Source organism: Neomonachus schauinslandi, chromosome 12 (genome assembly GCF_002201575.2).
Source record: "Neomonachus schauinslandi chromosome 12, ASM220157v2, whole genome shotgun sequence".
Taxonomy (NCBI): Eukaryota; Metazoa; Chordata; class Mammalia; order Carnivora; family Phocidae; genus Neomonachus; species Neomonachus schauinslandi.
The window spans coordinates 51,860,571-52,004,749 of record NC_058414.1 but is presented as its reverse complement, the minus strand read 5'-3'; the positions used below and the strand labels follow the sequence as shown (position 1 = coordinate 52,004,749).

The window sequence follows — 144,179 nt, the reverse complement described above, 5'->3', positions numbered from 1 at the left end:
CACTTTCAAATTTTCTGCCCTCCCTCTTCCTCCCTCCCTGCCTCCTTTCTTTCCTTCCTTCCTTCCTTCCTTCCATCTGTCTCTCCCTCCCTCTTTTTCTTTCCTCCCTCTCTCCCTTCCTCCCCTCTTCTGTCTCTTTCTCTTTCCTTCCCTGTCTTTATGTCTTTGCCTACTCTGTTTTTTTTTTTTTCCCTATTTCGATGCTGATTTCTTTTGTATTTTCAGTAGGATTCTCTACGTGGAAGATGTCCAGGGGCATCTCCAGGTCTACATGCTCCTTAAATCTTAAATGTCAATGGAAGAGAGAATTTCTTTCCCTGATAGTGCCAACAAAATGCTAGAGAGGAATCTAACTAGCCTATTCCTCTGTGTGTGTGTGTGTGTGTGTATTTGGGGAAAGGGATACTTTCATTACTGAAACCTGGAGTTGATTCTACCCAAACCATATAGGTTGAGGAAGATGAATGGAAAAGCGGCGGGGGAGGGGGGGGGATGTCATTCAAAGTTGGGAGTGGTATTGTGCAGGAAAATAGAAATCCACTCTAGGCTCAAATCTGTATTTCCAGCCTCATTGTTTGGAATATTACTCAGTGGTGAATGACACACCCTTAACTAGTTGCTGATCTGTGACTATTCTGCATCTATCCCTTTTCCTAAGGTATTCTCTTAGTTCAAGATTCCCTAACATTGTCCCCTATTCCTGCCAACTTATTGTAGTTATTCATGTTATTGTTCAATTAAAATGATCTTTCTCTCTGAAAACTTCTTTGGAAGTTGTGGTAAAAAATACATAACATGAAATGTATCATCTTAATCATTTCTAAGTATACAGTTCAGGAGCGATAAGTATATTCACAATGTTGTGAAACAACAATCTGCAGAACTTTTTCATCTTGCAAAACTAAAACTCTATACCCATTAGATAACTCCCCATTTTCCCCTCCCCTTCATTCTCTGGCAACCACCATTCTACTTTCTGTTTCTATGAGTCAGACTACTATAGATTCCTCATCTATGTGGAATCATATGGTATTTTGTGTTTTTATAACTGACTTATTTTGTTTCGCATAATGTCTTCAAGGTTCATTGATGTTTAGCTTGTGGCAGAATTTCTTTCCATTTCAAGACCAAATAATATTCCATTGTTTGTACATACCACATTTTGCTTATCTATTCATCTGTTGATGGACACTTGGGTTGCTACCCCCTCTTGGCTTTTGTGAATAGTGCTGCTATAATAGAGGTGTACATGAAACCTTCTTAAATCCCTCCTTCATCTTCTCTTGCCTCTAAGGAATGAATTTCTCCCATTCTTATAAAAATGTTGGTTCTTCCCATGCCATAATCCCGTCCTACCCATGCCACTCTGCACTCCATGGTACATTGATAACTTTCAAGGTGAGGCAGGTATGGGATTTGAATACCATCTGTATTGCTTTTGATATATACATGGACATCCATTCTTATAGATGCCTCACTAGTTGCAAGATTCCAGAAAAGAGCACTCCTCCAATTATGTAAAAGGACAAATGTTTAAGCCTGTCACAATTACTTCTGCATGTTGCGTGTTAAAGTAGAACATCTGATGTGTGAGATCGCATGTGTGTATGTGTGTTTTAAAGCATTTGATTAATGAACTTCATGTTTTTGTTCAAATTAATTGCCATAACTTACTTTCTGAAGAAAAATCACAGCTTACCCATATCATTTACCCAGTAGTTCCCAGAAATATATTACCAGACAAATACAAACCCCATGCATGAAAAGGCATATCCTTTTGCATGGGCATTAAAGGTTTTGTATAGTTTTAGTGCTAATGACTCCATTTGAAAGTTTTGACAGCTATCTGAAACTGCACATAAGATAAATCCTTAAAATGTAGTAATTGCCTCTCCAGTCTTTCTTGCTTTTAAAAACTGATTTCAATCTTGGTATTTTTCCATAAATATGTTATTATAAAGGAGAGAAACAAAAATAATACTGCTTGAGATTCTCTTCCTCTGGCCTTTCCCCCCATATCTCTCTCCTCTAAAAAAAAAATAAGCATTATTTACAATAGCCAAGTTATGGAAGCAACCTAAATGTCCACCCATAGAGGAATGAATAAAAAAGATGTGGTTTATATACACAATGGAATATTACTCAGCCATAAAAAGAATACCTTGCTATTTATGACAACATGGTTGGAGCTAGAGGGTATCATGCTAAGTGAAATAAGTCAGACTGAGAAAGACAAATACCATATGATTTCACTTATCTGTGGAATCTAAAAAACAAAACAAATGAACAAACAAAGCAGAAACAGACCCATAAATACAGAGGACAAACTGGTGGTTGCCAGAGGTGAGGAGCTTGGAGGGATGGGAAAAATGGGTGAAGGGTAGCGGAAGGTACAGGCTTCCAGTTATGGAATGAATGTCATGGGGATGAAAGGTACAGCATAGGGAATATAGTCAATGGTATTGTCATTGCATTGTATGGTGATAGATGGTAACTACATTTGTAGTGAGCATAGCATAACGTATAGAGATGCCAAATCACTCTGTTGTATACCTGAAACTAACATAATGTGTGTAAACTATACTCCAGTAAAAAGAAATTCAGATAGCATGTGTTAGCAACTGACAGAGAACATAAGGTAAGGCTTCAATTGTGTCCGATCAGAAAGGAGTGTCTATTTAGTGCCCATCAAATGTCTGCCTGAGAAAAAGGATATGTATAGATAATCATTCTTGGCATAAACAACTTACCTTCAGATAAGCTCCATGAGGGCAGGGGCTTTTATGAATTGTTCACTGTTCTGTCCCTAGAAACTAGAACAGCAGCTGTTCAGAAAGTATCTGAACAAAAAGAATTATTGAATAAATGAATACAATCAAGGGTCCTGTATTGCTCCCTGGATAGATATCACTCCCAGGACAACCATGATCTAGTCCTTTCAGTTTTAGTTCATAAGTGATTCCCAAATGTGTCCACAGCTCTTCATATTGACAACTGCCAACTGCAATAGGCTCTCTACTTATTCTTTTCTCTACTCTGATTCCCACTGTGGTGGCCAGACCCCAAAGATGTCTATGTCCTAATCTCTGGAACTTGTGACTATGTTAGGTTATAAGGCAAAGGAGGATAAAGGTTTCAGATGGAATTGTGGTTTCTAATTAGCTGACCTTGAGATGAGGGAGATTATCCTGGATGGTCTGGGTGGCACACTGTAATCAAAAGGATCTTTGAGTGCGGAAGAGGGATGCAGAAGAATCAGTAACAGAGAGGGTTGTGATGTGAGAAAGACTAGACTGGCCATTGATAGATTTGAAGGTGGAAAGGAGCCATGAGTCAAGGAAAGTGGGCAGCTTTTCTAGAGGATTCTAATCAGTAAAAAGCAAGGAAACAGATTTATCCTAGAGCCTTCAGAAAGGAATATATCCCCATCAGCAACTTGATTTTGCCCCAGTGAGACCCATTATAGACTTCAGAACAACAGAACCTTAAGATAAAACATTTGCATGGTTTAAGTCACTAAGTTTGTGGTAATTTGTTATATCAGTCCTAGAGAACTAATACATCCTCCAAAAGAATCACATTAGCAGCAACTTCTCATTCAGCGCCTTGTGTAAAACACTGGATTTTCCTATTACTCTTAAGATGAAGACCATGTTGCTTAAAGTAATCTACAAAGCCTTGCTTGGGCTGGCTTTCCCTAACTCTATAGTCTCATCTTCCAAGTTTGCCCTCAGCATCTGTCTTCACTCTAGCACTAGCCTTCTTGGCTTTCTTTGGTCCCTTCTAACACCAGTTCTGTTGCCCCTGTCTGCTTTGGTTGACTAGCTCCTACTCTCCCTTCAACCCTTAGAAAAATAATCTCTTCCTCAAGAAGTATCTCTTATCTCTGTAATCAGGTCAGTTTCCACTATTAGGAGTTTTGATAACACTGGAGAGTGAGCCTCTCATATACAATGATCAAAAGTGTGATTTCACATTTATTCATGTGATTCTTTGATTAAAGTCTGCAATCTCCGTAGGGTCCTTCCTCCCGTGTCATAATATTTCTTATGTCTAACATAATGCCTGGCACACAGTAGGGACTTAGTAAATACTTGTTGAATAAAGGAAAGAATGAATGAATGAAGTTAGACTACCACAAAGCTGGGTCCCAGGTTGGTTGTGCTAACTCTTTACAGAATCACTCTAATGGAGAGAGCCATGTTAATATTACCTGTTATCAAGGATACTGTTGAAAACAGCTCCATGAAATCTTATAACTCTGTTTCCTATAGGGCTATTGGTGAGGATTTTTTTCATCATATTACTCAGTTTTCTACATACCAAGTAATGAAAATAATTTATTTTTCATCCTGTTTTGGAATAACTTTGCTCTTCCAGAGAGAGTAATCTGTTTTCTTTCTTTTATAAGTGAACAATAGGGGTACAGATTAAATGCATGACCTTCAAGATTATAGCACACATAACAAAGCTCCTGGGAGAACTGACAGCTGATGACTTGCAGTGATGGCCCTTCCCGCTCACCCTCAATCGCCCTCTGCTGAAGAGAGCCACCTGGCCCAACATTACTCCACTTCCCAGGAATAACCTGCATCAGTGATGGCCCAATCTGGGGGTGGGAGGGTGAGAGATATAAAAGCTGTATTATCCAATTGGAATAACTCTGCAGAGCTGCCCCAGCTTCAGTGCTCTCCAAAGGAGAGACTTTGGTGGCTTCATAGTTCAACTCCTCTCTCTCCCCATTGGACTTCCTTTGCCCTCCCCCATAGGTGCTAATTTCAAGAGCCTCCCCTCAGTAAACTTCCTAAATACAAAGACGTCTCCTTCCTAAAAACCTGACTTAAGACCTTCTCTTTCTCCAAAATGAGAATTGAATGATTTTACTTCAACTGGAAACTCAGAAACCCAACTAAAGTAGCTAAGGTGACTTATATAATCTACATATTAACAAATTTGGTCTAGGTTGTCTATTTGCATGCCTGTTTGTCCAGCCTCTTTTTATTCATATTATATAATTATTTTTATGGGTATACTCTGATTTTAAAGTGTCCCAACTTTAAAGTGGTGAACAGGCAGGATTTCAATGAGTAAACAAACCAAATAAATAGGAATAATAGTCTGTTTAGGAGATAAAATAAACACTAAGCACAGAAATTTAGTTTTACCTAGGATGTGTTGAAATTTCTTACACTAAAGGGAGATAGATATGCCCAAATATTGGGCATCTTGTTTTTCCTCTAGTGTTCTTCCATTAGGGTACAATTATGACCATTTGAAATAAAAGTTAGCTGGACAGAAAAAGGAGCTGTGAGTGTATTTGCCTTTTCTTTAAAATTTACTTTATGCCTAAGAAGCAAGCTGGGAGAAAAGAAAATGAAAAAGTCAGGAGGCAAATGGTCACTGGTTCAGTCAACCTTCTACAGTTTCCTCCTTTTAGGCAGTTGTCCTTAAATAACCTTTATCATGTCTTGATTCTGTACTACTTCAAACCATTTATCTCCTGAGAAATGAAACAACGTGCAATGTTAAATTTCTCCTATAAAGTGGGTATGACTCTGCTTCTCAGTTCCTCATTTTCCAAACCCTTGTAACCAAAGTTACCAAACACAGAAATAGCGTGAGAATTAAATAACAGGGACATTTCCTGATACAGTCATTCAATTCATTTACATACGTCTCATAGGTTCATTGTTTTTAGGGAGTAGAAATCAAAGCTTTTGACCTTGTGTTTTGGCTTGGGTAAGTGAACTATGTACTCTGCTAACATTCCTGATAGACTACTCCTTGTAGCCATATCAAAGACATTTACATTTTCTGATCCTATTTCCTCATGGTAAGGTTTTCTGATCCTATTTCCTCATTTGAAATTTATCTCAAAAAATGAAATAAAAAACATGAACTTCCTTGATAAAGTTGGGGGAAATGCCAAGATCTCTTTTTTACTTGTAGTTAAGGTCTTCCTTAGGAACACTACATCCCTTAACAAGGGATTGCATAACTTAAGGAACACTGAATCTAGTGCATTTCCCATTAATGTCAAATTACTTCATACAGTCAAGACTCTGTATATGATGTTTAATGTAGACCTCAAAGACTATTGTAACTTGAATGCTAACCTTGGTAATATCTGAGTGTCCTAGCAGAGGAAAGAGATGGAGTGATTCTAGAGGTTTATTAGACTATTCGCTAACCTGTTTACTCTATATTGTGAATACCAATTAAGATCTACTTATAAAAGTAATAGAAAATACAATTAAAAATATAGTGAAAACTGCCAGGCAGTTAAAGAAGAATTCTTCCTTTAAAATAGAACTTAGGGGCACCTGGGTGGCTCAGTCAGTTAAGTGTCCGCCTTCAGCTCAGGTCATGATCTCAGGGTCCTGGGATCGAGCCCTATGTTGGGCTCCCTGCTCTGTGGGAAGCCTGCTTCTCCCTGTCCCTCTGCTGCTCCCCCTGCTGTGCTCTCTCCCTTGCTCTTTTTCTCTCTCTTAAATAAATAAATAAATAAATAAATAAATAAATAAATAAATATCTTTAAAGTAGAAGATCTAAGAGGGCACCTGGGTGGCTCAGTCAGTTAAGCCTCGGACTCTTGGTTTTGGCTCAGGTCATGATCTCAGGGGTCATGGGATTGAGCCCTGCATTGGGCTCTGCACTCTGTGTGGAGTCTGCTTGAGATTCTCTGTCTCCCTCTTCCACTGCTCACGTGCCCACGCTCTGTCTCTAAAATAAATGGATAAATACTGAAAAATAAAAATAAAATAAAATAGAACTGACTATTAAGTTAGCAAAAGAGTGCTAAGTCATAAGAAAAATCTGCTTTTCAAATCAGTTTATTCTGATAATCATCCTAAAATATGTGGATTCTTTTAGGAGTAAAATCTTTATAAAAAGAAATAAATTTTGGGGAGATTAAGATAGTTATTAAGATAGTTATTTAGCAAACTTTAGCAAAGTTAAGATGGTGTTCAGAAACATGGCTTGGAGAAATGAATCCTGATATAAGAACATCCTTCCACCCCCTAGCAAGAGAACAGGGAAAAGTGATGGTAAAAGTTGTGACCTCCTTAACCTAATTATACTTCTCAAAAAACACTGTCTCAATCTTACAATTTGGCTATAAAATCACCCAGTGGACTCAGTAATAGAGGTTGGAAAGCAAAAAAGAAAAGATTAGAAGAACTGTGATGTGACTTCAATTAAAAAAGGACTGCAGTGGATTCTGACCTTAACTAGGCCCAACTTCACAGATTAGGAGTCCAGGCCTCCATAAGACTGCCCTCATTTCAGACATCAAATGCAAGGAGACCGTAGGCCACCCTCACTTCTGACCAGCTAGCTGCGAATTTAGAGGTTCCCGCTACCTTGTCAGGTGTGATAATTTGTTAGAATGACTCACAGAACTCAGGAAAATGCAATACTAATGATTATAGTTTTAATGTAGCAAAGGATACAAATCACATCCAACCAAAGAGAGAGATGCATCATGGGGTGAGGTTTGGGAGGGTTCACAAAGCTTCCATTGTCCTCTCCCCATAGAGTAAGGACAGGTTACTTTCCTAGCACATCAGTGTATGACAGTGCATATATTGCTGAGTTCAACTCAGCTTTGGTGTCCAGAGTTTTCCACATAATTGAACTCAATCTCCAGTCCCTCTCTCCTCCTCAGAAGCTGAGCTGTTATTATCTCGCTCAAAGCTTTAACCCTGTAACCACATGGTTGGTCTTTTGGGCATGGCCAGCCTCCATCCTGAATTATCTGTTTAGCCTAAATCATCAAAAGGATTACTGTGTTAATCTTATTTCAGTCACCTAGTTAGTATAAACTCAGGTGTGGTTCCAGAGGCCCACCATTAATAGCAAAGACACTGTTATCACTCTGGAAATTCCAAGGGTTTAGAGGATACCTCTCAGTAACAAGGGACAAAGGCCAGCCAAATTCATTATTAAACAAAAGGGAACTAAAATATTGTAGAAGAGTGGCATTATAAAAAAAAAAGATAAAAATAAATGTTTACATTATTTGTGTAATTACTATTACATAACTTATTCTGGGGCACAAATGCTATTTGTGCTTAATGAGTCCAACCACTAGGTGAAGGTATTGCCAGGCATTTATTGCACTGACTGGTAGCAAAATGCATTTTTTTTTAAAGATTTTATTTATTTATTTGACAGATAGAGACATAGCGAGAGAAGGAACACAAGCAAGGGGAGTGGGAGAGGGAGAAACAGGCTTCCCACAGAGTAGGGAGCCCGATGCGGGACTCGATCCCAGGACCCTGGGACCATGACATGAGCCGAAGGCAGACGCTTAACGACTGAGCCACCCAGGCGCCCCGGCAAAATGCATTTTTAAGAGCTCTTTAATTTTTGAGAGTTTTAAGTATCCAATGTCCATTTTCATTATGCAAAAAGTGACATGAATTACCAGGACAGCACAAAATATTAAAGGTGTTAGATGACTTTATGTGAAAGAGAACATGGCAATATTTTGGTAAAATATAAAATAGGCTTTCATTTTGATTTAAAATATGCCTTATTTTGTAAGTTTGTTTGTTTGTTTGTTTGTTTATCTAGAGATGGACAGAGCAGGGAGGGGAGGAGCAGAGGGAGAGGGAGACAGAGAATCCTAAATAGAATCTTAAGCTGGGCTTGGAGCCTGACATGGCGCTTATTCTCACATCCTTGAGATCATCATCTGAGCCAAAATATAGAGTCAAACAATCAACTGAGCCACCCAGGTGCCCTAATCTGACTTTTTTTTTTAAAGATGTTATTTTATTTTATTTTATTTTATTTTATTTTATTTTATTTTATTTTATTTGAGAGAAAGCAGGAACAGAGGAGCAACAGAGGGAGAAGAAGAAGCAGGCTCTCCCTCAGAGCTGAGCAGGGAGCCTGATGTGGGGCTCAATCCCAGGACCCTGGAATCACGACCTGAGCCAAAGGCAGCCACTTGACAGATTAAGCCACCCAGGCACCCCACCGAATCTGACTTTTTAAAAGCAAGTCAAAATTAAAATTCTGACTTATTTTGTGTTAATCAACATTTTGCTTAAGAACCATGGTTCATTGAAAATTATTCAAAAACTAATATATTCCAGTTTATGATTAAGACATTTATTCACCAAATTTTATATTTAAATGTTTATAATTAAATATTTGTGTAATGTTAACTTATTTTCTTTTTTTCTGATAACCCATCCTTCAATATATGAAATTCTAAGGGTTGACTTTGGGGATAAGAAAATAATACATGATGTTCACTTGGTTGTGATTCACAAACATGTGCTTCTAGCTTTACATTTTAGGATTTTTCATTTTCTACTTAATGATTTCCAAAATACTGGACTGTGTTAATCTTATTTTATTTACCAAAAATATAATAATGAAAGCTATTATTTTGTCAAGTCTTAGCTCGTTGGGTCTGAAAACAAGTTTTGAAATTCAGTCTTTTCACATCCAAAGGTTTTATATTTTCTAAAGTTAGTTTTCTTAGGCTTTTCTAATTTTCAGAAAGGTACTTAACATCTGGAGAACCCCCAAATAATTTTTCCTCAAAAATATTCAGGAAGATGATTTGTAGAATGATTTGTATACTGATTAAAGAAAAATAAGATACAGAAATGACAATTCAATCTGATTCTTTCATTGGGCAAATCACTTGAATTACTAGCTGCACAAGTTTCCCCCACTTGGTTTTTTTTTCCCTTCCTCCCTGCCTCCTTCCATTCTTCCTTATTTTCATTCATATGGTGCTTGGTAAGAGAGAAATTTTGAATTTGCAGATAGAGACTTTCTTCCTTCCTAGCATATTTAAAATGTTTCTAATAGTCTACCAAAGTTCATTTCCTTGTAATGTTAAATTATGGTACTTTTGGGGCGCCTGGGTGGCTCAATCGTTAGGCATCTGCCTTCGGCTCAGGTCATGATCCCAGGCTCCTGGGATCGAGCCCCACATCAGGCTCCCTGCTCCCTGGGAAGCCTGCTTCTCCCTCTCCCACTCCCCCTGTTTGTGTTCCCTCTCTCGCTGTCTCTCTCTCTCTCTGTTGAATGAATAAATAAATAAATAAATAAATAAATAAATAAATAAATAAAGGTACTTTTTGAAAAAATACTTAATGTCTTAGGATCCTAGCATAAAAGGTAATAAAGCTCTGTATTTTTGTGTGTGTGCTAACATGCTTCCAGAAACTTAGCAAAATATTTCATAATCCATCTGTGTAATAATCAAATACAGAATATTCTACAATTCATATCCCAAGCATGTAGCCCTAGGCAATTCAGAAATTGTGTGGGTATTGAGCCAAACTTCTTGTGAAAACATTTCTCACTCTGTTTTTGTTGTCATAAAGTAGAGTGGAAACAGTAGCTAGAAGGAGATCTGGAAAAGGGCCAGGTTGATAAGTGGGAAGGTCACTGGTGATCAAGGCCTTCCCTAAGCATCATTGCTGAAGACAGAACAGTCTTCTTTGGTATTTCCCCAGCTGGGATTAATAACTTTGTTCATATCCTACCTCCTCAGGCCTGGAAACAATCCCTAGCCTTTTCTTTCTACCAGTACATTCTCTTTTTACCTGTTAATACATTATCTCAATGAGGTATCCTCCTATATAGAGGATCTGATTAGTGAATTCACACTAGTAAGTTAATAATAACTGCTAAGAGCCAGGCATGTTGTTACTCTCTTAGAAGGATATTGCATCTTAGAGATGACGCTTTGATTCAACAGAACAAATGTTTAATGACAGAATTTTATGAAGGCGGAAGAGATGATGATATTTTGTAGATAACTTGGTTATAACCTAACCAGCACAGGAAAATTATGAAAAATGCTTAGAATTAAAAAAAAAGAAGAGAAATTTACAAAAATCAGTAACTTTCTTATATGCAATTTACATCTATCTAAAAGATATAATGAAGAGAGGGCATGGGATATTCTTTATTGAATAACAAAAAAGAAAGCCTTATAACATATCAAATAATAACCCTACAAATTTGTGTGGCTTATGAATAAAATTACAATAATGTATTGAGAGGTATAAAAGAAGAGTTGAATTTGCAGTTTTGTACAGGAATACTGCTTTTGTTTCTAAAGAGGTCAATTCTTTTTTTAATTTTTAATTTAAGTAGTTGACAAATATGATTATATTAGTTTCAGGTGTACAGCACAGTGATTCAACAATTATATGCATTATGAAATGCTCACCAGAATAAGTATAGTTACCTTTTGTCACCATACAAAGTTATTATAATCCTATTGACTATATTACCTATGCTATATTTATGGTCCCTGTGACTTATTTACTATATGACTAGAGGTTTGTATCCCTTAATCTCCTTCACCTATTTCCCTATCCTCGTGCCCCTCTCCCCTCTGGCAACCACCAGTTTATTCCTTGTATTTATTAGTCAGTTTCTGTTTTTGTTTTTGTTTTATTTGTTTGTTTTGTTTTTTAGATCCCACTTGTAAATGAAATCATATGGTGTTTGGCTTTCTTTGTCTGACTTATTTCACTTAACATGATACTCTCTACCTCCATCCATGTTGTCCCAAATGGCAAGATTTCATTCTTTTTAACGGCTGAATAATATTCCATTGTGTATGTATGTTGTGTGTGTGTATGTGTGTAGGATATGAACATATATATATATGTATATATATATACCACATCTTCTTTATAAGGTCCTATACATAAGGCCCTCCTTTATAAGGAGGTCAATTCTTACTAAATTATTTTTTGAAATCGCAATATAATTACTAATAGGATTCTTTTCTTGGGTGAGTATGGGACTTGATGCAAAATTCTGAACTTCATTTGGAAAGATGAGATTAGCTAAAAATGTTCTGAAGAAAAATATAAAAAGGAGGGATTTGCCTAAAAATGCATAATTATTATGATTAAAATATTGCAGTAGTGTGAGAGTAGATTGACAGAGTAATAGATCAGAATAAATAATCAGCCTAGAATAGGTAAATAGATGGATAGACATCCTAGTGAGTATTCACAATTCATTCATAGCAATCACAAGGGACTCATGCCTGAAGACTTCCTTTAATTCAGCAACTTATCAAGATGAATCCTGACTAATGGCATTTTTGTTTACCAACTGGAGCAGAAGCCATCAGTCCCTATGCAAATCCCCTAGGCCTCCCTGTTGTAGTATACTGCCCCCCCCATTTCTCCCCCTCTTGAGAGATTTTTAATTTAGAGTGCAGGTATTTTCTGCACAAAATAATGTTTTCCAATTCCCATAATTTAAATTTATAAGCAAGAATGAATCTTCAGTTTGTGTGGTTGCAATGAATTCAGTATTAGGAAAAGAAAGAATTATACAATAAATGGTGCCAGTACAATTAGAATGGGGTGAAATTCAAGTTATCCCTAACCTCAAAATAAAAACAAAAATAAATACCAAATTCGTCAATAAATTAAATGTAAATAAAAGAAAAAATACTCTAAGCGACTGGAAAATACTGCAGAATATCTTATCTTGGGGTGGGAAATGACTTCCTAACCAAAAAAACAGTGAAGGAAACTGCACTGTTAGATATTACTACATAAAAATGAAATATTTCTGTATTGCAATTAATATAAACGAAACTAAGAGGCAAATTATAGAGTGGGGAGATATATTAAGAAGTTTTGGCAAGGGGTACTAAAACACAATATTAACGTTAGGGACTTTAGGGAGCCAGAAATGGATAAATTCACTGGTTTAAGATTTGGCTCTGTTTTCTAGCTGTGTGACCTTGGGCAAACAAATTAATCCTGATCAGTGCCTATTTTCTTATCTGCTAAAGAGAGATAACAATATATTTACTCGTAAGGTTGTCTTGAATATTACATGAGATTATCTAGATAAAGTATTTGCAGAATGCCTGAAATATGGTAAGAGTTCAACGAAGTCTAAGTATTACTGTCTTTAAAATTGGTCTACATTTTTTTATAAATAGTGGATACTTACAATGCTATTTTTTTAAAAGATGAACATGACAGAGAGAAATTAAAAAAAGGACATGAACAATTTACAAAATAAAGAGATTGAAATGATTAAGTGCCAGCATTTAGTCTAAGCACTTTACATGTATTTGTTATTTTAATACAACCTTATAAGATAGGCACTATAATTATTTTCATGTTTATGAGATGAGGAAACTGAGGCACAGAGGGGTTGAGGAACTTGCCAGTGGTCATGCATCTAATATTATATCTATTTCTCAAGGAGTTTCAGTGATTATCCAAAAAAAATGTAATTTGAAAATTCCTTTACCTAATTCGGAGTACCAAAAAACTTTTAATTATTTTTATAATCACTTTATTATTGATAATATACTAAATATTTTTCAATGGAAATTGGTTATTTCCTTTTGTCCTCACCAGACATGGGCAGAGTATAAAAATTAAATTTGGTTGAGTGACTTGAGTCATTCTATTTTATCTACTTTCTCCTACTCAAAAAGCTGAAAGTATCTGGTGTTTGTGGAGAAGGGAACTGGGTGACTGGGACAAGAGAGGGAGGACAACTCTCAATAACCTAATAAAAATTTTTCAAATAATAGCCTTGAGTAGAAAAATTATTTATGATGAAACTCATAAAATAGAAAGCTGACAACTTAGAGGTCAGAAAAGAAAAGAGAAATTATGTAAGGAAAATAAATCTATTCACAGAAGTCTCAAGTTTAGGTGTAGATGACAGCAACAGTTTTTGAGTCCAGGGAGCTCAACAGCATTGAGAACCTTCTGGAATCCTTAAAGACCTGTCATTATTCTCACCAGCCAGGACAGCAAAGCTGAGAGTCAACCTTGGAGGTGGTGGAAATGGGGTGTCAAATGGGAAATTACCTTCATAAAATGGAAGTCTACAAGTATCCAATCAGAGAAGCTTTCCCAGAGGTCACAGAAAGACTCAGAGATTAAACTAAAATTATTAAAGCTCATGGTTTTTTGAATCAACATAAAGCAAAGAGTAAGAAGCAAGAAAAGAGATGGGGTAGGTTAATTTACCTACACTTATGAAAGGGTAGAGAGTCAGAACGACCACACTATGTGATTTCTATGTTATACAGGGCTACTATGTCTTATCTTTCTCTCTGCCATATCAGCTATCCCCACTGTCAGTGTGATTAAAAGGACCAGAATTGAGAGTGAACAAGGAACTGAGCTGATGGAAGGTGCCTGGAGTCAAATTCATGTGCTATAGGAGAGACACAGGGGCAAGGATGCCTTGCCACAGCTCCAGCTTGCCCATCAGTTTGACTAAGCAGTGGTAAATTTTATCTGCTTGTCTCAGGCAGAGGACACATGAGTCAAAATGAGTGTTGCCAATAGATGGAGTGTCATTAAAAAACTCATGAATATTTAGCATCTCTTTTGCCTCATAAATATTTAGTAGAATGTTAAGATTTGGTATCTCATGTGCCATACTAATATTTGATTCCTTTGATCTTTCCATTTCCACCTATGTTTATCACTAGTGGTCTTTTTACTTTATTTATGTCTAACATATTCACATGTTATTAACTTAGTATTTGTGCTTAACACATTATGAGTTTTTCTTGTGTCTCACAAGCTACTTTTATACTTACTATCTATATTTAATGTTTCTTATGAGTTTTATTGATTCCATTTGCTTTCCCCGTCTTCTATAGGAGATCTGAATATTCTCAAATAATACAGCAAACACACCTTACAAAGGGGAGGTGTGAATAGGGACAAAGAAGGATCAGGGGTTATACAGAGTGAAGACTTCTGTGTGTTTGTGGAGAGAGTGCCTTGGTGTGGTTGGCTCTACAGAACCTGGCAAAAAGCGAACAAGGTACTCTTCTTCTTTCTGGGTATTTCCTGCATTCCCTCTTAGCTCAAGTACCCTAGACCGTTTATACAGCAGTCCCCCCTTACCTGCGGTTTTGCCTTCTGTGGTTTCAGTTACCCGTGGTCAACCACAGTCCGGAAGCAGATGATCCTCCTTTTGACTTATCCTCAAGTCAGTAGTACCTAGTGCTATGTCACAAGGCCTATATCATTCATTTCACTTTGTCTCATCATGTCGGGGTTTTATCATCTGGCATCATCACTAGAAGAAGAGTGAGTGCAGTATAATAAAGAGATTTTGAGAGAGAGACCACATTCACAGAATTTTTCTTAGAATATATTATTACAATAATTCTATTTTTTATCATTAATTATTATTGTTAATCTATCACTGTGCCAGAATTTATAAATTAAACTTTATCGTAAATATGTATGTATAGGGAAAACAGTGTATATATAGGGTTCAGTACTATCCCCCATCTCAGGCATCCACTGGGGATCTTGGTGACCTGAGGGTGAGGTGGGGGTGGGGGTGACTAATGTACTGGTTTTCATGGATGATTTATAAACAGGTGCTGAAGGATACTCTTCACATAGCTGTATGAGACTTTACTTTGAAAGCATTCCTTTTATAAACTGTCTTATGCTGTTTATTCTGCTACCATCACATCTTTACTAAAACTAATAAATTGTTTATTTTAGGCTGATAAGTCTTAACTAGAAAAACATACCAAAAATCAGAGTATCAGAGGATAGAAGAAAGGGGAATACACAGACATTTCTCAGGCAGATGGCTCCTAAATTATTCAAAATAGAATTAAGACTTGCACACAGAATTTGATTGTGGATAACGTATAAAATTGGGAATCATCAAGTGTCCTACTCTATAATTCCTACTGCATCCAACTTGTATTTTTATTTCAAAGCATACGTTTGATTTTGACCATTGAGTACTGTAAATTCCAGCTGAATTTTAATTAGCTGAGTTCTAATACAAGGGAGAAAAATCCCCACTATCATTTACAGTATAAGACTTTCTTCTTTGTTTTTCATCTTGGATCATGGAAATCACCAAAGTTTTACTGTGGACTCAAGATTCTGATCTGAGTGGGGGTAGTACTCGTCCAATATTTGGCAGTTTCTATTTCGCAGGCAATTACTCTGTACTCTGTCCGTCACACTAAAACAAATACATTTTAGAAAGGAGTATTTAACAATTTAGCAATTCCTTACCTAGGTAATTTAATCATCATCTGGAGACCATTATTAAGGCCCAAACTGGAAATGTCCACTTGCATAGGTGGCTAAATACTTCCATGAAAATAGGCGCCAGTTTCATCACAGGAATCCTGACTGGGCCCAAAGTTGCACTGTTCCGAGCTCCCGTACGGTTTTAATTCTAAAAGCTAACTTTAGCCGTTATTTTTCATTTTTAATTTTTAATGAAAGCCATTTGACTACAATTTAAATGGGTTTTGGTTTTCTATTCAAAGATTATGAGAAAATATTAAAAATGATTTTTACAAATTAAGGATATTTCACACTTGTTTGATAATGAAGAGAGTTGTGTGAAACTATTCAAGACAATGTTAAACTGATGTTAACAATATTTATGTGACCATATATTTTAGTATTTCTCTATTGAATAGCACCTTCCCGTAGGTAGAAGGAAGCTGAGTGTGTGTCTGAGGTGGGAGACTACGAAGAAATAGAGATTTTAATAAAAGAAAGAATAAGCATGTACAGGACGTTTTATGTAATTTAAATTTAGATGTCTAATAGGTTTTATTTTTACATCCCCTACAAAGATTAACACAGTGTTTCTCATATGGTACTTACTGAGTGAATAAATGTAACATTTTGTCTTATTCTTTTACACATATTTTTACAAAGGACTTTCAGAGAAACAGGAGGTTCTTTTTGTCTTTGCAGTTCCACCAAAAATAAAGGAGCAAGTCTTCCATAATTGTTCCAAGAGCAGTAAGGGTGGGCGGAGGATTATCTATGAGTGTAACATTACTGGAATCTCCCCGGAACTAGAACTAGAAATTCCCTGTATTATTTTACTAGGAGAAAAATACCGATTGTAATACTCAAATATTATGCCACCCTGCCTCTCCACTACTCTCCCCCACTGACTCTCATCTCTATTCCCTGATCCCCAGCAGTTTCTCCCTCTTCTTGACATGGCTTTTTGCTAATAAAAATGGACTGGAAGAGTGCTCGTGTCCAAATGATTGGCCCATGGAAAGAGAATTTAGATAATTGGACAAGGGTTCATGGAGTGGATGAATTAAACTGGACCTTGAAGTAAAACAGGAATCCAGATAGATGAAGAGAAAAGAGCATTGAGGGTCAGAGAATGCGCATCAGTCAAGCAGGATAGTGAGGTACAACAGCTTAGAGTTTGTGACTGCACCTTGTGCAAAATATGGTAGAATATGTAGAGTGAGGTTATACTGTGCAGGGTTAAAAGCAAGTGAATTAGTTCAGCATTGAAAAAGTCGATAAATGTAAATTTACCATATCAACAAACTAAAAAAGAGGAAAAATATGATCAGAAGTTACACACCATCATTTCCATAGTATATTACTTGTTACACAGCCCTATTAAATATAGGAGAGTACTACATAGAGAGGTGAATACCAGTATCCCTGGATCATTTGGGGGGCCATCTTGGTTGCTGACTACTACAGATAGCAAAGAAAGACATGGAAAGAAGCTTCACATCTTTAGTCGTTAGGGAAGTGCAAATTAACACTACAAAGATAGAGCAGTACACGCTATTAGAATGGCTCTTTAAAACCTGACACTGCAGGGCGCCTGGGTGGCTCAGTTGGTTGAGCGACTGCCTTTGGCTCAGGTCATGATCCTGGAGTCCCGGGATCGAGTCCCGCATGGGGCTCCCTGCTCGGCAGGGAGTCTGCTTCTCCCTCTGACCCTCCCCCCTCTCATGTGCTCTCTCTCTCTCTCATTCTCTCTCTCAAATAAATAAATAAAATCTTTAAAAAAAAATAAAACATGACACTGCAAAGTCCTAACAGGGATGCAGAGCAACTGGAACATTTGTGTATTTCAGCTGGGAATGTAAAATGGTACATCCACTTTGCAAAATAGTTTAGTAGTTTCTGATAAAGTTAACCACACATTTGCCATTTGACCTAACAGTGTTACATCTGGGTATTTAAATAAGGGAAATAAAAATATGTATTTGCATGAAGGTCTTTATGAGAATGCAAACAGCAGTTTTACTCATAATCACCAGAAACTGATTAACTCATTAACCAATGAATGGATTGTCAAGTTGTGGTACATCCAGACAGTGGAATTCAGCAATAAAAAGGAATTTCTTATACATGTCAGTGAGATTGAATCTCAAAAGCATTATGCTAAGTGAAAAACACACACACACAAAAGTCTATTTTATGGTGTAATTCCATTTGTATGACTTTCTGGAAAACAGAGACTATTATTGGTTGCCAGGACCTGGTAATAGGAAGAGAGAACTGACTATTAAGGAGTATTGGAAACTTTTGGGCATGATGGAAACATTTTGTATCTTGATTGTGGTAGTGGTTATATAACTATATGCATGTACTTGTCAAGATCCATCTGAAAAGAGTGAATTTTTCTATAGGGAAATTATACTATAATAAACCTGACTTTTACAAAAGCAAATATAATGTATTTAAATATTATGCTAGCTTCCGTACCTTAGTATTGCTATGAGAAGATTGTGTTTGGGTAAATGTCAGGTGAGGGGCTATTAATTCTGAGGCACATTGCAAGTATGAAAGTTATTTGGTTATGGTTAAGAGAAATTAGTGATGGCAAGAAAGGGGAGGTGTACTAGGTTCTCCAGAGGAACAGAAAGAATAGGATGGAAATACCTCTTTCTCTCTCCAATAGGATGAATATATATTTATATATATAAATTTTATATGGTTTATATGTTTATATTTTTATTTGTTTGTTTATTGGAATTGTCTCATGTAATTGTGGAGGCTTAGTAAGTCCAAAATCTGATGGGTGAAGCCAGCAAGCTACTCAGGAAAGAGTTGCAGGTTGAGTCTAATTGCAGTCTTCTGGAAAGCCAGAAAGAACTGATTTGCAGATGAAGGCCAAAGAATTGATGTTGTTCCAAAGGCAGTCTGCTGGAGAATTCCCTCTTGCTTGAGGGAGGTTAGTCTTTTGTTCTATTCAGTGATAGAACATACTGTTTCAACTTCAACTTCAACTTCAACTGATTGAATGAGGCCCACTCATATTATGCGGGGGGGGGGGGGGCAAGCTGCTTTACTCAAAGTCCACTAATTTAAATGTAAATCTCAGTCCAAAACACCCTCACAGAAATATCCAGAATAATGTTTAACCAAATATCTGCACAATTTGTCCTAGTCAAGTTGACACATAAAATTAACCATCATAGGAGGGAATGATTGACTGGAAAGGGGAATAAAGAACTTTCTGAGTTGAGAAATGTCCTATATCTTAATCGGGTTGGTGGTTGCGTAGGTATATACATTTGTCAAAATTCATCAAGTTGTAAACTTAAGATCCATGCATTCTATTATATGTAAATTATACACAGGAGAAAAACATCCTAAAGGGGCCTTGGACAGCTGTGTCATGACTGTTAATACTCATGAAGAGTACATGTATGTAACTGTGTATATGTATATGAGAGTGTGTGTGCATTGCGAGGGGGAGCTGGTAGATAAGTGATAGAGATTTTCTTGCTGTAACATTTTGTTCCCCATTTCTCTCCTTTATTTTTGAACCACCCACACCTAACATAAAGACTCACTGACACCTTCACTCATCATCATTTTTTAGAATGCATTTACTTTATCCCCAATTCTTTGGAAGTGTGTGGGTTTCTTCTTCTATCCTGCTCTTGTTTTCAAATGATTACTGACTAATTAGGCCATTATCTACCCATTACCAGGGTAGAGAGTTAAGATGTATCTGTATTCTTATTGAATGACTAAGGAGCTAGGAATAAACTTAAATTGCATGTTTATCTTTTATCAATAGAGGAAATTTAAAAGATACATGTATAGTTACCATTCTAGTCATCTAATTTTGACTCAAAGACTTCTATTTATATGACAATGAAATGAAATCTTGAAGCTTAATAATTGGCCTTTTCACAAATTATCCAAGGGCAAAGGAGAACACCATGGTCATCAAATAATAGGAAGCTAGGAAATTGCCTAGTGAAAAGCAATCAATATTTACAAAATCAATCTGCAGATTAAATTTAATATTTTTATGCAAATTAATCTCATAAACTTAAATGCATTAAAATATGAACTTTAATTTTTTAATCTAATGAGATATAATTGACATGAAATACTGTATTAATTCCACGTGTACAACAATGATTTGACATTTGTGTACATTATGAAATGGTTACCATAATAAGTCTGGTTGCCATCTGTCACCTTACAAAATTAATAAAATATTGACTATATTTCCCATGCTGTTTATTACATCCCCATGACTTACGTATTTTACAACTAGAAGTTTGTACTTCTTAATCCCCTTCACCCATTTCTTGCATCTCTCTCCCCTCTGGCAATCATCAGTCTGTTCTCTCTGTCTTTGAGTCTCCATTTTGTTTTGTTTTGTTTTGATTTATAGTTTCTAAATATAAGTGAAATCATGAGATATTTGTCTTCATCTATGTGACTTATTTTATTTAGCATGATACTGTCAGGGCCCATTCATGTTGTTGTAAATGGCAAGATGTCATTCTTTCTTATGACTGAGTAGTATTTCATTATATATATGCCACTTCTCTTTATCCATGCATTCATCAGGAAAACAGAGACTATTGGGTTTTTGGGTTTTTTTCCATATCTTGCTTGTTGTAAGTGAACATGGGGGTGTATATATCTTTTTCAATTAGTGCTTTTGTTTTCTTCAATTCAGTACCCAGTAATGGAATTCCTGGATCATGTGGTACCTCTTTTTTAAATTTTTTGAGGAACCTCTGTAACTATTTTCTTTTTTTTTTTTTAAAGATTATTTATTTATTTATTTGACAGAGAGAGAGACATAGCGAGAGCAGGAACACAAGCAGGGGGAGTGGGAGAGGGAGAAGCAGGCTTCCCGCCAAGCAGGGAGCCCGATGTGGGACTCGATCCCAGGACCCTGGGATCATGACCTGAGCCGAAGGCAGACGCTTAACCATCTGAGCCACCCAGGCGCCCCCGTAACTATTTTCCACAGTGACTGTACCAACTTCTGTTCCCATCAACAGTGCATGAGGTTCTCTTTTCTCCACATCCTCACCAACATTTGTTTTTGTTTTGTCTTTTGATAATAGCCATTCTGACAGGTAGAAGGTGATATCTCATTGTCATTTCAATTTGTATTTCCCTAATGATTAGTAAAGTTGAGCGTCTTTTCATGTGCCCGTTGGCTATCTTTGTTGGAAAAATGTCTATTTAGATTCTCTGCCCATTTTTTAATCAGAATGCTTGCCTTTTTGTTAATGAGTTGTATGAGTTCTTTATATATTTCAGATATTAACCCCTTACTTTGCAAATACCTTCTCCCATTCACTAGGTTGCCTTTTTCTTTGGATGATTTCCTTTGCTGTGCCGAAAATTCTTAGCTTGATGCTGTCCCATTTATTTATTTTTGTTTTTGTCTCTCTTTGGGGTCAGAGCCAACAAACATTGTTAAGACCAATGTCAAGGAGCTACCACTTATGTTTCTTTTATGAGTTTTATGGTTCAGGTCTTACACTCCCGTTTTTAGGACATTTTGAGGTAATTTTTTGTAGGGTATAAGATAATGGTCCAGTTTTGTTCTTTTGCAGGTAGCTGTCCAGTTTTCCCAACACCATTTAATGAAGAGACTGTTGTTTCCCCATTGTATATTCTTGCCTCCTTTGCTGTAAATTAATTGACCATATATCCATGGTTTTTTTTCTGGGATCTCTGTTGTGTTCTATGTGTCTGTTTTTGTGTCAATACCATACAATAGCTTTGTAGCATAGTTTGAAACCAGGAAGTGTGATACCTCCACGTTTGTTCCTCTTTCTTAAGATTGTTTTGGCTCTCCAGGGTCTTACGTGTTTCCATACAAATTTTAGAATTGTTTTGGTTCTTTGAAAAATGTCATTGGAATTTTGATAGGGATTGCATTGAATCTTTGGATTTCTTTGGGTAGTATAGACAAATTAATATGTGCTTTTCCATCCATGAGCATGGGATATCTTTCTATTTATTTGTGTCTTCTTCAATTTCATTCATCAATGTCTCATAGTTTTCAGTGTATAGGTCTTTCATGTCCTTGGTTAAATTTATTCCTAGGTATTTTATTCTTTTGTGTATGAATCTAAATGTGACTGTTTTCTTGATTTATCTTTCTGATAGTCCATTATTAATATGTAGAAATACCACAGATTTCTGTATATTAATTTTATATCCTATAACTTTACTGAATTCATTTATTAATCTAACAGGCTTTTTTTTTTCTCTTTTTGTGGAGTCTTGGGGGTTTTATCATGTCATCTGCACATAGCAACAGTTTTACTTTCTTTTCAATTTTATGCCTTTTATTTCTTTTTCTTGCCCAATGGATGTGGCTAAGACTTCCAATACTATGTTGAATAAAACTGTGGATAGTGGGCATCCTTGTCTTGTTCCTCATCTTAGAGGTAAAGCTTGCAGGTTTTCCCTGTTGAGTGTGATTATCTGTGGGGTTGTTTTATATGGCCTTTATTAGGTTGAAGTATGTTCTTTCTATATCCACTTTGTTGAGAGTTTTTATCATAAATGGATGTTGAATTTTGTCAAATGTTTTTTCTGCATCTCTTAAGATGGCCATATCATTTTTATCTTTCATTTTTAATATGTGGTATGTCATGTTGATTCATTTAGACATGTTGAACCATCCTTGCATCCCTAGAATAAATCCCACTTGATCATGGTGTATAACCCTTTTAAAGTATTATTGAATTCTGGTTGCTAATATTTTGTTGAGGATTTTTGCATCCATGTTCATCAAGAATATTGGCCTTTAATTTTCTTTTTTTGTGATGTCCTTGTCTGATTTCAGTATCAGGGCAACGCTGTCTTCATACAGTGACTTTGGAAGCTTTTTTTCCTCTTCAGTTTTTTGGAAGAGTTTGATAAGGATGGGTACTAAATCTTCTTTGGATGTTTGGTAGAATACCATTGAGGCTGTCTGGTCTTGGACTTTTGTTTGTTGGAAGATTTTTGATTACTGATTTGATCTCCTTATTAATAATTGGTGTATTCAGATTTTCTATTTCTTCATGACTCAGTCAGAGTATTGTAAATTGCTAGGAATTTTTCCATTTCTTCTAGTGGTTCAATTTATTGGCAATATAACTGTTCATAGCAGTCTTGTTTGATCCTTTATATTTCTATATCTGTTATAACTGCTCCTCTTTTATTTCTGATTTTATTTATTTGAGCCCTCTTTTTCTTTTTCTTGGTGAGTTTGGCTCAAGGTTTGTCAATTTTGTTTATCTTTTCAAAGAACCAGCTCTTAGTTTCAGAGATCTTTTCTATTGTCTTTCTAGTCTCTATTTCATTTATTTTTTGCTTTCACTTTTATTATTTTCTTCCTTCTGCTAACTTTGTGTTTCATTTGTTCTTTTTCTAATCCCTTATGTGTAAAGTTTATTTATTTGAGATTTCTCTTCTTTCTTGAGGTAAGCCTGTATTGCTATTAGCTTCCGTCTTATAACTGCTTTTGCCATATCAAGTAGATTTTGGTATGCCATATTTCTGTTTTCATTTGTCTCTAGATTTTTTTTTCTCTTATGACTGAGTAGTTTTTCAGTAACATATCTTTAATCTCCACATATTTGTAGTTTGTCTAATTTTCTTCTTGTAATTGATTTTCAGTTTTCTATCATTGTGACTGGAAAAGATGTTTGATATGATTTCAGTTTTCTTGAATTTATTGAAACTTCTTTTGTGATCTAACATGTGATCTATCCTAGACAATGTTCCATATGCCCTTTGAGATGCATGTCTATTTTGCTGCTTTTGGGTAGAATGTTCTGTAAATATCTATTAGTCTATTTGGCCTAATATGTTGCTTAAGGCAATTGTTTCCTTATTGATTTTCTTTTTTTTTTTTATTTATTTATTCATGAGAGAGAGAGAGAGAGGCAGAGCGAGAAGCAGGCTCCCAAGGAGCAGGGAGCCCGATGCGGGACTCGATCCCAGGACCCTGAGATCATGACCTGAGCCGAAGGCAGACGCTTAACCATCTGAGCCACCCAGGCGCCCTCCTTATTGATTTTCTTTCTGAACGATCTATCTGTTGATGTAAGAGTGGAGGGTTAAAATCCCCTACTATTATTGTACTGCTGTCAGTTTCACCTTTAGATAATATTTGCTTTATATATTTTGTAAGTGATTAATCCACTGCCTTTACTATATGTTTACATTTTCCAGTGAGATTTTTACCTGTGTATTTTCTTAAAAGTGCCTTTTATTTTCAGGTTAAAGAAGTCTCTGTAATATTTCTTGTATGGCCAGTTTAGTAGTGGTGAGCACCTTTAGCTTTTGCTTATCTGGTAAACTCTTTAACTCTCCTTCAAATCTAACTGATGACCTTACCAGGTAAAGTATTCTTGGTTGGAAATTTTTTCTTTTTAGCACTTTGAATATCTCATGCCACTTCTTTTTTTTTTTTTTTAAGATTTTATTTAGTTATTTGACAGAGAGAGAGACAGCGAGAGAGGGAACACAAGCAGGGGGAGTGGGAGAGGGAGAAGCAAGCTTCCCACTGAACAGGGAGCCCCATGCGGGGCTCGATCCCAGGACCCTGGGATCATGACCTGAGCCGAAGGCAGACGCTTAACGACTGAGCCACCCAGGCGCCCCTCTCATGCCACTTTTTTCTGGCCTGCTAAGTTTCTGCTGAGAAATCTGCTGATAACCTTGTGGGTTTTCCCTTGTACACAACAATTTGTTTTTCTCTTGCTGCTTTTAAGATTCTCTCTTTAACTTGATATTTTTTTCACATTTTTACTTAAGTTCTAGTTAGTTAACATACAGTGTAATGTTAGTTTTAGGTGTAGAATTTAGTGACTCATCACCCACATATAACACCCAGTGCTCATCACAAGTGCCCTCCTTAATACCCATCAACCACTTAACCCATCTTCTGCCTACATCCCCTCCAGTAACCTTTGGTTTGTTCTCTATAGTTAAGAGTCTGTTTTCTGGTTTGCCTCTCATTTTTCCCCCTCTATGTTCATCTATGATCCAGCAATTGCAGTACCAAGTATTTACCCAAAGGATACAAAAATACTGATTTGAAGGGATACATGAATCCCAATGGTTATAGAAGCATTATCAACAACAGCCAAATTATGGAAAGAGGCCAAGTGTCCATTGACTGATGAATGGATAAAGAAGAGGTGGTATATATAATGAAATATTACTCAGCCATAAAAAAGAATGAAATCTTGCAGTTTGCAACAATGTGGCTAGAGCTAGAGAATATTATGCTAAATGAAATAAGTCACTTAGAGAAAGACAAATGACATATGATTTCACTCATATGTGGAATTTAAGAAACAACAGATGAACCTAACTTCTGACATTTTAATTATAATGCGTCTTGATGTGGCTCTCTCTGGGTTCATCTTGTTTAAAACTCTGTGGACTGCCTGGATTTGGGTATTTGGTTTTTTTTCCCTAGGTTGGGGAAGTTTTCAGCCATTATTTCTTTGAATAAGTTTTCTGCCCCTCTTCTCTCTGTCTTCTCCTTCTGGGAACCCAATAATGTAAATGTTATTCCACTTGATGTCCTAGAGATCCCTTAAATTATTTTTTAAAAAATGAAAGAACTGGGGCGCCTGGGTGGCTCAGTCAGTTGAGTGCCTGCCTTCGGCTCAGGTCACGATCCTGGAGTCCTGGGGTCGAGCTCAGTGCGGAGTGTACTTCTCCCTCTGCTCCTCACCCTGCTTTTATCCTCTCTCTCTCTCTCAAATAAATAAAAAAATCTTAAAAAAAAAAATGAAAGAACTATTTAAATTCTTTTTGTTTTCTGCTTTGTCTGGGTGAATTCCAATACTTTATCTTCTAGTTCATGGATCCATTTTTTTTTTTAACTTCATCCAGTCTGTTGATTCTCTCTAGTATATTTTTTGGTTCAGTTATTGTATTCTTCAGCTTTGTGACTTCGATGTAGTCCTTATGTTTTCTAGCTCTTTGTTGATGTTCCCACTGTGTTCATCCATTCTCCTGAGTTCAGTAAGCATCTTTTTGACTACTACTTCGAATTCTTTATCAGGTGGATTACTTATCTCCATATCATTAAGGTCCTTTTATGAGGTTTGATCTTATTCTTTCATTTGAAACATATTTTTCCATTTCTTAATTTTTCTTGGTTCTCTGTGTTTGTTTCTGTGTGTTAGGCAAAACAGCTATCTCTCTCAGTCTTGAAGGAATGACCTTGTATAGGTGATGATCTTTCTTTAATCTTGCCCTAGCTCTTGGTTGTCTTTGGAACTTCTGTGATTATCTGAACCACCTGATTTATTCCTGATATGCCACCATTGTTGAGGGTGTGCCAAGACCTGTTAGTGATCCAAAGGAAGAAATCTCATTTAGCACCTATTTTTATGCTGGTTGGAAGCCAGACTCTCAGGCAGTATCTTTTGGAAGTTGCACATATATGCAGTTCTTTGTGGCCACAATTGTAATCTCTCCCGGTCTTCAGACTAGATCTGGAGGTGTCCTCTGCATGACAGTTGCAAAAATCAGGGCTTTAGAAGAGTGTATAAGTTACCTTCTGGGAGGTCTCCTTGAGCTGTAGTGTGGTCAATTAATGTGCTAGGATGGCATCTATCTCCCTGCTTAGGTTCCCTGGAAGTGCCTCCTTAGTCTCTAGATAAGTGGGAAACCTGAAGCCTATCGCTCAGGCTGAAGCTCCAGGCTAAGTAAACAGACCTTTTTCACAGGATGACTGGGCTTGTTTCAGTGCCCTGGGTGTGGTGGCCTGCCAAGAACTGTCTTTCCAATTGTTACAGTACTGTGGAGCTCTGGAATGCTAGCCCCCTGGGCCACCAGGGCCAGGCAATCAAAGAGTGTCCCTTATGTGAATTATATGTGCCTGCTGGCTTTAGCAAGGCAGCTGGAGAGTGTGTCAGGTGGAGCCTCCTTGCTGGCTTCTGAAAGTCAGGGGGAAAATGTCTTGAATGTGCCCTTCCATGGGCTTCAGCAATGCAGCAGGAAAGTGCCTTGTCTCCACATGCACCAGTTTTAGGCTGAGAGCAAGAGAATGCTTTGACCTCTCACACAGGCCAGCCCCAGGCTCTGGGGTGGGAGGGGGTATGAGGGAGTGAGGAGCATTGCAATTGGCTGTACTTGCAGATGTTAGCGGGGAGCAGGAGAACTCTGTGATCTGCCCTAGTTAGGGAGTAGGGGAGTGCGGCAACCACACATACTTTCTGGCCTCAGCAAGTATTGTGATCCCTTGTCCTGCTCATCCCAGCAAAGCAGCAGGAGGATGTTCCATTCAAGATCACCCACCTGTGCTAGCAGGTTGTGTGGAGAGTGCAACAATGGCATCCACCAGAGTTTCTGCTTCTAGGGAGTTTCTCAACTGATTGAGCCCCTTCAGCTGATGTCCCCAGATCAGCAAATGAATCTCTTTCTCATATAGTCTGAGTGCTTTTCAAACTGCTATTTTTTCACTAGGTCTCCTGGTGAGCAGGACTGAATGTGAGCCATCCAAGAGGGGGAATTCAGTTTTCTATAGCAATTTGGGACTTCCAAATATCAGTCCTGTTGGTTTTCTAAGCCAGGTATTCTGGGGGCTGTCTCTCTGGTGCAGATCTCAGGAGTAGGGGTTCCTGATCCTTGCTACTCTGAGAGAAATGCCTCTGGTGAGATCCCTTCTGATTGTGTGTCCCCATACCAGGTGTAGGTTTTTTTGTGAGAACGGGTTTGCCTCTCCTACTCCTCTCAATGTGGTCCTTTTGTTCTTTATTGTGCAGAGCAGTTCATCTAGTTTTCAGATCTTTTTCAGAGGGAATTGATCCATTTACAGGTGTAGATTTGGTGTGTCTGTGGGAGGAGATGAGTTTAGGATCTTTTTATGCTGTCATCTTGGACCCCCTCCTCTAAATACTTTTTAAAAACATAATAAACAGTATTTTTGGAAATACTTTCAATACATTTTTTGTTTGTTTGTTTGTTTTCAGATTCTCTGGTCAGGAGAGAAGGAGTTGTAAATTATATCCAAAATCATTCTTTTTTTTTTTTAAGATTTTATTTATTTATTTGAGAGAGAGAATGAGATAGAGCATGAGAGGGTCAGAGGGAGAAGCAGACTCCCCACCGAGCAGGGAGCCCGATGTGGGACTTGATCCCGGGACTCCAGGATCATGACCTGAGCCGAAGGCAGTCACTTAACCAACTGAGCCACCCAAAATCATTCTTGAGAAGAGTCTGACATTGTTTTGCTATTTGAAAGGAAAGAAAATGGCACTTATTCTGTTTCAAATTTACTCTAACTTGTAAAATAAGAATATACACTTAGTTAGAATTAGGGTAGACATACATAGTACTAGCCACTCATCCCCTTTTCCTAGGAAGAGATAGGACCCAGAATATAGCCTTATATGTTGTCAACACCAATCTGTGATGATTGGTATTTTCTCTACCACCTCTACCCTCTCTTTATTTCCTCCATGGCCCAAGGGATCCATAGTCCCAGAACCAGTTTTCAGTGCCATTTTTTTATTCTTTGGGTCTGTCTGTTACATACACATATGTATATATTTCTTTCCCTTTTGCTATTCATTTGCAATATAAGGGTTATTGTCCCTTTTCCAAGCCCACACAAAAGCAGAAATATTACCAAAACAAGTGCAAAATTTAGTGGACTAGAGACAAATGTGGGTACATGTCTGTAGATCCATTTTTTTTTTCAAGACAAGATAAAATTGGATCTAGGGCAAGGGAGAAAGAGATGCATTAGACCTGAGAGAACAAAAATAAACAAACGTGAGTCCTAAAAATAAGAGGGACCATAAGGATTTTTTACTCCAGTGACCAGTGAGTGGAATGGAAGGGATACTGTGCCCAGCTGTCCTTGGTGTGGCTGTCCCCCCTTGTATTCCCTGAAGACAACAAATAGACCTGGACACTCATGACATTAAACGAAGAGGAAGGAGAAAAGTTGTATACTTTGGTGGGGATGAGAGTACGAAGAGAAGATTTAGTCCTCTGACCAAGATGGAATGCCATAGGCCATATTAGGAATTTCCCTGTTAATTAGGGTAGTGGTTGAGATCCTTCAATGTTTCATGCATGCACACAAATATAAATGCATATAGCATTTGGAAAGAACAGAGAGGGTTTCAGTGATAGAAAAATGAGAACTGGCTATAGATAATAAAAATATTTAATGTAGGCCTCTACATACATTGGAGATGTTAGGCTTGCTATAAAAAGTAATTGAAGTCAACCTTATTTTTTTAAAATAATAGGCCAGACAATCATTTTATTACTTTGATTATAACTATAAAAAATGACTAGCAAATTTTGAGCACAGTCTTTTCTCAAGGACATGTTTCAGGGGCTCAGAGAAAACAGAACATCATTGACTCACGCAGCACTTATTTATTGAGTACCTGTACTGAGTATTGAGTATCAGGTACTGACCAGTAAGCATAACCCATAGCTTATGGTCTGTTGATTCTAGTTTTCACTGTTTATGGAGATGGTTCTCAAACTTTGGCATGCATCAGAATTACTTAAGAGAGTATGTTAAACACAGATGAGGGGCCCCATTCCCAGGGTTTCTGATTCAGAAGATTTGGGGTAGAAACCAAAAATCTGCATCTCTAGTAAGTTTTCATGTGACATTGATGCTGCAGGTCTGGGGACTGCCCTTTGAAAACCATGAACTTATAGATTATAACTTAATAGTGGAAAATGTAAAATAAATTGTTAATGTCAAATTAAGGTTTTCTTAAGTGGATGATTATCTCTCATGACTTTAATGATGGTTAGAATGTATTTTGTAGTCGTAACAATGCAAAAACAGCACAGAGTATGACAATGTCCAATAAAGAAAGTGTTTTCCTCTCACCACTATAGTCTGAGGATTTTTTTTAAAGTTTAAAGCAATTCACTGGAAGAAGTCTAAACAGTACCAGGCCCTAAATGCTAAATAATGCGCCAGTCTGAATAAGAGCTAAAGGATTGCCAAGTTGAAAGCCAGTGTATCATTTATTTTTCTTGGGTAGCCTAACATTGCTTCTAATTATGATCAAATTATTCATATATAAATAACTGCTTAAAAGGAGATACTGCCTATCTTGCAGTTAGGCTTATTTTGATAATTTTTAAAGCATGATCATTGACATGGTTTAAAAATTCACAGCTTTAGTTTTGTCTGGCCAAATATTTTGATGAAGTTAAAATTTAGTCTAAAAGTCATGGATTGGCAAGAACGATGTGGTTTGTGAGACCAGATTGGAAGCTCTATCCAATTTGGATAGAAGTCTATAGTGACTTTCAGAGTTGGCATTGGAATTGTCTTCCACTAACTTCTTTCCTTTTCACCTATTATCTAGCCAGTCCCCAGATTCTCTCAAATCTTCCTTGCAATAGTAGCTCATATTCACTCCCTTTGTACTTTGGTCTAGATTTTTACTTCTTCATAAAAATTCTTCAAGTTCATTTCACTGGCTCCTTTTTGTCACAATTGAAATGCTTCCTTATTGTACCTTAGACCAATCCAAACCTTCCCAACATAAATATTTCTGTCTACATTGGCTCCTTCTTCTTTGCCATTATAAATATGCAAATCCTTCCCATTCTAAAGCAACTTACTTAACCAGTCTCCTCTTGTTGAATACTGAAGTTTAACCAATTTTTTTTTAAGATTTTATTTATTTATTTGACGGAGAGACAGAGAGAGAGCACAAGTAGGCAGAGTGGCAGGCAGAGGGAGAGGGAGAAGCAGGCTCCCGCTGAGCAGGGAGCCTGACGCGGGGCTCCATCCCAGGACCCTGGGATCATTACCCGAGCCTAAAGCAGCTGCTTAACCGACTGAGCCACCCAGGCGCCCCAAGTTTAACCAATATTTTATGTTTGGTATCATACCCTGCTCATTCTTTACTCAGTAAATATAAGAGATAGTGTCACATTCGTGGATGGGATAATATACACCTATTAAAGATTGTTTAAATCTTGACATGGAAAAAACTTGAAGTGTTTTTGAATAAAAAATATTTTTATACTAGACTATTCATAGCATATTTCTACCTTAGATACTAACAGGTATATATCTCTAGAAAATAATGGCAATGGTCAATGCTGGGTGGTCACACTGGAGGAGTATTTATTTGAACTGTAGTGCCTAGGTATTTTTGGATGTTTTATAATAAATATGCATTATTTGCACAATAAAAATGGTAAAGTACATAGAAAAATAAAATGAAAATATGCCTAGATGTGAAAGTGATTGATATTAGAAAGTTGGATTTTGACTTTTTTTCTGCTTTTGTATACTTCCAATTTTTTTACATTAGTACTAAATAGTATTTAAATTTGGTATAAAAAGCATTTAACAGCATTAAATACTTAATAATATATATTTTTATTTTATTTTTTAAAATTTTTTTAGAAAGCAAACCAAATCACCTTTATTATGTTATGTTAATCACCATACATTACATCATTAGTTTCTGATGTAGTGTTCCATGATTCATTATTTGCGTATAACACCCAATGCTCCATTCAGTACGTGCCCTCTTTAATACCCATCACCAGGCTAACCCTTCCCCCCACCCCCCTCCCCTCTAGAACCCTCAGTTTGTTTCTCAGAGTCCATAGTCTCTCGTGGCTCGTTTCCCCCTCCGATTTCCCCCCTTCATTTTTCCCTTCCTGCTATCTTCTTCTTCTTCTTTTTTTAACATATAATGTAATTTGTTTCAGAGGCACAGGTCTGTGATTCAACAGTCTTACACAATTCACAGCACTCACCATAGCATATACCCTCCCCAATGCCTATCACCCAGCCACCCCATCCCTCCCACCCCCCCACCACTCCAGCAACCCTCAGTTTGTTTCCTGAGATTAAGAATTCCTCATATCAGTGAGGCCATATGATACATGTCTTTCTCTGATTGACTTATTTCGCTCAGCATAATACCCTCCAGTTCCATCCACGTCATTGCAAATGGCCAGATGTCATTCCTTTTGATGGCTGCCTAATATTCCATTGTATATATATACACCATATCTTCTTTGTCCATTCATCTGTCGATGGACATCTTGGTTCTTTCCATAGTTTGGCTATTGTGGACATGGCTGCTATAAACATTGGGGTGCACGTACCCCTTTGGATCCCTACATTTGTATCTTTGGGGTAAATACCCAGTAGTGCAATTGCTGGGTCATAGGGTAGCTCTATTTTCAACTTTTTGAGGAACCTCCATACTGTTTTCCAGAGTGGCTGCACCAGCTTGCATTCCCACCAACAGTGTAAGAGTATAAAAAGCATTTAATAGCATTAAATACTTAATAATATTTAAAAAGAAATTTTTAATTGAGTAGAGTTGACACATGTTATATTAGTTTCAGGTGTACAACATAGTGATTCAACCTTAGTGGTATTAAAAAGTATTGACAGCATTAGAGGGTATGAAATTAATGTTTAATTAAGAAATTATATTTGGTTTTTGTGAGTATATGCCAAACTATGTATAATTCCAATAATATCATTTTTCATTGTAAAAACTTCAGGGCTTGCTTTTTCCTAGTAGCCAAAATTCAACCTTTTGAATTCACTTTTAACCCTGGAAATCAAATTCAAAACTTAGGACCTGTAGGTTATTGCCTTTTATCATCCAGTGGTGTATCTCAACAAGATTTCAATGTTCTTGCATGGAATTCTCACCTTTGTCTGCTTTACCATTCCCCTAACTCTCCCTGACATCACCTTTCTATATGTCCACACTCACCTTTCCTTCAAAGTCCAGGCCAAATGCTCTTCTCTGTGGACGTACTCTAGTGTAACTCCAACATGACTGTATTAGCATTTTTTTTTTTTCATTTTTAAGGTTTAGTCACTCTTTCCTGTGTAGTACTTTTGCACATACATTAACCCTCCAAGTTAATTTATTGCACTTTTTGGGGGGGGCATGGGGACATAGTTCGACTAGTAAAACTAGTTACACTAGTAAAATCTATCCTCACAAAACATATAATCAGTCATTTACAGAGCGAAAAACAGATCTGGGCATGAATTCTGCATTGGCAACTTGCTGGCTGTGTGTATTTATACAAGGTCCTTAACACCTCCTTGCCTTGCTTTTCTTATACAAGGTCCTTAACACCTCCTTGCGTTGTTTTTCTTATTTGAAAAATCAAGGGAAATGCTAGTTAGTATTGCTGAAGATTCAGTGAGACAATTATATAAAGAATACATTGTTAGTCAGAGTGTAGATTATCTGCTATAACATCAAATGCAGTGGTTTAGCTAAAAGGATTGTTTCCCTACCAGGTATCAGTCTTGAGGTAAGCAGCTGATGGCTGAAGGGGAAGCTCTGACAATTTCAGCACGGGGCTTCCTTGGCCAAGACAGCCGCTCCACTTGTTCCAGACAACAAAAAGAGACAAAGAGGAAGTGAGATCCAGGGTTGCACATACTCCCTCCTCTCTCATTTCACTGGCCACATTTAGTCCTCTGATCATGTTTAGCTGCAAAGGAGTCTGGGTAGTTAAATCTTAGCTGTGTTGCTGTACTGAAACTCGGGTCCTATTATTGAAGATGGAAGGGAAGAATGGGGCCAAACAGCACTCATAAAAAAAATCACGATTCTGAGCCTGTAAGACTGTAGTCTGAACCCAACTGGGATGAATTCTCAAAAATTCAGTCCTTGGGAGACTCCTGATAGATTCCATCTGATCTTTCCAGTGCAACTGTTCTACTTACAGATGTGCTACACATACCTTTTCCTTCAAACTATTAAAATTCCTTAATGACAAGCAATCTGTCCACATGTCCTATTTGACTTTTAACTTGTCCCCTCATCTGCTTACTTTCACCCCTCAGTTAAATAGAGAAAAATCACAACACAAAGGTATTCCATAAATTTCAGTTATTTAAGTATGGCTCTCAAGAATGGGCAATTGAAGTTTATTTGTATCAAGGTAATGGTAGAAGTCTCTGGCTGGTAAAAAAAAAAAGCCTGACTTATCTTTTAGCAAATTTTTCAGTTCTCTATAATTCAGATGTTCTTTCTGCTTCCACTTTTGGGGAGCTAGCAAAAGGGAAGAGAGAAATTTGGATGACCCCACATCTTTATCATTGGCTCTACAACTACCTAGAAGTAGTAGCTTTTTGGAATTATGTAATGTCCTCTACCAATGACAATGTATGGATGATATTACATTTCCTTGTATGAAAATGTGTTATTTTCTGGCAGCTCTGAGGGTCATGTAACACAAATGGTAAACAAAGAAGCATTCTGTGTATTCTTAGATCTTTACATTTTTATTTTAAAACATAAAATTTCATACTGATTAATACCTACTTTTAAACAGAATGATGCATTAATTAAATGCCTTGTCATAACTATTATAAGCTCTGTTAGAAAAATAAACATCTCACAACAAACTACAGTGTCAGCTCTTTAATAAATACATAAAACAGAAGTTAGTAGTCAATCAGAATTACATGAACATGTTCATAGTATAGTTTCTGAAATTATCTTAATCCCCAATTTTCTGTGTCATTTAAGGCAATTTAACTATGTATAATTCAAAGCCAGAAATAATAAGAAACTTGTTTAATGAGAATTTCTTTGTTTCATAAGAGCTATTTTAAATTCAAATATTTTAATTTAAAAATACACTCTATATTAATTTTATTTTACAAAAACAGGACTTGTTAAATGAAACAAATAAGGTTATATTACTGATAATTTAAAAACATTTCTAAATTATTTTTGCAGATGTTTAAAAAACTTTAATGAAGTAGCTGGTAAATGTAAAATAGTTTTAAAGTTATGTTAAATATACACAAAATGAATTTCTATATTATGTGCAAATTTATATTTTCTTATAATTTAGAATTAAAATATTTCATATCCAACATTCTTAATAAAATTTATGTACCATGAATTTTGTCATTATGGGGAATTCTTATCAAAATCACATTTATCTGTGGTACAGTGTAAAGTTAGTAAATGTTCTTTACACAAATCACACATTTTCCATCCTTGATAACTGCAGTTTTTTGTTTTGTTTTTTAATATTGTTGGATTAAATAATTTTAACTGAAATACGTCATAGAGGTTGGAAATCTGATTAATACAGTTAGCTTACAAAGGTAGATTTTATGCAGGGAAGTATGCCAGGTAGATAAAAGAGTAGTGTTATTACTCTCAGGTATTTCATTAACAGCTGCCCAGATAGCTGAACAATTGTTTCATATAATTCAAATAACTTAAATATGCAGTTTTATGACAGTCATTATATGGGCTTGAAGGTAAATTCATCAAAGCCAAAGAAAAAAGTCAAACAAAAGAGCAGAAATGAGAAAGAAGTATAAAAAAATGAGAGGACTTGAAGGGAAAGTTTTTTTCCCTACAGTACTGATTGCTTGTATCATATTTTTCATCTGTCATTGACATAAAACATACAAGATGCTACAAAATCTAATTGTGATGGTTTCATATATTTTTCCAGTTAATTCTGTTTAAAAGTGAGATGATCATATGAAAGTATTCTTTAGAAAGGAATAGAAAGATTAAAAATCTGTTAGCAAAACTGGGAGAAACCCACCCATTCTTGTCAGTTAAGTTAGGTTTGCTGAAATCGTAGCCACGAGCACAAAGTATACATAGGAAGATGAAGAGCTTTTATAACCTAAAGGTCTGCAGGATCTGAGCTCATAATCAGACAGGCTCCATGATGAGTTGTATGTGATTCAGTTATACTGAAAATTGGCCTCACATGTTGTCATAAACGGGTTCTCAAATATTTATAAGAAAAGGAATGTTCCTATCCCCATGAACATTTAAAGGTGAATTAGTGTAATACTTATTCAAGTACAACTTCAAACACTGCATCTAAGATTCCAGTGATTGCAAGATATATCACAATTTTAGAAATGTGAAATTGAAAAGCAGATATCTTAGAATCAATGAAATATGAATATGTATAATCAGTTATCCATAATAAAATTGCCATACAGTAATTATAAAAGAAAAAGGAAATGATCTGAAAGAATGCTAGTTCTATACTTCTCTGAAAATATATCTCAGTTTGCATTGTATGAAATGGAGTTCTTAAGGTCAATATAAATAAGGATAGTTGTAAATTAAATATTGAGTATATAAAACAATACAATATGCACATGATTGAACTCCCAAATAGCTATATTTCACTCAATACTTTTACTAAAGATACAGATCTCAAACCCTTTAGACCTGAGAAGCTCAAATGGCTGTGACAATTTTAAATTCTTAGTTTTTAATGTGTATGTCTTGGTTCAGTTACATGATAAATTTTGAAATCATTAAGAGATGTTTGGAAATGGAGAACTTCATTATACCATTACATTGAGTTCTTTTTCACAATAAGCCTTATTGAGCTTAGAGTTTTAGGGCAATCTGAGGAAACGTGAGTAGGAAAACCAGGAGCAAGGAAGGAAGGAAAAGCCATTGAGTCTAATTTACTATATACCATGTAACCAGAAGGAATATAATTCTATGGAGAAAAATTTTTATAGTTCATCATAATCATATTTCAGTGTCTCATGGATATCTGTTGTCATACATAAGAATATTTTTAGTGGGATTATTTTAAAGGGATAATGTTTTTTAAAAATTTGGAATTTTTCCTTTTGTGAAGTGTTGTATTTGATGCATCTACCAATTTTCAGTTTTGAAAAATCTGCCTCCAAAGAAATCTACTCTGTTAACCTTAGATTTTTGTATCCTTATAAACTAAAGCTATATTGAACATTCAGTACATAATCAGATTTTTAAGTGAATTTTTGAGTCTTGCAGAGAATGTCTATGATTTCATACATGTTAATAAGTTTCCAAAGAAGATACCAAATGTTTGTAAATCCATGTACCCTGTGGTGTAAAGATGTTCCCAGAGAAGCAGAATGCATACAGTTATCTTGTAGTGTGTATATGGCACATTTCTAAATCATTACATACTTTAGAGCACAAAATGCTATCGTACCAAAAGTGTTGTTCAAGTTCTGTGTTAACTACTTAACATTTCATTATTTGTTTAATATCATGAATCTCAAAAGGCTCCTGTGGTCATGTTAGTTGAAAATAGGCTCTATTTACATAAATTATTTAAACTAAGAATAAGAATACCCTGTTTTCCCTTACCTTTTAATTAATTCTAACTAGTCAAATATTAATTCTCTTCTCATAAGCCACTTTACAGGAAAATATCCATTATTCAAGTAAAATATAAGCTCTAAAATCTTTAAGAATCAGGTCTTTAAGTAAAAAAAGAAAGCACAAGACATCACAAGCATAACTACAGTCATCATCAAGCATGGAAGTGCCTATCAGGAAGTTTGTCTTTTCCTATAACAGCCTTGGTCCATTATATTAGTGCAAACTAATGAGAGCATAAAAATATAAACCCTTGATTTTTAAGGGTTTCATTTGATTATGCTCCTTTGGATAATTCATTCCACGTGGAGATTAGCTTACGAACATTATAATGTTCATTTTTTAAATTGTCAGCATTTTAATGAATGGATGTTTTCCACTTTTTCCTTTTGGAGAGCTATCAGGTATCCAATTTTTCTTTTTAAAATGGATACTGTGTGTGACAGGCAGCCTGCAAAGTATGATCTTTACGCTATCCTTGGTGATCAAAGGTATCTTACACAAGTGAGTCACAGTACTGAATTATGTCAGTGTCCCCAATCTCATTAGGGGAAGGAAATATAGTTCAACTTAGCGTCATAATTGCTTGGCTGTAGGGGACAGTTAATGGAGCTGCTGTGCTTGTTTGCTCCAGAACAACTTATTTTATGTTTTAAAATCCTCTTTGGGGTAAAATATGGGGTGGGAGTTTGTCTTCATTAAAATGCAAATATCTGGCCTTTCTTCAAGTGCTGGAAGACAAATTTGGGACGTTAATTATAAGAAAACATTTTAAACAAATTACTTTGTTTTCATAGGCAAAGCTCTGTACTACACAAAGGGCTATTGGACTTATAGCCAACAAAATCAGACTGAATAGGTCTGTAGGGATATGGTAATTGTGAAGAAGTTTCCATGGGGGAAGATAAAAGCTCATGGCCTCTGTATCAAGCTCTCAGGCTGAGCACTGCACAACTCACAGGCTGTGGTGTGAATGGATTTCCCTGTAGTTAGGCCATGCAGCATTCTCTTAGAAGCTGATTAGCAGGAAAGAATGGAAGCCAGTCATGGAATTCAGTTTGAGTTACTCTTTTCTGCTTTGCTTTGAAATTTTCTCATGTCATACTCAAGACTCCAGTAAATCACATTCAAAAATACTTCCAATCAAATATTTTAAAGAATCAAGAGGTAGCATGATATGGTGCAATGAACACTACCTGGCAATAAGAAGATAGAAGTTCTCTTCAAATGCTGCCACTTAATCACTTGGGTGTTTTTTAAGATATCATTTAAACTTTCTGAGCCTCAGTTCCCTGACTAAGTAAAAGGATGAATTAGCTTATTTCTAAGATATTGTCTATCCTCCTCCAATTGTATATTTTTAAATTCTGGTGAGTACGGTTGAGGTGATTCAGGGAAAGAACTCTTTATGCTGCACTGAGGGGTGAAAATAATATAGCATAATATAGCTTTTAATTAGAAAAATGTTAATGTCTACTTGGAGTAAATATCTAAGAGAACTCACTAAAAAATGTGGCACTTTGAGGCAGTGTTTCTAAACACCTTGTGATCTTCAACCTGATGATTAGACAAATGAAATGGTGAAGCATCCAGTTTATCAGGTAAGAAGATATGTAAGACTCCACATCTGCACACAACGAAGCTGTTCGATTTTGATGTTACTTTACAGTGTCCCTTATTAAACATTCAGCTTTTAAAATCAGTATTCTAATAAAGTGACCTTGTATTATTAGGTTTTTATAGCAGTAGTAACTTAGCACTTATTTAATCCAGTCATCTGTGACATATATAAACTTATCCTGTAAGAAAGAAAAAATATAAAGGCAAAGAGAGAATGGTGAAATTAGTATCTTGTAAGAAGCAGAAAACAAACACATGCATAACACTACACAGTTTCAAAAGCAATATCCCTCAAAATTAAGGTTTTGTCTATTAACCTCTTGAATAAGTGAAACACTAACCATTTATCCATCTAGATGTTCTTGTCTATTCACTGCCAATTGTTGAAGTGTTTGGCAACAGTAGCATAACTGCCTTTTATTTTTTTCATCCACACGTTTGGTGCAGGGATTACTGTACCCTTGTAGTGACAGCATTGTCTCTCTCTGGGAAGCATAGGAATGGCAGGTACCTGTAAAGTGTAATCAGTGCTCTTCAGATGATCTACATTCTATGCTGATCTAAATAAGTTATATATTACAGTAAAGTGCTACAATGACATAGTCTCAAACAGTAGTAAGACACATTTTTCTCTGAAAAGTTCAGCAGCGGTGTGAGTCACATGATGATGAGGATGTTTGTCAGTCTTCATTCAAGTGGACAACCAGCAACCAGCATGATCTAGAACAGTTTGTCTCCTCCTGTGACTTCTAAAATTATGTATTTTTAGGAGCAAATATTAAAAATCCAGTTTCCCGTAAAGTACTTTTTATCTTTTTAGAAGTTGCACCTGAAAGTTTCATGAGCATTTAATTTGCTGATATCCATTTTTATTTCTTCAGGCTTCTCACGTCGGTAGGTTACTGCTCTTGTGCAAACACTTTGCAGAATCAACTTGTCCTTGATGGAGAAAAAATATCATTACTTAACAGTCTAAATATTGGAAGTAGACAATGACATACTGATAGTAATTCTTTTTTAGAATTCACTGACCTTTTTTGTGGCCGACACCCTGTAATCTGCCGAGGACTTAATTTTATTACTATTCCATTGTAGTATCACCTGTCTAATGATAAGGACTTTAAGCAACCCAATCAAGAATGTAACTATGAAGATGATGAAAAATATTCTTAAATAGCTTGGGCTAGAGAAACATTCTGTAATAAAGCAAACAAATAAATGGATTAAAAACTGGAATGAGTAAATCAAAGGATTCTAACAAGCAAACAATGTTCTCCATCTCAATTAATAGGACCAGAGATATTTGCAAATCTACATTTTCAAAACAGAAGAATGTCATTACTACTGATTCAAAAAGTAACTGTAATTTTTATTAAACATTTATTATTAAAATATTTCCAAGAGAAAGCCCTGTTTTGGAGAATAGCCACAGTTAAAGTATTCAAAAATATTATTTCTTTGCAGCTTGATTCTTTAATTGTATTAGCTGGAATGTGCCCAGATTCCTTAACAAAATAAAATTTTACCTGTGACAGAAAGGAGCAGTTTTTGTGGTGTGCATTGTTGATCACTAAGTGGAAAATGGGATTTAAAAATTATTTAACAGCTCTGTGTATCAGCATATGTTTCTCTTGTTATGCTTGCTCTTCATTCATTGCACAGCAGTAATGGAAAATAAACAACTGCAGAAGCTAAAATCAGTACTATTCTAGTAGATGAATAAGTATTTCCTTTGAAAGTGTAGTGTAAATTTCCATTAATATTACATGTAGCCTCTCCAGGGAATAAGAGTGTCCAGCTCAGGACAATATGCAAATCTCTTTTCCTCAATTTTTATTAATTTAGTTTTTACTTGTCAACCAAATCTGTCATATTTTGCTTCTAAAAATTCCACTGTATATTTTTTTTCAAGGACAAATAATTACTCGCTGGAAAAGGAAAATGCTGCATTAAGAGGAGGAGCATACAAGGTCTCTGTTTTAACACCAGACCTTTGGCAAACCCTAGCTGGAAAGTCTACAGGCTCTGTGGATGCCAGAAGTATTATCCTAATCTAAGAGGAACATTGCACAATAATGCCAGTATTCCACAGAATTCACTAGCTGCCCCAGATACACAAAATTACCTCCTGGCTTAAAGAGGCATGTGTTTTTTGCCCATTCTCCAGACTTTGGGGACTTCACTTAAATGCCCGAAGGTCTCCCTGAGAGGTCCTTTTGGGAGGGGCACCTGCCAAGATTTAGAAGAGCAGTCACCTAAACGTGGGTAATTTGTTTCTGAATTCGCAGGGATGACCAAGCATGCTTTTGAATAAGCCAAGAACTCAGAAATGAGGCAAGGGCTCCTCTCCAAGTGGGAACATTTTAAGCCCAGTTTTCTTTGGTCAGTGATAAGGTTTCTTGAAAGAAAGGCTAAAGAGAGTCCAAAGGACTACTAATTGGAATAGAAACACCAAAAGCAAGCACAAGTCTCCTGTTGTTACTGGTCTCTCACACAGAGAGAATCCAAGATACTTTATTCAAAGGTGGTGTCCTTGGAGTCTTCCACAGTGACCTTCAGGTTTGTGACAAGCATGCCTTTCATCCTGACAGACTGTCATTTCCCTTGGCTGACTAGCTGATTGAACTAGTCAATCAGCTAAAGCAGATCCTTAAAGGGGACACGTGGCTTGATCCCACTTATTGGCTTCTTGCCTAGGAGGAGCTTAGCCAGAAGACTGGAACAACACCCTTTAAGTGTGATTGAGTGGATAGATAATAGAGGTGGCTAACAAATGCTCTTTCCCTCTCCTTCCACCATAGTTGTGAAGGGGAGGGGAGCCCCCTAGCTACCAATAAATTTTACAAATATTTCTAATGGGTTAGGATAGAGGACATCTTCAGGCTCAAATCTGCAGGCATTTTAGAATGTCATTTTGGATAGACAAACATTTAGCCCTGGCCATGGCTCTCATCTTAGTCTAGGTCCAGCAAGGGCTTTTCCTAAGAAGCTTTAAGGGAATACTTTTTGTAACCACACTTAGGTCAGAGTAGGTTTGTTTACTTAACATAATAAATGACATGTTGACAGAAAGGGCTCTATTTATTAGAAAAGGCACTTGGCTTTCTGGAGTGATTGCTGCAGCCCCAGCTGGCAGCACATGGGCTCTTTTCAAAGCCAAATTCATTATGGGCTAAGATCAGTGTGGATGCAAGGGAAGAAGGAAACAAAACTGGAGACAGTTTATTCTTCTGTGCAGTCTAAGAGTTGGAATTATCTTTACAGGTTTGAGGAGAGACTAGAAATAATAGTAGCAGTAGAAATGTTTTCAAAGAAGACATAATTTCAAGCTTAATTTCTAATTCATGTGTACTTTAACCTTAACACCTGAGCAAAGTGGCGTACTGGCTTTTGGCTTCTAATGAGTTTTTGTCTTAAAATTGTCTTTGAACACAGCTTTTACATGTTTCTCCCATTTGCGTGTCATCTTTTAATTCACATATTTCTTTCATATTCACTGGCTCATTTAATCTCCTACAGCTCCTTGAGTTTGGTATTATTATCTCTATTACAGATGAAGAAACTGAGGCTCAGGGAAATTTTGTAAGAGGGCTGGTATTTCTTATCTATTAGTGTCAAGGGACATGCATTAAGCCAAGGTGTTCAGACTAAAAGTTTCATGCCTTTTCCATTATGCTGCCTTTATAATCATTCACCCCTAAATTGTATTTACATCAGAATGAAAAAATACCAGAAAGGAATGGCTCTTTTTAAGTTACATATTTTGCAAAAGCAGATCAATGCTACTTAGGATTTTTGGCTTCACCTGAAACATAAAAGTGAATTTTGGTTTTACATGAGGAATGTTGTAGCTGGAAGCAAGTCTGGGTTATGAAAGATAAGTATGGCTCCATAGTTTATCTGTAAGGGTGAAATGGACTCTACGTAGGAAATTTCCCCTCTTGGCTCACTGAGGCCTCTGTAGTAATTCTGCCTGGTGTACTGCCACAGCGGGGCACAGCATGAGAATTTAGCTGGCTAATTGGCTGGGAGATGTAACAATTCAGCCAAACCATGGCCAATATACTCAGCTGCTTGTTATAGAGTACCACCTCTGGAAGACTGAGAACACTGAAGCAGTTAGTCCTTTCTTCAGGATGATTGATTACGCGCCCTTTAGGGGAATGTGATACTCTTCAGTGCTTTTTAAGCTTTGGTTTACCTGATGTTTGGTCCATATAATGCTGTTCCATGAGAGCACATGAGGTTTTACAACGATCAAGTATAGCTTGAGACAGGTTATAAGGGTGAAGGCATTGCACACAATTCCTGAAAGGACGAAAAGAAATGAAACATTTAACCTTTGAAAAGGTTGTAGCCCACAGTATTTTCTGCAAGAAATAAAATATCAAAATAGAGTAGTGCTGCTTTAGGACAGCCACCTTGTAAAACTGGGAAAGAAAGCCATGACGTTTATTTGTAATACTGGCTGAATTTACATGGCAAAATTATATTCTAACCACTATAAATATTTTAATAATGTATAAAATCAAAATAATGAATTTTCTTGATTGAAAAGAAAATAGGAAACGCATAAGATGCTTTCATCACAAATAAAACTCGTAAAAATATTTTAGAGGATAAATGTTATACTACAGAAAAGTTTAGCAATGAATACACAGTTCAAGTTTCAGTTGGGTTCGTTAGAAATAACTCCAACGTTATGTTTAAGTACTGCATTTCCAAGACAGTTACATAAATTGCTATATATAATTTTAAAATTTTTACTTGAGCCACCAATCTGAGAAAGTAAATGTCTTAAAAATTTTGAATAAGACAAACTGGAAGGCACAGTAATATGTAGAGTAGTGATCTCTGAGCAGGCTCAAACTGTTCCTGGGAAATTAGTTACTGACAAAAAACAACGCCACCTTCATTTAACGTATCACCTCTTACTCATCCACCGCTTATTTCTAGAGGTGCTTCAGGGCCACTGTCATTCTTTATTTTTAAAATAATTTAAATAAATAAATAAATAAATAAATAAATAAATAAATAAAAGAAACCCCATAATAATAGCTAACATTTATTCTAGGATTATTATGCACCAAGTAAGTACAAAGGTTGGGTTGTTTTTGTTTTACATGAATCATCTAACTTAATTCTGTCACAGAACTATATCAGGTATTATTATTATAATCCTCATTATTATTTTAATCATCCTGTTGCACACCTTAAGCCTTGTGTAAACAAGGTTCTATGTCAGTTGTATCTCAATAAAGCTGGGGAAAAAACAATAAACACTGAATATTATTCTTTAAAACAACAAAACTATTTCATGGAACACTACATCAAAAACTAATGATGTAATATATGGTGATTAACATAACATAATAATAATAAAAAAATGTGATGGTCAAAAAAAACAAACCTATTTCAAACAAGCTAAAGGAGTGAATGCCTAGATCAATTCTGATGTTTTCACAGCTATCTAGAGGTCAAGAGTTCGAATCTAAGTTTTCTAATTCCTAAATTCCCCATTCGGTTCTTTTTTTAGCATGATGGTAACAGTTTACCTGGTAGAGAAGATCCAGCAACATCTAAGATTAAGGAAGGCAAAATAGAAAAAGGACGAGCCCAGCACTACTGAAGGACTGCTGTATGTATGTTTGGAGGTAGAGAACACGTACCAGTTTTCACTGCAGGCTGTGTGACACGTGGGGCAGTGTTCACAGAAGCGGCCGATGCTCCTGGGATCCGTGCATTCACACCTACCACATACGCACGTACCTCTTCCACTGCACACTTGGCCCTTCGGACTGACGCAGTGCTGGGCTGAGGCTGACGGGCACTGACAGCGATCCCCTTCCCAGCCACTGAAGCACTGGCATCTGCCCGCTTCACACTCTCCATGCCCTGCAACAGACACTCCAGGACCTAAGTTACTGGGGCCGCTGACTCTGTGACGTGTTTCCAGACCTGAATTCCCCTCCCCCATCCGTGGAAACACACCGACCGGCCAGTGAGTGGGAATAGCGTCATTTTCTATTCGCCCGCAAGAACAATGCTAGGGTTTAGGAGGGCCTATTTTCAAAGCTGTCCAGTTGTAGGGACTCTCCTGAGGCTAGACGTTGTGCCCGTGGTTGTGACATCCGCTCTGCTGCTCCGGCTGCCTGGCCACTTGAAGGTCACTGGCCGTTCCGGTTTGAATGAAAAACACACAAATATAAAAAAGCCTCAAAGGCGGAAGTAATGTTAATTGTCTGTTTTAGGATCTGAAAAACAGGGGTATTTGCTTAATAGCTTCCATAATTTATTCTCGTGGTCTCTCGTTATTGCTAAGGGCCTGGGATAATTTGGGTCTGTGAGGCAAACCCTTCTAGTCCTTCAGTGCTGCTAGTGCCATTTTAAAGACAAGATCTCTGGGCAAGTTGAACTAATCCCTTCCCAGCTTCAGGACATTAACAGGTTAGAAGGGCACGTCCTACAGTGTGCTGTGAGCTGTTATTAGGTCATAAATGAGAGAAAGCAAGTGGGGTATGTGTAAGTGTGTGTGTGTGTGTGTGCAAATGTACACTTGTGTGTTGGGCTTGGGGGCAGGCAGACAAATGAGTTGAGGGGAAACACTGGTCATATGTACTGAAATGGATTTTAGACTGCAGGAGGCATCTAAAATTTAATATGCTTATGTGAATTTGAAATCTTCAAGAGCGATTATATATTACAGGGTTACATAGTGTTTCTCAAGCTTATGTGGCCACAGACTTTTCCTTCCTTCCTTCCTTCTCTTGCTTCCTGGCTTCCTCCCTCTCTCCTTCCCTCCCTCCCTTTATTGAGGAGCACCTCACAGGGTTACTGTTCCATAGAAGCTACTGTTGGATCAACTCAATTGCTAAATGTAAAACTAATGAGATCCAGGCCAAACAAATGCCTGCCAGACCTGGTTCCCTATACGCAAGCTGCACACCTAATCCTAGCCAGCTGACCTGTGAACATGTGTTTTTATTCTCAAAGGAGACTAGTGAAGAAAATATTGTCAGCCTACAGTTTGCACTATAATTTATACACAAATAATTCAAAGCAGATTCTCAACCACCTGTGGGCCAGCAGTATAGTCATATAGAAGGGCTAGTACCTTGGTTTTTGATATTTAACTATAAATAGAGACTGGGATTCTCAATGTATTTCAAGCTTCTTTGAGAGATCAAAAGCTGTGGGATATCAGAATTCTTCCTCTTCCCTGTTCCAAATAGGATTAGCTCTAAAAATTAGAAGGTAATTGCTAGTTTGTTCTTAAGTCATCTATAATCCATTCTACCAATGATACCAGGTACAGCAGAATAAATGTTTGGCATATAAAATGGTTTATGTCTATAACAGAATAAAAAGGCAATTTTCCATTGCATATTTATGTGATATAGGGCAAATTTCTAGTTTATACAAGAATAGAAAATTTGTATAGGTTTGTTACTTTCCATATGGTTATGGCAGTGAAATATTTCAGTTCATCGGTAATCTAATTAATATTTGCTTACCAAAATGCAAACATTAAAAAGCTGTTTTAACAATAAGTGGATTTAGCACAATGTCACAGAAAAATTAATTCATTTAAAAACAATATTTTGGATTAAATTTCAAATGTTGCACAGATTTTCTAGAATCTAACCTCTAGGTGGCAGTAAACTGAATTAGCCAAAAAGTACTTTTGATATTTTTGTTTTAAATTATTTCATTTTTAAACGTTGTCTGCGTGTGGCCTCTGGTACTAATCTTCTAGACTACTTTTGAAACCAGCATTTTCTTGGAGAATGCTGTCCTTTGATAATTTCGTTGCTGGCGTTGTTCCAAAAATACACTGGAAAGGTTTAAGTTATTACAAATTTATAATACCATCTATAATAGTGCATTAAGAATTTTCCAGTGAATGGAAACTATGTTTTTATAGCTCACTGTCCTCTGAGCAAGCTGGAGGGAGTGACCACTTACGAGAATGAATCAGGTCTTTCTAGAAGAATACTCTGATTATAGAAAACCTGCCAGACATCATCAGTAATTTCCTTTTCTGGGTATATAGATCAAGGCATACTTGAGAATAGCACTTAATATTTGGTTTTTATTTTGAAGTACTTCCTGTACAAAATAATTTAAAATATAAACAGCAGAATCATGTGCCATAAATCTGTTGCCATGCCCTAATTTCATAGACTTTGAACCTTTGAATATTAAGTTCAGATTCAGGATTGGTAATTATAAAGATGTGATTTAAAGATACTTTAATATATATGCCAGTTTAACAGTAACTAGTAAAAACTGCATGTATATATTTATTTAAACCTACCAGCGCACAGATTTCCATGGTGATATGGACAAGAGAAGTCATCCTTTTCACAGTATTTACCATACACTTTTCCAAGCTTAATTTTGTGACACAGACATTTCCCACAAACACAAACTCCTCGACCACTGCAAACAGGTTGATCCTTGTGTGACTTGCAACTCTCAGAAGGAAACTGATCTTCATCAAAATGACATTTATTCTCATTACACTGGAAACACTTGGCATCTAGAAAAACTTCATCGACACACTTTCGTTTAGGTGCTCTCCCATCATCACACTGACAGCTGCAGTTTCTGTGTATATGAATTTTAGTGGTTTCATTGAAACCAATAGGTTTGATTATTGCATAGCTCTTTCCTCCTGTGACGTCACACTTTTTCATTGTAACTGTTACATTGAAAAGAACCTAAATGGGGGGAGGGAAAGAAAATATATTTATATGTCCTGATTATTTTTATCATCACTATTATGTCTGTTAATGACATTCTGAATCAATAATGTACCATCTTATAGAAATTTATAATACTTCGTAAATTACACGTGCAGTCTTTCAAAGGTATATGTAACATCCCTTTTTAATTTATTTCCTAATTAATGAACTAGAGAGTTAAAGGAAGCAATGACTGCTACTTGTCTATATTGTACCATTAAATGGATATGGGTTCAAGCCTATTTGAAATGTCCTCCATTGATTTCTTAGCAAACTTGAGAGAGAATAGATCATCTTCTGAAATAAGTCCTAAAATGTGGAGTTATTGAATATTTCGCACAAGGGAGAGATCAAATAAACTAAAATAAAGGACTATTGCTCTCCTGGTTTAAAACCATGAGATAGGATGTTCAGATGAACAATTCTTATTTTTGTTCCTATTTCCTAGGGGCCCAAGTAAAGTTTCAGGGTTCAATTTTAGTTTATACATGGTATTAATGAAGGAAAACATGAAGCTTTCTCTGATGTTACTTAAGGGAAAAAGATTTAGGACTCTTTCAGATCTTTTTTTAAAGATTTTATTTATTTGACAGAGACACAGCGAGAGAGAAAACACAAGCAGGGAGGAGAGTGGGAGAGGGAGAAGCAGGCTTCCTGCTGAGCAGGGAGCCTGATGCAGGGCTTGATCCCAGGACCCTGGGATCATGACCCGAGCCAAAGGCAGATGCCCAAAGACTGAGCCACCCAGGTGCCCCAGACTCTTTCAGATCTTAAGATCTCAATACAAGGTCATACATTTGTCTCAGGAGATGTGAGCCCACAACTAAAGATCTGGGTTGGCAGGAGTTTATTTCCCTTGTGAAAGGACAGATCCTGCCAAGTTTTACCTTTTTCTCTATTTTTTTTTCTTTTTGCAGGACATTATTGGTTTAATGTGTCTTTTGTATTTGTTAGCCTACCTTATGATCTTCAGGTACGTTGGCAAATAAGATTGTAGGATTTTTCCATTTTAGACTGAGATCCATTAAAACTTAAAAATAATTTGTGGTAGCCTTTTTTGTTGGGATGGATATCTATCTGTCTATCTATATCTATATATATATACATATATATATATATATATGTATATATATATCTCCACTCTGACCAAAAGGCCTAGCACAAATACACACGCACATGCACACACACACACAAGATATGAAAAATCTAACTTTAGGCTTATATATTACATATATGCATCAGAAATTAGAATCAGCTTCACAGTATTAAAATTAATGCAGTTGTTTTTTTGTCTTTAAGAATGTTAAGGATTGGAGCGCCTGGGTGGCTCATTCGTTAAGCATCCGCCTTCAGCTCAGGTCATGATCCCGGGGTCCTGGGATCGAGCCCCACATCGGGCTCCCTGCTCAGCGGGAAGCCTGCTTCTCCCTCTCCCACTCCCCCTGCTTGTGTTCCCTCTCTTGCTGTGTCTCTCTCTGTCAAATAAATGAATAAAATCTTTAAGAAAAAAAAAAAAGAATGTTAAGGATTAACAGATATGTAGGATAATGTGGTCATCGCCAATATTAACAGAGCAAAACTTGGGGTTTATATAATTAAGAGGTCACATGACTCTTCCTGAAAGTCGAACTGTTTATACTACTTAGTTGAAAGTGAGGGGGGAAAAGGGATTATAGACAAAGGAGAAAAAATAAAAAAGGTAAGTAAGGAAAACCATTCTGCCAAAATTGATTTTGAAAGAAAGAACTTACTAAGAGGCTAACCCTTTCTCAAAAACTTTCCCTGGCACAAAGTTTATCTGTAATGGAAATCAAATATATATATTTTATAAACTGGTATGTAATGTCTTGGGAACAAAATCCATGAAGTGATTATGCAAGGACCTACAGAATTCGATACTAGCAATAATTGATTTCAAATAGACAGCTCGTGAGAGCAACTATACTACCCACAGGTTCTAAACTTTCCAAGGGGGAAGAATACAGCGTAGAACTTTAGAGGTGAAAAGAAGAGGGATTAGAAATCTTCTAGTCTGAACAGATCATTTAAAAATGAGGCAACTGATGCCTCAAAAGGTAAATGGCTCACTGAAAATCACTGCATCTAATAAGAATTCCCTTTAAAAGCATATTTCTGTGTGTTTACTCTCTATTGTGCCGATACCAGGAGAATCCCTATCTCTCCTTGTCCTATTTCCTAACACTGCAATAATTTGGGCCCTTTTTCCCCCACATTTTATCCCCTTTTAGTTAAATGACACTTCTTTTTGATTGTTTTTAATAAAATCCCCTACCTCTTCCTAGATCATTATGAGTGTATTGGGACAATAATAACACAGTGAAAGATTTTGGAATTCTTAGCCTTTATCAACTACTCCATCACTCGCATTCTTTTCTGTGGCTTATTACCGTTGATTTCAAATTTATTCTGAGAATTTTCAGATTTGAAACCAAAAAGGCATCATCATCAACAAGACACTGCTTGTTTGAAGAGATGTGCTTTGCTGATATAAAGTGGCTATGACCCCTAAGTTTAAAGTTATTATTATTATTATTTTTAAAGATTTTATTTATTTATTTGAGAGAGAGAGAGAGCGAGAGAGGGAACACAAGCAGGGGGAGTGGGAGAGGGAGAAGCAGGCTTCCTGCTAAGCAGGGAGCCCGATGCGGGGCTCGATCCCAAGACTCTGGGATCATGACCTGAGCCAAAGGCAGCCGCTTAACCGACTGAGCCACCCAGGCGCCCCTGAAGTTATTATTATTAAATAAGTATTTAAAATAGTATGTATTTATTTAACTTGAGAGTTTGAGAGAACAGTCAGTGGAGTTAAAACAAATAGGAACTTTGGAAAGAGATAATAAAAATTACTTTGAAGTGTATACATAAGATCCTTGGAGTCAGTAGTAAATAAAGTTTTCCAGAATGGTTTGATTTTTCTGTGAGAAAACATGCCAGACAATTTATTTTAAATGGGAAGAATGTACACCCACATACTTCGTCATTGCTTGTCACATTTCCACATCCGTCTGTGCCTGGTTTTCGGGTCCCATCTGGACAGATGGCAGTAATATTAAAATAGACGCCTTTTACCTGGTTTTCCACCTGAACTTTCACTTCTGAAATGAGTTTCTGCAGAGACATCATTTTTTGATTGTATATCACAAAAGTTTCAAACGTAAGCAATTAAACAGAGGCAAGCTTATTAAACCATTCTAGATTTAATTTTTAACTAAATCAAAGTCTGTCTCTATAAAAGGGTAAATAAATGTGGTGTTTCCACATAATGACCCAATTATATTTGAGATACATAAGAAATACTGAGGGATTAGACCATCTGCATTTAAATTATTCTATTTTTTCACATATTTCCATGACTGTGCATTTTGATGACTTTAAAGATATTTCTCACTCAGCCTGTTACAAAAATAGTCATTTTAAATCCAACAGTATTTATATTTTGTGACAAAATTTAAATAAAACATTGAGAACACCTATATTGTCACAAAGGGTAAATCTTAACAGCTTAAAATCTGGAATACATTTCTGACATTTACACTATTAAATAAACATTTCCGTTTCAAACACTTTAGGCTATCATGAAAGCTAAAATACCTTAGTGATACAGCATTGAAAGGTAAATTTTGGGGAGGGCATTTCTATACTGTAGGCATAAGAATACCTGCCTGATATGGTCCTGTAAATTCTCCAAGAATGGTGACTAACATAACAGAAAAAAAAAAAAAAAAAAGGAGTGGCCTACAATTTTTGCCAAGTCCCTGGGGCTTGCTTGTGTCAAATTTGGTCTAACCCTTAATACTGAAATGGGACCACTTACTAGACAGAAAATCATTCACTCATTCATTCATTTTTTCAATTACTCAAAAAATATCTATGTAAAACTTATGTATCAAGCACACACAGATCTTCAGTATATATTTAATGTAGCTAGAAATTTTGGAACCAGAGACTGTGCTGGAAGAAATCTGTGTGTGTTTCATCTCATAAAACGGTCTACCACATGCAAAAATCCTTAACTTATATTTGTAAACAAAAAAGATGAAGTATATACCTAAGGAAAGAGTGAGTAGCAGGATATGAAGAAAAAATATTTTCTAATGGCTTCTAATTTTTTACTTGAGTAAATTTTCATCTTCAACTGTATAATCGATAAAGAGATGTGTGCTTACTGCCTGATAGTTGACCATGGTGGTAAATCTAGAACAAGATACTTCTTCAAATTAGTAAATTTTATTTGGATTAGATAAGACTGTGTTAGCCACATTTTTAAATCTCCCAGAGAGCTCATCCATTGTAATCACTTAATTGAACATTCTCAGCAAACCAACAGAAACTTGTAATGGTATATAAATGGTGTTGATAGGGTGATGGTTTGACAGATCAGAAGGAAATTCCTAATACAATGAGTGTCTCACTTTGCCCTTCCGAAGTTCTTTCTCTTAAAAAGTTAACCTTGTTACACTAATGTTTTTCACTTAAGCAGGGTGTGAAGACAAATATCTAAAATTTTGCCCAGTTTTGAGATTTAGAAATTAGGCTCCAAACACAATATTAAGTTTCCTTTTTAATATCTAACAAGTACAGAGGCAGAATTTATTTTTTTAATGTATAATTATGTTTGTATTCAATATAATTTACTTTTCATTTCTTAATTTCAGCTTAATTTTTTTGTCATGATTTTTATTTAATTTAATAAAAAATAAAATGCAGTCACATTCACCATGCACTAAATTTATATGTGATTTTATAAAATTCTTAAAAAGGAAATGCAAAAAATTAGAAGTTAGAATGAAATTTTTTTATTATTTTTCTTCAATGAATTGTGAATTATTTCTGTTGGACTGTGAAGACAAAATAAAATTTCAGAAGAATTTTGAAAATATACATATACGTAAAATAACAGAATCTCAACTTAAGGAGATTAATTAGCCAGAGTAAGTCTTACTGGATTTGCCAGTATTTTCCCATTGTTTAAGATTAATCAGAACTGCAGTTAGCCAAAGCATTGAATACCTATCCTGGGCAAATAAAGAACATAAAACCAAATGCTGCTAGTTCCCTTTCCATTAGTACAGTCTGACACACAGGCAAGTTTGTCAATTTATGTTCCTTGTTTGGAGTAATAAATGGGTTCATACTATAAAAATAAAAACTATGGTGATTTCTAACACTGCACATTCCCTCCTTATTTTGATTATTCCTGGGAACAAACTGCAGATGGGAATGAAGTGTACACGTTTCATCTTCCTTGATAAGAAGCTCCCCCCAGTCCTAATGTTCTTTTGTAACAGTGACAAACAAAAATAAAGATGGTCTTCTTTATTTCATCCAACATAGTTTTCAGATAAAGAACAATTCCTTGGAAAAAAAAAAAAAAAAAACTCACAAGATTTATTTTTCTTTTAAAAGAATAAAGTTTAAACAAGTCCTTCATTTTCTATCCCATGTCTACTTCCTGACTTTCCCTTTTGTGTTCAAGTAGAAGGCAGATGTTGCACAGAGAAAATAAGAGAAGCCTGAGGTTGTTCACAATGCTTGGGCTACTGTGTACACTATTCATCTCTACTGTGTAAGAAAGAGAACCAGAGAATTTGGGAAGTGAGACTTAATCAGTGGTCCATAAGTTCAAGGTAGAGTAAAGCATACTTTTGGATAGTTTGTAAAAAAAAAAAAAAGCAAAGAAAAAAAAAGAAAGAAAGAAAAACAAGTGTTATCACACAGAAGGAAGCACCTGAGGCCTAGAGTTAAGAAAGACCTGGGTTCTGGTCCTGATCCTTTTGCTTGTTTGACCTTTGGTTAGCTTGCTTAGCTTCTTTGAGGTTCTATAAATACAAAATGGGAGTACTAACATCTTCCTTATGGATTGGCTGTGTGGATTAAATGAGGTCACGTATGGAAAGTAACTGTTTCTGGGTGGTATTAAAGTAACAATCACAATTATTACAACATTTTAACAGTGATTATTCTATCCAAGAATGACCTACGCTGAGAGAGCTGATGTTTCTATAAATCTTTGCATTTGGCACTCACTCTTCATAGACTAGGGACAGCATACAACTGTCAATTCAATAAAATAGTATACCTCTTAAGGTGATTGTTTTAATCAAGCTAGTTTGATAACACTGCTAAAATAACTGATTAAACAATCAAGTGATTAATCTAGGAGACCCCAACAGAGTCCTCTCAGTAATCTCTATATCCCAGATAGGTCATTTTCAGAAGACAGTTTGCTGCTTTAAATAGTGTGGATTTCTTTATCTTTATGACATAGGAAATTGTGACATTTCTGATAATAAAGTATGTTTTATAGCCATGATTTGGTGACTAATGGAACATTTGGTTTAGAAGAAAATTTAGATAGGCTCTAGCCCAACTTGAGTTTACTGTCAATGAGATGGTGAAGTAAAGAAAGTTCAAGTGAATTTCCCAAGGTTACATGGCTAGTTAGTGATAGAACCAGGGCTAAATTCATGTTAATTTTTAACCTAATTTTCTGCCCACCATTCCGCTCAAGATGATAGGGCACTAGTTTGTATCTTGCCATAGAAACTGGGGTTAAAAGTTTACACAGACCTGTACCTTTGAAACAAATAATACATTATATGTTAAAAAAGAAGAAGAAGAAGAAGATAGTAGGAAGGGAAAAATGAAGGGGGGGAAATCGGAGGGGGAGATGGACCATGAGAGACTATGGACTCTGAGAAACAAACTGAGGGTTCTAGAGGGGAGGGGTGTGGGGGGAAGGGTTAGCCTGGTGATGGGTATTAAAGAGGGCACGTATTGAATGGAGCCCTGGGTGTTATACGCAAACAATGAATCATGGAACACTACATAAAAAACTAATGTCTTACACAATTCACAGCAAAAAAAGAAAAAATAAATTACGATGAGAAGAAAAAAAACTAATGATGTATGGTGATTAACATAACATAATAAAATAAAATTTAAAAAAGTTTATATGAAAAAATTGTGTGTAATATATACATACCTGATAGGCTTCTACTACCAAATTATTGAGGTTTGCAGCCTTTGACTCTATTTCACCAGCAATGGTGCCAGGCAAGAGGGGTAGAAGGTCCTAGAAAACATACCAATAATATTTACTTAATGACAGTAGTATACAGTGGCTCAGTAATCAACAAATATTAAAAATTCTTAGAGTTATAAGTGGAAGGTGAGCCATTACATGAATGAAAAAATATAAGATACAAGAAAAATATAAGCAACCAAGTAGGGCACCAGACCACATACACCTGAAATGGGAGTATGTATGTATATGTGAGTGAGCTGTATGGGTGCACAAATTATACATTGACCTAAAAACCCAATCAAAGTACAGACCAGGATTTCCCAAAGTATTTTCCATATTCCATGGAACGTAGTTATCAAAAGGATTCTGAGGGCAAGTTCTGCATATGGTTTCTTCCACTTAGATAATCAAACTGCACATTTGTAAAGGTTCAGAGAAGTCTTGGAAATAATTTAGCAGTATTTGTTGCAGCATTTCCAACATTTTAAAATTACAAGACCCTTTTCTCATGTAACATACGTAAATATTTTGCAGAACTAATGTTCTGTGGAGTGACCTGTAGGACATGTTGGCCCAGAATGGAGAAAAAAAATCATTGTCACAAGTGGAAGCTTCATGGAGTGGGTATTCTTCCTGGAAAAAGGACCCTAGAAGACTGCAAAAAGAATACGACAACGGGGTCCCAGAAGCAGTGTTTTGTTGGAAATGGGTCCCACGATGCTGCCAGAGTGACATGTCTGCAAACATCTCTTCTGTTTGTGGGTCTCATCTAGCCTGAAGGATTGTGGACAAAACCAGTATTATTCTTATGTAGCAAAGCTCTGACTGGGTCAGCCACTTTGCTGGCTCCTCTTGTTCCTTTACTGGATCACCTAGACCAAATCTAGGTATGTTGTTACTGTTGAAAACTAAGCTGATGTTCCCTAACCCAATCTATTATAAGAATATGACCATGGACCAGAATAGAAACAGAAATCCAGACAAGAAAGGTGTAGTTGGAATGTGAACTATTTTTTACCTGATAAAAGTCTTCCCCATTATTGTCACATTCAGTACCACACTAAATATCAGTCCCCACACTTGGTTCAAGGTGTTACATAGATAGAACGTATATGTAAATGCTAATTTAAGACACTGTGTGGTATACATTAGTTAATACATTATTAAATTCAGATTGTACAAAGTACAATAACTCTAGAATCCTTACCTGGGGATCTAAAGAAGTATTCTAATTTCAACTACCAATGCAAACATTTTAATTTTTATTTTTTGGGAGTTAACATACCTTATACCAATGAAACTGTTTTCCTTGAACTGCAAAGATGACATTAATGTTGTTGTCTATTAACTTTTCAGAAAGTTGGCCTAGTGAGGGATGTTCCTGCAAACGATAATAAAAAAAAAGAAGGGAGTGAAATATAGTAGCTCAATCCCACACATACCCAAACATCCATTATGAGGAAAACCATATGACTGACATAAAAATGTAGTGTGTTTGGAAGGATTATGGTTTTATTGGAGGCATTTAAATTCCTTAAAAAAATAAGGTCAACATCAATATATTAAGGATATTTTCTAGACAAAACCCCCATAAAAACCTTTAACTCAGAAAAATGAAGAGGGCTGATTCAACGTTGTGCAAAGTGTGTTCAGCACCTAACTTTGGCCTCACAGTTCTATAACTGAAAGATAATGTACTATTCAGAAATAGAGACACATTAGTGACAATCACATTCTGAAATTCAGTACAAGTGCTGAAATGCAAATATATGCATGTATAAACATAAATACATAGATATTCAATATATAACATGATATAGTATAAACTTTGTTTAGAAGCAGAAAACCCTGTATTCAAATCCCAGGTTGTCACTTTATGATAAAAATTCTATCTCAGGTCCATCCTCTGTAACATGTCAATGGTTTCTGCCTTCCATGATTGCAAGCAATCGTATGCAAGATACTGATCGTATGTGATCTATTTAGTGCAGCTTCTTACATATACTAGATGCTCAAAACTAATAGCAATTATCATGATTTTTATTTCCAATAGCTTATATAAGATGTATACAGATCTCTCAACTTATCAGTATACGTAACCTTTTGGTCATGTGATATATTATAAATCTGTTTTACTTTGATAAAACTTATGCACAGCCAACTGTGACATTCTTACTGTTAATGAGAAAGCTGGGGAAGAGTAGGAGAATGGGTATACAATTTAGTAAATATGAGAAATCAGCCAACTATGGAATGGTATCTAAAGTTATATAGTTAGACATGGTACTTGATATTTTATCCTTCTGTAAATGCTCTTCCAGAAATTAAAGTGATCTCAAATAACAACTTCATAACTAGACACTTCTCGGCGGGATGATGTCAAACTTCACCTACAGTGGTCCTCACCTGTTTACTGTTGCTTAGTTGCATTAGCTAAGTTGCAAATTAGGATCAGGTGACTGAGCCTAATTAGTATCATGTGATTCAAGTTCAAATAACTAGTTTTTACTCCTCCTTTCACCCTCCAATGCTAATTGTGTTTTCTTTAAGGGGAAATTTTGCTAAACCATCTTGGTTAACATTTCTGTATTTTGGCAAACTCTGTGAACTTAGTAAAAGAGCTAATTTAACTAGACTTTCCCGTATAGCCTAAGTTCTGAGACCCACATATTAAACTTACATACATAGATATAAGATATAGCCTTGGGTTTAAAAATACTATCACTCACATGAGTAACTGCTAGGATCTGATTATCTGTGCCCTCCTCTCCAAATTCACATGTTGAAATCCTAACCTCCAAGGTGATGGTGTTAGGAAGTGGGCCTTTGGGAGATGATTAGATCATGAAGGTGGAGTCCTCATGAATGGGATTAGTGCCCTTACAAAAGAGGGCCAGTGGAGAAAGCCACCTTGCCCCTTCCACCACGTGAGGTGGTGAAAACATTACAGCTAGAAGGTATCTTGTATGAACTAGAAAGGAGGCTCTCACCAGATCCCGAATCTGCCAGTGCCTTGATCTTAGACTTAGCAAACTCTAGAACTGTAAGGAATAAATTTTTATTGTTTATAAGTCACACAGTTTAAGGAGTTTTGTTACAGCAGCCTCAATGGACTAAGATAGTAACCATAACAATTATGTTTTATTTCTATATAATCTATTATTGTTCTGGTAGAAACAAATCAAATTTTCATGAACTTCATTTAATGTGATATGAAACTAATTTATGAAGAGGTTAAAGAATTATTACCACATGGATTTGCATAAGAAAAATTCTGCCCAGAGCAATTCTTAAGAATATAATTTTAAAGTAATAGAAAATCAATTCCCAAAATATAAATTCTGCCAGATAAATTCTTATGCCTTGCTCCTAATACTATGTATACTCTTAAAATAGATTTATGACAGTTTCCATAATGCTAGTAAATTAAAGAGAACAAGTCACGGATGGGTAAATCTAGTTGTACCGGGAATTTTTTTTTAATGGCAACAACTACTTTTGAAATATTTTTGTTTTGACAAAAAAATAATCAGTTTGCCAAGCATTCCCCCTTAATTTTAACAACCATATTTTAAGGAAAATTTAATCCATGTTTTTTAACTAGTTTATACTTAACTCGCATAAAATCAATATTTAAAGAACAGTCCAAAATGTAAGCAGCTTTTGGAGCCTTCTTAATCTCTTTCCCCTTTTCAAAAACAGGAAGTCACGTTGACAAAAAGTACACAAAATTTAAATCTAAAAAGTTCTAGTTTGGTCAGAAGCTCATTAAGAAGGTCAATTGGATTTTTAAATTTAAAAGAATACTTTTTTTTTTTAAACCCGAGAAAGAAATCTGTTTTAAGAGAAAATTCCAGCTACTTTGAGGCAGATTTGTTAAAATTACAAATGTTTAACAGATGTTTTAATAAACCACTGTTCACAGGAGAACTGTGGATTAATGGTCATTTATGAAGCCCCTTCCCCTTTCCTCCATGAAGCATATTATCTTTTAAATATTTTATCTTTTGTGTCTTGTATTTCACTAGCAGAACGCTCCCTCTCCGCCAGCTGTCCTATTCTGGTGACGTCGCTCCTTTTCATCTCTAACTCCCCCTCTGTCTAACCCATTACATATTGTTTCTCTGAACTCTGAAAATAATTAACAGAGATAACAGGCATTTCAGGGGCAAAAGGGAGAAGGGAAAGCAATGTGCCAAGACAGCTGCTAAGTATTTAAGGGCAAGAGGATTCCTTTCACATTTTTCTTATTCACTAACACCTTCGCGGTGACTTGTGGGAAATAACTTCTAAATGTCAGAAGGAAAGAGGAGGTAAGAAAGATTCACTGGGAGCAACTGCAGTTAAAGAGATAATCGTGTAAAGGTATATGAGAGAATTTTAATAATGTGCATAAATAGGGACCAAAAGAAGAAGTGTTTAAGATTCTCTTCATAAAACAACCTCATAGTAAAAATTTTTATAAGCTAATAGAGAATATGATTGAACTGAAACATGTCATTTAATGGGAACATTCTATATAAATATTTTCATCATGTTTGGTTTTTACTGTGTCACCTTTGCAAACCATTATTTTTTTCAGAGTTCATTTTCAGAGTCATTATAAAAGCAGTGCCAGCCCAGGTGTTTCTATGTGCAACCTCTGCTTTCAACTTAAAGGAAAAAAATAAACTAAATATTGTTGGCAGAGATCATTCCCTGGCTATTTTTCTTTGAACATGAGAAACCTTCGAATTAAGTCTATTCTAAAGTTATTATTGAAGTCATTACTGTTGTTACGGCATTTACAATTTAAAACAGTTAAAAGAGCAATAAGCTGAAATCAGGCATTTTGTTAGTTTTTAAAGTTGTAACAATATTTTTAAAAACTCAATTGCACCTGGACTTAAAACACAACTTAAAACTTTCTACGTGCATTCTACCTAGTTGACATTTCCTTTACTTTTCTGATTGTGCATGTTAATAAAACCCAGTGGTGGTTAGTGAAAGACATTTCTCTAAACTGGCCTTATCTCTTTAATTAATTTTAGAAGTTATGTTTTATGTAGTGTTAAGTGGAGAAAAAAAAGTAAATAAGGTGAAAAGTATTATTATCTGCTTTAGGTGAGCCATATTAGAATTACTGTTATTATTCTCATAATTACAAATCAGTGATTTCCATGAAACTAAATAAATACTAATTCCCTTAAAAGGATGGTTTTGGTTTAGATGGCCTCTCCATTTGACTTTAAATAGCTATTGTGCTGTTAAACCTCAGTCTGTGACAAAAGGTAGTAGATTTGGGGGTTAGTCTAGATTTGTTTTTCATTAAATATAGGATTCAGTATCATGCAAAATTAGGACTACTGTATAAATTTGGGCTTAAGAAGTACATTTTTAAGTGTTCAAAACATTTAGAATAATAATTATTTTGGGAAGACTTCAGAGCTGAATATGCTTAAAGCTATTTTTTTAAATGACTCTTAATTTAGCTTTCCTTCAGTATCACCAAAATCACTTGCATTCACTGGCTTTCTGAAAAGCAGCTAGTACTCAGTCAGTATGAAAACTGTGGTGTAGGGGGCAAGCTGGAGCTCTGGGAATCAAGTCCTGGGCAAGATGTTTACCCTTCCTCTCCACTTCATCCGTCCTGGATGGCTATGATGATGTTGACTCTGTCAAGTTGATAGGGAGAGTTAATGAGCTAAGATATGTGGAGGGTCCAGCACATTGTCTAATTCAGGGTCAGTAGTAATAAATGGAAGCAGCCAGCACAGCGTCAGATTAAAGCACAGCAATGGATTCTGGTATTGGATAGCTTAGGTGTGGATCTTGACTGATATTTGTATTATCTCAGTGACCTTGAGTAAATGAATCTGAGGTCTCTAAGTTTCAGCTTCCTTATTTATAACATGGGTTATGGTGAAGACTAAATGAGATAACATAAACAATATGCTCAGCACCGTGTTAGTGCAAAATAAGCGCTCAATGAATTAACATTTTTATTAATATGTGTCTGAGACAAAGGAGGTGAGAAGCAGAAAAAAAGACATTTAACACTTTCTGAAGTTATTTCTAAGTTATTTCTTAGTTATAGAGCAGCAAAAATGATTAACAAGTCTTTTTACTAAAAGATTAAAATTGTCACCTTACATGGAACGTTGTCTAATAACATTAATTATAAATGAGTTTCCCAGACATTTGAAAATGTCAGAAATAACCCTTTCAGAAAAAAAGGAACACAAATATAATAACTTTAACTTTTGTTAACTCAGCAGTGTTATGGATTAAATTAGTCAAGTATCCTCTCAGGCTCCCTTTCTTCATCTGCAGTTCTGGAAAAACTGAATATAATTCCAAGTAGTTGAGATACATGGTAAAAAAGAAGGCTTCCTACAGAAGTTGAATGTCCGACTCTTGATTTCTGCTCAGGTCATGATCTCAGGGTTGTGAGATCCAGCCCTGCCTTGGGCTTGGCCCTGAGCATGGAGTCTGCTTAAGATTCTCTCTCTCCCTCTCCCTCTCCCCCTCCCCGCTCTCATGTGGGCTGCTGGGCTCACCGGCTTGCACTCTCTCTCTCAAAAAAAAAAAAAAAAAAAAAGAAGGCGGCTTCCTAAATGTCTTACTGTAAGTTAGTAACATGTTAAACATAGTTATATGAGAAGTCACAAAGCAGAATATTGACTGTTTTTTACCCATCAGGAAGCAAAACTCTTTGGTAATGCCTAATAAACCTTCTGCAATTCAGCTTCCATCCTCTAAGGTGGTGACCAATTCAGCAGCTAGTATATCCAAATGAGCTGCAGGGGAGGGAATGAACTATGAGGCCAGCAGTAAGGGAAATCTGAGGAGTTATATGATAGGAGGGGTGAAGAATCTCTGACCATAATATGATGAGTCACAAAAAAAGGCTGAGTCCAAAAAGAAACACCAAAGCTAAGCTCCTAAATTTGTTTAGGAGTATGGTAGTATCAGTCAAGATATGTTGCCTATTTGCATGTCTCTATCCAGAACAGAGTCACAGCGACCTTTGAAAATCCATTAATAAGGGTTCATTGCATGACTGGTTTGCCTCTTCCAAATATTTGCTCCTTGGCTCCCTTTCACCGTTACTAGGGACCTTTGTATTATTCTTGGCTTCCGCCAAGGATGGGGTGAATGTTGTAAGGAAGGCTCTGAGGGAGGTTGAGAATCAACCCTGGAGGAGCTGGGTGGGGAGACAGGTTGAAATTCCAGACCCTCAGTATTAATAACCTTCTTCTACACTATTAATGACTTTTATACTAATATCTACTGTATTAGAAAGAATTCCATTATTTTAAGCTGCCATTATTACTGGATAAATTATAAAACTATATTACTACTCAAATTTTCATTCTGGAACTTGGAGAAAAAGCAGTGGAAAATGTAATTTATTCAATAGTATAACATTATTTTCCAATGGCCATATACTAATACATAATGTGTAAAGAGAAACTATTTTAAATTACATCTTATTTATTCATGTGAACCAAACTATGTGCTTTATGTCTTCCATAATAAGTAAGACTGCAACCAGGAAATTACAGCAGAAATTATGCCAAGGACTTCAGCACTCTATCTCTTGTACTTTTCCCTTGAGACATTGTGGCAAAGATTTTAATGTAAGATTGAACTGGATTGAGCCCCAGCTCTGCTACTTATTAACTTTTTAGCTCTCTGTCCTTAGTAAACTTACTTAAGGACTTCTACTCTCAGTTTTTCTGTTTTGTTTTGTTTTGTTTTTAAGGATAATTATGACCACCCTACAGAGTTGCTGTGAAGATAAATTCGATAGTGTATGCAGTGTTTTCTTTCTTTCTTTTTTTTTTTTTAAGATTTTATTTATTTATTTGACAGAGAGAGACACAGGGAGAGAGGGAACACAAGCAGGGGGAGTGGGAGAGGGAGAAGCAGGCCTCCCGCTGAGCAGGGAGCCCGACACGGGGCTCGATCCCAGGACCTTGGGATCGTGACCTGAGCGGAAGGCAGACGCTTAACGACTGAGCCAACCAGGCGCCCCTATGCAGTGTTTTCTATAGTGATTTCAGCTAATAAAGGTAGTTGTTATTATTCTGGAATTCACATTGACCCTCATGAAATAGCTATGTGTACAAATAGTAGAACTCTGGCCCATGTAATTTAGTCATGTAAAAGGTCTTTTATCAGTTATTTCCTTTTATAAATAAAACAACCAGAGTCTTAGACCAAAAAGCTCAGATAGCATTAGACATTACTGGTATTGGCTGCTGGAGATAAAGCTGGGAAGCGAAGTGTTTGATTGCTTGTCTAACTTATACCTTCTTAAATTCCTCTATAATGGCCAAATAGGAGATCATTTTAAAATAAGCAGGTAAATGTGCTTAGAGTCAGGTTCAGGGTAGCTTTGGATATAGGAAGTTTCAGAGCAGTAGCACATCTTGCAGATATAAATGCATAGTCCAGGGATCAATCAAAATGCTTCAACTTCTTTTGTTTTAGGGCAGTGTCCCTGAAAATGAAGGGAATGAGAATTCTTAGGAAGAGGATCCCTTAAAACGAAGACCTGGGATAAACGAGATACACATATTCTTCTAAGGTGTTAACAAACACACTGCTCCTTGGTTTACTCAATAAACATCAGTGACATGTGGAAGTTTCATTCTTTCAAGTGGGTGGAACAATGTTCAAGAAGGTTAATGAAGTTCATGATAGATTGTCCAAATTCCTGATGTCATAAGAGCCCAAACGCTGTGTAAAATTCTACCAGAATTATAATTTATTTCCATAAGGTTATATGGCATGGCCTATGTCTAAAATTATGAGAACATTTCTTTGCCATAAGGAATCTTTCCTAGAGTACAACAGTACCCTCTAAAATACAGTTATAAAGACATGATTTCAGGGACTTGGCCAAAATTCAAAAGGATAATGCACTGCAATTTGAGAAAATGTGATTATTATTTTTTCTTTAAAAAAAAAAAAGCTTTTCCTTGTCTCACAATAGAATAGTTCCTCTTGACTCCTCCACTCCCTGGTAAATAATTAGAACTCTATCTCAATTTAAAAAGGTTAAAAAAAAGGAAGGAAAGATAAGAAATGACTAAATTAAAGTGGGTGGGTCTACCAAAGTGAAATGTGGCTGAATAGAAGAGAACTAGCAAAGGGAAAGACTGTTGGAATAATTCCAATCCCCAAAATTTAAAAATCAAACTCCAGTTACCTTTTAAAATCTTTAAATTTTGAGGCTGCTATCAAGAGGCTAAACCAACCAAGGGTTGAATTTGTTCTATGCGGTAACACACTGTTCCTCTAGATTTGCAGTAAGTCTGGTAAGATGTCCCAGGTTAAGTAAATTTAAACTTGACTCATGGAACCACACAAATTTCAGCACAATGTATATGCTTCTAATACTGCAATTCGCAAACTGTGCATGAGGTGCCTTGGTGCCCTTGTACAGCCACCAGAGTGCCCTGAAATATCATTAATTGGTTTTTTTTTGTTTTTTTGTTTTTTAAAGATTTTATTTATTTATTTGAGAGAGAGCACATGAGAGTGGGGAGGGTCAGAGGGAGAAGCAGACTCCCTGACGAGCAGGGAGCCCGATGCGGGACTCGATCCCGGGACTCCAAGATCATGACCTGAGCCGAAGGCAGTTGCCCAACCAACTGAGCCACCCAGGCGCCCATAAGTCTCTTTTTCAATGACAGCCTAGCTGGATACAGTATTATTGGCTGCATGTTTTTTAAGATTTATTTATTTATGTGAGAGAGTTAGAATGAGAGACAGAGAGAGTACATGAGAGGGGAGAGGGTTAGAGGGAGAAGCAGACTCCCTGCCGACTAGGGAGCCCGATGCGGGACTCGATCCTGGGACTCCAGGATCATGACCTGAGCCGAAGGCAGTCGCTTAACCGACTGAGCCACCCAGGTGCCCTATTTTATTTTATTTTATATTTTATTTATTTATTTGACAGAGACACAAGGAGAGAGGGTAACACAAGCAGGGGAAGTGGGAGAGGCTTCCCGCGGAGCAGGGAGCCCGATGCGGGACTCGATCCCGGGACTCCAGGATCATGACCTGAGCCGAAGGCAGTCGCTTAACCAACTGAGCCACCCAGGCGCCCCATCATTAATTGTTAAAGTGATAATTTGGCATCTGTCAGGTAGCCATGAACTCCTAGCTGGAGGTAGTTTGCGGTTTTAAGATTACATTTGGCTCTGTTCCTTTGAATGACGTCGTATCTTTGCAAAACTGGGCAGCATGAAAATCATTGTGGAACAGGAAATGAGGGTGGTGATGTCCAGTCTGATTCTAATGCTTGGGAAGTTCCTATTAGTAAGTTCATTACTAAGAATGACATATATATACACATATATGTATTTTTTTGATGATTCATGTATATTATTTTTTAACTGGTTACTCTGTTCTTAATAGTTAAGTTACTTGGACCTAACTACTTAATAACAGAACTGTCAGATTTTTTTTTTTTGTATATGAAAACCAGAGGACAAAATTATTTAGACGCTAAGGTACCAAGATCTGAGAAAGTTTGAAAGATTTTGTCCTAACATTCTGTATAAATAGTTTCCATCAGAAATAATTGATGCTTTATACAGTTGATCTTCCGCACGTAAAGTTATAGCTAATGCTGGGAAACACGTGGTTTCTAGGCGATTGTATTAAGTATATGATTCAGAACTGAAGCTAACCCTCAGGAAGCAATCCAGATATCCACTGATTTAAAAAAAGAGCCCCTAAATATAGATAAGCTTCAGAGGGAAGCAGTGAGGTCCAGAATATTGACAGCTGGCCTTGTTTTTACTCTTTTTTTTTTCTTAGTCTCTATTTAGTTCTACCTATTATACTGTGAGGATTCTTTTTTTTTATTATTATTTATTTATTTATTTGAGAGAGAGAGAGAGAGAGAAACAGCATGAGAGGGGATAGGGTCAGAGGGAGAAGCAGGCTCCCCGCTGAGCCGGGAGCCCGATGTGGGACTTGATCCCAGGACTCCGGGATCATGACCTGAGCCGAAGGCAGTCGCTTAACCAACTGAGCCACCCAGGCGCCCTATACTGTGAGGATTCTTCAGGCTAAATATCCTTTTCTTACCAATTCTTAGTATGTTTTTAGATACCAACTCTGCAGAACTAATATGTATGTGTGTGTGTGTGTGTGTATATATATGTGTATATATATATATATATTTGCTTTTAAAGTTCTTGCATAAAAAGTAAGCTCTTGTATCACTTTTATTTTACCTTTTTAGCATATCAGAGAGTTAGCTACTAGATGTTGTTAAAGTGTTTTAGCCTTATATCAATCAGCATTTATAGATTGCGTTATTCCATAACTTCTCTCTCATGGTTTATCCTGACTCTGTATCATGCTTGTTTAGGTAATTCCTTTGTACAAAAACAGCTGAATTGCCAATTTAAACTTACACTTTAGCCAAAAGAGTCATAATGACTAAGAAGCTTTTGCTACATTACCATGCTTGTCGATCTGACGTAGATGTTGTTTTTCAGATGGCAGTTTCCGTCATTTGGCACCACTATGCCTGCCAATTTGCTATCAAGAGCAAGATGAGATGTCTGATCTGTCATCACCAGCAGCAATCTTTTAGCTTCTTTTCGCCATCCAATATGACTCTTAAAATAAACATGTAATTAGATCTTGTACAATAACATAGATCTGTACTGTGGTCTTTATCTCAAGAAACATTAAGTTCGAGTTTAACAAACATTAAGTCAGGCTGGAATGAAGTGCATAAATACAATGCTGTTTCCTAAATAGCACTGACTTTTATTTGTATATCCTCTATTTTACCACAGCCATTTGACTGCACCAACTCCCAGCTAGAGATTTCTGGTGTTTCCCCAGAGGAAGAACAAGCCAAGTTAACAAAGTGCAGAGCACCCAACACAATGTGGGTAGAAAAACAGGCTATTTCAGGCTCTTCCTTGGAAAGTGGTGAGTGAAAAGAGTACTCCTTTGGAAAAGATTTTCCAAGTGCATAAGTTATTTTTTCCCTTTCATATTTTCCTATTTATAACCCTCTTCCAATTTAGCCCCTTTGTCCTGAACACATACCAAAATGAATAACATTGGTGAGGAATAAGCATTAGAAGAATGTATTCTTCTGTATTATGTTTTCACTCTATAAATTAAAGAGAAAATAAAAATCTTACATTCTGGAGAATTTTGCATCTGAGCAAAAACTCGATAATGGGAAACTTCTTACCTCACAGACAGCGGCCTGAAGCATGGCATCAAAACCTCCTTCAGGTGTATCTATATTTCCAGAGATCTTTTGTCTGTGAACCGCTTTTTCAAACTCAGTAATGTTCTCCGTCAAAGATAGCACATGGATGTATCCATGAGGAGGCATGCAGTCTAAATTGTAGTCACTACATGGGAAAAGAAGAAATGCAAATTCTGTTTTGCTATGCTTCATTCAAAGATTCAAAATACTATTCACAGTTAAATTGTGTGGTTTGGTGTAAGAAAAGAATATACATATATAAAAATAAACATATAAGTATATAAGATATAAATATATATAAAATATAAACATATTTATATATTTTATATTTATATATTAAATATTTATGTTTATATAAACATAAATATATATTTTTTTGCCAAGGTAATTTTGTTAGAGAAAACCTGTACTTTATAAAATCAGAGAAAAGTTCAATATTGGTGGATATTTCTTTGCAAGTAGGAAATAGGAATATAATGGTTTGGTGTCCAAAAACTAAAGAAGATTAAGCATGTTTAATATAGGACACCTAAAGAGCTTTTATTATGCTAATATACATGGTTAATTTTTAAGAGGAGGTAAGAATTTGCAGTGATTTCCTATCATATTTGACCATGGGACAGCTGAAAAACACTTTTGGGGAACTGTTTTTAGGAATTTAGTGAAAATATTATACTATTGCTGGATATTTAAAAATATTGTGCTAACTTTTTAAAGCGTTGCTTGGTGTGAAATTATTGATGAACAATCAGAGTTTATTAAAGTTGTTTTGAGACTGCCATGATGTCCCAAGAAGTGAGAATCATTCTTCAGGCACATGCATGCTTAGGGAGAAGGAACATGAAGCTCCATGAGGAGATGTATTCATTCCAACAGTTAGCAGAGCTGTTTTGGTAGATGTGTATACTGTAAAGTGATCTGGGCAATTCATGGAAGTAGGAAAGAAGATGATGTTAAAATGAAATGTTATATTAAGGAAGAACTGAACACATTTCTCTCTGAGAACTCAACAGGTTAATTAAGATACTGTCTGAGAAACTTGTATTTTTAAGGTCAGTTCTTGTTTCATAGTGCAGCATATGCTCTTTAGAATCAGACTTTCAAAATGATAAGAAAAGGGGCTCTTTCCAGAAAACAGACAAATTCTCCTCTTTCCAACTACCCTTCATGTCCTAGCTGAACTTTCTTTGAAGTCACATCTTAGGCAACATAATTATAAACATAATCACTACAGAGTAATGTAAAGATAGTTGCAGTACTGGCAATGTTAAGTATTTTAAATTTGACAAACCTTAATTTAACAAATTTGGAGCCATCACAAAGGACACATGCAGAATTCTCAAACAGGTATTTATATGCATGGTGGCCTGAATATTGGGGGTTTATCCAAAATTACTAATATTACTTGTGGGTTTTTGGTGATGAAACTGAGTGATATTTGAAAAAAAAAACAAACTAAAAAATCCAAGCTACACATAATCTCGTAAGTTTTCGGATAGGAACATACCTCCTCTCCAAATATTTTCATTTCTCACTTAATAAAACAAAAATATAAAATTTATTGAGTCCTTTATATAAAAACAAAGAGAGATTTTATAAGAAAAAATTTAATTTGGTATTATGAAGTCCACATCAACACCTAGATACCTGCATTGATTATGAATCCTTTCTGGGTGGATGCTAATGTATGGTGAAACTGTTTTATCAACATAGGAGCCAAATCCAAGGCGGAAATCACGGGAAAAATATGCCATTTTTCTAGATAAATCATTTCCAACGGAATTTAATTTTTCAATATTATTGTGCATTGATGCCGAGACATCAACCAGATAATAAAGATCCACAGGGTATTTCTTCAGAGGATGAATTTTCAGCATAAAATTAGCTTCAGCTTCTGGTTCAAAGAAAGACAGACATTATGTAGTATTCATTTTAAACATCTCAGGATAAGCTCTCAATAAATCAGTCACATTTTATATACAGAACAACTAGCACAAATTTGTGCATAATGAATGAAGTTAGGAATATCCTGGAATAATTTTAAGGCAATTTGAAAACCATGTCAGTTTATTAGTTTCCAACTTCTACAATGCATTTCTCACAATTCTGTGGTGCAGACAGTGATAGTAACAAATGGACCAGCTCAATGTAAGTGTAATAGAGAATATATTTATCACCATATGAACCCGTACTTCCCTTAGTATCTAGGAAAAGACAGCACTAAATATTGCAAGCAGCGTTCTATCTCAAGAGTAGGTGACTGTCGTGGTTTGAAAGAGGTTTTTGGTTTGAAGAAAAGTAGAAAGGCATCTTAAGAAGTTACCTCTTGTTGGATGAAGGTACGAATTCATCTTTTTGGGTTAAGGCATATTTACATATGTGAAGTGAAAACTCTGGTACTGAGTAGTAGGTTAACCTATCCAGGATATGTAGTACTTCATAATGAATTAGATGATGAGATCCTTCCCAACAGTTAGTCCTGAGAAGGAATGAGACAGCGGTCTAAAGAATTGTACCCAGCACTGCCACACTGGGGACCTGGGCAATGTAGGGAACAGCATTTGTCTAACACATAGTGGGTACTTGATAGACGTATGTTGAAGAGGGATTGTGGAAGCAAAGGAACTAGACAAGAAGAGAGGGTCACCATGAAGAGAAATGTGGGAGCTTCCCAACAACTGTGTACAGTATCATTTTATTTAGTTCTCTGTCCATTATCATTTGATAGCTATTACAGTATCACTGACTGAATCCCTTATGCTGTGCCTTTTATTCCCATGACTTATTCCTTCCATAATTGGAAACCAGTAAGTATATGGTAAGCAGTCATCTCTTTAAATATGGGCAATTTGTGAATTTTACTTTTTTAAACAATAAAGTAAATGCTTTCTAAGTCATTATTTGTCAGTGGAGAGTAATTTGAGTAGAACAATTTTTTTTTTAATGAACACCAATTTGTATGTACAATTGATAGCCTGATCTACTCATTAGAAGAATCCTCTAATTTATCAAGTCATATTTTAAGTCTTAATATGCTCAAGAATAGCAATATTTTCTTTTAAATTATTTTACAAATCAGATGTTTTTAAACCAGTTACAGAATGTATTCAAAATAAGGTTTATCTGGTATGTAATAATAATTATGGAAGAAATTACTCCTTCCTAATTTGCCTGTATATGCTGGAAACCTCTTTATTGTAACACTCTTAGTTTTTTGGCCCAAGAGTTTGGGAGGAGAAATTGGAAGATGTGAAAGCCACCCAGCCCACTCTCTCACTCCTTTCCTTTACGAGCTGGGCTGCCTCCAAAGAGCATATATTCGGCTCTGCTTTTCCAGTGTCTGGTAAAAAGGCCTGTCCCTGTGGAAGTGTCTTGTACTTTGGGTGGAGAAGTTCAATTCAGGAGAATGTCAGAATCTAGACAGAGCCAGATTGAAAAGAAATAGAAATGGAGCATAATTCGGGAGTGTGGTTCATGTGTTTTAATGTGTGGATCAGCTTCTTCTTCTTCTTCTTTACAAATTGTGTAGTTGTTTTTTAAATGTTGACTTGGGTATAAGGCTGAAGACCTAAGGCACCGGCCACATGGTGTTTTCATCTTGGTGATCATTACAGTTTATGGTGGCTCTGCCTAAGGATGAATTGCTGTGTGTTTTCACGGAGTTATTGAAAAATACACTAGATAGTATATTGTCCAGGTTGTTATAAAGTTGGTGGTTATCTTCGCCAACAGAAACTGCAAAGGCACAGTCCTTAGAGGACTAAGATATTCAGAGAGGTCCAACCAAATGTTAGCCCTACAAGGGCCCTCAGCACACACTAGCTGCTCTTAGCCTTGCAAGCAAATCCCCGTCTCACTGGCCTCAGCAAAGAAGATGGCTGTAAGGCAGCCTGCCAAACGATCAGGGTTGGAGGGTTTAGGCTGCGGTAGCTTGATTTTGAATCATATAGATGCTGGTCTCAGATATGTACCTAGGTCATTGGAAGACCTCAGCATGGGCTGATGCCTCAGTAAGACAAAATTTTAATAAAGGGGAAAAGGGATTCCTTCCAAACACAGGCCTTTTAGTCATTGCTGGAGAAAATGATAATTACCACTTCTAAACTGCAAGGCATTTGACGCGCCTCGGTGGCGAAGTTGGTTGAGCATCCAACTCTTGATTTCAGCTCAGGTAGTGACCTCAGGGTGGTGAGATGGAGCCCTGAGTCTGGCTCCATGCTCAGAGGGAGTCTGCTCGAGATTCTCTCTCCCTTCTCCCATGGCCCCTCCCCCCTCTAAAATAAATGAATAAGTCTTTTAAAAAATAATAAACTGCAAGGCATTTAAAGTTCCCATAAAGTTCTAACTTTAAGTCATCAGCTCAACGTAGGCAGCCCTAGATAGGCTGATCTCAAACCCCACTTTGCTTGTTAGGGAGGAAGCCAAGCTTGGATTGCGGTGTTTTGCTCATGAGCTTGAGATAGTCCACATATGCTTTCAAGCTGGCTCTTGATGGTTTCATTATATGAAGAAGAAACCTTCTCAGAGGCAGTAGAAATACCTTTTTATGGGTAGCCTTGCAAGCAAATCCCCGCACTGCCACACTGGGGACCTGGGCAATGTAGGGAACAGCATTTGTGTCCCCAGATAAAATCTCCATTCAGTTCATACTGGGGTGCCAACAACGCAGGGCTCAAAAGACAGATGACATTAATGTGATTTTGAATATATTGGATAAGAAAGAAACACATGTAAAAATAAGACTTAATATCTGTGAGGTTATCAATGTAGGCAGCAGTGTCATAAATACTACTCTGAGAGCAGATTCCTTTAGTGTCTATTTAAAATATTTACTCCAGTATTTGGTACACAGTAAATATATGTGTGTTAGTAATTATCGCTTAGTAATACCATTAGTATTACTAAACGTCATTAGCATAAAAACTATTCATTTATCTCTGAAGCTTCTGGGTTTGGTACAGGCATAGCCACTCATAAATGTGTTTAACTAAACTACATTTGAAGCGCATTTTGATACATCGTTTCAAAAGCTCCCCATATTTTAACCTTAGTGAGAAGCTCATTATCTATGAATTACTTCCTACAGAGTAGGAAAAACTTAGTTTCTCTGTTTGAGAGGAAAGAGTGTCACCTGGCCCCAAAATGTTTATGCCACGATTTATATTATCTCCAAGAAAGCTTCATTCTTATACCTTTTGAGATTCTAAAGGCTCAGATCCTTTTTTCCATCAATCAACTTCAAAGGGAAGTGGGTCTGTGACGCAGAATAAGAAAGAGGACTTGGAGGAAAGCTGAGACCTACTTAGAACTTTCGCCAGTATTGGTTTGAATAGCCCAAAGAATTGAAAGTAGTTAGAATGAGTTTAAAATCACTGAAATAATGGTGTGAACATCTCTGAAGACTTGGCTACAACCATGACTGGACATTAAGAAAAGATAACTAAAAATGTTCTGCATAAGATGAAATTGAAAAACCATAAGAAAGTGTGGAAAACTGGTAGGAAGAAAGAACAGCCAAATTCTGTTCATTGTACTTGGGTCGGGGAAGGAGAAGGCCCAAAAATGAGATGGGTTTGAAACATCAAGGCACAGACTCCGGCACATTTCTGAATTTCTGTGGGGTATAAAATGAGTATGTGCCAGGGGTGGAGGGGAAAGGATGCGTGATATCTGTATTTTTCTGGTTTTTAAAAAAATTTTGAATTTAGGAAGAATACCTGAAAAATCTTACATTTTAAGTTAAGCTACACTAAATTAAAGGGAATTCTTTTGTTACGATATTAAAATGAATTGAGTTTGGAAGATTTTCTTAAATTAGTGAGCTATAGATTACACTAATCCTTATTGTATTACTTCTGAAGCAGAATTGGAGAATTTCTTTCTTCTATCTTCCTAAAGATTTCATTTCAGTGTTCTCAGGGAATATCAAGTAGGATCAGTAGCTTCTTTCTGTTATTTTTCCATAAGATTGATAGGTAAAAATAAGAAAAAATGTATATTTTAAGAAGTAAAAAGTGAAAGAAAATATCACTTTTAAATCTCATTTTAAATATATAAAATAGGGGCGCCTAGGTGTCTCAGTCGTTAGGCGTCCACCTTCGGCTCAGGTCATGATCCCAGGGTCCTGGGATCGAGCCCCGTATCGGGCTCCCTGCTCCGCGGGAAGCCTGCTTCGCCCTCTCGCACTCCCCCTGCTTGTGTTCCCTCTCTTGCTGTGTCTCTCTCTGTCAAATAAATAAAAAAAAATCTTAAAAAAAATAAATATATAATAGAGTTCTACTAACATTCTTTAAAAAGTTTAATCAGTATCCCTGAAAAAAATTTTAAATTCTTAAGAGATGCTACATTGAAGGTAATGAATTTTTATAAGAAGTGATTATAAATAAATCACATCAAAATCAATATTAGAGAATAAGTGCATTTTATACTTAGGTATGCATGGTATGTGTCATAGTAGAAAGGACTTTTATATTATGAGGAGTGATGGTTCTATATATCTGGAGTTGGTAAAATGTAACTTTATATATTATGCCTCAAAGCTGGCACATCTTTGATGCCATGTGTAGTTTTTAGATGAACTTACTAAATATAACTTAATAAGCATTTGTTATATATGCATATTATAAAATATAGTTCTGTCATGGCTACACTGGAAAGATGACTTAAACACATTAGATAATTACACTAATTTGCATACAGAAATTCAAATAGTAGTGGGAAAATGAATAAAATCAAACCCCATAGGGACTGACATAGATCTTAAGCATTTCTCTTTTCACTCTCCCACTCCCCATACTGCCTTCACTTACCATCATTTACCACCTTATGTTGAAGTCTCCCACATCTTTATCCAACCTGTATCTCCTGCTGAACTGCAGCCTCATATATAATAAATAAGTCACCACCCCAATTTAAAATGTCTCAGTTTGAACTCAGTACCACACCTTCTACAGAGGGCAGCCACCTCTCTTACCTTGTTGCTTGAGCCGCAGCCCAAGTGTCCCTGTGCTCATTGACAACAACCCCCGGGGATGCTACCTCCCATTACCCCTCGTGTCTTTCCACTTCTCTCCTGCCTCATTACCATTCTGTCAGTGCTTATCTATAGCACTGAAACAGCCAACTTCTGAACTGTTAATTTTTAGTCTCAGGAGGATTCAACCACCATTATATCTACAAAAAGGAACAAACTAAATTCATTTAAGTATATAAATTTAAAGGTAACACACCAATAAAAAAGAAATGCACCCTTGTAAGTTTCAAATCCCAAGTGTTTAAAAAACAGCAAGACATTTTGAAAGGATATAGTTACATTTATTAGAGGCAAATAATACACGATAAGCTTCATGTATAAGCTACTGAAAAGTAATGTTTAGGGGTGCCTGGGTGGCTCATTCAGTTAGCATCTGCTTTCAGCTCAGGTCAGGATCCCAGGGTCCTGAGATTGAGCCCTGTGGGGCTCTCCGCTCCACTCAGGGGGCAGAAAGCCTGTTTTTCTCACTCTCCCTCTACCTGCCGCTCCCGCTGCTTGTGCTCTCTCTCTCTGTCAAATAAATAAATAAAATCTTTAAAATAAAAGGTAATGTTTAGTTAGAAAAATAGGAAAGTTTGTATGGAGAGGCATATCACACACAAAAAAGAGAACTAACATGGTTAATAAGCTTAGGAAGCTTCCTAGTACTAGGAAAAAAGGCAAAAGAAACAGGTAACAGTAGTTACACTTAAAAAACTGAAGAGATTGAAAAGAATGAGAAGGCAAGGTTGACTCATGAAAGCCTTAATCGGACATCCATTTTCCTTGCGAATAACCTGATAATATACATTAAAAACCTAAGTAAATTTGTATATATTTGACCTAGTAAATCTATTTATAAGAATGTATCCTAAATGAATATGCTATTGTATATAAAGATACATGCATACAAGTATCACTGAAGGTTTTAAAAAACTTCATTCAGGTTGGATTGGGATTGACTTACATTTATTTGTTCACTTGGATTTTGTTACATTTATAGAGTATGTTTATAGAAAACTGTCACTGTTATAAGTATTGTCTTCCTAATCAGGAACATAAAATTCTTCTGCACTTTTTCATATCTTCTTCAAGGTTGCACAGTGGATCTTATACATTTTTTAAAACACTTTACCCTAGACAGTTTACATTTTAGGTTGCTGCTATGAATTGATCCTTTTTTTCATTATATTTAATATTACATAGGAAATTCATTGATTTGAATATTTTAAAAAACAACCTGCCTTATTTATCTATCTTTTTTTTTTTTAAGATTTTATTTATTTGACAGAGAGACAGCGAGAGAGGGAACACAAGCAGGGGGAATGAGAGAGGGAGAAGCAGGCTTCCCGTGGATCAGGGAGCCCAAAGCGGGGCTCGATCCCAGGACTCTGAGATCATGACCCGAGCAGAAGGCAGTTGCTCAACCAACTGAGCCACCCAGGCGCACCTCTATTTATTTAGTTTTAAAAATATGTATACCTTGTTTATATAACGATGGCTGAGGAATTTATTTTTTATTTTTTTTAAAGTAAGCTCTAGGCCCGATGTGGGGCTCAAATTCATGACCCTGAGATCAAGAGTCTCATGCTTTACGGACTGAGCCAGCCAGGTGCCCCTGTTTTTTATTTTTAATTTTAAAAGTTAATTTTAGTTGATTTGCTTGGATTTACCAGAGACATATAATGATAATTTTGCTTTATCTTTTCAAAATGTTTGTAACTTGTATTTAGCTTTTTAGTCTAACTGCTTTTATATAAAACTTCCAGAAGGATTTTAATACATATTAAAGAACTATTCTTCAGTTTTGGTTTTGGCAGAATGGACACTAAATTTTACTGTATGATTTTTCAGCATCTGTTGAGATAACAATATATATTTTTTCCTTTTGGCATTATTTTTCTTATCACATATGATTTAATGTGATTTCCTAAAATGTTAAGGATTTGATACTAGGGTTATGCTAACCTTGTACAGATTGGGTAGCTTCTAGGCCTTCTCTAAAAACTAATGGAAGAGTTTATGTAGCATAGGGATAGTGCATTTCTTAATGTTTGGGTGAACATGAAATCGTTTCTTCCCAAGAAAACATTAAGTACACAATGTGGGTTTTTCTTTTACAATGCTCTTAATTTCTTTTATTTTTATTAAGTTTCTTAGGGATCTCCCTCTTCTTGAGCAATATTAGTCATATGTATTTTCCTTAAAATTATGTATATTATCAATATTTATGCATTTTACCATAGATTTTTATGCTTAATATTTTCATAGTCTTTTTTTCTTTAATATTTGTTTCTTTGGTTATAACTGGGTTACTTTTTTCTTCTTTTCTTAATCAGCTTTGACAACAATTTATCCATTTTTATTGGAGTTTGCAAAGAACCAACTCTTGGAATTATACATTAATTTTACCCTTTTATTTCTAGTTTGCATTTTATAATTCTTTTCTTAACTTATGAATTCCTTTCTCTTGTTTTCCTTATGGCTATTTTCTTTTTGTTGCTCCTATATCTTAATTTGGATGCTTAGTTAATTTTTGCTCATTCTTTAATAATAAAAGCACTTAAAGCTTTTAATTTTCCTGGGAGCAACTTTAATCACATCCCATATATTTTGATGTGTGTTGTTATTGTAATTATTAAATAGTCTATGACTAGAGTTTTGATTTATTCTTGGAGACAGACTTTATTTAGGAAAAGCTTTTCTTAGTTTGTTATTTAATATTTGTTTATCCTCTTATATTGATTTCAAAAGTTATTGCATAGTGTACAGTAATATTGACCTATAAAAAGTTTCACTTTTTGGGATTAAGTTTTCTTGTTTAAGATATGATTAATATCTAAAAATATTCCATGGCCTTTGAAAATATTATTTTATATATCAAGTGCTATGGACTCAATTGTTTTCCCTCCAAATTTGTGTTGAAGCCCTAACCCATAATGTGATGGTGTTTGAAGATGGGGCCTTTGGGGGATAATTAGGTTTAGATGAGTTCAGGAGGGTGGGGCCCTCATGATGAGATTAGTGCCCTTATGAGAAGGGATACCACAGAGCTCTTTCTCTGTCCCCCTCTCTCTGGGTGTGTCTCTCTCTCCCTCTCCAGGTACCAAATTAGCCAGTACCTTGATCTTAAACTTTCTAGCTTCCAGGACTGTGAGAAAATAAATTTCCGTTGTTTAAGCCACCTGTTGTACAGTATTTTGTTATGGTAGCAATAGAGGATAGTGAATGGCATAATCTTACCAATCTAATTTCTTTCATTTTTGTGTATCCCTTTCCAAATGTTGCTTATATATGTCCACACTGGGCTGTGTTATATGGTGAAGAGCATAGTTTTAATTGGAAGCTGGGAATATGTCTAAAGCCAAGAAAGAAATAGACTTTGTTTTTCTGGTAATCTAAGAATCTGGAAGAAATAGCTCAGCTTTGGAATAGGGAGGTCATGTGTCAATAATGGTTATTAAAAAATTTAATGACAGGACAAGACCACCCAGAATGAAATAATGGGAGACTTGAAAGAAATTGCATACTGCTGAAAACTAAATGCATCTAATTGACTGATGCATACCTGTGTACCTGAACTTATCTTGCCATGTGTAGTTTGTACCCTGGGATTCTCTAGCACCAGAGGAAACTGAATAATTTCCAGTGGCCTACTACATGTGCCAAACTGTGGAATACAATGTGATAAAATGGCAAGTACAAGAGAAGTATAGGAGGAGAAATATGTGTTAATCTCAGGGGCCACCACAAAGTAGGTCAAGTTAATTATGATAATTATGAATTGTAGTTTTGTGTTTCAAAGTTTATCACACAGGCTCTAACGGCTTAGCTTAATTTACAGCTCTTACTACTTAATCAACTAATCAAGTCAACAAATACTAATGGAGTGCTTACTATAAGCCAGCACTCTGTGAGGCTTTGGAGAAGCAGTGGAATAAAACAAGTTCTCTTTCTTCCAGAGCTGGCAATGGAATAGGAACACAATTACACTACAATGTGATCAAGTCTGGAAACACGTAATTATAATATAGTGTGGTCAGGTTTGCAGAGAGTGTCCGAGGCCACACAGCTAGCTAGCTATAGGCACAAAAAAGAGCAAAATTCTGACTTCTTGATTCTGAGCCCACTGTTATTTCTACTACAATAATAGTGCCTTCCACAAAATATTAAATATGAGCAAATAAAGCTAAATGTAATTTCAAGTCAGAATCATCATAGATTTATTTGAAAATCACCAAACCTGGACGCAGCTGGATCAACACTTCTCCTGGCGTCACCTGGGTATTAATTTCATTTTCCCTTGGTATTACATGCACAGATGGGTATTCTATTGAATCAGTCGAACAGCCTTTGCTTATTAAATTGGAAATAATATCACAACGTTCATTCCTTGATCCACCTGAAATGAAATCCTGTTTAAAAGAAGGAAAATCACTGACGTTTTTAGTGCATATCATCTCAGTTATAATCAAAGAAAACCACACAGCAAATATTGCAAAGAAGCCATCTTCCAATATTGCACAGATTATGCAACTATTCAAAATAGCTGCATGTTTCCAATAAGAAAACTAGTAAATTTGTCTTAACTAAAGCTTTAATTCCTAAATTTTATTTAAAAAGAAGAAAATGAATATTAAAGAGGAGATTTAAACCAAGGACTTTAAATATTGTTAACTGATCACTGTAAAATTATACCATCTTAATTCTTTCTAAATATTTTATGTTGGAAAGGCTGCTTCAAATGAAAATTTATTCAAAATAGGCCATTCAGTCATTCCAAATGTAAGTTTCAGTTCTCAAAGAACCCAGCTAGTATGTTTATTATATATTATTATATTTGGAATATAAAGCAAGCCCTCAGGAGTCACATGCCTAATAAGGTACTAAAAATAAAAAAAAATAAAAAAGAATTGGAAATCTATATTGTTTAGACCATAAAATCTCCCAACTTCTTAGACACACAATAGCCTGTAAATAATTTAATAAACCAAGGAAGATGTTCATAATGAGGCTGGAAGATACAAGATTGCAGCTAAAATTCTCCTGATTTTGAAACTGAATCTAGAACTTTTATTACCATAGCATTGGTTAGTTGTCATTCAATAGCCATACAATAAACTTGGAATTAGTGGAGCAAGCTTAAAATTTAATTTATCATGACCAAGTAAAATTTGGTATTTTTATTTTTCTTGTAACCAATCAGGTTTTTCCCTAAGAACAGGAAATGTATCAAAGTATAGAAATATGTTTTATTATATATAAGGTTTGGCCTGAATTATTTGGAATATGTGCTTACACATTAGCTGGATATTTGCTTAGTGATCTTCCTGGCAGTGGCTATTCTGATCTGGCATTCCGTCATTCCTCCTTTAGTTCAGCTGATTTAGGGAATTGGGTTTCCAACTAATCATTCAGTCAAAGAATACAGATTGAATACTTACTCAGGGACAGTAGTTTGTTAGGTGCTGAGGATACAGAATGGAACAAGACAGACTCCCTCCCTGTCATCAAGGAGTTAACGGACCATTGGTGAATTCAGCCATTAAGCAAGTAAAGGTAATTATTATGGACGTTAAATTTAGGGGAAACACAGAATTTCATAGGGTTATGGAAGAAGGAGATTATATCAAGTTCAATATTAGTTGGAGTATTAGCTCACTAATTATGAATAGGAACATCTGTAGCACTGGTGAGTATTAGATGGGATGGTGGTAGGCAATATAAAAACATTCATACAAGGATTTTAATTTAGTTCCCCTCTTAATTTAGAACAGGGGTCAGAAAACTAGGGACAGTAGGACAAATACAACAATCTATGGCGTGTTTTGTATTGATTGAGTGCCATAAAATGCTTTCTACATTTAAAAAATGGCTGTAACACAATAAAAAAGAACATGCAAGAGAGACAGTATGTGGCCCACGAAACTTAAATTTTTTTACCGTGTGGCCCCTTACAGTACTGATTCTGAATTCGAATGTGAAACACACTTGAGATATTAAATATAATTAAAAGATAAAAGAGGATATATCCTTTTCAAATAAGATTTCCTGCTGTCATTTGATAAACAACTTCATGGGAACAGAAAAATTCAACTTGCTGTGCTATTGACACCTAGAGTTTTAGCGTGAAGTTTAAAAAGTCCAAAGCCTTAATTTCTTATATCCAAATTTATCCATCTATTGATAAAACTCAGAGGTACTCAATATAAGATTTAGTTTATATACGGTTTGGAGTTCTTCAAAGAAAGGTGGCATAGACTGCTATCAGATGTATCACTTTCCTTCAGAAAGCTCCAGATGGGGGGACCCTTCTGTCCTGGAGCTTGAAGAATATTGAGGGTGCATGAGGCTTGTTCATGCCTCACATGACCGGCCACAGACAAAGGGCCACATGCGTTTTACAGATGTAAAAACCCCAAGACTTCAAACCACGAAAGGAAATAAAGTACAAATAATTCCGATTTTCCTTTTCAGCTAGGGATTTTGTTATTTGTGTATACAGAAATGGAAAAGAAGGGAATATGGTTAATTCACTGCAACTATGCCATCTGACCTTTAAACGTCAAATCATTTTGCTGAAATAGGCAAAACAGTCTCAATTATTTTGCAGTGTCTGAATCAGCATGGCTGTTTTTACTCCACTATAAAAACTGAGTTAGAAAAACACTGCCAATTTGACAATTAGGTTTGAGAAGGGAAGAAAAGACCGTGACATCAAAATAAAGAGTGGAATGCTGCGCCTACCCACTGTGGCCTACTTTCCACTTTGTATAAAAGAAAAGAATTTGAAACCACACCCTTTTAATTTGTGGTGTTTTGTGTCATTTTAATTTCTTCTAATTCTTATGTTTCATTTTTTTCTGCAAGAAATACACAAGCAAAATCATACTCCAACTGTCTGCATCTCAAGCCTATTTGTAAATGAAAAGCCCAGGTTGAAGTTACCCCAGATGGCTTTTCATCAGTTGTTACTTTCATCCATTCAAGATAATTATCTGGGGAAAAAAATAAGTAAAGTTTTGTCTTCTCATTTCTGAGTATTTCTGATTTCCAAACATGGCAGTCTGCACAGAAATGAAGGAACTCTATCATCTTCCTTTTGACAGTGAATGCCCTTTATGTTGTCTTTTAGTATAATTATGTTTGAAGGCTGCGCTCTAAACTTGTGGCTATGTAATCACAATCAGTGTCTAGCATAGCACGCAGGAGAGAAAGAGAATTCTTCAAAACTCATCAGGATTTTTACTTGTGTTAAAAAGGAGGTTGAGGCATTAAACTAGGTGATATTGGTAAGGTCCGAAATTTCCATCCTAATTGTTTGCCCAATTATGTTTATGTAGCATGATGGAAAAGAGAGAGCAAAACGTATAGAACGGCAGATTAACATGCTATAAAAAAAGAATGTAGGCAAATTGAATATACCCTGTCCAAATTTTCTAGTGATGTTTTACTTCTGACCAGCTTTGAAAATCGTACAAACCAGGCTTAATTTGTTACTGTTTACCTATTCTAATCATGAACAGAGAAAAAAATGCCTATTCTTTCCCTGTCCTTTCACTCTCATTGGTTAAGAAATAAAAGACATTAGTTGCTTATGTGCCTAGTGGTGTAATCTTTCAAAATTAACCATTATATTCTTCCTGTTGATGTCAGGTCAGCCTGTAGGGAGTGGACAGCTCCTTCTGTTAATGATGTGACTAGAGGCTGAGTCCTAATACTGGTTACTCCCCCTTAGGTGGTGTTCTTAACACAGTCCTCTTGGTTTCCTAAGCCTCAGTGAGTTGCTCTGGAGTCTCACTCAAGTTCTCAAAGTAACAACTCCCATTTTTAAGCAATACGTGGGTCAAATGCTTCTCACATTCTGTTTCATTTAATCTTCACTACGGCGTGTCATAGGTACAATTATTATTTCTGAGGGAAAACTGAGGTTCAGAGTAGTTAGAGTAACATGTCCAAGTTTATACAGTTAGAAACTGATGGCCTTGGGATTTGAACCCAAGCTGATCTCATTTCAGAGCCCGCTTTTTCAATGCATGAATAAGTTGACCCTACACTACATAGAAGAATATTTTGCAACATGAACAGCCAGCTGATTTCCAAATGTTTCCTGAGATCCTCTTCTGAAGCATTTGGCCAATAGCAGACACTGGTTTGCCTCCTCTGCTTCGGCAGACACCTGACATTTCCCTTGGATTACCTCCTTGCATTTGGCCACCAGTTTCTCTGAATACTCAAAATCCTTCCCCTTGTGGCAGGACTGACATTTACTAATCCTATAACTGTGCCTCTCCAGCTCTTCTGTGCCAGCAGCAGTATCAGAGAAAGGGGTCCCTCTGGAACTTAGCGTTCTATATGGCTGGGATGTTACATTTGGCTGACAAATGGGTTTCTTAACCATCTTTTGAAAGTCCCTCTAAACTATACTGACTAAAGTTCTCAGCAGCTGGTATCAAGTTGACATAAACTTCATGGCTCTAAGGATCTTCCTTAGTAAAAATCTAAAATGGAATATTGTCCGAGGGTCAGGAAATATCAAGCCATGAAACATTCTTGACAAGAAAACCTAGAAGCAAACTCCAAACTCAGGGTTATAGAGATGAGGAAAGGGAGGCTCAGAGAATAGAGTGAATTCTATCTGGTCATTTGAGTCATCAGAGGTGATGGGACTAGCAACTCTGGAATTGTCCTCTTTCTGACATTGCCTGATTCTATGGGCTCTGGTGAAGCACTGCTAGTTTTGAGTGACATCTAATTTTCTCACTGGTAAAGCCTAGAGTATATCCAAGAAGGCTTTGGGTTGTCAGTAGGAGGGACACTTACTTTCAGACATGGCTACTATTTTCTGAACCCCTCCCCTGCCTCTTTCCTGACTTGCTTTAGAAGAAAGTAATGTCCACCATCCTTTGCTACTTTTCAGCTTTCTTTTTTCCCCTGGGAGATGCATAAGGGCAAGCAGTAACAGGAGAAGCTGGAAAGATGATGGTAGGTGCAGTTTTTGAGCGAAATCAGAGGAGGCAAAAGCTAGAGATTTCTTTTCATGTCAAGCAAAAGACCATTAAAGATCTATTTGTTCCAATTCACAAGAGCTACATAAACAAATACAAAATTACCTATATAATTTCACAAAAGAACCCCCAGATTAGTAGATGGCTTCTTCATTACAACTTATCATATAAGGTAGTTCTGATTGAAGATTACCAAGAAAAGAAAAAATTCACAAAACAACTTCACAGCCAAGAAAGAAGGAATGCATTATAATTTTTTTACTAAGAAGTTTGTTATTGGGTTATGTTTCCCTTGTTAGAATAGAAAAACACTAATTTTGAACAATAAACAATTTCTGAATTATTCTTCATTCCACAGAATTTAAATGTACACAGTACTGCATGAATAGGGTCACATGTCAAAGGAAAAGCATCCCATTTTTCATAAGTAACTGGCGAATTGATGTACAATGTTATGAAATGGAGTAAATAACTTATCTCTAAGTATTTCAAGTAAAAACAAATGAAACAAACCAATAAACTAACTTGCTTTTCTTTAATAAGCAAGTACAAGACTATGATCCAACTTGCATATATAACCTACTGCCCCAAGCTGCAGCAAGAATTTCACACAAAGCCTACTGACTTATCAAAAGTCACTTTCTGTGTTTGCCAATTCTCCCTATAGAACAGATGGGAGACATAAAATGGTTTGCATTTCATTTCAAAATTACCATAATTTTCCTAATGAAAAGGTTATACTTTTTATTAAGCCAGATATGCTGTTTCCAAACATAAAACCAAATAAAATTTTCCTGATGCTCAGCAGTATCTTTCTTTTTCCTGATGCACCTTCAAGGCACAAAATACTAGGGCAATGAAATCATGCCTAGAGAGAAGGTCAACCATGAGGAACAGAGAAAAGAGCAAAAAAGAGAGAAGAGAAGAAAAGGGAAAGGAAGGGAGACAAGAAAAGAAGGAAAGAAGGAAGGAAAGAAAGAAAGAAAAATAAGGAAATAAGAAAGAAAGAAAAAGGCACACCTCTTGAGCGCACCATCCACATTCCGGACCCAGCGCAAGGCACTTGGTGCAGGACGCTGCATTCGAAGATGTACATCTATTGTCTTCTGTAATGGAGGATAAAATGAGGTGTTACTATCCTATTGGGAAGTATATACAATTCTAGACCAAAATGTATTTTGAACACTGAAACAAGCTGACCAATAGTTTAAAGTAAATACTAAAAACATATATAATTTCTTTGGGAAGAGGTAAGGTTAACTGCATTATAATTAACAGATACAACATTTCCTGGATAGTTATTATTTGGTTTTGTAAGGCTGGGAAAAAGGACAGTGATGAAAATGTGATTTTAGTTAGGTTTGGGGTTTGGCTTGTATTCTACTACAAGAGTAAAAGACACTCCACATTTTTTAGTGTGCTGAAGTTTCACTGTATTTCATATTACCTGAACTAATAAGGCATTTTGGGATCTAGAATTTTTCCTGTAAAAATAGTCATATACAGACCTCAGTCTGAACATGTCAATCCATGTTGGGTCCTAGTGAATGAACTTTCTGAAAAATGACCTTGATTTCTTGAGAAATGATGACATAATAGAGTAATTCGGGAATTCGATTGTCTTAATATTGATATTTTGGCTTGATGGGTACCAGAACTAAATATAACAGCATGGTTCAACATTTTAGACATAAAGTAGTTAAGACGGATGAATTGTTTTAGTTTACCCAATTTAAGATCACTTTAAGATCATGACCAGTTCACTTTCCCATAGATTCCCACACTTAGCTGTGACATAGTAACATCGTATATATGTTAATAACATAGCTGTGCCTGGAAACTCTTTACCTTTATCCGTGGCCACTAACTACTTATATCATTATGAAGAGACTCATCATTATGAACTTAAATACATAAAATACAATAAAGAAAGAGTCATAAATTATTTTATCATGAGTTTTTAGTGGAATAATCACATACTTCCTACAGTCCATCCTTTACTATGAAACGTCACAAGGACACTGGAAATCACAGCATGCCATTCATCTCACTCACAGGCAAATAACAGGCATTCTAGCTGTAAGTATTTCACAGTCCAGGTGAGGAGATAACTATATAAGCAAAGAATAAAATACAGTATGATAAACACAGCAAGAGAGATATCACCAAGGCACTATGGGAACATAGTAAGGGGCTTCTCACTCTGCTTTAGAGGAAGGGCAGGGTTAGGGGAAGAGGATGTGTTTAAGGATGATCCCTAGAGGCAGTGAGATCTAGTATATCTCTTCGCCATTTCATTTTGTTTCTTCTAATCTGTGTTTATCTTTTAAAAAATGTAATGAAAGAGGAATGAGAGAGGACTACGTATGTTTGTGTGTGTGTGTGTGTATAATCACACAGGGACATGGTAGCTTGAAAGGGTATCAAGGCCACAAAATCTCTAGCTGTCCCCATCCAATCAGTTTTTCTTTTTCTTCTCTCAACTTGCCCCGACATTCTAGAATACACAGTTAAAACAGCAGTGACCTGAAGGTGGCATGGGGTGGGCCTTGGCAGTGGGAAGAGAGAAAGAGGAACTATAGGAAAGAGAGTAAGTATAGCAGAAAGGTACTAATTGAGGTGGTAGTGAGCGCCCTTCCCTGTATTTCCCTAGACAACCAACTTAAGCCAAAAGCATCCCTTCTTAACTCTTAATGGCTGTTCTATTATCTCCTCTCTGTGTCCCTTGCAGCCTTTGTCCTTGGCTTTATATCAACTTTTTTTTTTTAAAGATTTTATTTATTTATTTGACAGAGAGAGAGAGACAGCGAGAGAGGGAACACAAGCAGGGGGAGTGGGAGAGAGAAGCAGGCTTCCCGCCGAACAGGGAGCCCGATGTGGGACTCGATCCCAGGACCCTGGGATCATGACCTGAGCCGAAGGCAGACGCTTAACGACTGAGCCACCCAGGAGCCCCTATATCAACTTTTAATAAACATGATCCAAACTTCTTTACTGATTTGTCCAGACCTGGTCTAGATTTCCGAGGACTAAAAATACTTACTGTTTTGGGCTGCCTTTACTACTAGTGTGGCCATCTGACTATAAAGACTCCATAGCCTAAAATCCTTCTATCTGGCTTAGCCTGCCAAACTATAAAAGGCGCTTATTTCTAAAGTATTCAGAGGACAGAGTGACCTTTTTAGTTGTTCTCAGAAAGAAATCAAGCACATTTGCAGACCTAACTTGGCCTTTACCAACTCTTAAACTTGACCTGAGTGGAACGTGGAAGTAAGTCTATTTCAGTCCAATCCTGACTAACTTCCTCACTCCGTAGGTAGGACGTTGGCACTGGCAGTTCAGATTGCACCCTCTTGGAAGGGAAGCTGCCACTTCTATGACTGTGGTCTTTGTTTCTAATAGTTGTGTGACTGTGTCCTAAGTTAACCCAGATTCAAGGTTAGGTCAGTCTCCTACTTCCAAGACACAAGTGGTAAATAATGGGTTTATGAGCAAAAATCTTTCTTGATAGTCTGCTTTCTGACCGTTTGTTTTAAAAAGTTCTACTGCCAACTTCTGTTCTCAGACTTCAGCCACCTAAGAATGATGACCAAGAGGGGTAGAAACTTTGGTCGTGTTATTATGTCCCAGGTTCCAGGGTTGACATTTCTCAGTCTACATAATTATAGGAAAAATGATCCCATAAATGGATATGGAGGAGGCAGACCTTATGATTCTGCAGACCTGAGAAAGGCCATAAATTGAACTCCATGGGAATAATGTCAAATGTTACTGCTGGAGAGTGTCATGGTTAGACTTTACACAAGACAAACCAGATACACTTTGGTAAGCAGAATTGTAAGCGTTTTTCTTTTTCATTTTAAACGCACATTAAGTAAATACCTAACATGCAAATATCACACCAATTAGAACAGTTCTTTACACTGAATGGTCATGCTACTATGGAGGCTGTTAGTCAATATGTGGTAAAGGGATGTGTGTGTGTCTTCCTGTCTGTCTGTCAGATCCTCCCATGTAAATAGAAATCTTTATATTGAGCACACATCAATCAATGCATGAGTGCTGTTTACCGACATGGGCAGTTTGTCATCAGTCTCTAGGTCAACTCCATTCATTGGCTGCCCCATCCCTGACGCAACATCATAGGAGGCTGCTTCCCAGTAGTGCTTTCCTAGCAGCTCTCAGCACTGACACCTCATTAGAGGGGGTGCCTGAGTGTTTCTTGTTACCACTCTAAGACAGTGGTAGCTACCTGTTCAGCTATTTGTTCAGTGGCATGGCATAGCACTATATTCTTAATGTTCTAGCATTGTATTTTTATTAAGGATACTTTTTTTGTGGATCTTAAAGGAAATTACGAAAGACAATGGAAGCAGAGTCATATTTTAAACCATATGTCTTCAGAACCCTCTTTTGTTCTCATTTCCTTTAGTCCTAACTGCCTCACCAATCCCATGTCATTAAAAAAATGTGCTACCAAGACAGAAATTAGTAAATGATTTAACATCTTGTAAGTGTGTACATTCTGAAAAATTCTATTCCTTGATCTTTGAGCATGGGTTGAGATTCTTACTTTTACTCCTATTACAATTGGAGGTAACAGATACGATGAGGTAGCATTGCTAAATAGTTACTGGAAATAAAGTTCCAAATTTCCACAGCACTGTTACTTAAGAGCAATGTGTTCTTAGGCTAGTTACCTAAATTCTCTGAGGTTCCATTTCTTCCACTGTAACATAGGGCTAACTATACCTATATCAAAATACTGATATGAGATGAAATGAGCAAGCATAAGCATGCCAAGCACAGTACTTAGGGTGTGGTAGACACTCTTACAACACCTTCATTTTGTTCACATTTTTCAATGTGTACCTTGACTTAATCTGAGTATTTTTCTAATTATTTCCCAGAATTAAATGTTTCTGACGCATGTAAAATGACCTTTATAACAGTCTGTCATAAAGTATAATAAATATCTATCATCAACAGGATAAAGTACACAAAAATCAGGAAACTACATATTTATGACTGTCACTTAGATATTCTTTGTTTTAGATGATGCATTTATTCAGATTATTTTGAGAATGTTTAATCTATAGAAGTAAGAAGAAAAAGAATATGGACCAAAAAAATAATAATAATAAAAATAGTAACTAAAAAAGCCCATGTTTCAACATTTAGATTGGGATATTTCCATAAGTCAAGTGATCAGAGAAAGTGAAAGTTTTGGAAATATTTCTAATGTTTTTCTGCTCTGAAGTCTACACCACAAAATTTCAACAAAATTTAAAGAATGCCCAAAGTTATCTGGAAGAAGGAACAATTAAAACTGATAAAGATTGTAGTCCTTAATATTCAGAATCAATCATTTTGGATTCTCCTGTTAGGACTAGACAGAATGATTTGTGAAGAATAGAGAAATGCATTTTGTTTTCAGAGTATCATTTCCTTAACTGCATTTACTATACAAATTAAATTAAACTTGGATAATTATATAAAGCCACTTCCTTAACAAAAAGATAAAAGTAAACACTTTTACAATGAATACATACTTTACTTTGATAGCAGTCAAAACCAGGCAAATTGAGCACAAAGAATAAGTTTTAGAGTATAACTTTGGAGTTTCCTTGTTCTAGCTGTATATTGCGGCCATGTAATTGTTACAGATATCTTCAAAATACATTACCTGATTACTGAAAGCTCTCTTTTGCACAAAAATTTATCATGCTATCATTTGATGTAAAAATAAAAATGAAGCAATAGATTAGTGTTCTAATCACTTGCTGTTACCTAGTTATTCCAAATTTTGATTGAGGAGCTGTTCCATAAAGACTCCTACAAATATATAGAGAGGGAAGAGGTGGTTAGGACTACTTCTTTGAAAATCAGGCACAGGAAACAAAACCAAAGTCAGTTAAATTTTAAGATAGATTAGGTAAAGGGGCAAGGGAGAAAAGGTAGAAGCATAGGAAGCTCTTTGGAAAAGGTAGATCTGAGTAGGGAAGCTCTGAAGAAGAGATGTATTATGATGACTGAGGGAGTATCGCAAAAACAGGGAGCAAGGAAATAATAGTACAACTATTTGTATTTTTCTTTTTCTTCTGCTTTTTTCCTTGGACTTCATATAAACATAATACAAAGCCACATTCTTTATTAACATTTTGCATTTGCTCTTTTACTTAGCATTTAGACTATGAAACATAATTTTACTGTTGAAATGGACAAAGAAGCAGATATTATTAAAAGAATTAAAATAATACATCTATGCCAAAACTTCAGCTTACTAAAATAATGTTTATGCAACAAATGCATATTTCAACTGTGCTCATATAGAATTAGTTGAAAAATTCACTTTAGTATTTGAGGTTTGCTACTAAATTATACATTCAGAAAATACGACTCTCTAGCAGCAACACCCAACCTAGAGTATTTTTCTCTCCTTTGCTTTTACCATATTGTTTGTTTCAAACTTATAGCAAATAAGCATTCAGGCCATGGAAATGAAAATAAGTATCTCTATGGGAAAAAAACATTTTGTCTAAATAATTTTGCCTCTACTTGCACTTGAAAAAACATACACCCATATTTATGTTTGGCCAAAAACTACTAGGATTCCTTTCTTTTTTGTCTTCTCTGTTAGCTGTTCCAGCGATTAGGTTTCATAGTTTTAAAGTATATTTGGAGAAAAAGGCAGTGGTATGATAATGATCAATACATATATAGAGGCTCAGAAGAAAGGGTGAGGAAATGAAGACATTATAAGAAAAAAAAAAGTCTTAGCTCCCCAAAGGAAGAACCTGAGATAGAGACTTTTGGCAAGCAATCTATTGAGAAGTGAGGTAAGATCAGGAAAGAAAAGGCACAAAGATACTGTTGCAGTCAAATTCTGGTCTTAACCTGCCTGATTCTACCCAGAACTCAGAGCACAAATCATACCACAAAGTTGTCCCACTTTGGGGCAAAGTGGAAGTCTGGCTTTTATACCATCCCATCAGTCATCCATTGACTGAGGGCAGCACAGAGAGGGTTGGGGTGGGTTAAACTTTACACATTGCTGAGCGATGTGGCTCCCTCTGATGGAGGCCATTTTTCTGAGAATGTGGCAGCTGTGAGCCATTAACAGCCAGAACTCAGAGCAACTGGGGATGGCGTACCAGCCCTATTAAGGATGTCTAGTTTAGTAGCAGCCATCTTGAGCCCTGAATGGAAGGGCTAAGCATGGAAGCCAGTGCTAAGAATGGCAAAGGTAAAGATGTCCTGGACCCTCACAGGATCATGGAGTTGCTGCCCCCATTCTGGGTTGTCTCTCAGAACTGTTTCTTTTTTTAAAAAGTATTCTCTATACCCAATGTGGGGCTCAAACTTACAACCCCAAGATCAAGAGTTGCATGCTCTATGGACTGAGCCAGCCAGGCGCCCCACTCAGAACTGTTTCTGATTTAAGAGGAAAATTCACCTGAGTTTTGCAAGATAATAAAAGAAAGACTTGAGCAGAATTAATATAAATGCTTTTTTAGAAATGTTAAGCATAACATTACTTTACATGACATAGACCATCCACTCTGAAGAGACATGTTTTGTTTTTCCTTGGAAAAATAAGACTATGAGACTGTCAGTTCCTGGAGGACAGGTGCTTACATATATTTTCTTTCTATCTCCAGTATCCAAGTCTAGCATCTGGTACACACCCAGTAAATCTGTGATGAATACATGATATTCTAAGTTGAAGTTGACCTGGCAGTCTAATTTCTTAGGTTTTTATAGCTCTTGATTATTTACATTTTTTTAAAAAAAACTTCATTTCCAAAACCAATTTATTGTAAAAGGCAATAAATATAATTATGCTTACTGGATGAACTCCTATCTGGATGAGTTCATATCTAGATGAGCTCATCTTGATGTTTTCAAATGTGAAAAAACACAAACCAACATATAGTGACAAGTTTCTTTACATTTGGTCTTCTGATAGTGTACAGTTCTACTGATTTATTTATTTATTTATTTATTTATTTATTTTTTAAATATTTTATTTATTTATTTGACAGAGAGAGACACAGCGAGAGAGGGAACACAAGCAGGGGGAGTGGGATCTACTGATTTATTTTAAAGCAAGGGTAATTTCTTTCTAAAGAACCCTGAATATGTGATGGGAATGATACTGAATTGAAATAGCACTTTTTAATGCTACCATTATCAGATGCAAAGCCACCAATTCACTTATTGTTTTCTTATTGCCCAGATCTAAATCAAATTTCAATTCAGCAAATGTTCTTTATCCCTATAAGGTTGAGTAGTTTTTCCTGAGCACAACTTCCTTGTAATGCCGATGTTATGAAATCACACTAATCTTTTCTTCTCATTAACCAGGTTTATTAGGGTTTTATTATGTGTAATCTTTATGTTTCAGGGAAAAGTTTCAACCTCCCTTGTTACATAGAAAAAATTCACATGAGTTCAATAGGGTTTTCTGCTAGCATAAAGATTTTTAGAGAACAAAAGCAGGGGGGAAAGCTACTTGCAATGCTGGGCAGGTTAAGAAATGTTAGGGCAATGCTACACGGATTCCATCTGTCTGCCCTGCCCTGTTTGGGGCAATCGCAACATGAGTCAGAAGTTAAAGTGGGCAAGGATGGCAAAAAGCAAAACTCTTGTTCATGATAGAATTTACAAGAACCATTGTGAAGCCACAAATGATGCTCATTTGTGTTGAAATGGGCCATCACAAGGCTGGTCTGGTGAGGTCATATCACAGCCTTTCCTTGTGATTCATTTACACACACTTTAGTCAATTTAGCTTTGAAAAAGATCTGATTGCAGCATACAATGGATAACTGTATAAATTATGCTCTACATAAGAACACTTTTTAATTTGAAAGAGGGCACTATTAAGTACACTGGGGCAACGGTATGAATTCGAACTTCTCAGGTGAGCTGAAGTCTAAGATCACCCTAAATGCACATTAGTTTGGTGGTGTCGAACAAGAAATGAAAACAATAAACAAGGCAATCCATGCTAAGGTTATAGGAAATGTCAGGAGAAAGGGAATGCCCTGAGTTAGTAATGAAGGAATCTCATCACATGAAGGAGGGCCTGACAGGTTTTGAAGGACAGGTACAGTGCAGAAATCTGGTTGAAATTTGTGACTGTTTTTAGATTTTATATATGAACACATATATGTTTATGTATATTTTCTATTTTACATATTTTGACATATATTCTTAGGTGTGGGAAGGAGATGAAAGAGTATAAAGAATACTTGTTGTTTGCATTCAAAAATGACTTTGCAGGGCGCCTGGGTGGCTCAGTTGGTTAAGCGACTGCCTTCGGCTCAGGTCATGATCCTGGAGTCCCGGGATCGAGTCCCGCATCGGGCTCCCTGCTCGGCAGGGAGTCTGCTTCTCCCTCTGACCCTCCTCCCTCTCATGCTCTCTGTTTCTCATTCTCTCTGTCTCAAATAAATAAATAAAATCTTTAAAAAAAAATGACTTTGCAGTTGATATTATTTTCTACACAGTGAAGTTTCTCTTGGTGGGCCAAGAAGGTTTTCAACTATGTATAGCAAGAATTGTTCCTGAAGACGATCAAATTCAGTTTTGCATTTGCTCCCTTACCTGAGCACATCAGTTTGTCTTCTGACACTCATCTGGGGTAAATTTGTGAGGAAGTGAGAGAAACTCGGGAAGAAAGATGAGGTCAAAGCACAGCATCTCCCAGTATAGCTTTCCTTCTTCAGACTTGGAACTTCAACAAGGATCAAAATCTCGATTCAGGGAGGGTTCCAGAGGCCCCTCTGAGGCAAATTCTGGTTAAAGCTGCATTTGTCTAACTTGGAAAAGCAATATTAGTCATGTGCTTTGTGTCTTGTTTTAACTGGAACTTTTCCATACATTCCAACTGTCCTGTTTATGAGGCACACTCCCTTTTTATAAAAGCCAAAATATTCACCGGTTTCCCACTCTGTTCCTCTAAATAATGTTTTTAATCTAACATACTAGAGTTCCAGGGGCTCTTCCTATTTTCCTCTCCAACTCTTGGCAGGTATGAATTTCCTTTCTCCCACTTAAAAAAAAAAAAAAAAATCACATCGCTATTCACATCAAAACCTCAAATGTCATAGTTAAGGATGTAAAAGAAATGCCCCAGGATAGTAGGAATGCGTTTTCTACATTACGTTTTTTAAACCTGAAGTCATATTGCAGGTGTGTACTTGATTAGAAAAACAAAGAAACACTTTATACTGTAAAGAATTTTGTTCTAAGTAAAAAATAAATTAGGACCCAAAGTGAATTTTAGTTCATTTAGCATTTGGCTTTCCTGCAATTAGATTTCAAAGACCAGAAAGGTATTTATATTTTACTCTGCCACTTCAAAAAGCAAACCCATATATACAATAGGATAAATTAGGGAAAATAAAAAAGAATAAATATTTATTAAATGATTACTTGGTTTTGGGTCCTCTACCAAACACCTTATATGTATTATTTCACTGGAAGTTTAGAAAAACCCTATGAGGAAACCATGCCCATCTGTAAAGATGGGGAACTATAGCTTAGGGAAAGTCTCATCCTAAAGTCACACAGCAAGTGAGTACAGAGACCAAGTTGGAACCCAGTTCTAACTATCAAGACTTTTCTCTTGAATAATGTCCTATATGCAATAGAGAATGACATAAAGACAATTATGCCAAAGTATGATTTAAAGCTCTTGCTAATTAAACTTTTATTAGTCCTTAAGTAATGACTCAATAATAATTCCCGTGGACCTCAAGATAATTCTTCCATACAAGTAGTATGTCATTGCTTTTCCTATTATCCGTCCCACTCTCAAGATGAGGATGTTAGGTTGCCCCAGCAGGATTATTTTCTGTCATCAGTGCCAAAGACCTCCCTAAATACTACAGTGCCCTTTTCAAAATTCATTTTATTTCCATGTACAAGGAAACCTTGAGTTTTAACACTGAAGCTCCAGCCTAAACATCTCACTGAGTGCTGAGTGCCTAAATTAGATTGGTTGGCAGTTTTTCAGCATAATGGAGAACTTATCCTTTTACAACTGTGTTTCCCCAACCCTTTGCCAGGGGACAGCTCTGGGCTGCATGCTAATTAGGCAGAAGCACTTGAAATGGTGTTTGCAGTTGCTATTTCCATTTGTGAATTTCCAGTTCTGTCCAGGAAGCCAAATCTGGAAGAGGGAAGCAGGGAACTTGTTCTTGTCCATAACTGCCTATTCTCTGACCTTGGCTTGATAATTTAACTTTGCTGGGGTTTTGCTTCCTGGCTAATGAAGCAGAGAAAGTGCTCCTCCTTTTTATGTGCTCTAAAAAATTTTTTAAATATAGAGTCTGAGTTAAAAGGACATGATTGGTGGAGAACATTTGCTTAATAGCATTGCACAGTTCTGGGCGCCTGGGTGGCTCAGTCGTTAAGCGTCTGCCTTCGGCTCAGGTCATGATCCCGGGGTGCTGGGATCGAGCCCCGCATCGGGCTCCCTGCTCCGCGGGAAGCCTGCTTCTCCTCTCCCACTCCCCCTGCTTGTGTTCCTGCTCTCGCTATGTCTCTCTCTGTCAAAGAAATAAATACAATCTTTAAAACAATAAAATAAAATGTCTTCCATATTATAAATTGTATCTTAAGATATTCCCATAAACTAACAGAACTGTGCAATGCTTTTTTTTTTTTAAAGATTGTATTTATTTCTTTGACAGAGAGAGACATAGCGAGAGCAGGAACACAAGCAGGGGGAGTGGGAGAGGAGAAGCAGGCTTCCCGCGGAGCAGGGAGCCCGATGCGGGGCTCGATCCCAGCACCCCGGGATCATGACCTGAGCCGAAGGCAGACGCTTAACGACTGAGCCACCCAGGCGCCCCTCACTGTTTTGTTTTAACACTGTCAGCTTAGAGGCACAAACAAGCTTTCTGAAGGATAGAAATGTTCTTTATGCTGATTATAGCAGTAGTTCCAAAGGCCTATACATCTGTCAAAACCCACTAATGGGCACTTTAAAGAGATGCAGTTTGTTAATGTAAATTATATCAATACATTTTATTTAAAATTAGCTTTGGAAATTAACTTAGATGGAGTATTTTTTGTTACCTAAAGCACAGTGAGTGCACAGTGAGGAAACATATTTCTTTCCTGGTAGTATATACAAAAATATTAAATTACTTCATGTGGTTTTTAAAAGGTAAGCCAATGACACCTCACATAAATCCTGACTTACAGATACTTACAGATCAGTTAGTGGGTAACTAAAGTCTTTTATCCCTACACTGTACTTATCTGATTTACATGACTTCCATTCAGATCAACGGGTAAATTATTATTATTTTTTTAAAGATTTTATTTATTTATTTGACAGAGAGAGAGACAGCGAGAGCAGGAACACAAGCAGGGGGAGTGGGAGAGGGAGAAGCAGGCTTCCCGCCTAGCGGGGAGCCCGATGCGGGACTCGATGCCAGGACCCTGGGATCATGACCTGAGCCGAAGGCAGACGCTTAACGACTGAGCCACCCAGGCGCCCCCAGGGGTAAATTATTTTAATGCTCCTTCAAATAGATTTAGCTCAGTTGTTGGATGATAAAATTATTTTTCATATTCAAAAATTATTTTTTATATTCTATCAGGAACTTCTTGCAAGCCTTCAGCCGTATGAAAAATTGAAAGGAGTGTGTAGTAATACCAAATGAAAGATTAAGTATCTTAGTAATTAATACTATTATTACTGATAATACTAATACAGCTTAAAGTACACATTAATAATATATTTTATATTCTATTCTCTATAGTAAAGTTTCTTCTATCTCCAGTGCCAAAGATGATCCTAAATACTTAAGTGTCTTTTATAAAACTCATTTTACTTTTGGGTTCAGACAAAGAAAATTCTGAATTATAGTGAAAAGATTTTCACCTGTCTTATAGGATAGAAATTTAATCTTCTATAATACTTTAATTACCTTAAACTATTTCAAATAATAATTGTCCAGTTTAATTTCATTGGGTGGAATTTGACTAGGTACTTCTTTATACATATGTATTAGTTGATAATGTTTTACCTCATCTTCTTTAGTGTGTACTTCCTAAGAACAAGGATATTCTCTTATAAAACCACCAAAGAATTGGTGAATTCAGGACATTTAATAGTGATACTATATAATGAACTAACCTATAGTCTGTATTGTCCTATGAAATTCTTGCTCCATATTCTCCATATGTCCCCAAATGGTCCAGCTACTACTTCTCCTTCATCAGAACTTAGCTTTATCAGAGTTCATCTTTCTTTGGGTAAATCTTCAACCAATGCTTTAGTCTTCTCTTCATTCTCACTGGCTGCTTGTAAGGCTCTCCCTAACTCTCTACCTCCCCATCTCCCAAAAGTATCAGTTTCTATTCTTTCAAAGTCCTAAGCTCTTTTTTAATATGACCCTCCCCATCTTTGGTATTCCCAGACACTTTCAAAAATTTTACAATGTATTCATGCCCTTGCTCATGGTTTTTGGCCTCATCTGATTCCATGTAATTATCCAAATCAATCCAAATCCCACCTAGGGCAGAGCCATTATCAATCCCTGGGGCCAGGAACTGTGGTAGGGAATTCTCATGAGGGACCTCTAGATCATGAAACCATGAAAGTGATATCTGACTTTTTCTTTTTAGGATTTTATTTATTTATTTGAGATAGAGAACATGAGTGGGGTGGGGGGAGTGCAGAGGGAGAGGGAGAAGCAGGCTCTCCCTTGAGCAGGGAGTCCGATGTGGGGCTCTGTTCCAGGACGCTAGGATCATGACCTGAGCTGAAGGCAGACGCTTAACTGACTGAGCCACCCAGGCGCCCCTGAGATCTGACTTTTTATAATAAGTCAGTTTCTGCCCCATCAAGTCTATCAGCAGATAATCTAGTCTGTGACCCTGTTCTCAGAGAGCATTGCCCTCTGGCGTCAATACTATGCTGACCTCTAAGTAGCCAAGGGTTAGTCCTGGACATGTATATTAATACCATGTGCACCCTCACAGGGAGCCCTGGCCTCATTCTCCAGCTGTGCTGTGCTGCCTTCAGGAAGGCGCAGGACATGCTCAGAAACCCACTCCCCTCTCCCGTCCCATCATCGTCCCATGAAATGTCACCAAACATTATGTGGCTTTGAATTCTTCAAGAGGCATCAAACATGTTATATCCTACGAACTAGAGACTGGTACTAATAACATTTAGTCGTTGTGTTTCCATTACCAACTTCAGACATTAGGCACTGTGGTTATCTTACGTTGGCCCTCACCTTAAGGCTCTGGTTCTAGATGGTTATGGCTGAAACACTCCCAAAAGGGACCTTTTTAACCAAAATTCAGACGGCCTGAAACTTACTCTCTTCTTGAGGGTTTTTTTTCAGTGTTACTATCCTCCAAATGAATTCCCTTGGAACTTAAGCCCCATCTATCATTTCTAGAGGGTTTTCTTTTGCAAATTACATTCCGCTTGTCTTCAATTCAATAAATTCAATAAAAGTTCAGACCAAATGCACACAAAGACAAAAAAGCAACACCTTGGGAGGTATGCCTTGTACTAAAAAAGAGACCAGCTAGGTCATTTTTTTTTTCTGCCAACAATACAGTTCTGCTACAGTGAGTTCTTTGTTTCCAACTAGAACAGCCAGTTCTACAGCAATTCCTACACACCCAAAAACTTTCTCCCATTCTTTGTTCTACTGCTGTCAGTGAATACCTTACACTACCAGGCAGAGCCGGTTCAGCCTCCTAGCAAGCTGGCAATAAGGAAAGACATTTCCTAGTTTGGCATTCCTTAAGGTACCTACTGTCAGCCTAATCTTGTAGAATTTTGAATTCTTCTTTTAACTATTTTCCTTGTTCAACCTCATAATATTCTCAGTCTGCTTTGGAGCATAGTGGTAATCCCTCATTCCATAAGAAGAAGCTTTCCACCCAGCTCCTTTCTCTACCCAGTATCTGTCACAGTTACTAGGGAATTTTACTAAATATATGCTCTCCACTCAAATCAGGAAAAATGCTTGTATCTGGGGAAGTGTTTGTGGTTCAATTCAAAGGGTAGGACCCTGGTACCATATGTGTATGTGGAACAAACAGTACCTCAACTGTGGCTGCACCTTACCATTGGCATATCTCGAAATACCAATTTTTTCTATCATAAAAGGAAGTTTGATCCCAAACCATGCAAAACATCAAAACACCCCTGGCCAAAAGCAACTGCCCACTTCACATACCTAGTAAGACATATTTGGTACATTTATTTCTTCACAGCTACATTTCTTGTCTTTCATCTTCCTGCCTTCATTACCAGACTTCCCCTCCACTTCTAAACTTGGTCTCTCTCATGGACTTTGGCTTGAACTAGCCCTTGGCAGGTACTTTTCCTTTCTCCATACAATCTGGGGACTGTGATTTTGAGAGGCAGTTTTCTAAATGAAACTGCACCAGTACTGACCTGGAATGGCAACAGACTGAATTTGACAAATGGAACAGTATTTGTTGATTAAAAAAAAAAACAAAGTAAAACAAAATAATAAAAACACCTGGGAAAGAGAGATAACACTTCTCCAAAACCACTATAGTAATGATTGTTGGCTCATTGATAAGGTTATCATGAAAGGCCACTTTTTAAAACCTTCTATGTTGTTTTAAAATATGAACATTTAGGGGCACCTGGGTGGCTCAGTTGGTTAAGCATCTGCCTTCGGCTCAGTTCATGATCCCAGGGTCCTGGGATCGAGCCCCACATCAGGCTCCCTGCTCAGCGGGGAGCCTGCTTCTCCCTCTGACCCTCTCCCCTCTCATGCTGTTTCTCTCTCTCTCAAATAAATAAATAAATAAAATCCTTAAAAAAATAAAATATGAACATTTAGTACTTTAAATAACAAGCACTCAAAAGCATTTTTAAAAATCATCTTGAGTATATATACAATAAGACCACTATAATTTAACATTGCAATTCTAATTTAATGATCTTACTCTTATTTCCTAAACTAATTTTAGTTGGGAACTTCTAAAAAAATAACTTAGGGAAGGTAATTTTATTTACTTATTTATTTTTAAATATTTTATTTATTTGTCAGAGAGAGAGGGAGAGAGAGAGAGATCATAAGCAGGGGGAGCGGCAGGCAGAGAGAGAAGCAGAAGCAGGCTCCCTGCTGAGCAAGTAGCCCAATGTGGGACTTGTGGGACTCCATCCCAGGAGCCTGGGATCATGACCTGAGCCAAAGGCAGACGCTTAACTGACTGAGCCACCCAGGCATCCTGGGAAGGTAATTTTAATAAGTCTGTTTAATATTAGTAGTTTCCTCGCATGAATTGATCCCAGTACTTTTGTTGAAAGGTAGGCCTGTTTTAATTAAATTATAAAATCCCAATGGAAAACCATTTTGACTTTCATTATTTTTCTTTGATATGTAAATTATACTAATTTACTTACTCTGAACAGAAAGGAGGTCACATTAAGATTGATTTTTTTTTTTAAGATTTTACTTATTTATTTGACAGAGACAGACACAGCTAGAGAGGGAACACAAGCAGGGGGAGTGGGAGAGGGAGAAGCAGACCCCGCGGAGCAGGGAGCCTGATGTGGGGCTCGATCCCTGGACCCTGGGATCATGACCTGAGCCGAAGGCCGAGGCTTAACAGACTGAGCCACCCAGGTGCCCCAAGATTGATTTTTAAAATGAAAAATAGGCCTTTAATCCATGAAAGTAGTATGGAAATGTTTACCTATTAATTCACTTATAGATATTAAATATATGCCAGCTGAATAATTCAACCAAATTTGGCTAATTCATGTCAGTAAAATATTCCTTTCTGTGACATATTTTAAATTAATAGGGGAAGTAAAAAGGAAAAACTAAATTAAAAATATGCATACACTAGACTCCTACTGTAACACTCTTTGCAAGAAAATAGGATTCAGGGTTATCTGTTCACATCTTAGAGTTTACCAAAAGGCATTTCATTACTAACAAATAAAAGCACCTTGACATGAGGTAGTTTTCCTTATGCAATGAGCACTGGTGTTTTCATTGTTTGTCACTCTTCCTAGAGTAATATATAAATTACTAGACAAGTCTGTCTTAACTTCTTTAGGGCCCCGAGCAAGAGTAAAAATGGTGGTGGGCCTAACAAGACTAAATATTTAACAGTTACAACCCAGACTAAGAAATCATTAAATAAAATAAATTCTATTTTCTTATCTTGATAAATATACACTGATAATATGCTAGAAGGCTAGGTTGAATTTAGAATTTCAGACTCTTTAGATTTCTGTCTGGCAACTTGGCACTGTATAAAGTGTTGCCCCTCCAGCCCCTGATCTGCTCCATTTCTCTCTTACTTCTAGTTTTATTCTGCATTGCAAGAAGCCTATCACTTACCAGCATGGACACTCCAGCGTGCATTTCCAAGCTCTGTTTACTTCCCCTCTCTTGGAGTTTGGCATACAGGTAGCACAGTCTACCCAAAGGATGGCCCTGAAAGTAATTTGGGGCTGTTTGGGCAGAGAATTCTGGAGATGATCTAGAAGGGGACCAAAGACTCTGAATAGTCCTACAACATAGATAACTTGCCTGTGGGGAGGGCCAGAGGAGGGACTCTTCTCACCCCTAGAAGACAGTCTGTAATGATAATTGAGGATGTAGAGTCACATTACTTATTAGCTAAGAGATCTTGAAGAAGTTATTCAATATCTCTTTAATTAGTCTGCTTAACTATAAATGGGAATTATCAGAGTACATACCTCAGAGGATTGTGGGCATTAAAGGATATATTTTTACACCATATGTACAGAAGGGTACCTGGCATACAGAAAATACTTCACAAATGTTAACTATTGTTATTCTTTTAATTCCAGAACCCAGAACCATGCCTGACACAAAGCTATAGATGTTTTAAGAAAATATGAATGAATAATGATTAAATGGATTAGAATAGTCTGTTTTCAATACCATTTTTAGTATTTGGTTAAATGACTATAAATTCCAGTTTGTATGATCTAAATAGAAAGCAATTTTAAAGTACAGATTGAGGGTAGAGGATCAGGATTATTTTTTATACTTAATTATCAACAATGCAAGTAATTATCACAGAAATTCAAAAGGAAAACAATTTTATAAAAGGTAGATTAAAAAAAATAAAATCTCTATTTTGATCTCTGCTAAAGATTTGCCTATAAAGCCAAGAAACTGCTCTCTGGAGTGGACTGAGAAAGCAGAAACAAGTGTATTTTATGGCATTAAAACTTTTATAGTAGAACTCACTTTTTTTTTTTAAAGGTTTTTTTTGTTGTTGTTTTTTTTAAGATTTTATTTATTTATTTGAGAGACAGAATGAGAGAGAGAGCACATGAGAGGGGGGAGGGTCAGAGGGAGAAGCAGACTCCCTGCTGAGCAGGGAGCCCAATGTGGGACTCGATCCCGGGACTCCAGGATCATGACCTGAGCTGAAGGCAGTCGCTCAACCAACTGAGCCACCCAGGCGCCCTAGTAGAACTCATTTTTAAAAGAAAACTTTATTTCTTCAAGTTCAAATTCGAATGAGGATTAGAGCTAAAGAGGCTTATTTGCTTAGATACCCAATTTTAAGCTAATCACTATTTTTTTTTAAAGATTTTATTTATTTATTTGACAGAGAGATAGACAGAAGAGCACAAGCAGAGGGAGTGGCAGAGGGAGAGGGAGAAGCAGGCTCTGCACTGAGCAGGGAACCCGATGCGGGACTCGATCCTGAGATCATGACCTGAGCCGAAGGCAGACGCTTAACCATCTGAGCCACCCAGGTGCCCTTAAGCTAATCACTATTATCCTCACCTCACTCAATGAGTCATTTATTTCAAATAGTTTATTAGGACCTACTGTATGCCAGGCATTGGAGACACAGAACCATCAGGAAGTTTCTCTCTCTTTCTCTCTTTTTTTTTTTTAAGATTTATTTATTTATTTAAGAGAGAGAGCGAGGAAGGGGGGCAGGGAAAGAGGGAGAGAGAGTCTTAAGCAGACTCCATGCTGAGTGTGGAGCCCGATGCGTGGCTGGATCTCAAGACCCTGAGATCAGGGCCCTGAGATCATGACAGGAGCTGAAACCAAAAGTCAGTTGCTCAACCAACTGCACCACTCTGGTGCCCTGCAGTTTCTCTCTTAAGAAGGTCATAGGTGGGTGTGATGGGACATGGGACATGAACAAGGATTCAGAGAGTTAGGCATGAGATGCTCTGGTAGGAATCTGTCTGCAATGTGGAACAGCCTGAAGACACTGGGAGCCATAGAAGGTTCTGAGTAGAAAGGAAAAATGTGGACAAAGATTTGAAATGCTGGAGATCAGTTAGGAAGCTCATAGAATGAAGGATATTTCAGGCTTTCCCTACTCTAGCAGCATTGTATTAAAAAGAGGAGATAAACTTGAGAAACCATTATGGACAAAGAATTGATGTTAAAAAAATAAAAATCTCCATTTTCCTTTAAACATCTTACCTAGTCTCACCCACTTATTTATCATCTTGTCACCCCTTCACTGCCTTACATCTCTTCTCTTCCTAGCCATAAGTGAGAATTTGATCACCTTTAATAGCAAAAGAGAAGAAAATTCCTATTATTGTTATCAACTTGGAAATCCTAACATATCTTTCCCCTCCTTTTTAGAGGAGCTGAACCATAGGAAAGATTGTGAAATGCCTTAAGTGGACCGTAGAAAGAAAAAATTAAAAATTTAATGTCATCTTATTAAAATAGCCTGATCTGACTCTCATATATAATAACAGCCTCTCTCAGTCTTTCTCTCTCTCAGGACAATTTCTCACTCTGCTCTATTTTTTCTTCTTTTTACCATATGTGTATATATATGACATATACATATCATATGTAATAAAATATGTATGTTATATTTTATATGTATAAAATATATATTTTATCATACATACGTTTATATATACACATAAGCACATGCATAATACATATATTTATCCTCTTCAATTAGAATGTAAGCATCATGACAGAAGGAATTTTGTTTTGCTCTCTACTGTATTCCTAGTGCTTGGGTAGAGCCTTTGATGTCTCAGCATCGAACTTCTCCCTGAAGGGACATAATCCCTTGTGTTCCTTGGATGGCCCCCTCAAAGAAGAGTGACAAGGATAAGAAGGGCATGCCCTTAATGAGAGGGTGACCAGGGAATACACTAAGGGCATTCAAAAGTGCATCCATGGAATGGACTTTAAGAACCATGCCCCTCAGGCACTCAAAGAGGGCCTGGAAATTTTCCATGAAGGAAAAGGGAACTCTAGATATGTGCATTGACACCAGGCTCAACAGAGCTCTCTGGGTCAAAGGAATAAGGAATGTCCTACACTGAATATGTATTTGGTTGTCCAGAACACATAAAGATGAAGATTCACCAAATAAGCTCTATATTTCTGGTTACCCATGTACCTGTCACAGCTTTCAAAAATCTATAGTCAATATGGATGAAAACTAACTGCTGACTGTCAAATAAAATTATAAAACTACCAAAAAAAAAAATCAACAGCAAAAACTTATGCCTGAAGAAAGCATCATAGTATATTCCCTCAGCCTAGTATATACTGGAAATGCTCTAAATAACCAATACTGCTAAACATGGCTAATCACTGCAAATATTTAACAGCCAAAGAATTACCTACTTTAGTAAAAATTCATGGAGACAAAATAATGTAAATATATTAAACAATATAAAGTATCAAGCTATAATAGAGTAGCTCCAAGCAGCTAGGAACGTCATAAGTCTTATGATGATCAGCAGTCTGACTCATATACTGTGATTTTGTCCCTTTGAACACTTTTGACTGAACAGGTAACCACATACTTAGTAGATCAGTCTCTTTTTCTTTCTCTCTCATAACCACAAGTCATACACATCTGTAACACATTGGAAATCCTGTGTGAGGCACAGTTACATTCCAGGTTACTCCCATAAAGCCACATGTCTTGTCTCCATTCTCACTATGACAGGAAACTAACCATAGTGAGGTATATTTAAGATGGGCTGAGAGCATTTGGGAGCTTCCACCGGAGGTATGCTTTGATCATGCCCCCAATTCTCAAATCAGTATATTCCCATCTGTAGTTATTCTGTGTCAGTAACATTGTTACAGGGTAGGACTCAGGAATCCCCACAGGAGTGTGTGAAGGTCCTCTTTCATGTGACAGTCACAGTGAATGTGTAACTTAGAGCAACATCCAGAAATTTTTCAAGAAGGTAAGAGGCAACATAACAGAGTTCAAATCTCATCTCTTCTACTTTCTAGCTAGGTGACTTTGAGCCAGTTATCTCCTCTGTGCTTCAGTTTTGTCATCTCTAAAACAGAGATGATAATTCTACCTATCTTATAGTATTAGTATGAAGATTAAATTAATGTGGTGCATCAGTTAGATCAGTGAACTGTATAGAATGAGAGCTACCCAAGTGTTTGTTACATGACATGAGCATTATACTTTCTTTTCACTACATATAGAAGTCACACTTACATGATTTCTTTAGGATATAATGGGGAAAGTGACATTTTTAGAGATTAACAATTAGGTCACTTACTTAAGCTCAGTAATTTAATTGTTCAATTTAATAAAATACAATATGAATCATCATAAAATATTATTTTTTCTATGGCTGCTTTTATTTTATAATCAATATACAGCTTCCAGAATGCATTTCATATATAACTGGAGAACATATATAGGGCTCAGCATTCTCATGCTGGCAAAACTCTAAATGTATAGATTTGGGCTACAACAGGGACTAGTTTTGAGGACCAAGAAGGACTTAAGCATATACAGTACAGGGTTGGTTATGAATATCGTTAGGTTATTTGATGAACATATAAAAAGACTATTTCCTTATGTCAGTTTGGTAAGGTAAGATTCAATAATATCACAAGTAACACCATTTTTATAGCAGTTACTCAATGAGACTCACCAAAGCAGCAAAAAGACATCATTTAAATGACAGACTGCTATACAACAGGCATTTTCAAGGGGGATGCTTTGAGCATCTTAGCTTATTAAGTACAGACAAGAGAAAGACTACATAACAAGGCAAATAGTTTATTACTTTTCAAGAAAACTGATGGTCCCTGTAGAGGATTGGCTCCTGTTTATTAGAGTCTAAAGAAACTTAGATCAAAGCAATACCCTCTGACACCCAGCTAGTGAAAAGTAAAATGACTGTGTGGGTGGTGGTGGTGGTGGTGGTGGTGAACAAAATGAGGAATTTAACACCCAACTGTTGATACCTGGATAGGTCAAATTTAACAGGCGTGGCAGAAAAGGCTCTAAACTGTTGAGCAACAAAGACCAGGTTATCTCAAACACTTTGTTTTCAGGAAGGTTCATTCAAAATGGGGAATAGGAAGATTGAAAAGGCAATATACTGTTGCTATATCATATTTCTCATGCCTCATAAAAATATGGGAATGAAAACTGATTATCGTATATATCTTGTTATTGCCTATATTAAAACCTATTCAAAGATAACCCTTACTCTCCTAAATAATACCTCCCAACTCCTCTTTGTTCATTAAAATTATTAACTAATTTTGTTTTTGGTCTAATTAAGGCTTAATTAGCTTACCAGTTGTATATGTTCATGAATAAATAATTTATCTTTAAAACTTAAACATACATTGGAAAAAATTATCAGCTGGTACAATTATTTCTTTTATACCTGGTCGGTCTTAATTTTTTTAAAATATTTATTTGTTTATTTGAGAGAGCGAGCAAGTGGGGAGGAGGGGCATAGGAAGAGGGAGAGAATCCTCAGGCAGACTCCCTGTTTGAGCACAGAGCCCAACAGGGGGCTCCATCCCAGACCCTGAGATCATGACCTGAGCTGAAACCAATACCTGGATGCTCAACTGACTGAGCTACCCAGGTGCCCTGGTCAGTCCTACTTTTTTTTTTTTTTTAAGATTTTATTTATTTATTTGCCAGAGAGAGAAAGAGACAGAGAGAGAACAAGCAGAGGGAGCTGCAGAGAGAGGGAGAAGCAGGCTCCCCACTGAGCAGAAAGCCTGATGTGGGGCTTGATCCCAGGACCCTGGGATCATGACCTGAGCCGAAGGCAGACGCTTAACCGACTGAGCCACCCAGGCACCCCTGGTCAGTCCTACTTTTTAGAGTCCTGTATATATGTTTCTACCACTTGAAGATATGGTATACTTTGAAAAAAAAAAAAAAAGAGGTTACAAGATTCACTCAACTTTTATCAAATGTGAATGGACAAAAAATTAACAGCAAAATGGGCTTATTAGGCAATTTTTTGATGTTTATACTAAATATAGAAATACCTTTATTTTTCTTCTGGAAGAAGGTTCTGTTATTATCTAATAAATACAGTGGGACTTGATTCTTCAGTTCATCTGTTTGTTATAAAGATTAGAGAGGTTGAGAGAAAATAAATGAAGCCCTGTCTTGGAATGAACAGAGAATCAATGTGATGACAAAACTGAGAAGAAATGTACTTATTCTTTCATTCATTCAACAAATATGTATTGAGCATCTTTTACATAACTGGCATTTCCATAACTAAAACGAGAGCAAAGTATCTTCCCTTATAAGCTATAATGTAGTTGCTGGGTTGGGAGCAAGAGAGAAAGACAGTAGACAAATACATAATATATCAGGGATGCTACTATATATATATAAAGATCCAGGGTAAGGCACTAGATAGTGTTGATAAGGAGGACAGAGAGGGCCTCTTTGATAAGAGGATATTTGAGTAGACATCTGGAAGAACTAAGGGAGAGGGAATCAGAAATATATCTCATGGGAACACATTCCAGGCAGAGAAATAGTGAGTTCAAGATTGGAGGTAGCATCATGCATCATACATCCAAGATATAGCAAGGATCAGTGTTGTTGGAACAGAGTGAGAGAGGAAAAGAGAATAAGGAGGTGAGGTCAGGAAGTCATCAGGATCTTGGAAGCCATGTAAAGACTTGGCCTTCAATTTGAGATAGATGAGAAGAAACCATGTAGAGCTCTGAGGGGAGGAGTGATAGAATCCGAGGCACATTTTAAAAAGGTAAGTCTGGCTGCACCGTGAAGCAGAGAAGACTGTTTAGTAGGCGTTCAATAGTTCAAGCAAAAAATGGCATGGACCAGAGTGGTGACTGTGGAATGTGAGAGAAACAGAAATCAAGGATGCCACCAAAGTGTTACCCTGTACTACTGGAAGTGTGGCTGATCACTTAGTGAGATGAGGAAGAGTATGAAAGAAGCAAGCTTGGGGGAGAAAACTGGATGTTTGGTTTTGAATACATTAGGTTGATTTTGCCTTTAGACATACAGTGGAGATGCCCAATAGGTAGTTTGCTATCCCCTCTGGAGATCAGAGAAGAGGTCAGGACTGGAGTTGTCAGCATACAAGTGGTATTTAAGACCCAAAACTGCATTAGTCCATCTGAAGACTCAGTATATACCCAGAAAAGAAAGTTTGAGGACTGAGTCCTCAGCCACTTTGACATTTAGAGTTGGGACAGGAGGAAGAACCAACATCAGAGAGAGAGAAGGAGCTTAAACCAAGAGAATGTGGGTTCAGGAAGTCAAGGAAAGAAGTGTTTTGAAGGAGAGAGTGGTCAACAGTGTCAACTTGCTGACATTGATAGGCCAGCGGGATGAAAACTATAAACGGGCTATCCGCTGTGGCAATAGGGAGGGCACTGTGATCTTAACAGGACGGTATAACTGCAGAGGTGATTAACACAAGCCTGACTGCAATGGATTCAAAGAGAAGGTGAGGAGAATTGGAGACAGCAAGAATGGACAACTCTTTCAAGGATTTTTGCTAAAAAGGAAACTGAGAAATAGAAGATGAGAGATATTACAACATGTATGGGTATGCATATGCTATAGATGATCCAGTAGAGAGGAGAAAAACTGACGATTCCAGAGACAGGGGGAACAATCCTTAAAACTGAAACCCAAAACAAGTTATACCTATGATTCCACTGGGATAAAATAACTGACGTTCGTTTGGGGAAGTAGATTTATTCATGCTATTTTTTCTTTTTCATATACATGCATACCAAAAAGCTGTTACATATGCACAGTTTTAAGAGAAATATTTTTAATGCAGCCATAACAGAATCATTGAAAAGTAAATGGTTGAAACTATCTTTGTCTTTGCTTCCTCCCTCACTTCTGCATTTCTTCCTTTAAGCATAGTAAACACTCCTGTAGTCCTAAATTTCAACTCAAAAATTCATGCTGTGAGACAAATGATAGTGTGTCTCCTCCAGTGATTTACTGAAATATTTTAGGATAAAATGATATGAAATTTGCTTCAAAATAATCTTATTGGGGGAAGGACATGAAATGAGTAGGGGAAGAGATGAAAAAAGTTGGCCCTGAGTTGATAGTTGATGAAGCCTGGTGATGGGTGATTCCTTATACCATTTTCTCTAATTCTGTATGTGTTTGAAAATTTCCAAATATAAAGTTAAAAATTAAAAGAAACCTACTGTCAATACCATACTTAATCCAAAGAAATCCATTACATGGTGAAATTTCTGATAATTCGTTAACAGGTGAAGGAGCTATTTGAGGACACAGGAATTTTTCCAAATCATAATCAGTTCTTTTGCTTTCATATACAGCACAAAGACGTTTCATATACAGCACAAACTTTTTTTTTATCATAAAGTGTCTCAGTTGCTTTAAGATAGAATTAATTTGGACGCTTATTATACAAATATTTTGGAAGACTGGACTTCTAAAAATGAAGCCTTGATTCTCTTAAAAATCCTCTTAACTTTAGGTAAGCATAAAGAAATCTAAGAACACTTGTGATATGAAATATGTTCTGAGGTAAAATAATATTACAGTTACAAAACAATGCTAATCTAGCTGATTGTTATTTAAAAGAATAAATAGTTGATTATGCACAGAAGGTGAAATTTCATTGCAATAAATAGTTAACACTTTTTAAAAAAAATAAATGGTAATTTCTGAAATTTGTCACTCTTATATTGCTATATAAAAATTTAGGTAAAAAAAGATTTTTAACCTTTCAAAGTGAGCAAATGTAGAAACAATAGTGTTGCTACATTAACTCTTCAAATATTAACCACTAAGTATTCTTTAGTGTTTTCCAGTTACTCATTAACCATTTTATACTGTTATTGTTTCTCCAGTTGTCGGTGATTTCCACCAGGGAAAGTTGAAAAACATTTTTCTAGATCAGAAAAATGGTCAGATTTATTAACAGCATCCCCCTTGCTCACCATATATTCATTATTAAAAGTCCACTATGTATTTGGGACCTATAAATCCTACTTCAAAAATTAAACCCAAAGTTATGTTGTTGCGCAGTTTATGGTTCCTTGTGTTGAGGACTTTATTGCCCTCAACATTTCCTTGGTGTAAACTACTGAGCAAGGGAACAAGATTTCTTTTGTAACTGATACCTAAATTTCTATTCAGCTTTAAGCATCTAATTTGCACTGTGAAGACATATAATTTGAGACTTGTAGCTATATCATGAAAGTACAACAGTTTATGCTGATCTCTAATTTTCTGAGTTGTACTGGCTATAATTTAAATTTTTTGCATGATTTTAACTGCAACGCAAACAAGTATACATCAGAAACCTTTGTATATTGACAGAGACTGGGAAAAGGATGCCTTGTTCGGATTTCAGATAAGCATTCCCTTTTCACAACTGCAGGTGCAAGGGAGCCCATTCATAGTATTTGCTTAAAACCAGTTATAGTCACTGGATGGAAATACAATGCTATTACATGAGAACTTTACTGATCTTTACAAGCTCAATGAATATTTTTAAAGTACTGTTATTAGTAGTAAATTCTAGAGGCAAGTAGCACTTTTTTGTCTATGTACTGGGGACAAAATATACTCTATTGACACAATCTTGGTCACTTTACTCTTGTGTGTGTATGTGTGCATGTTTACTAAATCTAGAAAAATACTTCATCACATATTAACACTAGACAGAATTATACTCAGTGGAAAATCTGCTGCAATCAATGCATAGTTCCACTGAAGAGATAATTGATAATGAATGTTACTATTTCCTTTGCCTTCAAATTTCACGTATTTTGAAATAAACATATAAGCCAAAAAATAACTACAAGATAAAAAATTTAATTGCTCTCATTTCACATAACTGGGTAACTCTCCTTTGAAACAAACATTAGACAACTATATGTGCACAAATGAGTGAAACTAGCTGGATGTTTCCATGTTAAACTCTTATTTATAAGATTATGACTTGATCGTTTTTATTAGCTTCAGGCAGAAACATGCCACATCAATTGAAAGCATAAGAGAAAATTTTAGTCTACAAAACAATTACAACTCTACTTCAACAGGAGAGGTCAGAGAAAGGTGCTAACAGAATTTAAGGGCTTGATGACCAAACACAGATAAAGCAATTTAAAAAAAGAAAAAATTGGCAATAATCATTGTATTGGCAAAAATAAATGTTTGGCCTGTGTTTAAAACCAAGAAGAACTCATCGCAAATTGATGATTACTACTATTACTTACTGTACGTTTTACTGTTTGCTAACAATCCAGTACAACCACCTTAAATTTGCACGTAATTCAAAAGTGCCAACACACCTTTTCATGCACTATTTGACCTGAGCTTTTCTTGTGATTTAGGATGGGAGATATTGTCCTCATTTGTAAAATAAGGACAATATACATTATAAAGAAGTATCCTTTCCAAATCAAGGCAATTCTGATAGAAGTGGCTTGCCTGGATTGAAAGCTGTCAATCCTGGTCTAGGTTTCTATCTCAGGGTCTTATTCTCAGGGGCTTGATGTGACTGAGGGATTAATTAGCTAGGACTTTTTTTTTTTTTGAAGCTGAAAAAGTGGTGACTTAAAGAATATTTTGCAAGTGTGTTTAATTCATTCAAGCTGAGCCCTATGATAGAAGAAACTTGTATACAGCCATCCTCTTCTTTCATGGACTCAAAACCAGAAAACTCACTCCCATTATTCCAATGTACCCTCAGCCTTGAATCAAATACTAGTGGTAGGTGGATCCACACGCAGAAAGATGGGGGGGGGGGGCATCCTCAAAGATGCCTTCAAGGAGGATGCCTTCAAGGATGGAGCAGAACCCCTAAATTGGCTTATGTAAATATGAGCTTCCACTCTTCCAAACTTCCATTCTATTACTGCTTCCCCCAAACCCGGGAGCAACACACATAGTCTCCTCGTACAATTAGTTATTGCTGTCACTCCGGGGCGGAAATACTTGACACCTGGCCTCCCTCGGGACGCCTGAATGGAGGACGCTGCCACACACCCGCCCTTCAGAAGTTCTCAGGGCAGTTGGAGGCTGACATTGGGCCACTTACCTGGCCAGGATGTTCTTCGTCACAGCCCAAGACCTTTGAGGAAGAGAAGAAAACAAAAGAAAACAGAACAACTTACCACTCTGACCCAGTCCAAGAACAACTAAAAACACCCAGGCCGCCCGAAGGACCGGGGCAGGACCAGGCCGGCAGTTTTGCAGGCAGACAAATGCGGCAGTAAAAAAAGCCAGGGCGGAGCGGCACATAATGCAAAGCAGCCCGCACCGCGCCCGCCGCCTGGCTGCTATCCGGCTGCGCGCTGGCGACTCCCGGGCGCACCTCGGGGCCCGCGGGCCAAGTGTCGCTAGGACGTTGCCCGCAGGCCCAGCAGGCGGACCCTGCGGCTCGGAGCAAGCAGTGCAGGTACGCTGGCCCGGACACCGCTTGGCATCTCAGGGTCCCCGAGGCCCTGCCAGCTCGGCTCAGCGGGTCCCGCGGTCTCCGCGAGAAGCACCTCCTCTGACGGTCAATGGCCCGGGGCGGCGACGCGAGCGAAGGCTCCGCAGCCCGCTCTGGGACAAAGAAAAGAGCTTTTGTTTCTCTCCAGCCGATGGGGCTTCTGCTGCATAAATCAGCTTAGTGAACAGCCAAACAGAATCAAACCCAAACAAAGCCCGAAGCCTGGGGGAAAAACCAGCCTAAAGTACTATCACTGGGTGATGCTACATCTGTGGGAGGGGACGCCGGCGAGGCCGAAGGGGAAAAAAGTCGATGGCGCATCAATCAGCGCGAGCTTCTTCCACAGGTGGGCAGGGAGGCCAATTCCACTTAGTTACAGCTTTGCAGCCTCGTCAGCTGAGCAACGGGCAAAGTCAAAACGGCAATGTCCTGGCTGGCGAGGGAGGAAGCGCGGGGTGCCAGCAGGCGGGGGAAACGGCTCCGGCAGCACCCTAGAAGTCCCCGCCGGCGTCCGCGGACACAGAGCGAGGCATAGCAGCTCCCCGCTTGGCCGGGAGTGGAGCGCACGGCCGCTAGTACAGGAGGGGAGGTTCCGCGAGGGTGCAGTAGCCCGGCCTCGCGGGGCGGGAGCTTCGTGCCCTCGTCCTTCTGGCCCCCAGTGTGCGGCTCAGGAGTCCCGCCGTCCAGAACCCGGGCAGCTGGCGCACTCTGCGGTGCACCCCGCGAGGAGGCGAGGCTGGCGAGGGGCGGGGGAGCAGTGGTCCTGCTCCGGCCCCGGGGTAGGGGGGCTCCCGAAGTGCGGATAGCCGGGCGCGCTCGGGGCCGCGAGTTGCTAGGAAACCGCCCCACGCTACCCAGCGTCTCGCCCCGGCCGCCTGCAGGCGCAGCGGCGGCTCCGGCGGCAGCAGCAGCAGCAGCAGCAGCAGCAGCAAGAGCTCGGAGCAGCGTGGGCGGGACATTGGTGAGGCATGAAGTCACCGCGGCCCACACTCGCTCTTTGTTTTGCTCACTCCAGCTCTTTTTCTCCCCCTTGGCTCTGATAGTTGTCATGCCCACCGTTCACAAGAGCTCCCGATGCGTAGCTGCGCAACAAGAATCGCTCCCCCTGTTCCCTTTCCCCCTCCTCGCCGAATCCCTACAGCCCAACGCTCCCCTAGCCGGTACAGAGACTAGCTCAGGACTAATGGCAGCTGCGCACAAACCCCAGCCTCTCACCCGGGCACTCTGCGCTCCTTTGTTCGGAGAGACTCACTGCCCGGCAGCTGCAGCATACAAAGCAGCGCATGGGGGCCTCTCCCCGCCCCCAACACACTCCGTTCCGCGGGTGCACACTGCCAACTTTGCTTGTAGATTTAGGAGCTCACCCTTTACCCCACCCCATGACCGTCCGGCATCTCCCCAACACTTGGAGAATTGGTCCAGTCCGCAGAGGCCGTACCCGGAGCTGCTAGCTGAAATTCTCGCGCCTCCTTCTCCTCTCCGAGTCTCAACCCTGGGCGGGACAGCCTTGTTCTTCCCAGGGTCTGGTGGTGGCTCTGGGTTTTGCTAGTGACAGTGGGTCTTTTGACCTTAAGCGTCACCTTTCCAATAAACGGAACAAAGAAGTTACAAAGTGCGGCGAAGCAGGAGAGAGAAGCAAGGGAGAGGACGAGAGAGGGCGTTTCTGCCTGCTTGCAGCTCAGAAATTTAGGCGCAAAAAGGGAACGGGTATTAAGCTGGGCAACTGTCTGAGAAGCCCCGCACCTCCTGGGATCCTGTCACTACCACTCTAGGCCCAGTCCCCCGGATTGAAAACAAGGCACTGTTTCCAGTCTGAGACACGGTGATGGTTTTCTTTTTCCTCTAGGGGCAGGAGTGATTCCCTGTGGTAAAGTCTGACCTCTCATTTTTCCACTAGCAGCCTGCCCGAAGTCTTTCATAGGGCACCCGCCTCTTACAGGCATCAGACCAGTCCAGCCAGGTCAAGGTGAAATATGCGGGAGTTTCCCCTCCTTCTTATTTAATAGTTTCCATCTCCATATTTGGAGTAAAAAAACAAGTAGGAGGCTTTCTCTGTCTCTTTCTCTCTCTCTCTTTTTTTTTCTGTTTTCTAATTGTTAACTGAGTGAATGGAAAGTACCTGGTTAATAAGCCACAACATTGAAAACTCCCCCTTTTCAGGTGTGGACTGCGCATTGGGACCCACAGAATTAGGTAAGCAAAGCAAGAACCCAGCTGGAAAATTACAAGTGCCCTACATCTACAAAGCAGGCCCTTTTGAGAGACCAAATGAATGTTCCAAACCTGAAAAACTGATACTTTTAAACACAATTCACTATAGGCAATGTACTCTAAACAGATAATTAAATCTAGCTCAGCTTCTTAACTCTTTTCTTTCTTTGGTTCCAAGTTTGAACAGTTCTAGTTTTGCTTTAGGTGGTCTTAAAGGAACAGCCTGGAAAGTGGCTGGGTTGGGGAGGAAGACTTTAAATTTGAACACAAAAGGAGCATATTCACGTTCTCATTAGTCACTCTTCAATGGGGGAACATGTGTATTTTCCAGAGATTATTTCACAGTCTTAAGGAATATAGCCACTATTGAGACAGGGTAGTGCTACAATGAAGGAAAAAAGTCAATTCATAATCCCTATAAGGACATGTCTGTAAGTGCACTCTACACTGTAAGGTGACCAATACATCAGAGTTTCATGACATATTTAAAAATCTAACTCTCAGTGTTTTAAATGTAAATGGCAATTATAGTATTAAATAAAATGTAACTTTATGTAACTAATAATGGATGGAGTTTTGTGATATGGAACAGGTATACACTAATTTTTAACTCTATATATATCTTCTTTGACTTACGATGGGGTTGTAAATCCATCATAAGTTGAAAACACTGTAAGTTGGAAATGCACTTAATACGCCTAACCTACTGAACATCGTAGCTTGGCCTAGCCTACCTTAAACTCGCTCAGAACACTTACATTAGCCTGCCTTTGGGCAGTATCATCTAACACAAAGTCTATTTTATAATGAAGTAATGAAATCTATTGAATACTGTATTGAAAGTGAAAAACAGAATGTATGTGTACAGAATGGTTGCGTGTGTATTGGCTGCTTACCCTTGTGATAGCATGGCTGAAGGGAAACAGTGGCTAGCTGGGGCTGTCCAGCATGAGAGGTAGGTATTCTACCACACGTCACTAGCCTGGGAAAAGATCAAAATTTAAATACAATTTCTACTGAACTCATATCACTTTTGCACCATTGTAAAGGCAGAAAATTGTGAGTCAAACTGTCATTAAGTCGGGGACTGCCTGTATTGTTGGATGTCTCTATATTCTATATATTCTCCGTACTAGCCCAAAACAACTGTGTAGCAAGAGGAATAAAACAGTTTGTAAATCTGTTGCAGGAAATTTTGGAGCCCTTTAAAAAGAAAGACTTCCATGTTTTGTTATATGAAACCAATGCAAATATGTATCAGGATGCCAGTTTTATGGAGTTGTTGAAGAATAATTACAGTACCATTTATCACCGCTTCCCAGTTGTAAAGAGGTTATAATTCTCATTATCAAAATAAACTAAGACAGTATCCCAGTTGAGACTGTGATCCTGGCAAGTTATTTACAAACAAGTTATCTGTACATTTTGGGTTGTAAAGATAAAAGTGAATTCTCCTGAGCTCTGCAAGTCATCTGTGGGGTTTCTTTCAGTAAATAAAATTAGGGCCCAGGAACAAAGTTGGCTTTTTTCCAATAAGTGTCATTGGTCACCACAAATCATCCTTTTTTCTATAAGAAAATATATAAGATACTGTGAAGAAATATGGTGTTGTTATCTTCATCATATTACCTGAAGAATTCTAACAGAGAAAAAAATGTTCCAAAAGATGATTAGTTGATTAATTCCTGTTTCTATGATGTTCTGCTGTCTTGCTTTTAAATTCCTGACAGCTAATTTTTCATCATTTGTGGCAATGAGAGCAAATGAAATTCACAGATAGTCTAAAAATAACATTTTAGCTATTCATTCCAGTCTTCCTATCTTCAGATTCTTTTAGTTGCTAATAAGTCATAAAATTAGATGAATTAAGTTTCTTCCCTACTCCTTTGATTTCTCCTTAACCTTGATTTCTTGCTAACTCAGTTTATGGTGAGAAATGAATAGGCTATAGATGGATAGCAGCAGTGAGAGAGACATATGAGAGACTGCTCCTTTTAGTGTGTATTCCGCCTTTAACTAGATTTTGTTCAAATTATTGACCTCATGGATACAGTTAAAACCATACATACATTTTAGTATTATATCTTTCTGAAGTTAGGATCAGACATTCAGTAGGTTGTAAGCAGATGTTCACAAGTTGTCTATAATCTTTCCTCATCTACAGCTCTAAGGAGATGATGAATAATCCAGTAAGTGGGATTTATTATTGTGACCATGACTTCTAGCTTCTTCCAGTGATAAAGAACATAAGCCACTGGAAGGTAGTTTTCACTGAAATAGAACATAAGGTAGTGTTCTTCATACTGTGGACTGAAGACTGCCTACAGTCTAACCATCTGTTGAGTGATTTCTTAGCTCTATTCCAGGAGATTATGAATTCATAGATATGGTGTGGTATCCAGCAGTATTTATAAGATCCTTAAATGTTTCCTTAAGTACTGAGGTTCAAGAACCCCTACCATAATAGATTAATACAGAAACTCCTCAAAGGCCTCTAGTGTGCTTATTGACAAACTCCAGCACAAGATGCAAAGTCAAAAAAAAAATGAATTGCTGGAGCCAAAGTATCTTCTCAAGGTATGCTACGAATGATTAATTCTGTGAGATGTTTTTGGAAACAGACTTCCATGACTAAGTTTGGGAAATGCTGGGTTAAAGTTAAGTAAAATCCTTTACTGGAGGATTTTCCCAAAACTTATACAGGCTACATGCAACTGGATTCTCCAAAGGAAGAACCCTTTTTCAGAGAAATTTCCATAAAGCACACTGCTAAATGAATCCAATTTTATGAAAGTGGAAACTAAGAACCAGATTGGTGAGGAGACTGACCTTACTTCTTCAAGAGAATTATTGAGCAGACATAACTCAGAGCTCTGAGTCTTGTCCACTACCTCATATCAGTGATGACTTTTGGTTTCAAGTAACAGAGTCAGACTGCGACTGCCCTAAGTGAAAAGGGAAATTATTGGAAGGAAATTGGGAGCTCACAGAATCAGTAGGAGGCTGAGAGACCAGGAATGAACAAGGTCAAAAACCAAGGGAGGCATAAGCAAGGGTAGTAGGCATCCAGCAAACAAGAATCCTTTTCTAATCATCCCTTCATCTTTGTACCACTTGATCAAGATTCAGAATCCTGGCTGGAAATGTCGAATTTTCAGAACTTTAGTCACATGACAGTCCCCTGGCCTTTTGGGGGTAGAGGGAGAGGAGGAGGAGCTCTTTCCTTTGGCTTCCTCAGTGGAAAATATAATACTCTTTCCCAACAAGATGACACAAAATCGCATAGGTTGATGAAGGAAGCCCCGTAAAGTGGCAAATGCTCATCACTCAGATACCCTGCTTTGCATTACAGTTGGATTTGGGGTCACAATGCAGCTTTAATTTAACTTACCTGCCTACTAACTGATACTTTTGTTAGTAATATTAGTTATCTTCATGGGTACTTTTTTTTTTTTAAAGATTTTATTTATTTATTCATGAGAGATAGAGAGAGAGAGAGGCAGAGGCAGAGGGAGAAGCAGGCTCCCCGCGGAGCAGGGAGCCCGATGTGGGACTCGATCCCAGGACCCTGGGATCATGACCTGAGCCGAAGGCAGACGCTTAACCGACTGAGCCACCCAGGCATCCCTGTTATCTTTCTTTAAGCTGCAGTTGCCCACAGTGATAACTTTATTCAAATCTATTCTTCATTGGCCGCCTTTTCTTCCTTCATTTCCTTACTGTTCCCTAGCATTTCCTTGTCTCAGGGTCCTCTTTTGGAGGAACCTAACTAAGACAAATAATAAATGAGCCCAGAAACCACACTCTCTGGAGTCCTCCACGTGTGAATTTGAATTTTATTCTTGTCTAGCTATTAGGCAACCCACAGAATAAAAAGTACAGGAGCTTTGGAGCCTGAAAAAAACTGTTTGAATCTGTTACTTAACAGCTGTAGAACCATAGGCAAATTAATTACCTTCTCTGAGCCTCAGTTTATTCACTTACGCACAACAAAATTAAAGTAACTACCAAAATTGCAAATTAAAACAATGAGATACCAGTGTACTTCTATTGGAATGGCCAAAATCCAAACACTGACAACTGGTGAGGATATGGAGCAGGGGGAAACCTCATTCATTGCTGGCATGGAGTGCAAGAGGTACAACCACTTTGGGAGAGTTTCCTGGATTCTTACAGAACTAAACTAAACACTCTTACCATATAATCCAGCAATTGCGCTCCTTGGTATTTACCTAAAGAAGCTGAAAATTTATGTCTACACAAAAACCTGTACATGGATGTATTTAGCAGTTTTAGTCATAATTGCCAACACTTGCAAGTAATCAAAATGTTCTTTCATAGGTGAAGGGATAAATAAACTGTGGTATATCCAGACAATGAAATATTATTCAGTATTAAAAAAAATGAGCTATCATGCCATGAAAAGGTATGAAAGAACCTTTAATGTATATTGTTAAATAAAATAAGCCAATGTGGAAAGTCTACATAATGTATGATTCCAACTATATGACATTCTGGAAAGGCAGAAGTGTGGAAATAGTAAAAAGATGGTTGCTAGGGTAAGGGGGGAGGGAACAATAAATTGATGGAGCACAGGGGATTTTTAGGGAAGTTACCCAACTCCATATAATACTACAATGGTGGATACATATCATTGTACGTTTGTCAAAACCCATAGAATGTACAACATAGGGGCGCCTGGGTGGCTCAGTCGTTAAGCGTCTGCCTTCGGCTCAGGTCATGATCCCAGGGTCCTGGGATCAAGCCCTGCATCAGGCTCCCTGCTCCGCGGGGAGCCTGCTTCTCCCTCTCCCACTTCCCCTGCTTGTGTTCCCTCTCTCACTGTGTCTCTCTCTGTCAAATAAATAAATAAAATCTTAGAAAAAAAAATTAAAAAAAAAAAAAGAATGTACAACATAGAGAGTGAACCCTAATGTAAACTACGAACTTTGGGTGATAATGATGTGTCAGTATAGGTTCAGTCATTGTTTCAAGTGTACCGCTGTGATATGGGATGTTGACAGGGGGGAAGGCTATGTTAAGAGGCGTATGGGAACCCTCTATACTTTCCATTCAATTTTGCTGTGAACTTCAAACTACTTTAAAAAGTAAAGTTTAGGGGCACCTGGGTGGCCTAGTTGGTTAAGCGCCGGACTCTTACTTTCAGCTCAGGTCATGATCTCAGGGTCATGGGATTGAGCCCAGCGTTGGGCTCCGCATTCATCAGGGAGTCTGCTTCTGCCTCTCCCTCTGCCCCTCCCCCTGTTCTTTCTTTCTTTCTCTCTCTCTCTCAAATAAATAAATCTTTAAAAAAATAAAAAGTAAAGTTTATGTAACACACACACACACAAAACTACCAAATAAGATTATTGTGAGAATCAAAGGAGAGATCATGTATGAAACATGTTAGAATTCATCATATATTCTCCAAACAGTTTTTGCAATGGCAATTTAGACTATTTAAATTTCACAAGATAAACAACATTGAAAATACATAAATACTTTTTTCAAGACTTGCATATTGTCATAAAAATACCATCAAATATTTTTGGTTTTGATGAATACATAACTTTCCTTTTCTGGTAACTATACAATTCTTTACCCACATTAGTAGATATAGTGAGCATGACTTAATATAGATGCCTGTGATCCTAGCATTCTTTATGACGGTCTAGTTTTACGTCTCCTTAATCAAGCAAAATTGTTCTGCAATCTTTTCAGCCTGAAGTCATCCTTGTACAGTTTGGCATAAAACTATATGAAAGCCTCACTTATTTGTACATGACAGGGACAATATACTTAACTGCCTTTTATTTAAAATCCAACATGTTTAAACTTATATGTGGTCAGGAGGGTAATATGAATATGTAGTGTATTTTAAATGTTACTGCTTTATTGCTTGTGCTCTAAATGGATAGCAATGTTAAGGACCCACAGCTGGTTTTCCCAAATAAAGGTATCAGCAGATATTAAAAAGACAACATTTCACCATTGACATAGTTCATCTGTGGAGCCAGGATGGTATGTAGACTGATTTGCACATCATTACACAGCTAAAGGCCTTTCTGAACTTCAATAACTCAGAGTGAGCCCGCTACTAAAATTTTCCTTCTCAGCATTTTCTCATGATCACATAGCCTCTGGAGAATGAAGTCACTACAAAATTTAAATTATTCTAATCAGATTCATATGGCATTTTTATACTTGGAATGCTTCCATTCTCAGCCCCCTTCTCCAATTTCAAAATTACTTCATGTTTCACCTTGAAGAATGTGACCTTTTAACATAGTGAGGAAATTCTTTGTAAATTAGGCACAGGATATTGAATTTCAACATTCATTTAACAAATATGTAAATATTTATTGAACATTTGCTATGTGTAAAGTGATAGATCCTATGGAAAATATAAGCTTCAGTAAAATCCAGTCCTTTTCTCAAAGATATTTAATCTGATTTGGAAATAATATGTAATAATAAAAAAAAGATGACTGAGTTGGTAAATAGAATAGGTCAGAAATAGACTCTAACATCAATAATAATTTAATATAACACAAAATAGGCTTTGAAAATTGATGGAGAGGGAATAAATACTTTAACAAATGGTATTGGGATAATTGTTAGCTATTTGGGAAAAAACAATATTAACTTAGAAATTTACTGTATATCCAAATACATTCATGATGGATTAAAGGGCTTAAGCATAAAACTACAAGACTATTTCTATTTTTTTCTGATATTGGCAATAAAATTTCTCTCTAAAATGTAAAGATTATTTATCCAATTTCAAAAGAACAAATCAGTAAGTTTGATGATGATATCTTTAAAACTTAGGTGTTTATATGTACTTCAGAAAAGGGTATAAATAATACCATAGAATGTGTTCATACAAATCATTAAGAAAACATTTACTCTACAGTAGATTAATGTGCGACATTAGTGCGACTAATTTCATGTCTGGGAAGTTAGTCTTCCAAAGATTCAGAAATACAAGAAAATTGTTTATAAAGATGCACATTTCAGTATGATATACAATAACAACAAAAAAATGCAATGATATTTTGGTCATTTGAACCCTTTTCAAGCTAAGCTAGCAGAGAAGATTATCAAGGGATTTTGTGTGTTTGTTTGTTTTGTTCTTAAGATTTTATTTATTTGAGAGAGAGAAAGAGCACAAGTAGGGGGAGCAGTAGAGAGAGAGAGAGAGAAACAGACTCCCTGTGGAGCAGGGAGCCTGACCCAGGACTCAAGTCCAGGACCCTAGGATCATGACCTGAGCCGAAGGCAGACACTTAACCGCCTCAGCTCCCCAAGCACCCGGGAGCTTTCCTTCTGAAACCCAAATCTAAACTTGTTATTCTTTTCTTAAACCTTTCTGTGGTTCTTCTTATGCTATTCCCCAGCTTTCTTTAAGCCATGAAAGAGAACTTTAGTTAGCATCAACTATGAAACCTTGAATATTCTGGCCCCAAATCACAATTCCCAGCACCATTTTGTATGACATCTCCCTTGACTACCCTATGCTCTACAGAAGAGAATCCTGATTTTCTATAAGCACTTTCACTTGCCTTTTCACAGGACTTAACATCAGCTGGACATGTTTCCTCTACCCCTTTTTCCTTTCCATTTGTCCCACTTGATTGTTAAGAATAATTTCTAATGCCATTTCTACCAAGTCTTTCAGGATTTCTCTTGGCATAATTACAGTAGCTTTCACTTTTAAGTAATCTTTAAATAAAAATTTTTCATTTAAAAAGTAATATCTTTTTATTATAGAAAATTTGAGGAATATATTGCATTTTCATGCTGAATTTTATTTGCCATATTTTTATGTAGTTTCCAGTTATGTACTGGATCTACCATTTTTGTTTTTAATATGCATTCTTCATGAACATCTTTCCATGTTATATATTATTCCCTAGTGAGTTTGTTATTCAGTTTACTTAAATATGCTCCTTTATTCCACCAGATTCTTGGCAGTGAAACAGATAGCTTACTCAAACTGGGTAATTTGAGGAGAATTTGTTAATAAAGAGGCTATTTATAAACATGGGGGTAGAGTGTCAGTGATAATGCTATATTCTTGAGTTAGAAACCATGGGGAGATTCGTCACTATCCTCAGGCTTCAAAGAGTAAAAGAAGGGTGCATTACTAAACCCTGAGAAATTGAGTGTATAGATATTACCTGGCAAGTTCTGTCACCTTTGTTCAAGAGTCACAGCCAGCCTGAGGTCATTTGCACAGAAGAGACAGGAAGAATAATTGCCCCTACTTCATTCTTTTCCCGTTCTCTGATGTCCTGATAAAATGTACCATGGGCGAAGCCCATCCCTAAGCAAGAGGGTGGTGGAGCTATGGCAGGGTCCAGGCAGGCTGGCCCCTCAAGGCAGAGAGCGTAGTGGAGGGGAAAGCTGGTGGAGCAAACAAAAGATAGCTGGCATCCCTTAGGATGGAATGTGGATCATTTATGGTTTTTGATCATTTTAATAACAAACATATTTGCATAAATCTTTTTTTAAATTCTTAAATATTTCAGACTTTTTCCTTAGGAAAAATTTTCAAGGTGAAGTTACGGGGTCAAAGGTTAGATACATCCTCAGGGCTCTTGATACTTCCTGCCAAATAGCTCTGCTTTTCCAAAGGACCCAGAAAAATAAGAATAAAAGGACTTGTTGAGTTTTGCCCAGTGAATAGCCCAGCCCTGGGAAACCATTGTGTCTTTGGAAATGGCATCTTAAGGCAGGCTCCCAGCAGGAAATGGAAAGCAGAGTTAAGCTGGATAATTGAAGCATAAAGGGTAGGTTTTATGGAAGGGAACAAGTGATAGTGTAGCCTTCTGGGGCTTACAGCAGAAAGGAACTTTTAGCACCCTAGGCTTAAAGGGTCAAGAGGCAGTATTTCAAGGAACACACACACAGAAGGCATGGAGGAGCTGTATAAAGAAAGCTCCAGACAGGAAGAAAGGAACCTGTTGGTGAACCAGCAGGGGAAAGGCAGGGCAAATAAAGATCTTGATATCAATTTCTTCCTATCCTTCAAACTCCTGCCAGTGCCTCAGATGGGTCAAACCCAATGAAAGCTAGAGATAAAGTAACCCTTCAATGCAATCTACACTGGCTAGTTTCTTGGGACACAAAAAGGGTAGAGAAGGAAACTGGATGGGTAAATGGAAAATATCCAACCTGTTTAGCTTCAAAGGAGATCAAATGGCCAAGGGAAAGGAGATTGGCTTTATTAAGATATCCATAATCTACCTTGGCAAGATTAGCAAAAGAAACATGAAAATTGCCCCTTACTCTACATTTCACATCTTTGCCTAATTAATAAGTGTTTCTATTGTTGTAAGCAAATGTCATTTTCCTCTCAAATATACCCCGAACCATTTGCTTGAATTTCCTGGACCTTCTTTTTTTTTTTTTTTTTTAAGATTTTATTTATTTGACAGAGAGAGCACAAGCAGAGGGAGAGGGTGAAGCAGGCTCCCCACTGAACAGGGAGCCCGATGCGGGACTCGATCCCAGGACCCTGAGATCATGACCCGAGCCGAAGGCAGACGCTCAACTGACTGAGCCACCCAAGCGTCCCCTGGATCTTCTTGATTGACTGTGAGACACACATTTCAGAATCAAATATAAACACATGTTTTGTTTGGCCCTCATTCTGTCTGCCTATAGAGTGGTTTAACTTCTTTAAAAAAATTTTTGCCAAATGCTTTAAAATCAGGAGATATCCATAAAATCCTACTTTTAGCTTTTGAACAGTCAGACTACTGGACACAACTGGGCCTTCATTTCTGCAAGGCACTGAGCTGGAGCTGCATATCTGCTGCTACCTAAGAAGGAGCCCAGGCTCTTCAGTTTGCCACAATCCTCACCACTCCCCGTTATATTTTTGATCGTCAGTTATCGGTTTTCAGTGCGATCATGCCACTGCTTTTCATATACCTAGGCTAGGTTTGCTCATATGTGTTACATGCCAAGTTCTGCAGACATTTAAGTTTGTGGTCCCTGCCCTAGTGGCTCACAGGCAAAGGTGGCCTCCGATTCTTTATTTTCTCAGGATCAACTGAACATTGAATGTCAATGCAGTAGGAACTACATTCTGAAAATGGGAGGTAGTATAAGTAAAACTACTGACAAGCTTCTCACAATTCCTTTTACCAAATAGTGATTGCCTGTTACCTGTCCTGTGTCCCGGCCCTCACCTCTTTCCATTATACTTCTTCCCTCTGATTTGATTTGACCTGCAGGAAGTGGCTTGGAATTAAAACAGCTTTTCTCCCATTAAAACAGATTCCTTTTTATGAAACTAGACACTTCCCAGATGGTTTGAGGTCCTGAAACTAAATAATAATATGGCTCTCTATTACAGACATTGAAGGTGGATTAGAGAGATGCTCAAGCAAAGATATATGTACAACCGGGCAACATCAGATTTTGTTACTTGCATAAAGTGTTCGATAAGATATTGGGCCTAGCACCTTTAAGAAACTATTTGTCAACACTCCTTAGAATATTAGAAAAGTTAAAAGACAACAAGAGTTTAAAGAACTTAAAGGTTCGTTTTAAATATTTTACCCAGATAGCAAACAGTATGTCTCTAGAGAAGGAAGAGAAGTAACAATGGGAGGCATAGATGTCACATGACCTCACTTGAGAAGAACAAAAGAGCTTGAAAAAGCAGTCCAAAAACCTTACTCTGTTTTCTCTTACCTGTGTTAGACCCTAAGACAGAAGATTCAAGGGCATATTAGAATACACGTACGTTTATGTTTTGAGGAAGGTGAAAAATAGTTTTTGCTGACAGGAAACCAGATTGTTAAGACTAAGCAGGATTCAAAGAGATAAAGTTCTTGGTAGGACATCTTAAATTTGAGTAAGTGATTAAACCCCTTTAAGCATAACCTAAGAAGTTCTCTCAAAGTTCAATCATCCTGAGACCTAAAAGAACCTGGATCAGCTGCGTGAACAGGATCAGGAAGATTAGAGGTGGTACCCGAGTGCAGGTAAGGTGGAGAAAGGAGCAAAATCCAGGTGTGAGTGAGAAGTTTAACGACTGAAATGAAGAGTGAGAGTTTTAGTAAGATAAATAAGGTCTGAGAATCTAATGTGAAACATGGTAACTATAATTGATAGCACTGTATTGTATAGTTGAAAATCGCCACGGAGGTAGAAAAATGTTCTCATAAAAAAAAAGATAAATAGGTGAGGTAATTGATGTGTTAATTACCTGGATGGGGGGAGTTTTTTCACAGTGTATACTTATATCAAATCACCATGATGTACACATTAAATACGTTCTCATCTTATATGCCAATTATACCTCAGTGAAGCTAAAATTTTTTTAAAAGTAAGATTTTTAAACTAAATACAATATTTATCTTAGGTTTTTATCCTTATACTTTTTATGCTGAGTAAATCGTTACTGAACCAATTGATATCTTTATTCTCTTACTAATTCAAGAAACATATATAGAGCTTTGGTGTATCCCTATCTTTCTCCTAAGTGCTGGGATACAATAATTAATAAGACATAGTCTGTCTATCCTAGGACTTCATGATACACTGAGGAAGATAGTCATTTAAAAAATAACTACAATATAATTGTATATTGCTTATATGAGCAAAGCTAGCAATATGTTTGGAACATGTTAGGTAGTATAGGGAAGTGAAAAATTTACTCCATCTGGGAATCAGGAAAGGCTTTACATGAGAGAAGCTTATGCAGGGTTTTGAAGAATAAGGAATGGATACTGGGGTAATGAAGTGAATGGAACAGAATGTGCAAGAGCCCAGAGCTATTAAGTTTTGTAGTGGGTTCCAGTTTGACTGTGGAAGGAAGTAGCCAATAATGAGGCTAGAGAGGTGTGTAGAAATAGACCACGGAAGACCCCGTTGGCCAAAGAGCCTTTCTCCTGCAGATGATGAGGAGTCATTGTGAAGTTCGAAGCAGGCAGATGATGTGGTTATCCTGGCATTTTGGATATATCACTCTGGTGTTAGTGTGGAGAGTGAATGTGAGAGGATGGGACTGGAGCAGGATTAGGTGAGATGTCCTGGGCCAGGAAAGTGGCATTTGGTGATGGAGAGGAAATATTTATATTTAGGAGATTAAAAAAAGATATTTAGGGTATATTTAGTGATTAGTCAAGGAATATAAGAGGAAAACCAAGATATGCTGGGGAAGATAATTTAAAAGTGGCCTGAAGGAATTTCAGATGGAGATATCCAGAAGAGAGTTGGGAATATAGGAATATAGGTTTGAAGCTTAAAAGAGAAGTATATACTGTTACCAGTTTGAGAGTAAATATATGCTAGGTGGTATATAAAGTCATGGGTATTCTTTGGGGGAATATGTAGAAGGATTATGGATTATGGCCAAGAAGACGAATCTGCAAAACAGCAATTGAAGGCTGAGACAGGATGGTCAATGAGGCAAGAGAACAAGGGTAGTAGAGACTCATTGATAGAAACCAAGAAAAGCTGAAGCATATCTAAAAGGAAAGAGTGTACTCTTTACAAATGCTACAGAAAATCAATTCTTATAAGGGCTTCAAATGCCCTATTAGATTGGAACCCAGAAGATCACTGTTGTTGTTAGGGGGAGCATCCTCTGTGAAGGGTGTGTTAGAAGCCAGACTGTACTACGTGAACAAGTTGGAGACATCTTTTGAGATGCTGACATGAGAGGAGGATGAGAGAGATCAGAATAACCTGAGAGAAACTTCTGTATTTCTCAAAGAATCTTTATATATGCTGCCATATTAATATTTTTTATAAAATCAGTATGGAAACATTTGTTTGGTATCACAACATAAGCTATGTCTATAGGACAGCATATCTGTTGTCAGGCTTCCTGGGGGTAGGAGTTGACATTTCAGATTTCAATCTAAGAGGAAATAAGTAATATGTATAAAACTTGACAGAGAAATTCAAATACCCCTGTGTTTCAAGGCATACTTAACTTGATGTCAGAAGAAATAAAAGCTATGGAAACTGACTTTGCAGTACAACAGTCAAAATAATAGACTAAAACATATGCTATATTCGTGTTAATTGGACACTCTGATACAGGAAAATAGGTAAAGCTCTGCTTCAGAGGCCAGATTCTTAGAAATAAAAGCTAGAAGGAACCTGGTACAATGGATAATTATTGAACTGCATTTTAGGAATTAAGCCTTTTATAATACAAATGAAAAATTGGGTAGTCAAAGGATAAAGTGATTTAATCAGAGTTGCTCAATGAATTAGTGACAGAAACCAGCATTAATTATATTTGACAGTTAAATTTGATTCTCATTAAGTACATCTTATATGTCAGGGACTGTGCTAAGCACTTTCTATTCATTTTATCTTTTAATCTTCAAAGACAATTATGACCTCAGTACTATTATTATTATATTTTGCAGAAGAGGAAACTGAGTCACAAGAGATAAAATAACATGCCCAAGATGACTTTTTAAATGGTGGAGTTAGCGTTTAAACCTAGGCAATCTGACTCAAGAGTTATGTGCTCTTACTCATGACCATCTTCTACCAGATATAGACATATACATTGTATAACTATTCCTTGAAAGTTTTAGAGACATTCAGCTTTCTCTTTCATAGATAGGGATCATATGTACAACATTAAAGATTCTTTTTGGTTTGGGGCTTTAATGGGAAAGAGTTAAAAACAGAAAAGTTACAATGCGAGAATTGAGAAATTTAATTTATTAAATTGATGTTTTCCTTCGACAAATAAATTTTGAAAAGAAAAACATAGTTTTGATTTTTTTCTTTTTACCACAAATGTAATGTAATAATAACATGTTCAGAAAAGCTTATTGTCACGATGAAATAACACATTTTTGCCAAGGTAATTATTATAATAATAGGCTATTTCACATTTTTCCCTCCACCCAAGTCATTTTTTTTTTTAATAAGCAGACTTTCATCTGCTTAGCATATAAGGCAGATGGCAATATATTTGCCTAACTGGTTGTTTTATTTGGGAGGGTAGCAAAGCAAGTTCACATCCTATCAACAACTTTAGTCATCATCTTGAACTATGTAAATCATAAAAATTATTTGAGTTAGCGTGACAGTGTTAAAATTCTAAGAATATTAACTGATGTTTTTATATTCATCTTAAACAATTAATGGAAAATCCAGTAGAGCTGATTTTATTGGTGGAGAGGTGCATAGCACACCGAGGCCATTATACCTGAATTGGCTGTTCAGGAGTTGCTAAGTGGTGCTGCTTACTGACTTAACAAGAATTAACTAAGCCTTAGGCTTTGCTTCCATCCCAGATATGTACAAATGAGACTCTGGCATAGGTCTTTTTTCTTGCCAGCACCTGGCAGCCTAAGTGCAGGCAGACATGAAGGCCAAAGGTTTTCAGTGGAAGAAGGGGAAGAGGGTTGCCAACAGAATTACCTATTGGAATTTTCCAGTTTTACTCTTTAGACTCTATCAACATTTGTCCCCAAGTTAGGAGTCACAGTCTCCAGGTACAAGGACCAGTGTCTCTGGTTCTCATGCTTAGCTGTACGTTAGAATAACCTAAGGTGCTTTTAAAAACTATTGGCCTACAGTATTTTTTGAACCAGAATCTCTAGAATTGAAGATTAAGCTGGTATTTAGAGTTAGTATTTCAAAACAACAACAACAAATTCTGACAAATTATTCTAATTTGTTGCCAGGGTTGAATATCATAGGCTCACCTGCATAGGTTGAAAATCCTCACAAATAATCCTGATATTCTAACTCACTGCAAGCCCTCCCTTCCACCCCCCATCCCTAACACATACACCATTTTTTCAACTCCTGGTTGAGAACTCTAGACCTATATGATGGTGAAGAGAACCATGGGTAAGAATGGAGTACCCCACTGCTGGACCAGATCATGTGTGAGTTTCTCTACCTCTGCACTATTTAGGTTTGATAATTCTTTGTTGTTGGGAGATGGGACTGTGCTGTACATTGTAGACTGTGGACCATCATCCCAAGCTTCTACGCACTAGATGCCAAGTGCATTTCCTCCCCAGGTATGGCAACCATCAGATGTCTCCAGACAGTGCCAATGTCCCCTAGGGGGCAAAATCACTTCTTGTTGAGAACCACAGATCTAGGCAATGAACTAAAGCAGGACCTAGCAAGTGAGTCTGGAGTGGATCTGGCTGGATAGAATTAGAAATCCTTAAATGCAAACTGGAATGCATGAAGGTTTATCTGAGGCTTTACATTTCATCCAAAGAAGCCACAGAACTATTTGGAATTTGTTCTGGTTATCTACTGCTGCATAAAAAACTGCTGTAAAATTTAGTGACTTAGAACAGTGACAACATTAATTTTATTCACAAATCTGCAATTTGGCCATGGCTAAGTGAGAGAGGTAGTTTTTGCTCTCCTGGGGTGGCCCAAAAGCTGGGGGCTAGAATCACCTGAAAGCTCACTCTCATGTCTGGTGGTCAATGGCTGGCTGTCGACAGGGGCTTCAGCAGGAGCTATGGCTGAAAGACCTTCACGTGGCCTTTTAATGTGGCTTTCTCACAGCGTGGTGGCTGGATTCCAAGGACAAGTGTCTCAAGAGAACCAGGCAGAAGCTGTTTTGCATTTTATGAATTGTTCTTGGAAGTCACATAACATCACTTCCACTGTGGTCAAAAGTCCGTGCGGATTCAAGAAAAGGGAACATAAGCCCCATTTTTTGGTAAAGAGACGTCAGTGTCACTTTTTCAGAAGAGCACGTAAGATGGTATGCATTGCTACAGTCATCTTTGGAAAATACAAGCTGCCACAAATTTGAAATGGCAGATCATTTAGGACTGGTTATCTAGAGTCTATGACAGTGTTATCTAAGGATTTTTCTAAGGACCACATATATCAATATATCAGCTGGGGAATATTTGTTTCAAATGCCAGTATTTGGACCTTTCTCTCAAGGATTCTCATTTGGCAGATCAGCTTTAGGCATCTGGCGTCTGGTTTTTCAAGAAGTCCTCAAAATTTTTCTTATGCATGTTAAGAATGTTCTTTGTTTATACAGATGCTTTAATCATTTACACGTTTCCATTACACATTTACACATTTTCTTCCATGAAACAAGGTGGTGATACAGGCAGAGCTTTGAGGAATGTAGGTCTCCGGAAGAACCACTTCAAACATGCCTTTGGGTTTGTAATATGCATATGTTACTTGTCAAAAGACACTTTCAAAGTAGGGCTGCTGACTGGGGCTTTGTGGACATTGATTTATTTTAGTTTCCACGAATGTCAAAATAAAAAAAAAAATGGAAAGAGATTACATTATAGTCACAGTCAAGAAATACGGGATTTTTTTTTTAGTCTAGTTTTATGGTCAAATTTTATATGCTTTTATGTTACATTTGAAAACTATACTTTAGGCATAAAATGCAAAAGCAATATTTATAATGATGTAGTTGAAGTTGTGTCATAGGAAGGATTCTTTGTAGAAACTTAACATGATAATGTATATGGTAATGGGAATTTCATTTTCAAGGAACCTCATGAAAAATGTGGGAAATAAAATGCTAGTATGGGGACATTTCCCTGACTTGAACTTTGCTGATCAAGCAACTTCAATGACCTAAAATACACTTGAGAAAACAGCATGTAAAAAAAAGCCTCTGTGCAATCAAAATAGAATACAAAATTTCATACTTGACTAGGGGTCTACACACTACCAATGTGCATGAAAGTCTGATAGGGTTCCCACCTTACAGCAAAGGAAAAACATCACGTTAGAATGGGTTAGAAGCGAATGACCTCAGTCTGGCACAATGAGAACTAGGAACAATTGAGGCAACAACAAAATTTAAGTATTCCAAAGCACGTTGGTTTTTCTTAGTACAGGAAAACCACTCATATCTCACTATTTTTAGGGCTACCACTATAGTACAGAGGTATAGCAACTGTTTTTCATCATAGTGAGCTTAAGTTTTTGAAAAGCTTAATATTAAATATATTCTGTTTAATAGGTCAGGAAAATATTTAGCAATTTTAGAGAAAAATTTCTTCTAAGTGGTTAATGTTAAATAAGTTTTGGTGTTTTTAGTAGACAAACTTCCATTATGTATAAAATTATTTTTTTAGATTGTCTCATTTGCAGAAGATGCTAGATAATGTTTCCTTATTGACATGCAAATAAGTCATGCTATTAAGATATTTTCTTAATTTTTTTTACTAAATTAAAAGCTTAAGTGTGACATAAAATCTAATATAGCAATCTAAATCTAATATAGAAAACCATATCAGCATTTCAGAGTTATATTCATATCAGCAAATGCTAATAAGCTGGGAAGGAATGGTAGAACCAAGGCGGTCATCTAACCTACCACTGAGTCCTGTTGAATTTGGCTCCCAAATTCCTCTCAGATATGTTCACTTCTCTGCCTCCACTGCCAACAGCCTTGTCCATGTCACCATCATCTCTCCCATCTGTATTTCTTCACTAGACTTCTGCCTCCCACCTCTCTTGCCTGCCTCCAATCCCTTTTCCAAGGAGCCATCAGATCAAGTTACTTCCTTCTCTAATCTGTTACTGTGACTTTCCATTCTATTTTGCATAAAACCCAAAGTCCTCATCCTCTCATTCAAGACCCTGAATGATCGAGTTTCTTTTTACTTCTCCCCATCTCATGAAACTCCCCTTTGCTCACTCTGCTCTAGATCCTTTGGCCCTACTGAGTGTTTTGGCCTTTATAGAGATAATTCCCACTGCCTCATCTCTATATTCTTGGCAGAACTGGCTCCTTGTTTTTCAGGTATCAGTTTGAATATTGCCTCCTCCAAGAAACCTTTCTTGATTACCCTTCCTAATGTCGGTCTGTCTCTCTTCAACATTATTCTCCATTACAGTACAGTATGTTAAGTTCTTTTATAATTTATATCAAATGTGTTTTGTTTATTTATTTATTTTATTTCCCTCACAAACTCCATGAAAGCAAAGACCAATCTGTTTTAATGAACACTGACAATGGTGAATGCCTGGCACATAGTAGGTTTCTAATAAATATTTTTTGAATCAATAAATAAATGAATAGTGGTCTACAAGTAAATCAAAAACTAAATACACAGAATCTATAATGGCAAGTGTGCATGCTAATAAAACTTTTCTACATATTTAAGATGGCATATTTGCCATCTATAATGGCAAGTGTGCATGCTAATAAAACTTTTCTACATTTCCTTAAGAAGGAAAAGTATGGGTTGATATTAATAAAGAAAAGCTCTGTAGAGAAGATCGGTAAACTGGTAGTTTCCCAGTGCGTTATTGGGAAAGTTATTTAAGAAAACTTGGGGTGATTCATAGATGCCCTATCAGTATGGATTATGAAATAAGAAGTTTGTAGAGTTTATAACTAACTTTTCAGTATGATATTATAGATTGCATTGATTCCATTCTCCAAACATGACTTTGTCAGTATCCAAGGAGGGTGTTGAAGATATTTGACCTGATTCAAGCCAGTGTTTCTTCAGAGGAGAATAAAAGGAGTGACATTATGGCTATGGAGATAGGCAGCAGGGAATTATTAATTGTGATATCCCATTTATTCTCAAGCACAACCAAGAGATTACACCTGTTATTAATGTTCTCTATGGAGTTTGAAGAGTTTAGCCTATACATTACATTCAGTAATGATTCAACAAACATGAGTTTAATTGAATTTACCTTGGAAATTTGGAAATGAGGTACATTTCTCTTTGTTCAGGCTTCTGGATTTACTCCTTACTCCTTGGCATCCAGTTAATGATAATTTTAATACAGATTATGACAAAAAGTCAGTTTTTTGCATTGGTAACTGATACATGCTTCTTGAAACCAGAAACCATGGCTTAAGTATTTTTCTGTTTCCAAGATGGGCTTAGGAATGGGGGTGATGTATTATAAAAACAGAAATAAAAATATTTTTTGAAGGAATGGACAATTTTCAGACCACTTAGGGGACCAAGTTTTACTTTTGTGTACCAAACAGATTGAGAAGTGGATATAATTATATAGGCTGCTAATGCAAATACACAAAAATGAAAAAAACATACTGATATAAATCTCTTAACCTTACTCTTTCGTAGAAACGTGTGATGATACAGGCACAAGTTTATTATAAAAGGCATGCACAGTAGGTCTTATGTAAAATAAAACAAGAAAGAAACCTTTAGGTGGCGGCCAAGAGCTGTGATTATGAATTCCTTAGTCTGCTTTTATGAGAATTTATGATCTTGTTTGAAAGTGGTCATGTTAAACAGGCTATTTAAACCACAGTAATTCAGTGCAAAGCAAATACAAGAAACAAAATCAGGCCTGTGAAGAAATGGATTTGAATGTTAAGGTCATTAATCAAATCTTAATTTTGATTAAACAATGGGTATTCTGATTATGAATATTAGTAGGGAAACCAGATCTGGGAAGATAATTTTACTGGCATTCAGTCATGGGATTACTTTTGGCCGTTAAATAATTGTTTTAATTTTGAAAGAAATCATCTTTAAAACAAAATGGTAGCATGTTAAGAACTCAGAGAGTGTAATAAAGATGTCAAAACTGTCCAGATGCTCATTGTGCAATTGGAAACTCCACTCAAAATTGACACAATGCCCCAGAAAAGGTCAACAATCTAACTCATTCTTGCAACATCTGCCAGAAGCTGTGGCTTCTTGCAGTACTATGTTCTTTTTCTCTTGCATTATTCTATCAAATGAAAGTTTATGATCAAATCTGTCATATACCTCTTTCAATTCTAGAAAAAAAAGGAGAAAAATAAAAAATATTTTTAAAAGCATTATGATTTTATGATAGTATGCACTAGTTTTTCCTCCCTGCTTGTTCTTTTCACCAATAGGCTTTAATCTACTAGAGGAAACGATTTTAAGCACCACTATGAGAAATTGCTTTGTAGTAATTTTCATTTAAAAGTTATTATTAGTGATTTATTCTGTTAGCATTTAGATTCATGATGTACGTTTTTGACAATATTTTTGGCAATCTAGACTCACTTTGGATATTTGCTTCCAATTAATCAAGACTTCTTGTCCACTGAAATAGCACACATTTAGCATCAACTATATGCATACTCAAGATCATGGGGTAGGGAAAACAAGTAAAAGACAAACTTAGTACATAAGGAGCTGACAGACTTTTGAGATGCAATAAGAGACGAAAAACAAATTACAATACTATAGCAAAAACCACACATTATTTTTGAGTAATAAAAAAGAAGGAAAAGTATGGGTTGATATTAGTAAAGAAAAGCTCTGTAGAGAAGATCGGTAAACTGGTAGTTTCCCAGTGCATTATTGGGAAAGTAAACATTTTAATTCCTAAGAAACTTTATTTCAATTACTTAATGTCAATATTCCAAAATTGTATTCCAGTAATACAGATGTAGCGATAGCGTTGAATAGTTCCTTTTCCAAATATTTTCCACTATGTTAGTCAATGGTGATGTGACAGCCCCTCTCAAAAAGCCATTTAGTATGTTGTTGGATTACATAGCAAGCTGCACAAGGAGAATTACCTAGAAGTTATTTCACTCCTTACTTTACAATGTAAAATTGTCTAGGAGTAAAGTTAGGCTAAAAGCCTAGAAAGTTGTACCTATGGGATTTATGTGATAGAAATATAATATTTTCCTTGTCACCACGAATATCTTCAAAATGATATTCCTGAAGACAGGAATTAGGAGAGCTGACTCTAACCTGACTCTGATGATATACATGGTGATAAAATTATAGTCAGGACACATCTCTTCTCTGAAAGCATCTTCCATCTCTGTAACATGAAAGAGAAGTGGATGGTCTGTACATTTACATTTCAGGAATTTTAAAGAGTAAAACCCAACATAATCCAACATGATCATCTGACAGATAAAAGCATGGTATAGTTTCAGTGAGAATTGCAAAATGAATCCATCTGTATACAGGGTCCCACACATAGGTCAAGAATGGCCCCCTAGCATTGTGCAGTGCTCAGCATGCATAACTATGTGTTGGTTGCTATAATTATATCCATAGTAAAGAAAAGAAGATATGGAAAATTCCTTTGTACTAAAAATTTTCTATACCAGTGATTTAGTTTCCAAGTTATGGTCTTTTTTTCAGAACCTTTAAGCAAGGTGTCTTTAAGCAAAATAAAAACCTGTTAAATGCAAAAGTAGTAAAAACAGAGGAAAACAGAAAAGGCAGATATCCTAACTATGGTGAGTAAAAATGAATCTCCAAAGCCTTGAGGGCTATACAACCAGTAGGTATTATGGAGCATCAATATTACCTTATGGATTTAAAAGACTGAAAATTTATCAGTGAATGAATGTGACTTTTTAGGTGTTTAGTAAGTGCAATTTACATTAAGTTTTAATTCCAAGTACGTGAAAGCATAAATAAAGAATATGCCACTATGCTAATGGATTTAATTATATATGTATATCTCATACAATTTATGAAAATATATGGTCATAAATAATTCAAATATTAAGATATATATCTCCTTAGTTCAAAGCAATGCATTTAAACCTGAATGGACCATTTCTCTTTACATGCAGTCCACTATTACATACTTTTGGAAGTTAGGTGAGAGCCTATAAAAGAAAGATAAGCATCCAATTCCCAAAACAAACAAAAAAAGCAACTCAAAGTGTATGCCCATCTGATGATAGGGGAGCAAAAGCAAGGTCTGTATTCAAGAAATTTTTATTATTCTACCTGCCATATAGAATAAATAATATAAAATGATGGAAGTGCCCAAATGTCATTACCCCCAGCACCATATGAAAATAATAGGAGAAAAACCTTTGTGTCTTGTTTCCTGTAACTATTGCTTCAAAACCTACAATTAATTCTGAGCCGCATCTTTTTTCTTCTCCTTGTCAGTCGACCGCATAATGTACAAAAGTTATTTTATCTTGAGTGGCAACAACTCAGCATGCTGGACTTGCTGATTTCAGAGTCCTGCTCCTCACTCCATGATTAGAGTGAATAATTCCAGATCTATACAAATATAGCAGATGACAAATCTCATTGATTCTATTCACTGTGAACTTAAGGAGGGGACAAAGAGAAAAAAAAGCAGTCTACTATTTAAGATGCTATTTTCTAGGGCTAATTTTTCTTCTCACTTTTATGATATCAAAGAAATACTTTAAATTGCTTCAATTGTAATGTTTTCATAAAGGCAGTGGGACTGGGATTCAAACAATCAGGAAAAAGTAGTAGTTGGAAGGAGAGAAAAGGATTCATCAAGGAACAATACATAATAACTTAAAAAGAGCAAAACACACAAACTTCTAGAAGAGGGAGTACAAAGAGTAAGAAAAGGTGGCAAGAATGAAAAATAAACTAGAGGCAGGGAAGGAGACTAAAAATAAGCATAATACCTAAAAAGCTAGAGATTGCAGAGAGAGGGGGGGCTAAGAAACAAGAGTGAAGCCAGGGAAAAAAGTAATGATACTGTAGAGTAGAAATAGCAGAATAGGATTGGAAAAAGGAGGTCAAGGCTTAAAGATTAAAAAAAAAAAGGCACAAAAAGGGCTGGAGAACAGCAGACAAAGAAGTAGGATACAAATGGAAAGGAAGCAGTGTCTAGATTATAAAAGGGGGTAGGCAGGCAGGAGGGTGGGAGGCCGCAGAACAAAGAGCCATTGGAGCCAAGTGATTTTTCTTTGTCTTTTACAAGTAGAGTTTATGCCACTTGAAAGGAGCTTGCAAATGGGTGTGAATTATTTTACTGGTATCATTCAAAGTCCTGTTGTAATGGTGTTAGGAATTTGGCATAGTAGTATGAGCCTAACTAAGGCTACCAGTTTCCCTTTATATTCAACCAAAGCAGCCAAATTTCCATCCATCTGCAGTTTGCAGGCTCTATTCAAATGACACATACTGAACCATAGGTAGGCTAGGAAAATTTTGGACATTAAAAAAAAATAATTTGTTTTTATTAAAAAATAACGTTATGCTCATATGCTTACATTCTCATTGCTTTAATGTATAGTGTTGTTTTGTTTTTTTCTCAAATCAGATTGGCCAAATTTAGGCAGTTTCATGAAAATTCAAATATTCTTGAAATATGCAAATGCTAGTTGCAACTACGAGGACCAAATTGCTAAAATAAAACAAACCATCAAATCACCATTTAAAAGGCTCTTTGTCTAAGTAGAGAGTTTAAAAATTGCTTTTGGGGAAAAACAGTCAGTTTAAAGTTGCTGTTAAGGACACACCAAGAATGATTTGTTACTTGGCAGGTCAAAAGAAATCAGAAGTAGTTTCTTAGTTTTGAGCTGGAATTTGAAACCTAGCTATATTTTCTGCTTTTCTGTCTTTTTGTTTTTATTCTTGAATAGCCTCTGAGCAAACTATCCATTGAGTGAGGTTTTATATCTTCGAGTTCAGCTCTTTTAAGGTGTTCACTTTTGTTTCTCCATGGGAACAAACATGTTGCCATGGGAACTGGGTAGTACAAAATATAGATAGTACAGAAAGCTTTATAGAAAGAATCAAGCTCATAATACAAAGTTAACTACTTAATGCAAGTACTATCTGGGCTCTCTAACACCTAACGTATTATGGCTCTCAAAAAGAATACCTTGATCATGTGGTTTATCAGATGTTAGAACAATAAACTATAAGGAAACTATACTGTTTTCTCATTAGGAAAAATGTAAAGGTTTACATTTCATTAAAAAATAGAAACCACCAAAAAGAATGATTCTGGTGGTTATTTGCATTGAATAAAAATGATGCCTTCAAGATTTCCTTTATATGATGAGCACTGTTTACACACTGACATTGTCTTATCCCATATCCCACACCTACTGTGAGGTGTGCTGGGCCTTAGGTCAAAGCAAGAGAAGAAGCAAGAAAAAAGGAGCTGGGATCAAGCTTCTAAAGTGAATGAGTGACCAGCATTTTCAGTTATAGTATCTGAGAGTAAGGGATGTGGGCTTCTGAGCCAGGAATGATTTACAAGGGGTTGGAACCAGGTTAAGGGAGGATATGGCAATAAGAAGTCCTGGCAGTGCTACTGTTTTTGCTCCAGGTAAGGGAAGAAAAGAGCTCATTCAGTTGGAAGCAGAGCTCCAGCCTGTTCTAGGAACAGGGTGTGAGGGGCTGACCCAGATTTTAGTCAGGGGGCAGGGCCCCTGTTAAACCAGTGGTTGTTTAGCTTAGGACACCAGTTACAACCCCAGGAGTGGAGCATGTCTTTAAGGACAGACATCCAGCAATGAAGATTGGGCAACAAAATTGTAGGGTGGGAGAGTGGCTGTTAGTTTGCTGGGTACATGAATGCATAGGACACTCCATTCTGGATTCTGGGCCCAGGAATGCATGGTTAATTTCAGTCTTCATTTAATGATTGTGGATAGAGCTCTTAATATATTGCTTGGCTGCATTAAAATTGACTCCAAGCCTGGGTGGAGCATTGACTGAATGGTTTTAGGCAACTGGATGATGCTGATACAGGTAGAAGTGAAAACAAAAAAGAGACTTGATATGCCAAAAATCAATGACAATAGGAATTCTATACTTATTGTTTAATGTTAGTACAACTGTACAAAAGAAGAAGCATTTGTAATTCATTGGCAAAAGAAGGATGCTCACATAGGCCCCACATTTAGTTTTATGTTTTCAATACTATGTTATCCCAGCAATTACTGCATGTTACCTTTAAGCAAGAAAAATGTCTGATGTGACCCCAACCCCTTTAATAAAGTAACAAAATAAACTTCAGTAAAAGAGTTAATAACAGTATTTAAAAAAGTGCCTGGATGCCATCTCCTTACCTTGTGGTTTTCGGAGTTCTGCAGTGGCTGTTTGGCAGAAGCTCAAAGCTACTGCAGGGAACCAATTTGAGCTGCACTGTGGTTCATGAAGTCTGAGATCAATGGACTGGCAACCCTTCAGCCTTCTGAAATAATGTGGTCATGCTGTGTGTGTCTCGTTGCACTTTGGGGTTATGGTTCATTTAATTTTATGGAATAAAATAGGCTCCTATGGGAAGTAGCGTTTTCACCTATAAGTTAGAAACAGACAAAACAAAACTAATTTTGAAGTAAAAACCCAGTGTCTCCTACAGCTTGCATGTAAATTCCCCATGCTATAGTTACAGAAGTGCTATTACTACTATAAAACAAAAGATATGAGAAGTAATAGGCAATTGTTATTTTAAAAGGAAGTAGACATCCAAAAGAGGAAGATGTGAGGTTAAAGGAAACAATGGGATCAAAAATGATACTGACAAAGCTAAGAAAGAAGGAAAATAAGCTAATAAATATTTTTAAATTATTTTTAAACTATAAAACTGTACAGTGTTGATGTCCCTCTTATTGTTTATAAGTTGAAACAAAAAATAAGCAATGTCTTAGATATTCTCCACATGGCCCTGTTCACACTAGTCAGATAACTTGGTTCCCTTTTTCTGTGTACACAGTTATTTAAACTTACAGATTGCTCTCACGAAAATACCACCGCAGAGGTGGTTGGGTATCTATGTGACAAGATATTTGTTTAGTTATTTCATACGTAATACATATACAATGCAACAATCTGACAACACATAGTTTTATCATTTTAATTTATTAACCTTGTTGCCATGTCGAATACAGGAGACACTGGACAGTACTGATTTGGGCACTTGGAGTACAAAAATGAGCACAGCATGGCAGGTAAGGGGGATGGTTCTGTACTTAGAACATAGAGAATTAGAAGCAGATATGGAGTGCTGTCAAAGATAAGCAAAAACAGAGACTAGTTAAAGGGGTGAAGACAGATTTTTAATCTGTAATAACTATTGCAGTAGGGAAAAGAGTCCAGTATGAGTTGAACTCAACTTTGATTTCTGCATGGGTGATCAGATGTTTTAAAGGGAGAATGAGGTAGTAGGGAAAGGAGTCAGCAAAGGCTCGATAGAATTTTTCAGGGAAGTAAAAAGGAAATTACAAAGTGGGGGAAGGAAGGATTTGGTCCATGTGAAATTCATCTGACTTTGCTAACTGGTGCTTATCAAAGTTAGGGTCCTACTCTCCCAAAGAGACTGGGAGACAGGGGCCCTGTCTTCACGTGTTGGTTGAAACAGTGAATTCTTTTGGCCACCATGAGTTTTCTTAGACAGGTACTTTAAGGGGGCTAGGGTCATCCTACGGTTGCAGGCTTGAGCTGTTAGGATCTATATTGGTGCTTATTTAAGTCTTTATGGGTTGAAGCCTAGTTAAGAAGAGGACTCAGAGGAACCTGACTAGAGTTTGGTCAAGGAAGAATCTTTGTCAGTGCTAAGGAGAAATGTGCCTGGGAGGTCTCTCAAGACTTGACATCTGAAACTCTTGATGGAGGCATAAGAGTATTCCCAGAAGACACAATGGGGAAATTAATGGAGCCAAATATAGTGAGGATGTGTGGCTCATGTGGTGGCAGGAAGTGAGGTTGAAAGGTATTCAGGAATGACATTGTACCAGGCTATTGAGTTTGGATTTTATTCCATAGTCCAATGCTTCCCAAAGTGTGGGATGACCCTTTGTTGGTACAAGGATGCAGCATTAAATCACAATTAAATCACCACACAATAAAAAAGTTATTTTCTTTTCAATTATCTTTTAATCCCTCTAATTAATTTTAAGGAGAAAGTCTTATGGTGATACTAATCTGTGTGTTAAATGGTATTTGCTAATCAGTCCTTTTAAGAAAGAAGGAGTAGATTTCTGGTAAAATTCAATGACATAGTAAAATTTTCATTGAATTTTCAAAAATATATTTCTTTTTTAGTATCTGGTGGTTTTAGTAACTTTTAGTAACTAGTAGTTTTTAATGAATAATGTAATTTCCTTTTAAACACATTTAAGTTAAAAGAATCCTGTCTATTTATTTATTTATTTTAAAGATGTAATTAATTTATCTGAGAGAGAGAGCATTAGCAGGGAGAGGGGCAGAGGGGAAGGAGAAGGAGAGAGAGAATCTCAAGCAGACTCTGTGCTGAGCCTGCAGCCTGCCACAGGGCTGGATCTCACCATCCTGAGATCATGACCTGAGCTGAAACCAAGAGTCAGATTCTTAACCAAATGAGCCACCCAGGTTCCCCAATAATGCTAAGTCTATTTAAAGACAAATATTAAACATAGCAGCAGTAGGAAGAATCAAGATGACTCCCTTGCTTTTGGGTTACTCAAAGATGGGAGTGGTGATGTTATTAACAGAAATAAAAGTTGCAGGAAAATAGCCAGAGCAAAGCAAAGGAAAATAAAAACAAGAATAGGTGCCTTGTCTATTATTATTGAATGTCCAACAAAGTTTATTTAGACCTATTATCTTCCAATATCCCATTACTTTAAGGTCATACCCAACACACCTTCACATTCTCTACTACACAGCCAATAAAAGCAAGCCATAAAAACAGCCACATTTGTAAAGCCTGCCTTCTCACTGCTTTGCTGCACCTACAATATGCTCAAATTACTTTTTCTTCTGCCAGGCATTAACTCTAGGTTATATCTTTGGTTCCTGCTGTACTTTGGTCTTGGCCTTAACATCAAGATTTTTTTTGGTCTTTATATTACTGCTTTCACCTCTGAGCACCTCTGGAATACTATATCCAGCCAAGCTCTGGACCCTTGTGTCTTAGATGTTGGCATCAGCACACCTCCAGTAAAAGGTTGTCTTATATATGTACCATCTCCCTCACAGGATTATCCCTCCCTCTTGCACGGGAGCTTAGAATTGGAACTTTGTGAAATATGTGTATCGTGCATTAAGGTATCCAAGGTCTAGAATGCCAAAGTTTTCTTCATTTATGGATCTCACACAGCCATTTCCCTTTTTTTTGGAGTATTTTAGAGCAAAATCTCTCTTTTGGAGCAAGACCTCAAACTTTTTGTTTCTTCCTTTTCAAATGGATTTCTTTTCCTTTTGAGTTTCTCTTTGAGGTATGCATCTGAAGCAATTCTCTTTATTGTCTGAGATGCTGTGCTTTATCATATCAAAAATATATACTATGAGGTGCCTGGGTGACTCAGTCGGTTGGGTGTCTGCCTTTGGCTCAGGTCATGATCCTGGAGTCCCGGGATCAAGTCCCGCCTCGGGCTCCCTGCTCATGAAGGAGCCTGCTTCTCCCTCGGCCCTTCATCCCACTCTCTCTCGCTCTCTCTCTTGCTCTCAAATAAATAAATAAAATCTTTAAAAAATATGTATATACTATGTACTAGGTACATAGTACACATACTTGATGACCTGTCCCTGCTAAATGCCCATGGTGAGGGCAGTCTGCCTTTTAATCAGTAGACCCTTTCAAATTGAGTCTTAGGATAGACTTAAGTCTTTAAGTGAAAAATTAGCACCATCGTATTTTCAATTCATCAGACGTTATTTGTAATCAAATAAAGTATGTCATGGTTTCTCATGATATTTCCACATTTTTGGAAATTTTGTTACATTTGGAGGTATAGTAATACATGCACATTTTTTAAAAAGCACCATTTTAAAATTTTCTATGAAACTTACAGGTATAATTAAACCCAGGAGTTGGTGTTCTTTTCTCCTGATAATCTATTTTTCAATTATGGGCTTCCTTTTACTGATTTTTACGTAGGTACCCAAGAATTAAAGGCCTGCATATGGATTAGACTTACAAAAACACAAATACTTCCTATAACATATATTTAAAAAAATTTGTCCTGGAATATTTTATGTTAACTTTAACACTTCCAGTTTTTAAAACAGATGAGTCATTTCCTCTGTCTGGGGCATGACTGTGAGTGGTAAAAGTCTGGGTAAATATGTTAAGGTCTCAGACATTTGTTAGAGTACAGGATCCAAGTTTAGTTTCGAATTTCATCCTGACTTTGAAATCAGGTGACGATGTTATTCAGATAAAGCAATGAAGGAATGACTGATTTAGAAGGTAAAAATCTAACTCTTTCTCCTGTAACTATCTCTAGTAAAAACAGGTAATATCCCAAACCTTGTGTTTCTGAAATTCTCTTCCATGCGGTTGTAATGAGCCTAAATTCTTACTAAGGCACATCCTCTTTGCTTACTCTTTGGTCAATTTTAGACAATAGGATAAGAACTTAGGTTAAAGAGTGATGTCATAACTGTAACAAAAAGGATGTTAAAGAAAACATACATTTATTCTAACCTTTAACACAGCATTTTAGCAGAATAAATGTGGACTTCAACTATCCTACTTAATAGCTATTGAGACCTTGAGAAAGTTACTCGGTCTCTTTCAGCCTTAGGATTCTCATCTGAAAAAAGAGGAATTATAATAGCTTCTTTACTTTTTTTATCATGAAGATTCAATTAAAAAGTTTATTGAATGTGGTAATATTTGTAAAATGCCTCAGATGTCACCTGCCATATAGTTGGCTTTTTTTTTCACCCCAAGTTCCCTATTTCATCCCCCTTTCCTTCCTTGGAAGAGAGAGAAAGTGTTTTTCTTCTTAATGTCATCCATTTCTTGATGGAAGATGATAATGTGTTAAAAGCTAAGATGAGTGATAAGTCGTAATAGAAAATGATGGATAATGGCAAATACTAAACAGATTATGATCTGGGTAAAATATCAGACCCCATTAGGTAAGATTGTCTTCTGCATTCACATGTATTACACACATGGTAAGATAGAGCACTTTTTAACTGCTTTAACGGCTTTGGAAAGCTCTTGATAAGTTCTTAGATGAGGTAAGTTTTTACAGGTAAGGTATTGGCCTTACGAAGGGTTCATGAATCATGTGTGATGTAAAGATAAGATTCTGTACCATACAGCAGAGGTCAGAATTAAGAGATAGGAGGGATGAGAATAAGAACAAAGTAGAGGCAGCAGGAGATGGAATAAAGCTGTCCTATAATAACATTACTTTCCTCATGAACTACTGAAGTTACTAGACTCACAGAATGCTCATTGTGTGTGAGTTTTTGTAGATACCAGAAAAGTAAAAAAGTAGACCCTAATAAGATAATAATAACAGTTACAGGGAGAATTTAGAGCATTGGATGGTTTGGATGAGAGTCATTTGGGTCTCCGTGTGAGAATCTCTGGTGACATTTGCTTTATACATGATCATGTGACATTTTAGCAATCAATACATAAGGTATTATGGTTTATCTTACTGTATGTATGACACTCTATAATGTAATATCCTCACTCAAATTATTTTGAAATAGAAATCTGAAGTTCTTAATTTTTTTAGTAAATACATTTTCCATATATAAAGCAAAATTCTCTAATAGAGTTCTAACTCCAAGTTCCACTATTGGTGAAATTATATTCTCTGACATGACAAAAAGCAGAGCTAGTAATGGACATCCCAACCCTGTTCCTAGTTATCAACA

The 144,179-nt window shown here is 36.9% G+C and overlaps 1 protein-coding gene across 1 annotated transcript; it reads right to left on the bottom strand.

The window, feature by feature from the left end:
• Nucleotides 1-38,459: 38,459 nt before the first annotated feature.
• On the bottom strand, nucleotides 38,460-112,031 carry ITGB8 (integrin subunit beta 8). The gene is made up of 14 exons (XM_021689757.2): nucleotides 111,338-112,031; nucleotides 83,922-84,007; nucleotides 78,137-78,308; nucleotides 68,529-68,775; nucleotides 66,861-67,026; nucleotides 66,109-66,267; nucleotides 55,923-56,018; nucleotides 54,596-54,685; nucleotides 50,584-50,718; nucleotides 47,160-47,565; nucleotides 44,512-44,737; nucleotides 43,044-43,150; nucleotides 39,875-40,038; nucleotides 38,460-39,781 (listed from the first exon to the last, which is right to left on the bottom strand). Exons 1-14 carry the CDS (start codon nucleotides 111,462-111,464, stop codon nucleotides 39,659-39,661), a joined length of 2,304 nt encoding a protein of 767 aa, XP_021545432.1. The 5' UTR covers nucleotides 111,465-112,031; the 3' UTR covers nucleotides 38,460-39,658.
• Nucleotides 112,032-144,179: the final 32,148 nt, after the last annotated feature.

Excerpts from the sequence above, each read along its gene's own strand:
- ITGB8 (XM_021689757.2), bottom strand. The coding sequence starts at position 111,464 with ATGTGCCGCTCCGCCCTGGCTTTTTTTACTGCCGCATTTGTCTGCCTG. Across the intron at positions 56,019-66,108 it reads ACGTCAGATCGACAAGCATG|GAACATCCCTCACTAGGCCA; the intron begins GTAATGTAGCAA and ends TATCGTTTGCAG. Across the intron at positions 40,039-43,043 it reads TTATATGGACCAAACATCAG|AATGTTTCTCTAGCCCAAGC; the intron begins GTAAACCAAAGC and ends GCTTTATTACAG.